The sequence below is a fragment of the Mastigoproctus giganteus genome, chromosome 1 (genome assembly GCF_048544385.1).
Source record: "Mastigoproctus giganteus isolate SK-2022 chromosome 1, ASM4854438v1, whole genome shotgun sequence".
Classification (NCBI taxonomy): Eukaryota; Metazoa; Arthropoda; class Arachnida; order Uropygi; family Thelyphonidae; genus Mastigoproctus; species Mastigoproctus giganteus.
The window spans coordinates 236,261,257-236,405,435 of record NC_143575.1 but is presented as its reverse complement, the minus strand read 5'-3'; the positions used below and the strand labels follow the sequence as shown (position 1 = coordinate 236,405,435).

General features: G+C 37.4%; 2 protein-coding genes across 2 annotated transcripts; both read right to left on the bottom strand.

The window, feature by feature from the left end:
* Positions 1-7,324: 7,324 nt before the first annotated feature.
* On the bottom strand, positions 7,325-22,121 carry LOC150091664 (nuclear protein 1). The gene is made up of 2 exons (XM_090385052.1): positions 21,737-22,121; positions 7,325-7,638 (listed from the first exon to the last, which is right to left on the bottom strand). Exon 1 carries the CDS (start codon positions 22,011-22,013, stop codon positions 21,774-21,776), a length of 240 nt encoding a protein of 79 aa, XP_090241178.1. The 5' UTR covers positions 22,014-22,121; the 3' UTR covers positions 7,325-7,638; positions 21,737-21,773.
* A 22,301-nt stretch (positions 22,122-44,422) lies between these two features.
* Positions 44,423-106,231, bottom strand: LOC150091663 (uncharacterized). Its single transcript, XM_090369156.1, has 15 exons — positions 106,198-106,231; positions 100,252-100,346; positions 97,975-98,248; positions 95,694-95,960; positions 89,226-89,600; positions 80,245-80,830; positions 77,782-77,927; positions 67,023-67,201; positions 58,869-59,017; positions 58,436-58,575; positions 55,793-55,892; positions 54,994-55,141; positions 50,516-50,723; positions 47,752-47,891; positions 44,423-44,654 (listed from the first exon to the last, which is right to left on the bottom strand). The coding sequence occupies exons 1-15, from the start codon at positions 106,229-106,231 to the stop codon at positions 44,460-44,462; spliced, it is 3,036 nt and encodes a 1,011-aa protein (XP_090225282.1). The 3' UTR covers positions 44,423-44,459.
* Positions 106,232-144,179: the final 37,948 nt, after the last annotated feature.

Here is a 144,179-nt window from a genome sequence, read left to right as displayed (position 1 = left end):
AGTAATAAAAACAATTATAATAGAAACTTTCAACTTACTTTTTGTACAATAAAAAGATGAGAATAAATATTCTTATATATATATATATATATATTTTTTTTTTTTTTTTTTTACAAATTTTATATATTATTTATATTACACGTTTTCTTGGTTTATTATTATTATTAGAAATTTTTATCACTACTTGAGAAAATATTTACACTGAAATATTTTTCAGTGTAAACATAAATATAGTTTGGCTGTAGCATTAGCACAGTCCTGACAAAAACGATACCATTTCACCTACTTCAGTGATTTACTATGAACTAAAATGATACTACCCACTAACTTGTTCGATTAGTGAATTTTCCATAGACACAGGCTTTCGGCACTAAAACCTTTTTAGTATAAACATTTTGATATAATGGAAGTGACATATTGCAATTGTTTTCATTGATATACATAATTGGATACGTCGACCACATTAGCCATTAAGTTCAGTTTGTTGTGAACAGTTCTGAATTACTTAGTGGATTGCTGCTCTATCTTATTGTAATTTTGACCTTTTAAGGTATGTTGAAACTCCAAATGAGCTCATTCTTCCAACTTGGTAATGAGTTTAATGAACAGAATGTTAAGCAATTAGAAATCCTCAGTTTAAAAATGTTTCTTGTGGGCAGAGTAAAATATTTATAAATTCTGAAATAGTACTTAATGATCTTTAACTTATGTATCTTTACATTTTTATTTGTGTAGTTAATATTCCATGCTCTTTGGTCATTTTCTCTTCTAAGAAGTTCTAAACCTCCACTCTCTTGGAAAACTTATCCGGGTTCTACTGTACGTGAACAAAGAGTGGGCCAGCAATCAGAATGGCTTATAACCCCCAGGGGCTCACATCTGGGGAGTATGAGCTTGGCACACCCAGGATCCTGAGCTGGATATCATCTCTCTCTCAACACAATATATATATATATTTTTTTTTTTTTGGCTGGTGCGGCAAAAGCCTCAGGCTTCCCTGCACCATATGGCTAATTATAATAATAGTAATGGGAAATTAACTTTCCAGATATGGCCAGAACTTGTAGGTTGATCACTCATACAGTGGCAGAAATTTTCTGAATTTAATGGATGACTGTTTTCTACACCAGCATGTTAGAGAGGCATCAAGGGAAAGCAATACTCTTGATCTGATTATCAGCAGCAACTCTTAATTCATTAAGAATCTACAGAAAAAAAAGAACCACTAGGTAAAAGTGATCACAGTGTATCGATATAGGATTTACTCAAAGATGAAACTACATACTATAAAGAGCAAAGTGAAGGACGTTTGCTTTCATAAAGATGACTACGATACTCTTAGCCAGTTTTTAAATTATATTCAGTAGGACCAACTGATGACCATTATCAACAGCAAATTCTAAATGGGAAGCATTCAGGGGGAAAAAAAAAAAGAAAAAAAAAAAAAGAAACCCATAGGAGTTAAGGCTTTTTATACCAAGATATACAGTTCAAGGCTGGGACCTAAATGGATGAGATGAATAAGACATGTGGCTGAGAATTAAAATAAAAGGGATGCATATAAATTATCACGTGATACTGAAGCCTAGAGTAGATATAGTCAGCGATCAAGTCACAAAAGATAAAAGGATAAATCACATTGGTCTGCCAGATATGAATCTTATAATTATTTCATGATCCTGCTCAGGTTGCTGACAAACATTTTTTTTAGGGATGGGGATGCCAGAAGGATATCAAATTCTAACTAGGAGGCTAGATTTTGTGATAACTGGAAAGAGAAATTGCTGAAGCTAAACACAAATAAGGCACCTGGGCACCAAATAAACACAAATAAGGCACCAATTATATTAAGAGGCAGTAAAAGTGGAAAGCCATAATTATGGCATTCTTTAATTCAGGGACCATCCCTATGGACTGGACACATGCAAATTTATCACCAATTTACAAAGGGAGATCAAAGGTTGAAGTGAGTAATTACAGACACATAAGTGTGACTTCTGTTTTAGGGAAAATAATGGAGTCACTGGTTATACAAATAATGCAGGACCATTTAGGCAATTCAGTTATATGACAGACACAGCATGGATTTATTAAGGAGTGATCTTGTCTGGCCAATTAGATTTAGAAAATATGATGCAATAATAAAGAACTGATGTAAACAATAATTCTGACATAACAGATTTCAGAAAAGCTTTAGATGTTATTCCATGTGAAAGACTGCCGGGCAAATTGGAACTGTGTGGTATTAGGGACAAGTTACTGCCATAGATAATGGGATGGTTGAGTGAGAGAAGATAGCAGTAATCAATGGGCACTGCTCTTCTTGGACTAATGATATTAGTGGAGACCCCAAAGTTCAATGATAGGCTCAATGATGTTTACAATATTTATTAATGATAGTGATTAAGGCATATAAGGCTTAATGTCTCAAGTCTGTAAATGATAGAAAAGTTGGGAAAGTGGTTAATGACAGGGTAAACATCTGCCTAATTTTACTGCAACAAGACAGTAAAATTAGGCAGATGGGCTGAGAAGTGGCAACTGAACTTTAATATTTGACAAATGCAAGGTACTGATATGGATTAAACATAAGGAAGGCACCTGGGGTGGATGGGATCTATCCGGTTATATTAAAGGAGGCAGGAAAGGAAGTAAGCAAACCCTTACCTATAATTATGAGAGCTTCCTTGGACTCGGGGGAGTTCCCCCACGAACTGGAGGCGTACAAATGTATCACCAATTCACAAAGAGGATTCAAAAGGTGACACAAGTAACTAACAGACCTGTTAGTTTAACTTGTGTTCTGGGAAAAATAATGGAGTACTGGTTAAAGAAGCATTGCAGGATCATCTAGACAGATTGCAGTAAATTGAAGACAGCATGGGTTTGTTAAGGGGAATTCTTGTCTGACCAATTTGATTGGATACTACGATGTGGTCACAAAGGAACTGGATGCAAAAAATAATTTTGATATCATATACTTGGATTTCAGAAAAGCTTTTGATACTGTTGCACATGGAAGACGTGCTGTACAAATTGGAGAGGTATGGCATTAAGGGCAAGTTACTGCAATGGATAAAGGGATGGTTGAGTGGGAGATGGCAGAGTGGTAATAAATGGACACTGCTCTACAAGGACTAATGTCATTAGCAGAGTCCCCCAGGGTTATGTGCTGGGTGCATTGTTGTTTTGTGTATTTATCAACGATATCAATGAAGGTATATCAGGCTTAATGTTCAAGTTTGCAGATGATACAAAGGTTTGGCAGGGTTATTAATGACACTAAAGAAAGTATGCTACTGCAACAGGATCTAGAAAAGTTAGGCAGATGGGCTGAAGTGGCAACTGAAGTTTAACATTGACAAATGCAAAGTACTGCATATGGATAGCAGTAACCCAAGAGAAATGTACCAACACTGGTACTACACTCAGGGAGGTGGAGAATGAAAAAGACCTGGGGTTAATTGTGCAGTCAGATATGAAGTTCTCTGAGCAGTGCAGGTCATGGAGTTTTGTCAATGATATATAGGAATTTTGCCAGGAGGAACAGGGAGGTGATTATCCCATTATACAAGGCAATGGTCGGGCCACACTTAAGAGTACTGTGTACAGTACTCTAGGCGTGACATCTTTCCTTCCTAAAATGAAGCCTACAGACCTGTAGGCTTCATTTTAGGAAGGATGCAGAGTTGCCAGAACGAGTACAAAGAAGGGCAACAAGATTGGTGAGGGGAACAAAGGGATGCTCTTACCAAGAAAGGCTTTAAGTTCTGCAAATTTCAGCATCTACAGACTAGGCAACTGCAAGGTGATCTGATTGAGGTGTATAAGGCCTTTAATGGGTTGAGCAAGCTGAATGCCAATGGAATTCTACCTCTTGCTGAGATTAAGAACTTGAGGGGGGCATAGATTCAAATTGAGGAAAGACAGTTGTAGAATAGATGTGCGGAGATTTGCCTTTAGCCAGCAGGTACTGATTGGTGGAACAGACTTCCATCTTTTGTTGTGGAAGTTGATAGTCTAAATAAATTTAAGGCTGAGCTGGACAGATATTTGGAACAAATGGAGAGGTGAAATGGGAGCATTTTTTTTTTTGGCTGATGCTGCATAAGCTTGCTTTCTTGCATCATATACCTCTAATAATGCTAATGGATAGCCATAATCCCAGAATAAAATACAACTGTGTGGTACCACACTAAAGGTAGTGGAGAACAAGAAAGTCCTGGGGTAATTGTGCAGTCAAACGTGAAGTTCTCTGAACAATGCAGAGAGTGTGCCAAGATAGATCATGTTGTTTGGTCAATAATGTACAAGAATAGTCTGGAAGCCTCATTTTAAGATGTGGATTTGGTAGAACAGGTGCAGAGAAGAGCTACAGGATTAGTAAGGGGAACAGAAGGGTACTCTTCCTAAGAAAGACTTCAGTTCTGCAAATTGCAGTGTCTGGAAACTAGGCACCTGGGAAGAGATTCAATTGAGGCATTGAATGGATTGAGTCAGTTAAATGTTTATGGTATCCTTTCTCTTGCTCGGACAGCAAACATGAGTGGGCATAAATTGAGAAAGGATGGGTGGAATGTGCAAAGATCTGGTTTCAGCCAGCAGGATTATCAACACATTTCTTAAACATAAATTTACACAAATGCCACTGTTATCTCATAACTATGTATATTATCCAACAAAACAGTAATGGGACACTTGCAGAAGTACCCCATTCCTTTAAAGCACTCACAAGTTCCACTAATAAAGAGGCATCTTGGCCTCGCTCCCATTCTGTGTTCATTTTTCATTCTAAAAAATGACTGAGTTGAGATCAGGGTAGTTCAGAACAAGAAACAAGTCTGTCTTGTTCTCCACTAACCTGTACAGCACTCCGTGCTAGCCTCTGCAATACGTTATTTTAATGTTTAATGTTATTCTCCCAAATAACATTAAAAATCATAATCCTTACTTTCTGACATGGAATGCTGTCACAGTATATGGTATAAGGGCTGCTTTTCATAAAATTGTCAATGCAGGGTGCACAGATGTAAAGAACATCTGTGCAGAATGCAGCAACCAGTTCCACTCACTGTGACCAGTGAATCTATTCCATAACCGCAAGAAACACCTCCAGACCCTGGAATCCCTGCCTCCCAGCTTCATAGTTGGGGAAATAGTCTCAGGTATTAAGCATTCTCTAGCAATCCTCTATACTCAAACATGTCCATCAAATTAGAAGGGAGGATAGATTTTTTTTTTTTTTTTTTTGTGGGGAGGGGCAGTGCAGCAAAAGCTTGTGGCTTCCTTGCATTATATTGGCCAATACTAATAACTTCAATTACAAGGCTAAAACACTTTTGTAATAATTTTTTAGGGCAATCAACCTTTTTTCATTGAGAATAGACTTGCAACCCATTTAGTTTGGGTGCTGTTGATCTAAAACAGTGCTCTGAAACTGATGGCTATATGTTCTCTTTTTTTGTTAATTTTTTAAGAATATAACTGATTCTTTAAAATATTTACCTGCTATCATATATGTACATACGCCACCTTGAAAAAAAGAATCTGGACACCAGTTATCATTGCACCTGCTTGGATAAACAAGTGACTCAGACCAGTATATAAAGGACACAAGGTAGCTGTTTTTGTCGAGGCACACTAAGCCACGCTGAATGATTCCAGAGGGGTGTCACTGTTAGATGTCACATTGCTGGGTTGTCAATTTGTGCAATTGCTGACAGCCTACACTATCCAAAGTGAACTGCCAGTGATGTTATTATTAAATGGAAGCATGATGGTACCATCCAGTAATGCACAGGATGACCATGGAAGATCATTCCAAGTGACCAGAGGGTACTCAAAAAAGTAGAATGACAATCTTGTCAGACTTCATGCAAAACATGAACAAGGAATTAAGCCTTTGAGTGACTGAGGTCTGTATGAACATATTAAGTACAGAGCTCCACTGCTTGTTTTCATCGTAGAGCAGCAGCAGCACTAAGCCAAATATCACTAGCTGCAATAAGTGGTGTCACCTTGCATGATGTGACAAACACTGTACTTGGTTTACAGAGTGATGAGCAGGTGTGGAAGACCTGGAGAACATAAATAAAATTAAAATAAATAAATTCTGTTTATACTCTGGGATGACCACATAAGGTAAGGAGTTCACAATACAGAAAGAACATTACCATATTTCATTGTCACATGGGTTTGAACCACATGTCACTGAAAACACACTTACTTCTGTACCCTTGCACTTGGATACATCTGTTGCCAGAGTGCATTATTCAAACAATGAAGTTTAGAGAAGGTGGAGTCATAGTATGGATGGCCTATGATCTTCGTGGTTGTGCGAGGAACCGAACACCAACACCACCTTAATATTTTGAATAATTCTATGCTTCCTACAATATAGAAGTTCTTGGTACAAACTCATGTTTGTACCAAGATCTTCAAGATTGGTTCATGGACATAAATGCATTAAATTTAGAACAGCCAGTGCAGTGTCCCAATTTGAACAAGGCGAGATCAATACATCTCATATCAGTAGCTCAACTGGTCACTGTGCTGCAAGAGGAATGGAGGGCTATTGTGCTGCAAGAGGAATGGAGGGCTATTATGCACTGTACTCTATGGAAAGTCTAACCAAGAGGGTGGAGCGTCATAGCAGCCAATGAAGGGACTGACACACTATTAAAGTGAGTGACAGTGATGTCAATGTGAAACCAATATATCTCCATACACTTCTTGGAGAGTATGTCACTTGGCACCCCTGCAAGCTTTCTAAATAAGTACTTCTAAATAGTATTGTACTGTTTTCTGCTTATGTTTTGAAAGTGCTTATTTGTCTCATAGTAGCTTTTTTTCAGCTACTGTTTATGGCATATTTATACTAATATACTTCATCTCAAATTTGCAATGCAATTATATTCCATAATGGTATTTACCTTTTGCTGTGCAATATAAGGCCAAGAACATTAAAATCATACTTATTAATTTCATGGAAATTTTTATAGAAGTGAAATGGTTATTTCTTGGCAAGCAAAAGTAATTATTTCCCTCACTCCTTTATATCCTTCTTTACAGCACTGTAAAACAGAGGACAGTTAAAAAAATAATAATAAAATCTAACCATATTTTTAGTCAGTTGTAGTGGTATCCCAAAGAGGTACGTTGATGGAATTTTGCAAAATCAGTGCTCCATTAAATATTCTTAGTAAACATGATATTCAAAAATAATTAAAATGCAATTAAGCACACAGAAAAATACTTTTAAAAAGTTTTATTCAAAAATAAGACATTTTCAGACATTTTCTTTTACTGTTGAACAGTTCCACCATATAAAAATATTATACATATATATTCACTTAGAAAGCATCTCTTATGACATGAAGCAGTAGGTCTACCAAAAGTATAGTAAAAATACATCTCATAGATAAAAGTGATAGGCAATAATCACAATAAAAAATTTTAAAGAGCACCTCTAGCATCCCACTGTCATCTTCTTAGCACCGACTCCATGACCATCAATGACTGGTACATCCAAAACTTAAAATACTTCTCAATTTGTACTTTCATGAAACTTTAAATGAATCATTATTTCCATATCCTATATAATCTTTATCATATCCATTCACCAAGTCTTGCAGTATCCTAACATTTAAAAAAAAAAAAATAAGCAACCGTTAGAATATTTTTTTGTGATTTAGAATTGCAATGATATTAGATCAAGTCTGGATGTGAAACAAAAAAAAAAAAAAAAAAATTTCTTTATTGCAATGCATGCACACTGTAATTTGAATAAACAAAATAACAGTTAAATTCAAGCAACAAAATTTAATTTTCACATTTATTCATGTAACCTGCAAATTAAAAAAGCCACAGGTGAAATTCTTTTACGAAGTTCACAAGTGGAAAGTTAGATATTCGAATAAGATATTCAAATGAGGAAAATCATCTTTCTTCAGAATGCTTTGGAGATACTAGTGATTAGAGAATCAGTAAAATGGGCACATGTGGCTTCAGTAGTTTCAAATTATTTTTAATACATAGTGCAATTCAAAATGGCACTTCTGATTTAAAAAAAAAAAATCATTCTGACAATCAATAAACACACTTGAAAAGCAAGTTACATTTGGATAGACAAACTTTGTTTTCCAAAGGTGATGAAAGTCTGGTATGCTCCATTTGTGGTTCTGCAAACAGATTCAATTTCTTGCCATAAATAAGATTTTCTTTCCAAACATTTTGCAACACATTATATTGAACTGTTGCAATAGCCTTGCACATCCTTCCTTTTAAAAAACAGAGTTGCTGGCAGTGACAGAACAAATTGCTTTGTATATTACACATAAAATCCCAAGTGAGATAAGATCAGGCAAATAAAGAGGCTAAGGAGTAGCCCCCAACACGACCAATCCAGTGATTAGGGAGTTATACATTTCGAGTGTCATGATTACATTGTGAATACGCAGTGCCGTCACTTCTTGAAATGTGGTTTTTTCTTTGGCATCTGGGGAATCGAGCATAGCTCTAATAATATAATTAATAATGAAGAATTAATAACTGAAACCTGAGCAGATCAACAATGAGATTTCAGATAACTTTAACTGAAAAGGAAGGAACTTGTCTGATAAATGCAGAGGGCAGGTGAGCTGACTGGGATACACTGGCCACCACAGGCATTGCAGAGAGGAAGGGCCAAGATTTGTCATGGTCAATTAAAAGTTTTATTTCATTGTTTTACTTTTTTAGCTAGCATGCAGTTTTATTTTAAATTTAGATAGTAATTCATTTAGATTCCATAACAGAAGCGTATACCCGATTAAGTTTCTGTTGTTTCCATAATTTAGTTTTGATTTTTTTGGAGTTTAGTTTTCTTTTAACATAGGGGCCCACTAGATATTTATAATAGAAAAGTTGCATTAGTTACTAGAGTAAGTGTTGCATTCTCATTGGTAGAGCAAGACACCCAAAGCTACAGTGTACAACAAATACAGGTGACCCCCTGCCAAGCACAGGGATTGCGCTCCGACCAACTTTTGTGCACAGCGATTCTGCATTCAGCAGGGTACTGTTGTTATGAAAAAAATGGGGGTTAGGTTCTGAAAATTTTTATGTAGGAAATTAAAACCATAATCTGTGTTACAAATGGTACAATTTATTTTTTTAAAATAAATTAACAATTCCACTTTATAATTTAAAATTTATTCCAACTAAAAATATCATAAAATTTATGGAAGTAAAGTAATATCTTTCTATGATAATTTTTGCTGGAATGGGGGTTTCAAAAATTAACGGCAAGACTGACTTCCTCCATAATTTGTCATATCTCATTCCACTGATGCAACTGAGTGACAGTGGGTTCATGCCCCTAACGTAAATGTAAAGGGCGCCTATGTTAAAAGAAAAAACAATGAAAGAAAACTAAACCCCAAAAAAATCAAAACCAAATTATGGAAACAACAGAAACTTAATCGGGTATACACTTCTGTTATGGAATCTAAATGAATTACTACCTAAATTTAAAATAAAACTGCATGCTAGCTAAAAAAGTAAAACAATGAAATAAAACTTTTAATTGACCATGACTTACCAACACATAAAGAAATGTTCAACTGATGAAACTGTTAGCAGAAGGTGAACATGCTTTTGAAGTTTACTTACAAAATCTGTAATTTTTGTCTGTCTGTGTTGTATCATGATCTTTCTCATGTCAACATAAGAAACTATAATATCGTCAATGCCTCTCTTAATTTTCGTACTCCTAAGAAAATCTGGATCTTCCTGTATAATCTTCTCTTTCAGGAACTTGGCTACTTTTAGAATCTCTAATATATCCTTGTTTGTTAGTTCAGGTTTCTTCTGCTCTTCATTTTCTTCTTCACAAACATCTTTATTGGAGTCCAGTAGTTACTCTAACTCCTCACTTTTTAATTCCTCCTGATGGGAATGAATGTGTGTTCTAAAATTTCTTCCAGTCTTATATTAATAAATCCCTCATGTCCAATAATGTTGAAAATTTAATAATTTTCTCAGCTTCTGTCTAAATAATATTAAGTCTTGTGAGTCACTTCCTGTTTCAGGGAGTAGCTTCTTCCAACTGTTCTTCAAAGTTGACGTATTCATTTCAGTCCATGGCTGTTGGATTATTTCAATACCTGTTAGTATTGTGAATTCAGCCCAACATTGGCACACGTTTTTATCTGGAAATTTTTCAATTTTATCAAAAAGATTTGCCAATCTTTTCTCAGATAAGATTTTAAAGTAGAAATGATTCCTTGGTCCACGGGCTGTAAAATTGATGTTGTGTTCAGAGGAAGAAACAAGTTTTACATTTGGATTGCAATCGAGACATGATACTGGGCTACTTGGAGCATTGTCTAAGATAAGGAGCACCTTGAATGATAAATTCTTATTTTTCAGGTATCCTTCAACTTCAGGTACGAACAATGCTCTAACCAGTTATTAAACAGTGAGCCAGTCATCCATGCTTTTCTATTTGATTGCCAGTAAACGGGAAGATAGGATTTATTTTTGCCTTTCAAAGCCCTTGGGTTTTCTGGATGATACACTAATAAAGGCTTGCATTCATAATCACCAGAGGTGTTACTACAAAATAGGAGAGCAATTCTGTCCTTTGACACTTTGAATCAAAGTGCAACTCTTCATTGCACCTGGATTCAGTTTATCCATATTTATCATACAGGACATAATTATCTCTTCTTTGGATAAATATTTCCTGTCAGGCATTTTTTTCCCAATAGAGTCCAGTTTTATCAGAGTTAAAAATCTGATCTGCCACATATCCTCCCTCTTCTATTACAATTTTCAATTCTGGTAAAAAAGTTTTCCACTGCCTCCGCATTGGCAGAAGCAATCTCACCAGCAACTTTAATATTGTGCAGATTTGCTCTTTTTTTTAAATCTATCGAACTATCCCTTGGATGCACTGAAACTTGATTCACCATTTGCACTAGCAGCGTGAGACTATGTGATGATAAATATGTTGGGCCTTGCACCTGATCATATTATAACTGAGAGGCACATTTCTATTCCACCGTAGCCTAGTGGTCAGGCATGCAGGTGCATAAGTACACGTCTTGAGTGACTGGGGTTCAAGCCCGTGAATACGGTGCTGTTCCTTGTATTCTGTCTATCTTGTGAACTCCTCTGACCGTTTGGTTGTCCCGGAGTATAAACAGAAAATTTATTTTTTATTTATTCCTTTGTCTTCGATCCAAACACTCAATAACTGTTTCATTTTTTCAATATTACGTCGACTAACAAAAGTAGATTTTGCATTTGCAGAGTTTGTTGCCAACCTAATGCTTGCTTTAATTTTGTCCTCACTTTATTTGTTCATATCGATGATTCACTGCACTCATATTCTTTAGCTAAAGATGCTTAAGTTCTTCTTTGCTCTATTTTTCCCAAAATAATCATCTTCTCATGCAATGACAGAATTTTTCTGGATTTTTTCTTCCTGGAATCACTTTCGAATATAGAGGCACACTTTGAAGCCATTATGTTAGGGTTACTACTGAATTAAAATATAAATTCAGTCAATGACAAAACCACACACAATGAAGTCACTTTTTTACTCAACCCGGTAACACACACTGACATTGTCACCAGCAAAGACTCAAGCAAAAGCAAAATAAGGGGTCATTTAAGTATTACATCAAGTTGTTTCTGACAACTGCTGATTTGGAAGATACAGCGAAAAATATATTGTAGTAATAAAAAAGTAGGCACAATGTAGAGAAGCTAAATTTTGACTGATTGCAAAATTGCAAAGTGCCACAAAACAACTGTCTCTGATTAACAGTCACTTAGAGTGATATCGACAACACTATAAATTCAATTGCACTAAAGGAACTAACAGGTGATATTGTAGGCCGACTCATGTTTACAGGAGCTCACATTTTTCTGTTCAAACAGAAATTTTTGGAGGTCACCACCGTAAAACAATAAAAATCATTTGCAGGTCCCAGTTTATTGGGCTTTTCTGTTAGTGTGATCCAATTGTAAATAGGTAGTAAACTTGATCTTACTACATTTGCAATCCTACCAATAGCAGGAATTCTGTGGGTTTTTACATTATTATGGTGAAATGTGTTTCCCCCTTCCATGAAATCTTCAATCATATAAAACATCACATCTGATGAGTATGGGCTTGGCACACCCAGGGTCCTGAGCTGGATATCATCATTCTTTCTTGGTGATTCCCTTCTACTTTTGACTCTCTCTCTCACTCACATTTTTTTTTTTTTTTTGGCTGGTGCAGCATAAGCCTCAGGCTTCCTTGCACCATGTAGCTAATAATAATAAATCAATTTTCAGAATCTTCTCTTCATTCCTATTTTTTACTCCATATCTCACACTTGTGCAATTTGCACATGCCGTGTTCATTGTTATTGATTACTTCTTTTTTACTGTATTAAATTTTACAATAAAAAAAAAAAAGTCAATGAACAGAAATATCAATTAGTATGTACAGTATATATTACAGTGCTATATTTACTGTATTATTTATTTATTTGAAATTTAAGATGTTTAAACCTGTATTAGCAATTTTATTGGGTTTCTAACTTTTTTTTTTCTTTAGTGTTTTACTTACTAGACATTTTTTTTTTTTTTCAGTGCTCTGCCCCTATCCCTATTTTTTTCCATAAGCCCTGTGTGTTTATAATTCTCAAAATACCACAATGAGGAGATTTCTAGGAACACATATACCACGTTATAGCAGAACTGACTGTACTATGTAATAAGGAGCACAGCTGAGTCAGATACACCATGCTACTGCAAACCATGGGCCACGTACAGCACGATCCATGTCGCATGGACTTCTAACACATAAGTGTAAATCTACACACAGTGAAGCCGCACTTAGCAGGGGTCACCTGTAGTTATGCTTACATTTGTAACTGTATTTGTAAGTGCCAGATGCCAGCATAACTATTAATATACAGGGCAAGTTATAGGTCAATAAACAAACACTTATTTCAAGTGCAAGGATGAACTGGCTTACATATCACTGATTACAAAACAAAAAATTGTAACCCAACATATTTTTCAATACAGCAATACCCCACACAGCACTGATATTTGGTACCGAAAGTCTATAAACAAATTATAATAAATCTATAAACAATTTGCACTTGACAGCCAATTAAAAGGATTTGAAATAAAAAATACTGCAAAAATTTTATTAATGAAAAGGTAACATCATGAGAGATCAGAAAAAAGCTTTGTTTATTTCAATAATAGTCTCATGAAGTTGTCTCTTCTTTTTCTCGGTGTACAAGTCTGTGCCATCGAATCACATCTTGTAAAATTTTCCGTATCTTGATGCTACGTTCAACATCCCGATCTCCATTCATAGTCACCTTTCAGGCCATGTCAACTTCCCGAAAAACTTTCTTTCTCCAATTCTTCTGTGAAAATTCTTTCAGTGCCATTTCAGAATTGTTTTCCTCTTCTTCATATGTAGTTTGCCCGTCAAGTTCAAGGAGAGTTGAATCATCTAAGTCATTTGCATGCGAGTCAGTGCAGTCACGTACATTGGCAGCATAAAAGTTTCAAATCCTGAGTTTTTTCTGATCTTCAGTGTCTTCAGCAATTGTCGGAATTTACGATTCAAAATCAGTGAAATCATTTGCCAAAATGGGCAAATCATGCTGCCAAACAGAACGATGTTGTTGGCAGTGATTTCTAGCTAAGATATATTTTTGATCGTATTTAAAGGGGTAAAAAATAAATTGTGAAATGAAAAGTTTGAAAAGCTATCATATTGTCTTGTCAGAATGGAATTAAGAATACTGAACACTGTTGCATGTTGCTGCTGACTGACTGAGGAGAGCTATTGGCACATGTGCCTGTGAGACAATAGTTGGCACTGTAGCATATATGTACGCATACCTAAACTATGACAACGCAGCATATATGTAGAGTACGTGCCTAAGCCATTGAATGAGTTTTAATATATACAATAAATTTTTGACTTGAACTGAAAGCAGTGCATGATTTTATAATGTCTAAAGATCTAGGTTTATGGGTGTATACCTTTATTTTCTAAATAACCAACCCCCCATAAAAAAAAAAAATCTAAATGGATTAAATTGAAGACTAATTCTACTCAGTGGGTCTATGAAGACCTATCCATTCAATGGGGAATGTTTTGTTAAGAAATTTTCTTAAAAATGAGAATGTGCTGAAGCACCATCCTGCATAAAATATGTAACCTTTCCATGTAATCCAAGGTAAGCATATTACTGAAACTTTTCATGATAGTAGCTCTCTTGAAGTGAAAATGCCTTCACAAGGACAAGGACTGGTTGGACCCAGTCTTTCTGAAAATATTCCTCCCCAAACGGCCACCCCAGTACCATTAAACTAACTTTCGGTTTGTCTGTGCTAACTGTTACATTCCTTATTCAGCTGATATTTCAAATAATAATTTTGGAATATCAACTTTTTATCTCGAGTCTTATAAGATAACTTGATAACACGTTCAGAACAATTGTGTGGACTTTTAAGGACTTCATAATTTTATTAACTCTCCTATCAATTTCTACGAGTTTTTGAAATACTCCATGTATTTTCAAACCTTTGAGCTGTTTGCAAATTTGCTAGCTTTGATAGTTGAGAGATGTAAAAATGTTTTGCCCACTCTCTACAGATAAAAGTCATACTACCAGAAATATCTATAGGGCAAATAAAGAGCCTAACAATAGCAAAAGAACCACTCAGATGTAAATTAGAATTAGAAAGAAAAATGATAGAACAAATAATGCAATTTAGTCACCTAGGAAAACAGATATAGTTCAGGAATAACTCATGAAGAAGTAGAGGAACAAGCACTGAAAGTAAGTAGAATATCTGGGGATTAAATATAATTTGGAAGAATTCAAACAGTATGCTAAAAGTTAAAAATAATAAAACTATAGTAAGACCTATATATATATATAAAACAATCATCATCATCAGCCATTTTCAATCCACTGCAGGACGAAGACTTCTCCAGCACCTTTACGGTTCCTTCTGTTCCATGCAATGGCCATCCATTTACTACCCATAAACTCATGAATTTCATCTGTCCATCTCCATCATTGTCTTCCAGGTTTTCTTCTAACTCCTCTTGGGTACCATTCTGTTATTTTCTTAGTCCATCTGTCATCATGTCTTCAAGCTATGTGTCCTGCCCAGAACCATTTTAGTTCTTGGGTTTTGATAAGAATGTCCTTTACTTGAGTTTGCTGCCTAATCCATGTGCTTCTCTTCTTATCTAACAGTCTGATTCCCGATATAATTCATTCCATTCTTCACTGTGTAGTTCTCAGCTTCTCTTCCAAAACAATAGTAAGACCTATAATGTATGCAGCTGAGACAAGAAGTACAACAGCAAAAATAAAAGAAATAAATGAAACCATAGAAATAAAAACACTAAGGAAAGTAAAAATCTGAAAAAAAAAATGCAAAATATAACTTATTGATATATATATACATATATATATATATATATAGGAAAAAAGATAAATAGGATGGATAATGATAAGTGAGCAAAAATAAGAACCGATGATCCATTAGCAAACTAAGTAGAAGGATGATCTATCATAACCCAAAAAATAGCATGCTTAATGGGAAAACAAGGCAACCAAATTTGTAGAAAAGCTTCACTATTGGAATTCGTTCTTCTTTCTAGCAAATTTTAAAAAATTCCTGCAACAAAAAAAATATATATAAATAAATGAAGTAATTCGGGCTAGAATTGAAAGACTTAATGATATTCAGTTTTGAATGTGTGAAGTGACTTATGACTTGCACTGTATATAAATTATCAAGTAACTAAACCTACCTAACATTAGTTAAGTAAATTTGTCAAAAAGAATTACTGCAAAGAATATTAATGTTTTCCCTATTAATAATGGCACTTCTCAAAATGTATGTTAAAATGTCAGATTATCTTAAATTATATGATAATTAAAGTAATATTACATTAATTTTGTAAGGCTCAACCAGCAGGTTGTGAAATACTAATGCTGTTTCCACATTATAGAAAACTAGATTTTTCACTTAGAATAAAAGTACATACTCAAAGTGGAAATAGCTTTTCAGAACTAGGTGGACACTAGGTATTTACAGTTTATATCTTAGATGACCCAAACCCAATAACATCAGTATAGAATTACCAATTACCACATCAGTACCTATGAAAATGAATGCCATGAAAAAAAAAATATATATTTATATATATTATGAACAAGCAACATTAGAAAAAAAAAATGGTGCCATAACAATGACAATATAAGATTTGTAATTAAAACACCTAACACAAAGCAAAAAAAAATATTTCAAACAATACAAAACATTGCAATCAGGGATTAACAAATTTTCTCCAACATCAAAATACTGAACAGAGTAACTGAAAAATCATAATTATAAGCATGCAAGCAGCTCACTGCATGTACACTGAAAGGGCAGAATTCATGCAATTACCTGGTTCCTGGACAACACGACGCTGTCACCCCTATCGCTAGTGGACAAACCCACTGTTTGGCAGGTATTCGATGTCGGTATGGATAAATGTCGTGAGTTAAGACTTCGAAAGAGGGATGATAGTGGGTGCCCAACACATGGGTCACTATCAGTGGTACAGAAATTTCACTATCCCCGTTTGACAGTATCAAGAGTATGCCATTTCCGGAATAACATCTTATTGTGGACAGCGCTGCGAGTGGAGAAAGGTGGTGGATGAATGTGGCTGTCGACGTCTGTCTTGTATTGTTTCAGTCAACTGGAGAGCAACAGTGGCACAAACCACCACAGCCTTCAACGAGTGAGGTGCCAGAAACATCTCCACCAAGACCATCATGCAATCATTAGCTGCAACAAGTTAGGGTAGCCACCAACCCACCAGAGTCCAATTGCTAATACCACGACACAGAACTCCACACCTCAACTGAGCGAAAGAACATCAGCACTGGACCTTCCATGATTGGAGACGTCTCCTGGTCCGATTATTCCTGTTTCCAGTTATTTCGAGCAACGGGAGGATGCATATCTGGCAGAAACCACACGAAACTATGCACCTCGTGTCGACAAGGAACTGACCGTCCACCTGCCTGAACGGGCAGGTGGATGATCAGTAATGGTCTTGGGGCATGTTCAACTGGCACACGGGACTTCTGATACATCTAGACACATCTCTGAATGGTCCAGGTTGTGTCCATCCTTGCAGACCATCTGCATCCCATCATGATTATCGTGCACCCACAGGGCAATGGACTCTTCCAGCAGGACAATGTGCCTCCCCACAGAGCCATGGTGACTAGAACATGGTTAGAAGAGCATTCTGCAGATTTTACCACCATGGAATGACCTCCCAGTTCACCTGACACGAACCCTGCAGAAAGGTGCATTCGAGCTTTGGATCCTCCACCCAGGAATGCGACAGAATTATGGACAGTGGTGCAGCAAGCATTAATTGAAATACCTATGGAATACTTTCGTGAACTAGTTGACAATGCCTCAACACATGACTACCCTTACCAGGCAAAAAGTGGGCCTACCCATTACTAGGTAGGTATCCAATGATACTTACCTAGTGCTTAAAATATTTAAACTTTTTTGTGCTTTAAAATCTTACGAAAAGGAATAATCATATCTATTATAATAAATAATGACATTATAAAGTACATAATTTTAAACTTTTTTTATTATAAAAAATTTAAATGCCATACAAAATAATCCTCCAAAAGCTGCATTAAAATTAAATTTTAATGAAGCTTTTGGAGAATTAAGGATTTATACTTTACTTTTCTTATGCAAGGATCTTATTTCCTTTTTTATTTTCTTATTTGACACAATTTCTTCATAAAAGGCTCTCAGTCATTAGTAAAAACAGGAATTATAGTGCACTACAAAAATTAACTTATTAATTCACCTTGTGATAATTAAAATAATAATACATTAAGGTCAGGTCCTGTTAAATCCTTTGGGCATGCCTAAAGCCGACACTGTCCATGACCACATATGCTAACCAAGTTTGCTCAGTGCCAACCTTAATGGATTTAATACAGCATCAAAGAATATGTAAATCTAAAGAATGTTCATAAATAATCTTTTTGTTTATTTATTTAATCTACAAACTGCCAAATAATGCAACTTTGGGTCTAGAGCAAAGTAAAGAACTCAAACATAAAATGAGAAAGCAAATACTTTAAATGAATTTCTCAGGGAAGAGGCCTAGGTGATTTTTTGATTCAGTGTTTTAATTATTAATATCTTTAGATAAATATCTACAACAAATCAGTTTTAATTTTGATTTAGTTAATTTAGTTAGTTAGATAAATAAATAAATTATATATTGGATTCAATTTGTTTGATTTAAATGCTTTCATAACATTATCTCTGGCAGTGCTAATGGTGTTATCTGCTGTTATAGTATGCTTTAAAAAGCTGCACCAGCAACAGGGAAAAAAAAGATGCTGCAAAAGAAACAGTCAAAATAGTGATGCAAATTTTGACATAGCAAAGAATGGAATTTCTGAAGTACAGCTAAATGACAGATATATGCATTACAAAGCATATATCTGAAACTGAAAAACAATTTGAATGTTGCAATTTTAAATATTATGATAATTTTTTTCCACAATAAAATTAAGAATAAATACAATCTAAAATAAAGGCAACTGCATTTTGAATTGTTAATCTTTATTTTAATATTGGTTCCTTCATTATATTTTTTATTTTCTCAGGCAGGCACATCCAATTCTTGTAATTGAGCAAATATATCGGATAAGCAAATATATATCAACATGAAAGTTGATATATATTTGCTTATCCGATTTTCTGATGACCATACTTCTCAAATTTCAACACCATCAATCAACAATGCAGAATAAAGTCAAAACTATATCAAAGTTCCCATTATCAGAAGTGCATCACTCTAATAGATATTAATTTTTAAAGCATTTGTGATATCTGCAAAACTGTAAAAGTTGTGGACTCTTGGGAATAAGCTATCACTGCACTTTTTCATTTTAAACCCTCTGCTGGTCACCTTAAATGGAAAGGTGGGTCACATTCCACACATGCTTGTGTGGAGTCTGTTGACTCAGGTTTTTTGTTGATTTCAAAATGGTCTTTTACTTTTAATAATTATTATTTGCATAATTTATTCCATTTCACATTGTTTAAAATTTCTCGTGCTGTATGTATTTATTTTTTTTTCACTCTTCTATTACATCTTCCCTCAGTTTCTGGCTTTTTATCTACAATCCAACCATGTAAAAAAATTAATTCAGAAAAATATATATACAAAGGGTACAATTAGCCAAATTACACAATGTTATTGGTGCAGATATATAACTGATAATCAGGGTTCATCTACAAAATACTAGAGTTCATCTAAAGTTCTAGCTGCCGGCAATTTGAATTCTAGATGAACCATGAAATCAGTATCCTAGGCAAACTATGCAATAAGCATAGTTTCCACCCCCCCCCCCCTTCAAATTCCAAGAACAGACATAGGCTGGGAAAGTTACTGAATTATTGCTTAGCAAAATTGTGGGTTATCTTGACCCCACATTGCAAATTAAAGAATTTCACTAACATACATTTTTTTTTAAATAAAAGATTTCACTTATTAATAAATTCTCAGCAATGTAGAGAAATTAATTAATTCATATCCTTCGCACATGCATATGGGAATTGAAATAACGATAATTTAAATTTTTCATTTTAACTAGATTTTTTTTTTTTTTCCTTTTGAATTTCACAGCCTATATAACTACCCAGTTTGCATATATGCCCCAATTACGCCTTTCACGTCAATGGTATTTTTAAACTCTAATAAAGATTAAAAAAATAATAATAATAAAGCAAAAAAAAAAAGTCACTGGTGTGATGGCTATTAGATGCCAAGGCAAAATGGTCTAGTGAATTAAAGAAAATTGGAGGGATGGCATCACTTTATTGCCAAAGAAAAAGTGATATCACATGACTAACAGATTTTAAATACAGAAGAACACAGCTACTTCATTTGTCCACTGACTATACTAAAAGAGGGTTTGATTCCTGTCTATGACTGGAGGAATTTCAAAAGGCCTCTTCAATTGAGACTTAGCTAATTTCAAGCAGAATAAATAGGATATTTTCCTCTACAAGTTAGTTTGTATTTCCTACACAACATGCGGTCCGGTCTGGGAAAAGAGTTGTATAGAAACAGAAATACTGTAATACACAATGATGCAATATGGCCGAAGTAGCTGATGAGCTTACAAACAGTTTAATCGTTTTTGCAAAAATTGATTAACTGAATAGTATACATTTTATGCAAAGGAAAGGAATCACAACAAAGCCAATTACAAACTTGCACTGCCATTTATCAAATGTACTGTGTAACAAAAGCAGAATACTTTTGCTTACTCTATTGTTTTCACTATCCTAATAGAAGCGAATCTTTCGTCATACATGACAATTCTTTTAACCAGTACGATTCATACCGAAAAAGGAAATTATTCCCAGCATTTTATATCCATAATTGTATGCAGTTAAAAACCAGATGGGTGACACCCTCCTGTCTCAATGCCCGTATGTCAACAATTACTTTGGCAAATAAAATGTTACACCATAGTTTATACTTATACGAAACCGCTTGCATCAGTACGCACTAGTCACTATATGACTAGTCTCGGCCTTGGCCTGGTAACAAGCTGATGGTGAAAACTTTTCCCTCTGTCAAAGAAACCTAAAGTTGTATTTCGAACGGTAACAACTAAACTTTCCGTAAAACCGGGGTGGGGGGGGGATCGACTTGACTATGCGATAAATAGCCACAAATTACTAAATTTTGCATCTGATGTATATAAGACTTATTTTTTTATAGTTGTACAGGAGAAGAAACATAACTACTCATGGGTAACGAAATGAATATAAGAAGCCAAGTTGTTTGTTTTAACGCAAAGTAACTAGGCAACTATTATTTGTAAATCGCATACATTCTATGGCTGGTTTGCCTGTTTTAATGAATGAAAACCATGAGTTTAGAAGGGTGAAAGCAGGGGTAAAAATGGAAAATATTATGAAACTGAACATTCGTTTAATTGCATATTTTACTTTTAACAACCAAGTACGTACATGACATTATCGATGCATGTGACGAGCTGGATCGCGTTCCGGTGCACTTCAGTCCATTCCGAGTTCGGGATGGAAGCCATACAACTCTCGCCCAAAACCGATTAACTCGGCCACGGTACAAAATTTCCCCTCGTCTTGAATGGATTTAAAACAAAAACTTCTCCACACGGCGTGGTTGGAGAGCGATCGTAACTAGTGTGCTTCAGCGAGGGACGAAGTAATGGTGGCCTACTTTTAAATCTCCAGTTCATATTCAATTGTTTATTACTCAGTTTGTAACCAAAGTATTTAATAAACAACTGAATATAAATTGTATAATTACCACATTCAAACTATTCAGTCGCAATGTCGATTCTGGGGACACAACGATTTTTCTTTTAAAAAAATTGCCACTTTTCATTACAGAGAAATATTGTAGAAGTAGCGTGACGTTTTCAGTCATTTAAGTTTTAAAAAAAATTAAAACCTGATCCAATTTTATCCTAAGTTCGCTCCATATTGGTAGCACTTACCTACCATATGGATAAAATTACAAAATGGAATAAACAATAATGATATCGATCATTGTACAAATATTTTTAATGACCTATCTGTAAATAAAACTTACCGTAATTTTCAGTAAGTGAACAAAACTTCTGAAGTTCTTAAGATTCGTCAGAATTCGTTCCTTTATTGGTGACGTTGCTTACAGGTTCCTTGCCCTTTTTATTCACCTCTGTGTTTTGCATTTTAGTAACAAGTTTTCTAACGTGACCACTTGGATCATGATGGTTCGTATGTTCACTAGCTTCCTTCTTCGTCCTCTGCTTCCCGCTGTGTCCAGAATACATATATTTGTCTTGGTCGTAATTATAATGTTCGTATTCATCAAAGTGACTTTCCATTATGGTTACTAAACTATTACGCTATAGTACAACAAAACAATCCCCTCCTCTAAGTTGTACAGTAGTTTTGCTCTAGCTTCTTTTATAGTGATATGAGGAGTCACGTGCTTGACAACTTTGCGAAAACAAAACCTGAATTGCGACTTCCCCAAAGCACACACAATAGCGACATCTGCTTTTGAATATGAAACCGAAAGAGAAAAAGGCCAAAAACTAATTAAAAAAAAAAAAAAAAAAAAAAAAAGAATAAGAAAAAAAAGCAAATGTTAATTTATAAACACAAATACTTTTCTGGAGGTATGCAATGGACCCACCTTGAGGCCAAAGTTTACAGAATCTTTATGAAAATCTCCCCCACATTAAGCAGCCAATCATTACTATATTCTCAATTATTTAAAAAGTAATTCACTCGTTCATTCAAGTTCAGCTAAAACAGTAAATAAACAGCACACTCCATTAAATAAATAAAATAAAATAAATCTCATTTCTTTTAATTTGTGAGCAACTCAACATATATCCTTAACTGATTCAGAATATATGTTGAGTTATTCAGAATAAAGGGGTAGCCACGAAGTGCATTATACTGCACAGGATCGTGCAATGGTATGTGGGATCGTGCAATATTATAACCATTAAAGAAATGATTGTGGGGACCTCTTCTGTATCGGTGGACGCAGAAGCGGCACTAGGGTTTTTGGCACCCCTAGGCAGAAATGCATTTGGAGCCTTGAGATGTTTTCATTAAATATTATTTTAATAAAAAATTTGAATTTCGGTGGGGGCACCGAAAATTTGAATTTCCGTGGGGGACCCCAAACGTTGGGGGCACCGAATGCCCTGCTTACATGGCTTACCGTCTTCCATCAGCCCTGGATGGACGCATGCGTTGCATCCACTGCACCTCCATTTTGAATGGCCTTTTAGTAGAATGCAAAACCGCAGTTTTTTTGGAATCAAAAGGCATGCAGTGCTAGCAGGAAGCAATTTGTTGTAGCATCAGCAGAAAAAACTTTTTTCCACTTCATTTGCCCATTTCTTCTAATAATTCTCCCCATTTTTCTTTAAATTTATTTAAACTGCCTATTTCATAACAAAATGGAAGTTTGTTGTACATTGGTTTGCAAAAGTTAAGGACTAACACTATTTCTAAAAGTTACAACCAGAAAAATCAAACGAAACAGCCTGTGGCGATTTGCATAACTGTGGCCGTTCGGTAGAAAGCTGGTGCACCTGCAAAAATTTAAATCGTGATGAGAGGACTCACATAAACAGATAAAAGCAGCAGTTATTCGCAAATTGCCGAATGATGAGCACGATTGTTACACAAGTTCGATTGGTTTCATAGAGTGCTACAGACAACGAAATGGCTAGTAGACATCATCTGGATGACTTTACCCGGGATCGAATAATTGGGAAGCTCGAGATAGTGCGAGGAGTGTGGCTGCAGATTTCGGCATCGCTCATAGCATCATCTCACGTGAGTGGTCGGACTTCAGAACGACATGTACAGCTGTGGTGGTCGTCCACGAAAAACAACGCCCAATGATGACTACTATATACTCCTACAGGCCAAGAGGGACCGACACCAAACAGCGGGATCCATTGCAAACCAGCTGCACAGTATGCAGGATATCGCGGTTCACTGTTGCCAGGAGACTCCACAAAGGTGTACTGTTTGCCCGACGGCCAGTACGCTGTGTCCCTTTAACACCTGACCATCGGAGACACCGTTTACAGTGGTGTATCGAACACAAAGACTGGACAGCAGGGCAATAAGGTAAGGTACTCAGCCGAGTGGTCAGGAGCGGGAGTGCAGTAGCCCACGCTCTTTGAGTAGACCGGGGTTCAAGCCCTTGACTGCTGAATACGGTCAATCTGCCAGCCCGCACTGGACTAGCGTGGCAGATTATGGTCCGTTTCCCTCAGCATGAATTGTTGAGGAGGCTTCCATCCTGCAGTGGGTTGATAATGGCTGCACTTTACTTTTTTTTACTTTTACTCTTTACTGATGAGAGTAGATTCAGTCTCAGCAGCGATTCTGGACGTCTGCTAATGATGGTCGAGATGTTCTCGTCTGGGGAGACGTTATCTTGGATGGACGTACAAAACTCCAGATACTGGAAGGCGGTACTGTAACCAGTGAATGATACACAGTACCGAGGTAATCCTTCCCCATGTGCGTCTGTTCCGAGGTGCCATTGGCCCCGAGTTCGTGTTTATGGATGATAATGCCACCCCATCGCACTGCAGCTGTTGATATGCTTTCGGAAAGCGAGGACATTGTTTGTATGGATTGCCTGTCCGTTTCCTCCAATCAAAATCCCATCGAACACATATGGAACGCTCTAGGGAGACGCCTAGCGGCACGTCCACACCCACCAGAAAATGTTCACTAGCTGAAGATGGCGCTGACAGAGGAATGGACCATGTTACCGCAAGAATTTATCAACAACATTGTTCTAAGTATGGACAAGCGGTGCAAAGCCTGCATCGACATTAGGGGTGGCCATATCTCCTACTGAGGACCACTTCTTCCCTTTGTTCCATCTTTGGCAGTGATGCATCTGTATCACTGCAGCCAGTGGTATGTTGCCATTTTTGAATAAAGTACCTCTGTACCGTTTTGTTTCCATTGTTATATTAGTGTTGTTTCCTTCATCATTTCTGTACCTCACGAGGTTCCTTTGGTATGCCTTTCCCATATCCAGGCCACTCCTATGAGAAGCTACAGGTGAAAACCTGACTGGTCCTTAAGTTTTTCTCACCAGTGTAGGAACCAATGATTCTTGCCAAGTCATTACACACATATATTCTACAACCATTCTCTTTCGACTTAAATTTATGTACACTTCAGTATATCTATTGAGAAAGGGCAAAGACTCAACTAAACGTTGATGACAATCAGTATTTACTTCAGTCAACCCTATTAAATCCTTAAACTTTGCCAAATGCTTCAATTTCCAGAATTAAAGCCTTTTGCGGTAAGGGCACCACTTTGTTCTTCTCACCAGAGAAGGGCAACAAGACTGGTGAAGGGAACAAAGTGGTGCTCTTGACAAGAAAGGCTTAAGTTCTGCAAATTGCAGTGTCTAGAGATTAGACACCTGCGAGATGATCTGATTGAGATGTGTAAGGCTTTGAATGGTTTGAGCAGGCTAAATGTTGATGGGATTCTTCTCCTTGCTCAGGTTATAAACCTGAGGGGCATAAACTCAAATTTAGAAAAGACAGTTGTAGAACAGATGTGTGGAAATTTGCCTTTAGCCAGCGGGTTGTTGATTGCTGGAACAAACTTCCATCTGTCGTTATAGAAGTTGGTAGCTTAAATAAATTCAAGGAAGAACTAGACAAACTTTTGGAGCGAATGAATGGGTGAAATTTGAATTTTTTTTTTTTTTTTTTGGCTGATAAGCTTGCTTTCTTGCATCATATGCCTCTGCTAATGCTAAAGAATTCAGTTCGGTCTCTACACACATGCCAAGCCTCCTGACACTGAAATTCACAGAGCCTGAGGCCTTTCATGGAAAAAATATCCTTTTGTGCCACGAATTAATCGTGTTACTCTTCAATGCCACTTTCCAATAGATATAGATTTATGCCCTTGTGGTTTTGCCATTGCCTTATAGAATAGGACGATAAACTCTTTGTAACTTCTGGCAAAGTTCCAGTACATGTCGACAAATCCCTGTCAGCTCTACTAGTATCATGTCTGAGTAGGTAGCATAGTGGTTATAATCACGATCCCCAAAACCGGATGGAAAAGACAGACAATGACACGAGGAACTTTTAAGGGATTTTTTCGCTACCCGGCGAAGTTAGTCGGTCTCAACCGTGGACAGCAAAGTTCCTTCCACGGAAATTCGATTTTTTCTAGAAAAACAGGCAAAATCGACTAGAGAACAATTTATGGACATATGACACATGGGTAGATGAGTTGGCTTTCGAGTGGCCCAAATATAACGATTTTTATATTAGCATCCTGAGGGAGCTTCATTTTGGACTATAAAAAGATTAGCCCTAGATTATCTAGCAGCCACCTTGCCTTAGCTGAACCTTACAAGGCGACTATAGGTGACTACTAGCCCATATGGACAGACCACCCTGACTGTACAATGATCCCTGTCCCCGCTTGTAGCACATTGGTTATAATCACCGCCTTTCCGCACACCTGATGGAAAAGCCCAAGGTTCGAATCCCATCAATGACTCGAAGAACTTTTGTGCGCTTTTTCATTCTGTCGCTAAGTTAGTCAGTCTTCGGTGAGGACAGCAAGGTTTTTCCTTCCGCAAACTCCAGCTTTTTTTCGTCAAACAAAACAAGTAAATCGATCAGAGAACATGTGCAATTCATGAACGTAATATGCATCGGTGTATGAGGTTGTTCTCGGGTAACCCTAATATCACAGGGTTTTTTTTTTTTTAATACAGTGATCCTCATGTCGTTTTTTTTTTTTTTTTTATCAACCACGTTGAAATTGCTGCTACCAAATTGACATGTTACTCTGTTCACTTCTACCCAAAAACTAAACATTCAAAGTAGTGTCTGGAGATTAGCACCTACGAAGTGCCTAGTCTCCAGATACTGCAATAAGGCTTTGAATGGTTTGAGCAAGCTCAATGCTAATGGGATTCTTCCTCTTGTTCAGATTACGCACCTGACAGGGCATAAATTCAAATTGAAGAAAGACAGTTGTAGAGTAGATGTGCAGAAATTTGCCTTTGAGCAAACTTCCATCTGTCGTTGTGGAAGTTGATAGCTTAAATAAATTCAAGGAAGAACTGTACAAACTTTTAGAGCAAATGGATGAATGAAATGGAAATGTTTTTTTTCCCCTTCGGCTGATGCTGTATAAGCTTGCTTTCTTGCATCATATATGCTCCAGGGTCGGATTAAAGGTGAAATAGTTCCCCGGACCATATTTAAATTTGAGGCCCCTTTAATATATATATATATATATATATACAGACATACATATAAATACAAATACTAGTCAGGAAGTTTTGTGTCAGAAAAGATACGATTGTTACTGTCCTGATTCAGGTCCTAGAACGCATGTGCAGGCATTATCAGATTGGTCCACTTGATATTGATGGGTCAAGTGTTGATGATCCTGCTCAGGTAGCTAACAAACTAAATGAATATTTTGCATCGACATTCACACATGAGGAGTTATTCAGCGAGGGGTATGCCATAGGTGTATTCAACTCTAGCAGTAAGCTACAGAATCTTGAAATAACTGGGAGTAAAGTGGAGGAGAAACTGTTGAAGATAAACACAAGAAAGGCACCCGGGGTGGATGGGATCTATCCAGTTATATTAAAGGAGGCAGCAAAGGAAGTAAGCAAACCCTTAGCCATAATTATGAGAGCTTCCTTGGACTCAGGGGAGGTACCCATAGACGGAAATGTGCAAATGTGACCCCAATTCACAAAGGAAGATCAAAGGCTGACACAAGTAATTATAGACCTGTGAGCTTAACTTCTGTTCCAGGAAAATTAATGGAGGCACTGGTTAAAGAAGCACTGCAGGATCATTTAGACAAGACTTCAGTTATAGCTCAGACACAGCATGGTTTTGTTAAGGGGAAGTCTTGCCTGACCAACTTGATTGGATACTATGATGCAGTCACAAAAGAACTGGATGCAGGGAATAACTTTGATATTATATACTTGGATCTTAGAAAGGCTTTTGATACTGTTGCACATGGAAGACTGCTACACAAATTGGAGCAGTGTGACATTGGAGGCAAATTGCTGCTATGGATAAAGGGGTGGTTGAGGGGGAGAAGACAGAGAGTGGTAATCAATGGACACTGCTCATCGTGGACTGATGTTATTAGTGGAGTCCCTCAGGGCTCAGTGTTGGGTCATTTATTGTTTTCTGTATTTATAAATGATATTGATGATGGTATATCGGGCTTAATGTCCAAGTTTGCAGACGATACAAAGGTTGGCAGGGTTGTCAAGGACACTACTGACACTATGCTGCTGCAACAGGATCTGGAAAGGTTGAGCAGATGGGCTGAGAGGTGGCAAATGAAGTTTAACATTGACAAATGTAAAGTACTACACATGGGAAACAGCAACCCCAGAGCAACGTATCAACTCTGTGGTACTACACTGACAGTGGTAGAGAATGAAAGGGACTTGGGGGTGGTTGTGCAGGCAGATATGAAGTTCTCTGAGCAGTGCAGACGGGCTGCAAAAGTAGCTCATGGAGTATTGTCAATGATATACAGGAATTTTTCCAGCAGGGATAAGGAGGTGATTATTCCATTGTATAAGGCGATGGTCAGGCCACACCTAGAGTACTGTATACAGGTCTGGAGGCCTCATTTCAAGAAGGATGTAGAGCTGCTGGAACGAGTACAGAGAAGGGCAACAAGATTAGTGAATGGAACAAAGGGGTGCTCTTACGAAGAAAGGCTTAAGTTTTGCAAATTACAGTGTCTGGAGACTAGGCACCAGCGAGGTGATCTGATAGAGGTATATAAAGCCTTGAATGGTTTAAGCATGCTCAATGCTGATGGGATTCTTCCTCTAGCTCAGAAAAATCACCTGAGAGGGCATAAATTCAAATTGAGGAAAGACAGATGTAGGATAGACGTGCGGAAATTTGCCTTTAGCCAGCGGGTGGTTTGTTGGTGGAACAGACTTCCATCCCTTGTGGTGGAGGTTGATAGCCTAAATAAGTTTAAGGCTCAGCTGGACAGGTATTTTGAACGAACAGAGGGGTGAAGTGGAAGTGGGTTTTTTTTTTTTTTTTTTTGGCTGATGCTGCATAAGCTTGCTTTCTTGCATCAAATGCCTCTACTAATGCTAATGCTAATGCTAATTATTAATATGGACAGGGAGAGGTGGCAAGTTAGCAACACCACACCATACATTGATATATATTTTTCCGTCATCCGTAAAAACTATTATTATTAGAAATTTTATCCCTACTTTTAGAAAATATTTACACTGAAAATATTTGGCTTCACCAGATCACCCGAAGAGGGGCGAGGCCTCCGGCCACAGCCGGTTTGGTTGTAGCGTTAACGCTGCCCTGTATGCCTCTACTAATGCTAATGCTAATGGTAACTACAAAAAAGTCAGTCCAAGGGTGTGCTGGAGGAAGCCCAAAGGAGACTTGTACCAGATTTATTGTTAAATTTTTGGTGATTAACGAATAACATTTAAGATGACAAATGAAGAAAACAAGATGCTGAAGTTAAACAAGATTTTTTCCTTTACGAAAACCTTGTTTAATTAATCTTGTCAGCTATTGCGAAAGAATCACTCGTGAAAGAGTTGGACCTAAGAAATATTTCCCACATTATTTATTGGACTTTTTCGAAGTAATTCGCTGTTCTAGACGAGAGGTTACAGTATAAATTGAAACACATGGTATCAGGGGTAAGTCCATTAAATGAATTGTGGGATGATTGCAGGACATTTTTCTCCCGGTTTTGTAGTTTATCCTTGCCTGGTTTTCCCCAGGCAAGGATAAATTATAGTAACTTCCCTGTATATCATGTGAAGATACTGTACCTATGAAGGCAAATTAGCAGCGAAAAAAATATCATTTAGGCTACTGAGACCTCATCTCTACAGATTTTTATGACCATAAAAAAAAAAAAAAAAAAAAGTTTCCAGGTTCAAAAGCCCTCGCAGATAGCACAGTTAGTGGAATCGCCGTCCTGCCCACAGTGGATGGGGGGAAACCCCCAGTTCGAACCCTGTAGACAACGTCTACGTATTGCTCTTTTTGAAAACGTGACTGTGTTAATCGGCTTCAAGCAAGGGTAGCACAGTTTTTCTTCCGGAAACCCGGATTTTTCATTCAGAAAACAGGCAAATCAACCACATAACATACCACAATTTACAGATATATATATATATATATATGGCACAATATGGCCTAAGTCGCTGATGCGCCTAAAACTCTGCAACAAAACCATACAACAAACTGGGATGAAAAACCTTTCTATCGTTGCCTGAGGTGACTAAGTCAGCAGCACACTGAAAAAGCCAATAAAAACACAGAGGAGAGTGTTTATAATTACTCAGTTATCTGCAAAGACGCCCATGCCTATATTGTGCAAAAGAATGTTTCAAGGACGCATTCAGAAGGCATCCCCCCACCTGCCTTCACCTATAATTTTCATTCATAAAACTGCAGTATTTTATTTTATTTTTTCTTTAGAAGGAGGCTCAGTCTGTATGAACGGGTTGTTGTTTTCTGTAACTTTTGGCTTATAATTCATTAGCCATTGGCCTCACCTAATTGTTATTAATAACAAATAGTTTTGTTTTGTTTTGTTTTTCCATAAAATGTATTTTTATCCTACTATGTATAACTATAAAAAACCTGAAGGAACATTAAAAATGCAAATGAAATATGCATTTTGGCTAAATTTAATTTGAAAACAAAACAGAACTATTTATTTTGGTTTGTTTTCAAATTCAAAGTAGGTTCAAACTTAAATCTAACGAGATTTAAGTTTGAACTAGCATTTTAAAATAGCAGCTACTTGATCTAAAGAAAGGATTACTCTTTCTAAACCTCTTACCCTACATATTTTTGACATACCAAATTAAAACGGTAGTTAATTCTGTGTGTTCTTTCGGCTCTAAATATAAATGTTGTCAAAAAAAACCCCAAAAAAACTCTTATTTAACACTGCTACGATGGTACGAAAATTTTTAAAATGGGGACTGGATATGTCACAGTGGTTACGAATTCTGCATAATAAAGGCTTGAGTTGGAATCCCATCAAGACCGGAGGAATTTTTATGATTTTTTTTTTTTTTTTTATTTTAAGATGTGACCAAGTTATTCATTACCCGGCGGACTGCATTATTTTCTCCTCTAAAACTCTAGTATTTCATCCAATAAAACAAGAAACCTACAATGCACGCCACAATTTATAGACACAATACAATGACGCCTCATAGACTTAGTTCCCTATTACAGAAAAATTATCAAAGGAAATGCTGCTGGTCCCCAGACATTTTTAAAAACAACTTTCCTTCTTTGATCTTCAAGTTGGTTACAAAAATGTTCGAAATGCATTTGTTAGATGGGGTGAATGAAATCCAATAAAAAGACCACCTGATTTATCTAATTGCCATAAATATCCCCCCAAAGGATAAAATGCGTAATTAATGGAAATATGAGAAAGCATGCAGACTAAACATACCTTTTATTGGATTTACGTGTACAAACTTAAATAACAAGTTGACGTAATAGTATTATGTACAGTAAATCAGCAAATAAGTCCTCAATATTTTGTTGCTCCTCCTCGAGCTGCAATTACAGCCTTGCAACGATCTAGCATAGAGTTAATCAACTTCTGGATATACGGTTGCCCAATTTCGTGGTACCACACCCTTACAATGCTCTCTTGCAGCTGAATCTTACTTGTTGGCTTCTTCTGAGCAATGTTAGACGACATTATGTACCAGCAATTTTCAATAGGGTTCAAATCTAGAATGTTGCTGGACCAGTACAACACTGTAATGCCAGCATTTCTGAGGTACAACTGAACCTTAAGGGAGAAAAACGGGGGAAAACATTGGCGTAAGTATGTTTTAAGCCTTGTGAGACAAGAAGAAAAACTGATCATTAAATCTAAATAGCACAAAACTTACCAATTTTTCTGTGTGGCAAGGTGCTGAGTCCTGTTGAAAAATACAGTTTTGGACGTCTGTGTGGTGATCCTAATAACGGATTTCGGGCACTCCACCAAGATAGCAGTGTAGGTTTCTGCATTCACCATTCCGTTAATAAACTTAATTCGGCTCACCCATTTGCTTGTTATGCATCCACAGATCATCTGACCAGCAGGGAACTTTACAGTCGGTGTTATGCAGTCAAGATAGTATGCCTCCGATTTTCGTCTTCTGACATATCGCTTCCCATCCGAGCCATGCAGGTTGAATTTCGATTCGTCAGAAAAGATGACGGTGTCCCATTGCTCTTTTGTCCATGAAACATGCGTTTTAGCCTAAGCAAGTCGCTTCTTCCTCATTTGATGGCTCAACAAAGGCTTTTTCTTAGACCGATCGGCATGCAGACCAAATTCCGAAAGCCGTCTTTGGACAGTTCGTGTACTTGTTTCAACACTAGAGGCCATCTCAAAGTCCAGTTTTAGATCAGGAGCACTAGCATGCCGATTACGAAGGCATAGCCCTTTCAAATATCGATCTTGGGAAGGCGTTAGTCACTCCCTTACGACCTGATCCAGGTTTTCGCGTCACACCACCGGTTTCACGCTTTAATTTCAACACCCGAGATACTGTTGACTGGTGGCAGCCTATTTTATCAGCGATAGCACGCGTAGAAAGCCCTTCCTGGGACAGAGCAACAGCTACACTTTTTTATCTTGGTATCAACTCAATATATGGAGTCACGCTTCCACCTCTCTAAAACAGGATAATAATGAGCGTGTGCCCCCCCTTCCAACGCCGTATTTATAGGAAGGACTGATGGAATACCTTGCAATTACTGTCTAATGTGCGTTATCTGACGCAATACCTTTGCTTTGCGACAAACAAAATGACTGTAATCAAACAATATCTTATACGTTTCACTACAAATGTTGCTTTTTTTTTTTTTTTTAAGGTGATGCAGTTTTTTTGTTCGCCACTGTATGCTTGAACTCACACTCAGGCAGTGTTAATTGCAGGCATATACAAAACTTGAAGGGAAGTTGGCATCTACTTGTGAACAGAGATAGCACAAGCCTAGCTGGCAGCAATTTGTGCCTTAGCCAACGATGAAATCAACGCCCTTGGCAAAAATATGGAATCGTGCGCCCTCCCACAAACCTCGGGGGAAGATGTAGGGTGAGGCTTTTTGCAAACGATGAAATATTTTACTGCAATGCTGCGTTATTGCTTACCAAAATTGCATAGCAGGTCACCTAGCCCAGCATTGCTAAAAAAAAAAAACTTACTGGAATTTGGCTTTATTTAGCTCGACTTCAGCCAAGCTTTTGATAGGACTCCCCGTGAGAGGCTATTATAAAAACTGGAACTAACTGGAATTTAAAAAACAAAAACTATTTATTAGGGTCACTCCGAAAGTTACTTCATCTACTCATGTGTATTGTGTCTGTAAATTGCGTGTGTTCTCTGGTCTATTTGCTTGCTTTTCTGGACGACAAACCTTAGTTTTTCCTGGAAAAAAACCTTGCTAAAAAAAGCTCATAAAAGTTCCTCGAAGGGATTCAAACCCGGGTCTTTTCCACCTGGTGTGGGGAGGACGGCGAAGTTACCACTGTGATATCCATGCAGACTGATAGGATTAACTCTATACCCCTGGGGGGAATAGAGATAAATTAGTTCACAATTTAACTCTATTAACGGTGTTAACCTCGAAGTTAGATAATTCTTTGAGATGGCGGGCCATTGGACAATTTGAAGCCGACCAGTGGCAGACGGAATCAAATTATTATATTAGGGCCACCCGTAAATTATTACATATACCCGTATATGTGTATATTATGTCTGTAAATTGCGTGTGTTCTCTGGTCGATTTGCCTGTTTTACTGGAGTGGCAGATAAGTGGATTATGAAAAACATTTTTTCCCCTCCTTCTGTGTACGTCCCTTTACGAGATCTTGCTGCAAGGAGATATAGTTGTTAGCCATCGGTTTATGGATAGCCCGTCTGTAAAAAAAGAGCTCTAATCGAACATGTTCATAAAAATTATTCAAGCATTCGTAAAACATAACGATAAGAAATTTTCAGTTGTTTAAAGAATATATATATGACCGCAACAGTGCCCAGACTGGTGCTGTTGCGGCCATATTCAATAAGTTTGAAAATAAACGGAAGTGGTATGTTATTCTTCAAACTTCCTCCATCAAATGATAGTACAGAGATTGTCCAGTAGGCTGAGAGATTGCAAGTAACAAGCAGTTTCGTTAATAGCGTTAACGTTCCTTATCACGATTTTGCAATGGAGCAACGAACGAATATCAAATTTTGCTTTAAACTGGGAAAAATCTGCTACAGAAACCTATGAAATGTTAAAAACTGCTTATGGTGATGAAACGTTAAGTCATGCCGTTAAGTTAAACCGCTTATACTGTTCTTTTGAATGATATAAGCTGTTCAAATACGGACATGAAGTTATTCATGACGACCCAAGAAGTAGGCATCGGTCAACGTCTTGAAATGAGGATAGAGTTGAAAAAGTTCCTGAAATTGTGACAAGAGATCGTTATTCAATATTCACGATGTTGGCTGATAAGTTCAATATGAATAAGAAGATAATTCGTCGAATTCTGCATAATGATTTTGGGAAAAGGAAGATCTATGCAAAATTTGTGCCGCAGAGCCTCACGAATAGTAGAAGCAAGGAAGTGCGTCATCAATTGAAGATTTAATCCAGACTGTCAAGACAATCCTAATTTCCTCGACTCTATTGACAATGGAGATGGGTTTTGGGTGTTTCAGTAGGACCCACAGACAGAGCGTTAGAGCCTGCAGTGGAGTTCAAAATCAACACCAAGGCCCAAAAAAGTTTCGTTCACAGAAGTCCAGGATCAAGGCGATGCTGATCATGATTTTCAACAAACTGGGTGATTCACATGGAATTTTTACTTGAAGGGAAAAAAGTCAATGCTGCGTTCTACAAACAGATGCTTCAAAAGACAATTGAAGCGCATTTCGCAGGTGCAGCCGCAATTTCGAGAGAAAGACCACTGTACCCGACAATGTACCCGCCCATTTAGCATTTGCTGAGGAGACATTTTTGACGAAACATGGCATTGTACAAATTTACCATTCACTCTAATCTGCCAATCGAGCACTAGAGATCTTCTTCCACTTTCCCAAGGTGAAAACTACCCTCGAAGGAAAGAGAATTCAGAACGTTGATGAATAAAGAAAAGCGTAACCACCGAACTGAACATCATCGCTTTTGGAGGATTTCGCTGACTCTTTTCAGAAACTTTTAGAACGGTGTAATAAGTGCATTCAATCAGATGGTGATTACATTAAATAAAACTAAAACCATTTTTGAGCTCCTTCATTTTGTATTATTTTCATTGTACCAATCTAGGAACTTTACTGCCACACATCCTATATTTCATCTCATAATTTTAGAGTAGACTGGAAGTGTTCTCTGAATGTATACAAATCAAAAAGCGAAGAATATACAAGCTGTCAGAGACTGCACAACACAACACCTTGGGGTAAGGCAGTGGTTTTCAACCGGGGTGCCTCAACAACATTCCAGCGGTGCCACGTAATCTGGGTTTAAGTTACTTAAACTTATTAGTTTTTTTTTAATTTATATGTTTATTTCATTATAAAAAGGTGTACAGTATCTTTTTAATTTTGATCTATAATTGATGTTTACTTAGTACCTCTATATAAAGAATAAAATTATTATATACTGTATATATAATTATTATTATATACTGTATATATACTGTATATTGTATATATAATGTATATATAAAACATAAGCCAGTAGTATGGCAAAAACTGTAGAGCGAAAATTAACATAAAATAATCCAAATAAACAAACAAACGAAAAAAAGAATAGATATAAATAGTAGCCCAGAAATCCTTTTATAATTTCGAACTTTAATCCAATTAACAGTAACTATACAGTACAAAATTTAGGATAATGCCAATTACATATTAAGACGTCCAAAAGACGTGAAATATCACCAAAAGAGGGTTAAAGGAACTACCTTTAACCCTCGGCACCCCGGTTGAAAACCACTGCCTTACCCCAAGGTGTCGTGGTGTGCAGTCTCTGACAGCTTGTATATTCTTCGCTTTTTGATTTGTGTGCATTCAGAGAACACTTCCAGTCTACTCTAAAATTATGAGGTTATGGTTAAAGGTAGTTCCTTTAACCCTCATTTGGTGATATTTCATGTCTTTTGGAACTGGTACCTCTCGGGGGGGGGGGGGGGGGGTACCGCTAAATTAATATGTAATTGGCATTGTCCTAAATTTTGTATAGTTATTGTTAATTGGATTAAAGTTCGAAATTATACAAGGGGTTCTGGGCTACTATTTATATCTATTCTTTTTTTCGTTTGTTTGTTTATTTGGATTATTTTATGTTAATTTTCGCTCTACAGTTTTTGCCATACTACTGGCTTATGTTTTATTTTATTTAATTTAAAAATTGGATTTATTTCAGCTTCATATGGAGGAATTGCATGTTGCTGCCTCTAATGAATGCTTAATTATTTATTTATTTATTCACTAATAAATTAATTTATTAATTTATTTATTAATTAATTTATTTATTAATTATAAATTAATTAATTTATTTATTAATTAATTTATTTATTAATTATAAATTAATTAATTTATTTATTAATTATAAATTAATTAATTTATTTATTAATTATAAATTAATTAATTTATTTATTCACTAATAAATAAATTATTTATTTATTTATTTATTATAATTTAACTTCATCATCAGCCATTTTCAATCCACTGCAGGATGAAGGCATCTCCAGCAACTTTCCAGTTCCTTCTGTTTTGAGCACTGGCCATCCATTTACTACTCAAAAACTCATGAATTTCATCTATCCATCTCCGCCTTTGTCTTCCAGGTTTTCTTCTAGCTCCTCTTGGGTACCATTCTGTTATTTTCTTAGTCCATCTGTCATCGTGTCTTCGAGCTATGTGTCCTGCCCAAGACCATTTTAGTTCTTTAGTTTTGATAAGAATGTCCTTTACTTGAGTTTGCTGCCTAATCCATGTGTTTCTCTTCTTATCTAACAGTCTGATTCCCAATATAATTCGTTCCATTCTTCGCTGTGTAGTTCTTAGCTTCTCTTCCATTCTTTTGGTGAGTGCCCAAGTTTCACTTCCATAAGTCATGGTGGGGAGTATACATTGATTCATTATTTTACGTTTCAGACAAACTGGGATATTGCTCTTCAGTATGTTACTATATTTCCTGAATGCTATCCATCCAAAATTTATTCTTCTCTTGACTTCCAGCCATTTATCATTATTACAGCTAATAACTTGTCCCAGATAAGTATATGACTCCACCTTTTCAATTACTGCTCCTTCAATCATTATTTCTCTTTCCGTGGCATACTTGTTCATCATTACTTTTGTTTTAGCCATATTCATCTTTAGTCCAAAATCCTTACTAACTGTGCATAACTGACCTCTAATTCTTTGGGATCGTGGCTTATGACCACAATGTCATCTGCAAATCGTAAATGGTTTAGGTACTCTCCGTTCACATTGACTCCTTTCTGCGACCAGTCTAATCTTCTGAAAGCTTCCTCAAGGGCAGCAGTAAACAGCTTCGGAGATATTGTGTCTCCTTGTCGAACTCCTTTCTCGATTTTAAATTTGCTGCTGTCTTTGTCTAGTCTAATAAAGGATGTAGCACTCTCATATATTTTCTTCAAAATCATAATATATGGAGTATCTATGCCTTGTCTTTCCAGTGCCCGAAGCATTGCCTTATGCTGTATGGAGTCAAATGCCTTTTCATAATCCACAAATGCCAGGCATAATGGTGTTTTATATTCATTTGCTTTCTCCATTAGCTGTGATATTACGTGAAGGTGATCCATAGTTGAGAATCCTGTCCTAAAGACAGCTTGCTCTTTCGGTTGATTCTCATCAAGTATAATTTAACTTATGTTAATATAATTCAATGATAGTATATTTGTATATATATATATACACACACACACACAGTTGGCGCATTATAGCCATAGTTGCTGATGCGCCAATAAAACTCAACCAACCAACCAACCACACACACAGAGAATCGGATCTAACAGGCAGAAAATTGAGTAGGGGTGCCGCAAAATAAAATAAATTACTTAGGGGTGTCGTTATTAAAAAATTTTAATTAAAAAAAAGGTTTCCGTAGCCCAGTGGTCAGGAGCGGGAGTGCAGTAGCACACGCTCCTTGAGTAGACCGGGGTTCAAGCCCCTGACTGCTAAATACGGTCGATCTGCCAACCCGCACTGGACCAGCGTAGCAGATTATGGTCCATTTCCCTCAACGTGAATTGTTGAGGAGCTTTCCATCCTGCAGTGGGTTGATAATGGCTGCAGTTTTATTAAAAAATGTTGAAAGCCACTGGTGTAAGGTAATGACTGAGGCCATCCCTCCCCTTATTTTACTACTACTTCCAGGTTTCGTGCCGTTTTCTAGGCTCCTCCGTAGCCAGGTGGGCAGGAGCAGCAGTGTGTAGCACACGCTTCTTAATTAGACCCTGGTTCGAGCCCGTGACCACCAAATACGGAGGTTGCGGAAAGGTCAGGGAATGACCGCTGCATATCCCAGGCGTAATATGGCCTTAGTGGCTAATGCTCCTAAAAACCAAATAACAGTTAGCCGTCTTCTAGCCTTTTATTTTGTTTGGCATCATAAAATCTGTTCTATTTTGTTACGTGATTTTATTATTTTATTTATTATATATATATTTTTTACTTTATATCATTTATTTATTTTATTTATTTTTTTTGAAAATTTGGATATCCGATGATCCCGAAAGTTTGAATAATCCCAGAAAACTGGAATATCTGACAACTAGATGTCCGTTTTCATGGTTTTGTCAATGATATATCAGGAATTTTGCTAGTAGGGATAAGGAGGTGATAATCCCATTGTATTAGACAATAGTCAGGTCACATTCGGAGTACTGCAGACAGGTCTGGGAGCCTCATTTTGGGAAGGATGTAGAGCTGTTGGAACGTGTACAGAGAAGGGCAGCGAGATTGGTGAGGTGAACAAAGGGGGTGCTCTTACCAAGAAAGGCTTCTGTTTTACAAATTTCAGCGTCTGGGGACTAGGCACCTGCGAGGTGATATGACTGAGGTATTTAAGGCTTTGAATGGCTTGAGCAAACCCAATGCTGACAGGATTCTTCCTCTTGCTATGCGCATGAGGGGGCATAAATTCAAATTGAGGAAGGACAGTTGCAGAATAGATGCGCAGATGTTTGCCTACAGCCAACAGTTGGTTGATTGCTGGAACAAGTTTCCATCCGTTGTTGTAGAAGAGATTAGTTTGAATAAATTCAAGGAAGATATAAACTATTCGGAAGGATGGATAGGTGACATGGGATTTTTTTTTTTTTTTTTTTGGCTGATACTGTATAAGCTTGCTTTCTCGCATCATTTGCCACTTCTAATACTAATGCTAACCCTACGTTGTAGTAGGTAGTTAATAAAGCTATTTTAAGTGATACGCGTTTCTTCAAATCATGTAAATAATCAAGTATCAACGTCCCTGTAATATGTATATTTTATTGGCACTTTTTTTTTTTTTTTGGCACTTATTAAACAGTACAAACTTTTGTGCTTTGTAGTCAACTTGATAGTACGTAAAAAGGTGTTAGTAAAAAAGTTTGGTTGCCGGTAAGTTTTTTCCATACTGTTCATAAAAATCATTCTCAAAGTTGGCAAACCTGTCACAGAAATTAAGCAAGAATTTAATTCGGGGGAAAGGGGACAAAAGTATAAAAAAAATTGTTCCCTAATTTTGAGGTAACTTATTCTTCTCTCCGTGTGCTCCCTCACCAGGTTACTGAACCACAAAATTTTCGAGTATATTCCTCTAGAAAAGTAAGCAGTAAGCTAACTGTAATTTAAAGAATAAGTTGTTAACATAGATAAGCTGTTTAGCAATCAAAATTTTCTGTTGAGCTGCAGTAATAAGTCAAGCACATTCTGATTAAATAATGTTTAATTTTTTTTTTTATTAGGCATAATTAATGTCTCTGTTACGGTGCAGGCAAAGAAAGGAAGCCAATTTTTCGCAATAGCATCATTAATCACAGATGTGCCCACACACGATGCACGATTTCAAGGAGTTATGTGAGCATGACTGTTTCTCTAAATCATTATCAGAAGCAAAACTGAACACAGTTCAGATAAACATGCTTAGTAATACGAAATAAAAATTAGATAAGAAAACCAAACATCTTTTTACAAAAATATCTTTGCGTACGTAAACGTGTGTTTTACGAGTAATGAATACATTTTCACAATACAATGATTAGCTTAATATTAATTATATTAAATTTTACTTCTACCGCCATTGATTTTAAGAGGGAATAAAATATACAAAAAAAAAAGATGATAGATATAAACGTAATAAATGCCAAGAACAACCAAAATAAAAGAGCTTTACTCCTCACAGTAATTAGGTGGTTCTTACTAGTGAACATTCTGACCGGTAGCGGTCCCTGCCGATTTCGACTGCAGTGCCAAAATTAAAAAATCAAATTAAATCATAATATATATATTTTTTCGTTAAAATGTTTGTTACCCTGAATATTTAAATCGTGTAGATAGTAGTAGTAGTAGTAGTAATAGAGGCATGTGATGCAAGAAAGCAAGCGTATGAGCTTATGCAGCAATCAGCCAAAAAAAAAAAAAAAAAAACACAATTTCACACATTCATTCCCTCTAAAAGTTTGTCCAGTTCATCCTTAAATTTATTTAAGCTATCAACTTCCACAACAACAGATGGAAGTTTGTTCCAGCAATCAACTACCCGCTGGCTAAATGCAAATTTCCGCACATCTATTCTACAACTGTCTTTCTTCAATTTGAATTTATGCTCCTTCAGGTTCGTAATCTGAGCAAGCGAAAGAATCCCATCAGTTCAGCGTGCTCAACCCATTCAAGGCCTTATACACCTCAATCAGATCACCTCATAGATCCTTAGTCTGCAGCCGCTGCAATTTGCCGAACTGCAATTAAGCCTTTCTTGGTAAGAGGACCCCATCGTTCCCCTCACCAATCTTGTTGCCCTTCTCTGTACACGCTCAAGCAACTCTACATCCTTCCTAAAATGCCTTATACAAAGGGGTAATTACCTCCTTTTCCCTAATAGCAAAATTCCTGTATATCATTGATAATATACACAATCGTTTAATTTCAAATTTATCATATGACAGCAAAGAAAAGTTTTTTTTTTTTTATAATTATTATTTAATTAATAATCTTATTCATTGCAAATAAACACCAACAAATATACGCCAGACTAGAAACTGGAACAGCTTGATCAGACCGAAACTTGATCTGACTGAAACTTGATCTACCACATTCATTCGTCATGAAAATGAACGTAGAGAATCCAAAAGCGCCGCTATGGATTGATTGCAGGTATCCTAGATGATTCACTGTTGAAAGTCGCTACACTTAATGCCACCACCCATTTACTGCATTTCCTTGATCTTCTTACTAGTATCGTGAACGTGAATTCACTGCTTTTAGAAACGAGAGAGAGAGAGAGAGAATATTTAGTAGTCACACGAGTTCGAACCGTGGTCAGCTGAAATGAGCACACAAATTACCATCACATTTAATCACTGGAACCTCTTTTATCCCAAATCTCAGAGGTGTCCAAATACTTTTCTGAGGCTTATGCTGTATCAATCAAAAAAAAAAAAAAAAAAAAATTCTGAGTTACCCAGACAGAGAGAGAAGCGGAAGGGAATCATCAAGAAAGAGAAGAATGATGATATCCAGCTCAGGACCCTGGGTGTGCCAAGCCCATACTCACCAGATGTGAGCCCCTGGGGTAGTGTAGTGTACATAACAACACAGCGTGCATAAATATGCAACCACATATCCATACATAAACACACAGATGTATTATAAACAGAAAAACTTTATTACAAAATCTGAACTACAACAGCAGCCAGAAAGCAGGCACTGCACATCACAACCTACAAGTTATCACATACACGAAAAGGAAAGCTTGTTTCAGTCACAATAGCATTTTCTTAATTTTTCTCTAAAATACGAATAATATTCTAATAGTCTTTCGTTACACACCGAGACGCAGTGCGTATTCAGTACTTACTAAGAAATTGCTGCAACTTATTATTATTATTTATTTTGATTTTTTTCATATTGTTATCGCTATAACCTGTATTTGGTATATTGTATTGCAGTCCGGGTTGCCACCGTCCACAAATTTACAATGAAACAGATTTGAACCCCGTTAAGGTCCATAAAAATACTAATAAAATTACCAGGTTTAAAGAATTTATAGTTGTGAATATCTTACATATTAATTTTGACTCATTTTGAAAGGAATAGACCTTTATATCCTATTTATTTATTATTTTAATTTAGTAATTTTTGCGGTTAGATTTTATCGATCCGTGTCCTTTTTGAGCCATCTTTATAGAATTTCTTAAAAATGTGTCCGTATTCGGTTGTTCGTAATTATTACAAGTTATCGGTAAAAATAAATTTCAGGGGTATATATTTATTTTTTTTAAATTAATATTAATATATTTTTAAATTAATATTATATATATTAAATAAATATATATTTATTTATTTTTAAATTAATTTAAAATTATATTTAAAAATATATATAGAAAACATAACTGACTTAAAATTTTTCTACAATTGTTACATTCGTAATATTTAAATATAAGTGAAAGCTTTACCGATATCAACTTTATTTGTTAACTGGAAAGTTCTACGAAGTAAGTATACGAAAAATTGCTTGTTTTTAATTTTTTTTTATTTTAATTAATTACATAATTTGTACTTTTTTGTAAATTTCTAGTTTACGAGATATTTAAATATGAAATATAATCGTCTTTGTGGTTAAAATTATCATTAAAAGATGGCAGCACAAACTGGAATTTATCACTCACCAAGCATCACTTTGTAGCGTTTTTAATTAAAATTCGTAAATATCTTTCCATCTCAAAAATTAAACCAGTTATATAAACAAAAGCAAGATGGTGAACATACATAAATAAATAAAACAGAAGAAATTAAATGATCGTATTTTGAACCAAAATCAGGTCAAACACATGTAACGCTACATGTTTCAGTAATGAAGGAGTATTATGATGGATATGACGGTGCAAAGCTTAAAGCGCTGTGAGAAACTTTTAACAATCCTATTTTTATAAAACAAAACGAAGAGGAAGATGACAAGGCGAATAATGTGAGCAAAGAGAACATAAGTTTGCTGGATAATTCGACCGTGAAGAGTGGATATCTTTACTTGAACAATAGATGTTCGTTTGCAATATCCAATGTGGATATTGCAGAATTCGATCGGTGTTCCACTCCAAAAGGAAAAATTAAATCCACGTTTACTGCTATAAAGCAATATTTTAAGTGACAGGATTATTATTTTTATTAGTTTTTTATTCACTAAACTACTAAGAGCGTTGAGAAGAGGATGGGGAACAGCTGACTCCCCTGAGTAGGGCCAGAACTGGAGTCCAAGCTCCTTAACTGGAATTGAGGCCTAGATTGGGAGCTAGAGCCCCGTATGGAGAAAGATCGGCCAACCCACTGAACCTATTGCTGCAGGGCCCACGCTGACTCTCGGCACTCCTGGTCACTACACTACATTAATTTTTTAACGAAAAGATTTTCTTTAAAACTAAAAACACTTTAAAGTGTTTTTGTACTCCTCTTTACAAAGAATAAAATAGAATTCAAACAGTTACAGAGATAATCTCGTGGTAATGTAAACGAAACATTGTATTGCATGTCTGACCGACCCCTAGTAGGTGACTTACATATAACCATGTCTATTATCTTAGTATGTTCTTCTTTTACTGAGAACAAATGCCAGCAGAAGTAAGGTAGACAGCCAGATTGGAAAACAGTAAAGTAAAAGCATATCATCCACTAAATTTATTAAATTGTTCAGCTATGGAAAAGGAACATCGAATTTTTAGATTAGTCGTATTTGATTACAACTGGAGCTAAATAATCCATGACTAGATAAGGTGAAGTCCTATAAATTAAATGGTATTGGCATTTTACCTGGTAAACCTCTCGGAACTGAAGTATTTAACAATAGGAAATTTTCAGATAACCCAGTCAAGTTACAGATATCGGATTTAATGCGAACTAATAATGATAAAAATGCAGTGGATGCGTTTATTTTATGTTCACTGGCACCTTAATTTCATCACTTCAAGGCGACACGAACTACTTCTGATTATCCAATTCTGGCATAAAAAATGGAGTGGCTTAAAAAGAATCTTATTTAATTTATTTTCTTTAATGTTGAACACTTTAATATACAGAGGAAGAAAATTTAAAATTATCGTAATTTTATTTCAAGTCAGAAGGGGTAAATATAATTAGAAAGATGAATGTTATGCGTGAATGTTCCTTAAACTACGAGATGTTCGTGTGAAGACGTTTACGATAATGAAATCAATTTGTCACTTTAGCCCAGCTAAAGTAAACAAATGAATATGAATAACGAAAAGAAAGAATAAAATCACAGGATAAATGTACTGAAAGCATCAGAGGTTTTGCAAGCCTAGTACAGCACCCTATATTCTTTTTGCTCACTTCCATAAAAGTTCTTTTTTTTTTTTTGGAAAATCATGGGGAGACTGGTGACAATAGACGTTTCCCAATCTCCACCCTTTTTTTTCGTACGGTTACATGACAACTTCGTAGATTAGCATAACGATAAACATTGTCATTCAAATTCTGTTTTCAGTTTTCCAAGAGGATTGATAGTCATCATACTGCGCATGCTTCGTGAACGTTCGAACAGAGATGGATCGGTATAAATTGGTTCACTGGGATCCTCAATCTTTGGTCCGTGGTGGAACTGCGAGACATAAAGATTAGTGAGAGCTGGATGAGGAGCCGTGACGGCAGCTGTTTTGGCCTGAAAATATATTTTATTTAGTATTATTAATACGAGTGAATAAACTTTATATAAAATACCGCATCATATTAATGTATACAACTGTCAAACAATTTATGTATATATCTTTGAAAATGCAGAATATAATACAATATTTGCATTTTTTTCTAATCGAGAACTGCAATTAGAAAAAAATTAAGATACAATAATCATATTTAAAAATATGACGATCAGCCAAAAGTTTTTTTCCCCCTCCCTTTTCGATCTATCATCGAATCGGGGAAGAAACATTGCGTTGAATCACTTATATCTACAACACTTGAAGTTGCAACGAAATATAGCAGATAGCAAGGCAGAATTCATGTTGGAAGTGTTAAGTACTGTTAAAAGTTGAATTTAAAGTCCGGGGAGGTAAGTGCTTTTCTTGCCTATCCCCTCCCTCCCTCCCTCCCCATATTCTTCCACTATCCTATTCGCGAACAACGTGAAACTGCTGTGGGCCAGAAATTGGATCAGAACACTGTTCCAAATCCAAATGAGGGGGTTGCAGATCTGAGCACATTCATAAATAATCGTGACATCCCGATTGTCAGACCCTACGAGAAGTGATGCATAATTTGGGCATGTGTTTGATAAAGTTGCCAAAAATATTTTTTTAATCTTGTTTTGGTGTCTAATAATTTTTCGTGAAATTTCATATTTTTTAAACAACCGTAGCTATGTACAGAAAGGCACCATTTGGGAGGTGTACAATGACTTTAATATAGTTTTTCATAGTTTAAGACTCTTTCCCTAGACCAGAGAATCAGAAATTGCAGGATGCGTCCACCCCGGGGAAGGGTCGTGAAATCTCTCAAATATTTTAAAGGGGTGCAAGGTAAAAAAAAAGTTTGGGAACCACTGCCTAGACTTAACTGTCTAAACAACTGATTTAAAAAGTTGACTGACCTCTTGCACAAAAAGCTGGAAATTCGTGATCGCAAAAATTAAGAATTTAGACCTATTCCGGTCTCATAGCTTCGATAATTCGTTGTCTTATACATTATACGTCTGATCTACTATCTCTTTGAACTAACGAGGGTTTCAGATTAGGGTGGGATTTTTATATACCTGTTATTACTTTTAACTAATTTGAAATTTAAAAGATCGATGAATTTAGGCAAAGCCTCATCATCCACGTGAGAGAGACAGAGTCACAAAATATCACTGTATAACTGAGCTTTTAAAACTTCTGTACCATTAATCATCCCACGTATTGTGCTTATTTGTCATTACTGGGTAGTTAGATCATTCACTCACAGTTCCCATTTTACCACCGATGACACCCCAGAAATGTCCGAAACCTACGGAGTTAGTATGCCATGTCAATATTGAGTTAAGCAAACTGAGTTTTTGTGCAGAATGCGGCTTCCTCTTTAAACAGCCCACTTTGCTTTGCTGCTGTCATATTTCCTCCCTTGCTGCAAAATCAAAATCATCGTCCTTCCCACACCGTGTAAAAGGTCTGGGTTCGAAATCTCGTCATGACGAGAGGAACTTTTATATGGGCCTTTTTAATATTATGGCCGAGTTAATAGGTCTCAGACGAGGACAGCCAGGTTTTTGTTCCAGAATCGTAAATGTTTTCGTCTGTCAAAACAATCACACTGACCAGAAAACACACGCAATTTACGAACATAATACACACGAGTGGTTGAGATTTTGTTTTTCTTGGGTGACCTTAATATGAAATAGTATTCTACTGTCATTCGCCTTTTCCCTCCGTTCTTCATCTGTTCTACTGTTTGGGAGTCCAGCGGGTTAAAATGAGTTGTTTCATCTCTGCAATAATGGATTAAAAACATGGGATAGGGTCCACTGTTTAAAAATGTATTATGAGGCTGAGAGTTGATGGAGTTTTGAGTAAGCAAATTATTATGTTCAAAAACTTGGAAATAACTGAGGTGGAAAACCCTATTTCTTCCACCTGAGATCGGCTAACGACATCCACGATTGAAGGGAATTTCAAAAATTCTTACAGTTTTCGTCGACTCATGGTGAAGGGCATCCACAATATAATATCGATGAATTTTGTATGAAACATTGCTCGACGCTACGTACAGATCGTGAATGTGCCCAACTTGTACAATTATGTATTTATAATTTGATTTTTAAAATATCATTTTGCGCTTCATACTTTAGAGTTGTATTAGTGTTGTTTGTGTGCCAAGAGCCAATGCATACTATAATAATACTCCACCGTGTTTCTCAGATTCTGTAGAATTAGCCCAATTTGCGCTTATAATGTTGTTTGTGTTTGGACTACCAGCCATCAGGAAAGCCGCTTTCCACGAGGAGCCGGGTGTCTACAATCACTGGCTGCCCAGGAAAGGCAAAATATCCCGCACCAACTGGAGGTAATATTATACCGCAAATTCCCGAGTCCCGAACCAAGGAAACCAGAAGATAGAGAGAGAGAGAGAGAGAGAGAGAGAGAGAAAGAGAGTAAACCATGCTACCCTCTCCTGAGACTGACTAACTCAGCCACGATGTGAAAAAGATCCATAAAAATAATCGACGGAACTCGAACAGTGGTCTTTTCCACTCAGTGTGGGGAAGGACGCGATCCTACTAGGAGTTGCTATCCACGAGGTCAATTTGGAAGTTATGAATGATTTTAAGTTTAAGTATTGATCGATAAATACAAAATAGATTTATAATTTAGACAGTAACTGTCGTATTTTAAGAAAGACAGAGTGTGAGAAATTCTGAGAGGACTGAAAGTAGGAGAGAAAATGAAGCTAGATTCCTGATCTGTAGTAACAGAATCAGTGACAGACAGTAACCGTGAACGAAATTCATTGAAAATAGGGGGAAAAGGAAAGAACGTTGGTGGAATCCTCGATAGATCCGCAAAGACAAAGTTCAGAGTTGGAATGATGAAAATGGACAAGTTTAAGTTGGGTACACAATCGATGGTAAGTTCAGTAGTCTGGGCGTGAGGTATTTTTACTGCATATTTAAATATTCTGAGTTCAAACCATAAATTCCGGGTGCTCTTTTTCAGTTTACAACAATAGTAATTTTTTTCAGACTTCATTCTTGTTTTTTTAAGTTATTAAAATGCCTATAAGAATACACTTACCGCCAACTTATATTTCCTGAAAAAGATAAAAGCAACAGCTGCTGCTCCAACAACGACACACACCAGAATCACTGCAATTACAACCAAGGAGTAATACCCGGACTGAGCCACGCATACTGTCGGCGACTTGGAAACTTTTGGGGGGAAAAAAAACAAACAATTATTCTCCTTAGATAAAGAATATCCCATTAAATCTTCAATTCCAAATTTGATTTATTTAATTATAAATTATTATTGAACTTAATTTATTTTGAAAAAAAAAGAAATGAAATTTTTTAAAGCAATATTAATGCTTCTTATTCAATGAGGATCTGCACTTGTATCTTCTGCTAATACAATTCGCGTATTCAACAAATATTTACTTTCAGATCTAATCAGTACAGACTATGGAGTATTTTAGGCCAAGAGCCTCATGCTATGTAATAGAATAACTAACGTACAGCTAGCTTAGCGCAATGGCATCAGTTTAGTTTGTAGCCATCTACCGAAGTATTGGAATTGGCATCATTTTAATTATATCTCATATTGTGAATACCTTCACTAGTTGCCATGGTATTGTTATTATTCTCGGCGGATACCACCACTCAGACGGCACCGTTTCGAAGCTTATTATCTTCTCATCGGTGGGTGGGCAGTTACCCTACAGTTGCAATAGTGACAACCCAGTTATGAAGTGTAATTCACAACATGATATATAATTAAAACGACGCCAATTTAACTACTTTGGTAGATGGCTACGAATTAAACTGATCGCATTGCACTAACCTATACGTTAGTGAAATAATGAATATCATTAGTAATGAAATGACAAGATAAATATTGTGCAGATAATAATAATAATAAAGTAAATAAATAAAATTCGCTCATTCACTGGAGTTGAATTTTTATGAATTTCATACCTCGGGGACTGTTTATAAATAAGAGTAATAGGTGTTTTGGGGACGAAGCAGTGCCTTTTCCAATAGCAAAGCGTTTTATTTGAATTTTGGTATCTTCATAAAGCATACATGCCCATTAATAAAAGTTAGCTAGTGTGCCCGAATTTCTTGAAAAATGCCAAGTGATTTTAAAATCGATAGATTACGATTAGAATTATTTTTATTTCTTATTATAATAATTGAGGAATTTTATCAGTCCACGTTCCTTTGAGAGGAGGTTTATCAGTCCACGTTCCTGAAACTAAAGGGGCGCTTAATTAAAGGCAGCAGCATAACAACTACCATGAAGACTGTAGTTGCCTAAAATGTTCAGAAGAGGAACAACGAGACCATATATCTCTTATATAAAAAAAAAAAGTGGTAAAAAGAGAATCTGGATTAGGATCCGTAGAATCATGTAAGTGACATACGAGTAACGCTATGTTAACACGACTCTGTTGCAACAATTTCATAATCCATTCAAATATTGAAGAAACGATAGCAAAAAATGTATCTCGCACAGCTTGTTCTAGTTGTGGAATTGTGATTTCATCGGAACTGTTTAACTTCCGATGAAATCATATGCACACAACTTGTGTGGTTGCTGCTCCAGGAATTACACATGTTCATGTTACTCAGTTGTCCTACCACATAACTGAGGAACTGGAACTTCGTTTGCTTTTGCTCTACTTCGTTTTTATTTAACCCACTGGAACGCAAAGTTTGCGAGCCATGGCTCCTTGCCTCGAAACACTTTGTCCTCGAGCTCCTCAGATTGATAGTGAAATGGGCTGGGGGACCCATCTGATTGAAACCACACCTGACTAGTGAAACGTCCCGCCCGAGGCACAAGCATTCCTATAATATGTTAAGGTAAGTTGTTTGACCGATGGAATCCCCACAGGAATATGGACTAAACAAGTGCATCGCAGACTTTGCATTCCATATCATAACTTGTGGTACTTTGTATTCTAGTTCTCCTTGCTCCAGAAATACACATTTGTGCTACGGTAACTTGCACACTTGTAGGAAAACACCATTTTGGTATGCGCAAGAACTGTTGGAAAAACTTCCATGAAACGTTCACAGGGTGCAATATCGTTTCTGCATGTCTGTCGTTGAATTCACTAACAGCGATATAGTTTCATGCTGACATCTCTGATTGTGAACATGGAACCTCCAAGCGCCTGAGCCTGTATCCGGAATGATTTCGGTGAACGCTCCACTCAATTAAAGGGTCATTCCTTAAATGAAAAGGACCTGAAACGTCTTTTGCCAGCTTAACTATATTCTTTGGTGGTCGTGTATTATTGATTTTTGAAATCATTCTGGATGTCTTTCATGATTTTATCACTGTACGGTTGCTGATATAGTAGGGTTTTAGGCGCATCAGCCACCAAAACCATATTGCTCCGTGTATATTGTCTGTAAAATGTGTGTGTTCTGAGGTCGATTTTGTATTTTGCTGGATGAAAAATCCGAGTTTCTATAAGAAAAAACCACGCTACTATCGTCTGAGACCGACTAACTTATATTCATATTGTCAGTCATTGCATACGCGATTTTAGAATATTTGGAAAAGACAACTACCATTAGGAGGTTGCATATGTAATGTATTTAGATAGACAAATACAAATAACATCTATATTTATCATAAATGTAATTTTTACAAGGGCGCGTTTTCGAATATCCAGTAAAAATAGTCAAAAACTCTCAGTAACGGTTGTAAAAATAGGAGAAATGGATTTCATGTATGGAGACAGAGAACGTCTTCGGATTCTGAGATTACTGAGAATATTTATTGTGATGAAAGAAAAGAGATGAACTCTTTTAAAAGGTACCTGCTAATGGATCACTTTCTGGCATGTCTGATCTGGACATGTACACTGTTAATAATTCATGGACCTTCTCAGCCTCTTCGTCCACACTGTTCTCTGACGTTGAGTTTTTCGGTTTGCTTCTTCCACCGTTGCTTTTAGCGCTCACAGCACGTTTCTTTCTACCCCACGATGGAAACGATCCCAGACGTCCTTTGTCATTGCACATTACCTATTGGAAATATAAGAATGATAATTAAATCATATAATTTTTTATTAAGCAACGACTGATATCTAAATTTTAGACAAAAATAAAAAAATTTAAATAAAAATATATTTTTTAATTTTTATGCTGAAATGAACTCAAAGAGTTGGAATTCGTCACTTTAGTTTTTTTTTTTTTTTTTTTTTGATTTGGTAGTTGTTGGCGCATCGGCTTCTGTGGCCATATTGCACCTCCCAAGGTTTTTGCAGTACTTTGATCCAAGCCCGAGGCGGGAATCGAACCCGCGACCTTTGGGTTGCCGGGCAGGTACTTTACCCACTCGGCTAGCCCGGTCGGCTGTCACTTTAGTTGAGATAGAGTATTTGTCAATATTTTATATGTCAGTAATGTGCTAAGTGCAAAAGAAAATAATGCTATGAAGTGTCAATATATTGTATCGGCCCCTCCGTAGCCAGGTGGGCAAGAGCAGCAGTGCGTAGTACACGCTTCTTGATTAGACCGGGGTTCGAGCCCGGGACCACCAAATACGGAGGATGCGGAAAGGTCAGGGAATGACCACCGCATATCCCAGGAGCAATATGGCTTTTGTTGCTAATGATCCTAAAAACCAAATAACAAACAAAACAATATATTTTATCTGAAATAGTGTGAATTCTTAGGTCGGTTTGCTGGAAGAAAACGCAAGTTTCCGGAGATGAGATTATGCAACCATCGCTTGAGATCAACTAACTCGGCCACATTGTAAAAAATCTCATAAAAATTCCTCGCGTAATTCCAAGGATTCAAAGTGGAGCCTTTTCCATCTGGGTGTGGGAGGACGGTGATTACAATCACTGTGTGCATCACGTCAGGTCAAAGTGTAAAGTGTTCATGTCTAACGGCCCCAGAGGTTTCCCCCATCTCCGTGTTGTGTACTCTGTTTGTTAAACACAGAACACTGTGAAGGCAAGAGATTTTAAAAAGTGTAAGGTACATGTTTATGTTGTATAGTGTCATGTTGTGTTGTTCCTCTGACCTTTTAGCTGTTGGGCCACTGGTGGGACCCCCATTGCCCACACTTAGCCACGAGGAGGCAGGTCAGGCATAGCGGGATCGCATTAGAAGTAAGTACTCTGGCAGGCCCTGCCACCTAATTTCCTAAGATTTCAGTGGCAAGGGCCTCTAAAAAAAATGAAAAATAAAAAAATAAATAGAATGCATATTCAGTTAGAGCAGGGGGTACAGACTGAAGAAGGGAGGGACAAATAGAAATATGGGGATGATAGGGAAGGCAACCTCAGAAAGGTCAGCGGGACTAGTCCCACCAGGAGAAAAAGGAGGTGGCAGGGATGGGGAGGGGACAGAAACCCGTCCCCTCCATCTCCCTACCAGGGGACGGGGGTTTAAAGTGAACCAAGTTAAGGTACCCGGTTCAGAATGCTAGTTGGTCAAGAAAAGCAGTTGACATCTAATGGCAGGCCGGTGGCGTTGTCAGTTTTCATCTAGGAGATTATCTTATTGGTCACATAAGTGAGAGTCAAGTCCAGTAGTATACAAACCTTTTGTCTTTCTTAGATTGTCTTAATTTGTGGGTTGTCTCTATTCAAAGGTTCTTCACTTGGTAGTTATCTTTGGTAGGTGACATCTTTGGAGAATGTATGGTAGTCCCGACCAACGATGGTAATGCTGGTCAAGTTTTGCTGCCCTGTTGCAGTACCATCAGGTTCCCTGGGTTCATTTAGTAGAGGGACATCACGTTGCTGCGATTAGTTGTCTTCTCCTCAAGAAAAGCTGCTGTGCGTAGTTGGTGAGAGCTTGATACTCTTCCTTAGTATCCAGTAGGCGGTTTTCTTTGCCATTTGGTATATAAGTCAGCTTTGTGATAAGCTGACAGTGGAGGCCACCGTAGAGGGGGCACTCGTGCACGAGGTGATCCCAGTCCTCATTTCCTCCACAACAGCATGTTGGGTCCTCTTCTAGGCCAAAGTTTGTTAGTTTTGCCTTTATTGCACCATGGCCAGTAAGCAAATATGTGGCATACAGGCCTGGGGAAAACCATGTTGGGGATTTTGGATAGACTCTGCTAATAACTGGGATGAATCTCCTGGTGATTTCCCCCTTGGATGAATTTGTCCAGCGGTCCACACCTGCTGCATGTGTGCTTGAAGTCTCTTCTTCTCTATTTTTTGGTTGTTGGTAAGATTCAGTTCGAATCCCAAGCAGGTCTGAGACACGCCCTTAGAAAGATGATACAACATTCCAGGTCGAGGGGGAGGGCCCCCACCAGGACCTGGAGGACGTGAGTACTCGCAGTGCAGCAGGCACGAGAGATGGAGAGCAGGACCGTGCACTGAGTGGAATCCAGGATTAGTCTGTTTACTGCAGTCATAGCCTTGCCAAACCAAACTCCGGCTGCATACGTAATCACAGGAATGAAGATAGCCTTGTAATACAACGAGAGGGTTCGCTTGTTGAGACCCCAGTCCCGAGGGGAGATCCTAGCAACCATGGCAGTATAGTTCCTTACTTTGGTTCTGATGTATTTGAGATGAGCTTGGAAGGAGAGTTTTCTGTCTAGTACTATGCCAAGATATTTCAGTTGCTCCGGCAACTTTATGGTCTTGTTTCCAATTTTAATCTGCGGCGGTCTTGTAATACAAAGAGTTCATTTAAGAAGCAGAGAGTTTGTTTTTGATGGTGTTATGGTCAGGCAGTGTGTTTTTGCCCAGTAACGGCGGATTTGGAGTGCGTGGTTTGCCAAGGTCTTCCGCTGGGCGCTGGAATTTGCAGCCACCGTCATGATGAGGTCATCAGCAAAGGCTTGTGAACGAACCTCCCCGAGGTCAAGGCATAGAAATTCGTCCATCACCATGTTCCATAAGGTGGGCCCCGGGGACCGAGCCCTGTTGGCAGAAATGGTGTATCCGTCTTGTGAGTTTCTGATAAGGAGCGTTTACTGTGATCACCCTATTTGAGAGTTAGCTTTTCATGATATTGAATCACGTCAGGTCAGTTGGATTAAGCACTCCTTGAGAGCATAGTAAGTTACGACACTATCCGTTCCACGCACGGTGTGGGAGGGCAGTGAGCTCGAGTATCATCTAGATGGGAAGCGTTTTTATGGGGTTTTATCAAATGAAGCTGAGTTAGTTGGCCTCGAACAGGGTTTGTATATTTTTTCCCTTCCGAAAACAGGGTTTTTGATATGGCTAAACTGGCCTAACAACAAAAAATCAAAAGAACACTAACCAAACAATTAATAGGTTACCACTGAGAAGTTATACAGAGAAATCACTATTATTCTCGAAATACTCGAATGGAGCAATACTAAAATCCGTTTTCAATACGTTCAAGGTTATTTGGGGATCAAATTAATATTTTGGGCAAAAACCTCAAGCTATGACAGATATGTTACCTTATTTAACATATGTTATATACGAAGGCTGAACAGCATAATGTTATATAACTGTCGTTGCCTGGGGCTTCTGCCCTAAATAGTTACTTGATTTTTCAAACTTAAACGTTATATAGCATCTCACCTATGGTGGATATTTCTCATTGCCGTTTCGTCTGATTTTCACTTCATATTGCCTACTCATCCACCGAAGACCCCAACCAGGTCAAAACGTTTCCATTGGAGCAGTGCTTTTAATATAAAGTGAGTAGCATAATACTGAAACAATTTGTGAAGTTACTTCTCAATATGAGATTCCTGTTTCGTCGCAGACCTAGTTTGTTTACAGATACGTAATTAATACCTTAACCTACAATAAGATATTTGGGGGTGAAACCAGGTGAATCGTTAGCCTATTTTCAACAGGCTAAAGATTATTGTGGATACAAATAAAACTTACACATAGTTATTTAGATTACAAATACCTATTATACGTAGGGATATAAAAACCTATTTTAATTTTTTTTGTAATTAAAGAAAAAACTAATTTTTTTAAGTGTAAACAAAAGTTTTTTTATTTCTTGAAAGGTTTGCCGGCCGAGCATAAAGTGACTACCAGTAATTTGAGAAATTTTTCTGCATGCTCTTTTTTTACTACCATCTACTGACTTCAGCTCTGTGGAGATTTGTGGCCCATTCTAATTGTGCATATGGATTTCTCTTAGTGTTTGCCATAATAAAACAGTGAATCCAAATGTGATATCAGAAATAAGTATTCCATACACATATCAATGAATCAGTAAATGGCAATGACAAAGAAAGAAAGAAAGCATGCAGAAAAAAATTTAATATTAGTCTTTCGAGAAATGAAATGGTTTTCGTCTGCACTTGAAGATTACTTACAGGCTCACAGTGGCGGGCACAAGTTCGAACTGTAGCTTGGAATACGAGAAGATTTGAGTCTGGAATCTTAAAAGCATAAAACTCTCCTTCCAAGGCGCCATCAGGAGTTCGATGCAGTTCGGGAAAAACGTACATGTCTACAGGGCATCTGCAAAATATAAACAGCTATTTGAAATTCAATGTTTATAGAATATTAACCACAATACTAACAGTAGGTCATGATAATTTACAAAAGACCCTATAATCGTACTTATTAAAAATTCTAAAAATTCAACCTGGCTAATGACGGAGTTGAAGCAAAAAAAAAAAAAAAAAAAAAAAAAATGAAGCGTATTTACAGAACAGGGAGGATCTACAAAACGTTGTTAGCCATAGGTAAAATTTTAGAACATGCAGAAAAGGACTTGTTATGAAAACAACAGGAACGGATGCTTCTCTAAACGTAGGAAGCTTGGATTAATTGACTGCAACAAGCATTTACTTTATTTAATTTCAGTAATTAAATACCTGCTAACAAGGTTTTGTAGTCAATAACCGGAGTAATTTATTTACACAAGCTGATCATTAATTCGCGGAACGGCAGCACCACCCTACAACCACTCAAGTAAATGACGGAAGAATGTATGTCCAAGAATACAGTGACACGTTGCAAGTTTTTGATGTTTTCTGGTAGCTGCAGAATGACTGTATATCTCTTTCGGAATATTTCCTCAAATTAAAATTATATCCTGAAAACAGTAAAAATAAATTAAGAACTATTCGTAATATTCTTTTTAAGAAAATAATAAAATCAACTTACCCTCTAGTGTCAATAAGGTGAACTTGTCTACCAGAATAAGGATCTCGGGCAATCACATTGGTTGCGAAAATTTCACTGTAGTATTCGAAATGGTGGTGGACTGAAAAGAAAGATAAAAAAAATGTTAGTTGCTGTTACCCGTGCCACTATTACAATAACTCCACATTTTACTTTACGATCTGTTTAAATTATACAAATATATCTAAAGCCGGTAAATGAAAATTTTCCTAATTTATAAAACGAATGGAGTAAAGTTATGTTAAATTACTAATGCGAAATGCACTGATGAAAGATAAAATGTTTCGTAATATTTACTTAAAAGCAAAATCCACACTACAGGGATAAAAATGTTTCTCAAGCTGATATCCATGTAGTGGTGGAAGCAGGATCGAATCAATCGAATGGGTCCTGCAGTGAAAACTGCAACAATGGAGGAAAAAATGGAACTTTTTAAAAGTACAATCAGTATTATTTGTTTCGATATTTGGTTTTCGTCCAAAACATTTTAATGGGGTGATCATAAGGGTGTCCTGTTTACAATGCAGAATGTGTCAACCCTTCAAAACCTTCCAGAGAAAAGCTGGGATCCGTTTTTAAACATGGTTTGGTAGCTGTAGGGTAGGAGGAGGCTGTCCCTTTTTATATATGAAATAAAATACAAATTCTCGAGAACATTCTGCTGTACTCACATCATGGTAGTTTCTTTAAAGTGGACCAATACATACTGTTCATCATTGAAATAGGCCCAACTAACTCGACTTGAGTGCACGCTTTAAAATGAAAGTGAAGTGAAAGATATCAGTGTAGATAATAAATGATTAAGTTTGTATAACAATTCAGCACTATTCATTTACGAAATACATTGCACTTCGGTATGGATAATGGGCTCCGTGAACAGTGCTATCAGTCGGCTACAACAGCCGACGGCCACATTGCGTACCTTTGTTATTAATGAAGAACAAAAGAGCATGCCTCCTGTGGGCACAGCAACACCAGCACTGGACTATCGAGGATTGGAAAACAGTTGCTTGGTCTGACGACTCGAAGTTCCTGGTGCATCATGTTGATGGAACGCTCAGAATTTGGCGAAAACAACATGAATCCATGGACCCGTCATGTCTGATGACTACTGTGCAAGGTGGTGGAGGCAGTGTTATGGTGTGGGGAATGTTTTCTTGGCACACGTTGGGTCTATTGATACACATAGATTCACGTCTGAATGCCACATCGTACTTAAACATCGTTGCTGACCAAGTGAATCCGTTCTTGTTGACAGTTTATCCTCAGTCAGATGGTTCCAGCAGGATAACGCGCCGGTACACAAAGCCCGAATCACTATGGAATGGTTCCAGGAACATGACAATGACTTTTCTTTGCTGCAGTGGCCCGCTCAGTTCCTTGGATCTTAATCCTATTGAACATCTTTGAATGAGCTGGAAAGGGCTGTTCGCTGCATCTCCGTTGAATCTCAAGGAACTGCGTGACACACTCATGTCTGCATAGTACTCCATTCCTGCACAACGTTATCAGCATCTTGTTCAATCCATGCCTAGACGAATTCAGGCTGTTTTGAAGGCTAAAGGAGGTTCAACACGCTAATAGGTACGTGTACCTAATAAAGTGACTGCACAGTGTATATCGCATACGGCGCAATATGGCCTTAGTTGCTGATGCGTGTGAAGCCCTACAACAAACCAAACAACCTAGATCCCAAACAGAAACGTGATTTTTATCACTAAACCATTCTTAATCCCAAGAAGCCCTCTTCCTCTTCCCTCCCCAGAACTGCAGACGCTGTGGACGATGGAATGGCGTCACAGGCAGATGAGACAAAGAAGGTGAAAATACAGCTTCACTTGCAGTCATCTGTTAATCCTGCCCTTCGACACAGGCACAAAGACTCGGATGGCGTTACGAATTTTGAAATCTGAATTGTCACAGGTGGGAGATCCGTCGATCCTCCCGTTCTACTGTTCTTCTAATGCAACCTTTCTGTAGCTATAGCTGTCAACAGCGCCTAATTGTTCGGTCATCATGATCCAAACGAATGGCAAGTTGTAGATTTACCACCCAGCTTCTGACAACCCAATGATCCAACCTTTTTCAAAGTTGGTCAGCGGTTCATAAAGTCGCCTTTCGCGCAACGGTTTGTTTGCCTGCTTTTACACACTTTTTTTACACCACCTTCAGATTCCTACGTCGGATGGTAACATGTATGTTACTGGACGTTCTACTGCGCCAATCAGCTTGACATACTAATCGTTTACTTCCACAAAACATCAGTTACGCGTGCAAATTTTCAGGTAGGTCCCTTTCATTCTTTCTACGTAGGGCAAAATTAATGATGGGCACTGTATTACATGTGTACAACCAGAACCAGCGTTAGGCACGTGCAGTTACAGTAGAGACTTTCATGGTCGCATATTCCATAAGAATTTATATTGCATTTTTTTCGGTTCTACTCATATTTGCTTACCAACAGCTGGTTATAGTTAGTAAAAGTTCAGGATACCTCATTGGTCAAAATTAAGAGATTAAGATCCTCTTGGGATTATGCCAGCTCTCTCTACAAATGAACAAGAATTATTGAATGATCTCCATAATTAGGAATTATTTTAAAATTCAACTAATACTCACAATTACTTCGCGTTTCCAGCCTGAAAGTCAGGAGGTCACCCACAGCTATAGTGTTGGTTGGAGCGCCTCGGTATAAAATACGGAGAACAACGTTTGAAGTCAACATGTTCTGCGCAGGCAAGTGCTCAATCTGAGTCGGATAACGTCTAAAATCAAAATAAACAAGGTTATTTAAAGAAAAGATAATTTGATTACGTTTTGATTCTATAATTTCTATTCAACTGAGTGAATAATGGAATATGTTTTATTTATTAATAAATACAAGTTAGCTGACTTTAAAATGAATATGGCCATTGCCATTGCGGAGTATAAACAGAAAATCGATTTATTTATTAAAAAATGAAAAAAATATCGTTTTTTTTTTTTTTCTGTTTTCAATTATGAACAAAAAATTATAGATGTATATAAATATCCTCCTTTGTTTGCTGTATGAACTCACCCGTCCGTTCTCGTATCCAAATAGCCTGAAGTAACCACAGCTTCCCCGTGTCCAGACATGTGACAGGTTAGATTGTACTTCTTGTCTTTGCTGGTCTGGACATCATCCTTAAACTGTACAACCACGATATTGGTGATTACCTCGCCATACTACAAAAATAAATATATTATTATAAAAAACAAAATTCGTTTCTTGATTCACTGAAAAAGTAAAGCAAGGGACACATACATTCTGATAAATCAGGATACATTCTTAACAATTTACACCAACTGCGTGACGTTTGACTCGACAATTGGAAGTTGGACTGGTGTTGAAGGTATTTTCTCTATGGCAGAAGATAGGGTTCGAATCTGTGTACCAGAGCGTTTCGCTTGAGCTGGTAGCACATTATGTGAATTTAAAAATGCAGTGTTCCAATGAAACTTCCGTTCAGAAATAGCTTTTATTTATTTCTTTTCTTTTACTTTTTTGTGTTCAATAGATGTTTTAATAGTTCATCTCCATTCATGTATGCATAGGCAACAATGAAAACAACTTTTTCAACGCAATGGGCAAAATGAAATACTCAAAGACAGAAAATCAAAAAGCAAATAATTAAAAGTACGTTAACTTCGCATTTCTACGTAAATGCTTATAAATGATTACAAAAATATAAATTACACATACACTCATATTCAGAATTTATGGAAATAAGAATGTAAAACTTGGCAAAACGCATATGAAAAGTGAATGAACGAACGAATGAATGAATGGAAACGTTCATGAATTTTATATAAAATTCATGTAAAAACATTCAAATTTTAAACTCCTACAGCTATTCAAATTTTACTCTCCTAGAGCTTTCCCCATGCGAAAATTTCGCAAATGGTAGCAGAGTTAGTTTTTCTCTAGCTGTCCTGAAGAAATGTAGTCCGTGTTTGATAGTGCGCAGGTAAGCCAGTACGCGTCGAATCCTTTCTCATTTCTGTAAAATAAAACTATTCTTTCTTTTAAAGTAGGCAGCGTTTGTAGAGAAAATTGGTCCGTTCTGTAAAATAAAACTATACGGAATTTTTAAATTTTCCCATGTTTCTGCACACATCGGAAGATATATCTTCAATTTGAGACCAAATCTGTTAAGCCTATCGTACGCAATGGCTACAGCTAGCTGTACCTGTTGCGAAATTTTCGAAATTGGTAGCAGAGTTTTATTATTATTTATTTATTTATTTTATTTATTTATTTTTTTTTTTGGAACAAAGGACACGATTGTGCGAACGTGCAAACTGTTAATCAGCTAAATTGTTAATCAGAAAAAATGCCTTAGCAACTTAGACAACTATTTGTTTAACAGTTAACATTTTCTTGTGGCTGCATCTATGAAGCGAATGTTGAACTATTCTCGTTTGTACCACAAAACTGGCCCGTTCCGTAAAATGAAACTATTCGGAATTTTAAAATTTTACAACTTTGTGCACACCTAGGAAGGAATAGCTTCAATTTGAGGCCACTTCCAGCCCGATCGGACTGTCGAAAGAAAACGGTTTCGGTATTAAATATATACCCGTAGATTTTTCATTTTATTTCTGCAAGCAAAGTACAAAGAAAAAAAAAAAGGGGGGGGGGGAATCGTATTATACAATACCACAGGGTCTTATTACAGTATTGGCACACACACTTATATAATATTGTACATGTAAATGTCGAGAAAAACAAAACCTTCAGTTTTCGCCAAAATACTGATAGTTGAGAAAAACCAGTAACATCGTTGGATTCGGCACAAAATACATATAAGAAACAGTTAAATATAAATATAAAAACATAAATGTTTTTAGTGAATGTTATTTTTTATTATATGCCTGTTCATTGTGTTTTTAGTGGGTCTTAGTGACTTGTTCATTTACAGACGTGTAAACAAAATTTTACAGTAATCTAGACCCTCGTGGGTAACATAGTTGGGAGAATCGCGTCCTCCCCACACCGGGTGGAAAAGACCTGACCCATCGATGATGGGGAATTTTTATGGACCTTTTTCACAACGTGGCTGAGTTAGTCGGTTTCAGGAGACGGTAGCATGGTTTCTCTCCCGGAAACTCGAGTTTTTCGTCCAGAAAACAAAAATCGACCACAGAACACACGCATTACAGACAGTATACGCGGAGCAATATTGTCTTAGTCGCAGATGCTCCTAAAACCCCACTACTACTATTAATCTCGATAAGTGGCGCTAAGATATTTCTAGAAAGGTGTTGTTTCCTTAAAAAAGCTCGAGTGTATCTATTTGTAAAAACAATTTAATTTTGAAAAAACGTCGTAGGGAAAAAATATAAAAGTTAAAATTAGAACACAGCAATCACGAGAATAAAACAAAATCATATTCATGACTTGAGCGTGAGCTCAACAGGGGCACTATAGAGAATCAATTCGATATTCTAGTGATTATAGAAACAGGAACGACAGTGTTATATGGATTTTCCCTGCATTTTACAGACTGCGACCAAAGAGCTTCATTACGTATAGTTTATTTATGAAATCATATGTCGGATTACGTAAGAGTAATGCAAGCTTCGTAATGTGGGATCCTCAATGTGATCAAGTGCAAAATATGTCAATGCTCTTGTCCCATTTCGCTATTATCAGCTATTTCATTTTATTAATATTATTTTTAATAGAGAAATTCCTTTTGACCGCCACTGCATAATCAACAAACGTAACGCATGACATTAAGAGGCATGAGATTAGTAGAAATGCGAACTGTCAATATTTTTAAAAAGCCCTGCACGGGCAATCACCTGCATATTGCTGTAATGAAGTCGTACAACCCACTCACCTGTGAGCCTTTGTAACATAAGCCGTTTTCTCTTTCATTTCAGTGTCGGGGCCGCTATAAAATTTCCATTTCCGTTTCCTAGTTCCGGTTTCCGTCATAGGGTGGAGGTACAAGTAAATACTCTAAAAACATTTCCTACCACCGATAATTTGTGGGAAATGATATTACTGAAAGATTCCAGTACTTGCGTTATTCGAATTTCTCACAATACACGTAGACATCCGGGTAACATTTTATTATCAAAGGTAAGAGCTCAGCATTTATCATTTATATGGTTTCCTGCTCCCCCATTCATTTATAATTATTTATTGTGCAATTTTCTGAAATTTCTTTCGGCACTCATAAATTTAGTTATCTCTAACAAACGTTGGAAAATTTTTGGAGGTAACTCAAAAAATGACAAAAATTATCTCCAACAGTTAGAATCTTTTCTTCAGATTGAGAAAATCTGGATAGATTATCATTACTGGAGACGTTGCTCCCATGGAGAAAGCTTTATGAATCTTCAGAAGGAACCGGGGGGTCCTACTATTTCCTTAAAAAGCCTGATTCGGGGCTTAACGATTTAATTTCTATATCTCAAAGTTTAACGGTCCCTCTCTGGAAGACGTGCAACCACATAGGATAAGGCAGCCTAAACTCCAACCGAGGTGATTTTGGCAACCAGTTTCTTAAATCGCGCTTCAATACTAGGGAAACAGAGAATAAGGATGGTTTCAAAAGGAAATTTTTAAATGACGGCACATTAAAATGAAACAAAATCAAAGATAAAAAATGGGCGATCTTATCTTTCTTAATTGAAATTTAACAAAGGTCACAAATAAAATTTTTTATCACTTATCACTTCCTTTTCACTAAATCAGGCATATTTTTTATGTTCCCAATTGCTGCACTTTATACAAACCACATCGTCATTGTCACTCTGTACAAGATAGTGGTGAAGTCGCATTTAGAATATTGTGTTCAGGTTTGTAAGTCTGAAGAAAGATATAGAACTTCTAGTGAGGATTCAAAGAAGGATAACCATATTGTTGAGGGACTTTAATCGATGTCCATATGAAGAACGGCTTCGAATGTGCGTAATGCAAAGCTTGACAACTAACGACCATTATCATCTATTCTCAGTCTAGTGCCTCCTCTAGAGAAAGACCTGATTGAGGATACTGTTGCACATGGAAGACTGCTGCACAAATTGGAGCAGTGTGGCATTGGAGGCAAATTGCTGCTATGGATAAAGGGGTGGTTGAGGGGGAGAAGACAGAGAGTGGTAATCAATGGACACTGCTCATCGTGGACTAATGTTATTAGTGGAATCCCTCAGGGTTCAGTATTGGGTCCTTTATAGTTTTCTGTATTTATAAATGATATTGATGATGGTATATCAAGCTTAATGTCGAAGTTTGCAGACGATACGAAGGTTGGCAGGGTTGTCAAGGACACTACTGACACTATGCTGCTGCAACAGGATCTGGAAAGGTTGAGCAGATGGGCTGAGAGGTGGCAAATGAAGTTTAACATTGACAAATGTAAAGTACTACACATGGGAAACAGCAACCCCAGAGCAACGTATCAACTCTGTGGTACTACACTGACAGTGGTAGAGAATGAAAGGGACCTGGGGGTGGTTGTGCAGGCAGATATGAAGTTTTCTGAGCAGTGCAGACGGGCTGCAAGAGTAGCTCATGGTGTATTGTCAATGATATATAGGAATTTTTCTAGCAGGGATAAGGAGGTGATTATTCCCTTGTATACGGCAATGGTCAGGCCACACCTAGAGTACTGTATACAGGCCTGGAGACCTCATTTCAAGAACGATGTAGAGCTGCTGGAACGAGTACAGAGCAGGGTAACAAGATTAGTGAATGGAACAAAGGGGTGCTCTTACGAAGAAAGGCTTAAGTTTTGCGAATTACAGTGTCTGGAGACTAGGCAGCAGCGATGTGATCTGATAGAGGTGTACAAAGCCCTGAATGGTTTGAGCATGCTCAATGCTGATGGGATTCTTCCTCTTGCTCAGAATAATCACCTGAGAGGGCATAAATTCAAATTGAGGAAAGACAGATGTAGGTTAGATGTGTGGAAATTCGCCTTTGGCCTGCGGGTGGTTGGTAGGTGGAACAGAATTCCATCCCTTGTCGTGGAAGTTGATAGCCTAAATAAGTTTAAGGCTCGGCTGGACAGGTATTTCGAACGAACAGAGGGGTGAAGTGGAAGTGGTTATTTTTTATTTATTTATTTTACTTTAATTTTTTTGGCTGATGCTGCATAAGCTTGCTTTCTTGCATCAAATGCCTCTACTACTATGCTAATGCTAATGATAAAGCCCCTGAATGAGACCAGTAAAATAAACGGGGGGAGGTATATTTTCATTGGTAGGAGAGATAACAACAACAACAACTAGGGACCATAAATATAAAATCTTAGGTATTAACAGAATGATGGATCTCATGAAATTTACCTTCGGGCAGCATGTTGTAGATAAGTGGAATAAATTATCTTTCACGGTGGTCGAGGGGAGAGTTTGATAAAGTTCAATTGGATAGACACTTTTTAGCAATGGGAAATGCACGACTGATTGGAGAATTTTTCTTTTTTTTTTTGGCAGGTGCAGAAAAAGGCCGCTTCCTTGATCATTTAGAATATTTTCCACATTCAATTTTGAATACAAAAACCATTCTTCTGTGGACTGTGAGATCTGCTTGCTCTGTAATTTATATTTTTTGAGTTTCTGCATTGCAGCTGGCACTGCTCCCTTCACCAATCCATTTAAATTGAAAAAACCTGCTAGGGAAAATTACATTTATAGCTAGCACTCATTAAGGCCAATTTTTGGCCATATCTTGGGAACTTTTTTCCATATGCCCTTTTAGACACGTTACAATCTGAAATATAAATAAAGAAATCTTTATTTAAAGAGAAGACGTTTCCCAAATCGTATCGAGGTGATTTGGGATATTGACTCATCCGCCTAAAAACCAAACCTTTAGCGGTAAAGAGGGGGACGCAACACACATTGACCTCGTTGAGTATTTGCTCTGATATACACTTTTACACTGTATATAATTATATACAGTGTAAAATTACGTATATAATTATGTAGAAAATATAATTATCATTGCTCACTAAAGCAAAAGATCCTTACGGAAATTGCTTTGGAACAGCTTCAGTGTGGCCGTTTTACTTTTCAAGCTGCTAGCACTGCTCTCCTCTCACGGTTTACAAACCAATACCATTAAACATCAATCATGGAAACACTTTCTAGTTCAGTAAAGAACCATCAGATTTCAGTTAAATATAGCAGTTCTCTTTAAACTGGCAGTGGGACGATTTAGGAAACTTTCTCTTATATGCATTTGAAATTATTTGAAAGAACCCGAAACCAACTCATATCAGTCAAGATTAATTTCATAATACACTTTAGAAAACAATAAAAGTACTGCAATTGCAGTCATTGAAAATAAAATATTTCCAGCAACTAAGATAAAAAATGAAAACCTTTTTTTTTCTTTTACATTTACCAACGCTCAGATGGAGTGAACATAAAAGCCAACATCCGAAAAAATAAATGTTCTTCTTTGGACCTTTGAGTCCATGTATGGAGTCTTTAGTAAGCCCAGAGGAAGTTGAATTACACCCCACCCCACATACACAGAAAGATTTTTCTTCCCAGCGCTTGACAGTGTCGGTATCATTCTGGTCCGGCACTGTCACGCCTTAATAAGGTTTGATCAAAACAGTTTGCAGAAGAAAAAAATAATTCTTCCATGCTCTTAATGAAGTAATCCAATTTAGACTTGACATAATGAATTCTGGCACATTCCAGTTGGTGTGAAGAAATCCGGTGGAATGCAAACAGAAAGTTGATCGTGTTTTTTATTTATTTTTTTACATCGATGGGATCGTGCATCGAGAATTTTCTCCGCTGTCAAACCTTTCAATCAGCATTTTTACCGAGACGTTCCACAACAAGTAATCGTGGAAATGACTGAAAAATGGCACGCTAGTCTGTAAGTGTGATTTCTGGTCATGAGTAACAGGGATGTAATCTCCATCAGACACTCCCTGCTCTTCAAAATAAGCTCCTCTATGTTTTTCTTGTTCCCATAACTAAGATTTTGCACTCAAAGGGCTAGATCCATGAAATAACATTACACAGAATCCAGTAAAAATCATAGGAGGTACTAAAGGAGATCACAAAACTGGGGTCTAGATTTTCTTCCAATAGGAAAAGAACTGCTTAAGTAGGCTTTAAAGGGATTCGTCGGTGACAGCGCGAAATATTTCCAATCACACACACACGCGCACACATTATTACTACTTCAAGAACACACCTCACACAAAATATTTGAATTTATGTCCCTAATGTTTTAATACCGCTAAATGCAAGGTCTTACACTTGGGGAATAGCAATTCCAAAATAAATTATACACTTCATGGGGTTGAATTAAAAACAGTGGAGGAAGAAAGATATTTGGGAGTTGTGATAAGGGAAAATATTAAGATTTCTGAGCAGTGTAAACAAGCAACCAAGAAAGCCCATGGTGATAGGACACCATGTGGTTGCCAAGCTCCGTAGCCCACATAATCGGAGTCTTTCCTCGTACGGTCGACCTTTTGCAGAGATAGGGAAGTTATAATCCCACTGTTTAATAGGCAATTGTAAGGCTACATTTGCAATACTGTGTTCAGGTATGGAGACCTCATCTGAAAAAAGATATTGTGCTACTTGAGGGGGTCCAAAGACGGGCAGCTCGAATGGTGAGATCGGCAAAAGGTCGACCGTACGAGGAAAGACTCCCGATTATGTGGGCTACAGAGCTTGGCAACCAGGCACCTCAGAGGGGTTAGTAAAATGAATGGAGATGGAATTTTCACTGTTATAGAGAATTCCAGAACTCAGGGACAAAAACAAAATTCACATTGTAGGAAGTTTTCTTTTAGTCAACGAGTCTTTGATTTTTGGATCAAGTTGCCCTCGCAGGTAGTTGGGGCTGACAGTATGAATAAATTCAAAGATCAATTGGATAGTTACCTATATAAGGAGGGAAGCATATAATTTGTATTTTCTTATCTACTTTTTTTTGCAAGTGCAGCAAAAGTATGGCTTTCGTGCACTATATGGTGAATGCTATTACTATTATTAAAAAGTAATTTTTAGGAATAATTACAAAGAAAAGTAATTACACACTAATTTTATCACAGCCACACTAATAATACAACTAGTAGTTTTAAAATATCATTTGGAATAAATCATAAAAAATTTAATATTCTAAATACTCTTAATGTTGTAATTAGTATCTAATTTAATACCAACCAAAGTGAATTTTGGTTAGAGTGATACGTACCTGCTGAGTTCCGCATCGAGGAAATCCATGTGGGGGACTCATTTTCAAGGAACTGATAGTCCCTCCATTGCCATCATAGAAACAGGAGTCGTAGAAGCCGTATGTATAAATTCTTCCGTTAAATGGCTCTTGGGTCTTCAGAGTAAACTCTATTCCATCTGGGGAGCACGACTGGCTCACTGCCAAAAAAGAATACATTATACACTACATAATACGATAAAGCATAAAGCCATAAAGTAAGATCCTAAACCAACGTAAAATTTTTATCTCAACACAAAAATGCACTTGTTCTAGAAACAATAACAAGAAATTTAAAAAATTAGATACACTGATTGGTCACTTTCGTAGGTGCATCTACCTAATAACGAATAGCTGATTCAGTTGATCCCCTTTCGGGGATCTACTTGCTTCAGTTGATTAATTTGTAAATTTGATCTCGTTTTAATATGACATTATAATTAATTTTTATTTCGTAATATTGAAAAAATCCAAACATTCTTTGATACACACCTTATTAATTCACTTATTTATGATATATAAATCCTCTGAATTTGTTCAAAAATTTTAATAATGTCTGCTTACATGACAGAGAACAACTGTATAATTATATTTTTTCAACTTAAAATCAATACTGGGAGGGTTCTTGTATTAATCGTTATGTTATGTCATATTTCCAGTTCCGAAGATTAATTTTCACGATGGCAGTTCGCGTATGTACCGATTTTATTTTTGAATAAAAAATCGGTACATATGCGAATTTTTATGAATATTACTATATTATGCATCACTATGTAATACTGTATTACTATATGAAACAGTTTCTGCTAATTATTTTTTCGAATTTATTTTTATACTGTTTTAATAATACTAATTAAAATTTTTGTGCTTTTATCGGTAACATTCAATAATTATCTTTTTTTATAATAGTTGTAGATGTATTTCAATTGACTGATTTTACCATTTTCGCTGCCTCCATTATGGTATCCTATTTTTAACGAAAGTTTTATACATCCTAATACGATAATCTCCCATTTGCAAAAGCTCTTTTAATTAATTATATTTTCATTTTTTTTAATAGTGAAGTCTTCTACTTGATTACTTGCTAAGCATAATTTTTCGCATTATTTATTTGATTTTCTCTGCCCCCCCTACTGGTCAATGCATAATTAGGCCTTTGCTATTTTTTAAAATTTATTTCATTTTATTGTTATATATTTTTCTACAATTTCTTGATATTTAATTTATTAACTATTAAATTATTCATTGGAACTGTACGGATTGTGATGAAATACTTCGTGGAGTGACTTTGTATCATGAAATTAAGGCGTCGAAGCCAGTTTTGATTTTCCGCAACGTATTAGGCGAATAATCTAAACTTGGTAACGCGTGAATCTCTCAGTTTATCTGCAGTTTGTGTAAATCAGCGAGGGTTAAACAGAAGATAAGATATTTAGTGAGCTTCGTCGCATTTTAAAATGGGCAATTTAGCGAGTAAATTTAAGTAAATTTACATCATCATCAGATATTTTTAATATTTCGTGGGTTTCAACAAAGCCCAATATGAAAAACAGCTGTTGGAGAAGATGATGTTTCGTTCGAAGACTTTTCAGTGGTTTACAAAGTTTAAATAGGGACGCTTGTCCGCAGAAGATGATTCTCACTCTTTTTATTTTTATTTTTTTAAGTTAATTTAAAATTTACAATTTTCAAAAAATCACAAATACACATTTATACGTAAGTATTTATAGTAGTCATATAAAGAGATAGTAAGAGAGCACGTTCATATGGAATGAACAGAAAATGAAAATAATAATATGACTGAATCCAGAGCAAGAGGTAAAGGTGTTTTCATCTTGACTGTCAGACCACGAACAATGATTAAAATGCATACTGTAGTGACAATCATAAATGCGCAAGCGCACACACACACAAAGAATTGTGATTATTGATATTAGTGCTAGTATAGGAAAATGATGCAAGAAAGTAAGCATATAAAACATCGGCCAAAAAAAAAAAAAAAAAGTTTCCTACATCATCTGTTCATCCCCTCCGATAATTATATAATTTGGCTAGTTCTTCCTTGAATTTCTTCAAACTACCCACTTCCAAAAGAACAATCAGCCACCGGCTGGTTGAAGGCAAACTTCCGCATATCCATCCTGCAACCATCCTTCCTCAATTCAAATTTATGCTTTCCTCATATTTGCAGTATTAACAAGAGATAGAATCCCATTAACACTGAGTTTTCTCAAGACATACAAAGCCTTGAATGCCTCAATCAGGTCACTGCACAGATGTCTAGTCTCCAGACGCTGCAATTTGAAGATCTGAAGCGTTCTTGGTAAGCTCACCCTTTTTTTCCCTTTACAAATCTCGTTGTCCCTCTCTTCACCTGTTCCAGCAGATCTACATCCTTCCTAAAATAAGACCTTCAGACCTGTGTGCAGTACTCAAAATGCAGCCTAACCTTGTACAATGGGATTATCACCTCCATATTCTGCTAGAAAAAGTTCCTGTATATCATTAACAAAACCTCATGAGCTGCCAGGACATCTTCATTTTCCAATACGCTGAGTGTAGTACCGCACAGTTAGTATGTTAATCTGGGATTACTGCAACCCATATGCAGTACCTTGCATTTGTCAATGTTAAACTTCAACTGCCATTTCTCAGCCCATCGACCCAATTTTTCTAGACCTTGTTGCAATAGCTTACCCTGTTTACTGTCATTAACCGCCCTGTCAACCTTTGTATCATCTGCAAACTTAGACATTAAGCTTGATATACCTTCATCGATATCATTAATAAAAACAGAAAACAATGATGGGCCAGCACAGAACCCTGGAGGACTTCACTAATAACATTGGCCCGCGAAGAGCAGTGTCCATTAATAGCTACTCACTGTCTTCTCCCACTCAATCATCCCTTTATACATAGCAGCAATTTGTCTCCAATGTCACACCGCTCCAATTTGTACAGCAGTCTTCCATGTGCAACAGTATCAAAAGCGTTCCAGGAATCCAAATCGGTTCCTTCCTCAGCAGATGTTATCGTGCGTCCAAGATCTAGATGTCAATTTCAACAAGTTTGATCAGGATCGACATTATAGAAAAAGAATACTCCGTAGTGGGTGGCCAAGGCCACCAATATTATAATTTGAGTCACGATCAATGTTGCTCAATTCAATGTATATTGTTGTATATTATTCACTGTATCGAATAGTATAATTATTCAATAATTATACTATTCGATGTACAGTATATTCTTATTTTATGTATTTTGTGACTAATGTTCTGTAAACTCACTTAATGTTTAGTATACCCAATTCATTTATCCATTTTTTAATACTTTATTTAACTTATTCATTATTATTGTACTCTTATTTTTTTTTTTTGGTTTATTCAGGCAACTTTGTCTTTATATTACATTATTAACCCCTGTGCCGTGATGGGCAGTTGCAACTGCACTATTATGTACATCACTATCTCTCTGTTGCAATAAAGATTTCTCAAATATATATATATCAATTTGCTTTAATTTCCTTTGTTACAGCATCACAGTATCCAATCAGATTAGTCAGACAAGCAGCACCTTAACAAATCCTTGCTTCCTCGCTGTGATTGAAGTATAATTGCATTCCTATCTAGATGCATACATCTTGCATTATATCTTTAACTGGTAAGCTAACAAGGTCTGTAATGTGGCTTCCCCTTTTTGAAATGGGGGATACATTCGTATATCTCCAGTCCATAGGGACTGCTCCTAAATCCAAAGATGCGCTCATAATTATGCTGCGTCCCTTAATATAGCTGGATAGATTTCATCCACCCCAATTGCCTTTCTTACGTTAAACTCCAACAATTTTTCTTCCACTTTCCTCTCAGTTATTACAAAATCATTTAGCCCCCTGTTAGATTTTGATAAACCCCTGGCACCCCATTCCCTAAAGAATTCATCAGAAGTGAATGCAGGTACAAGATATCTATTCAGTTTGCCAGCTACCTGAGCAGGGTCATCAACAGTCGAACCATTGATATCAAGTGTATCAATGTGGTTCAGCCCCTTCTTTCTACTGTTAATATAAGTAAAGAAGTCTTTGCTGCTTTCCTTGGCGTTCTTTGCCAGATACTTCTAGAAATCTTCTTTGGCTTGCCTAATCTCCTTTGTTACTCGATTACAATACAATTACAATTATTGCGATATTTATTTTTATAATGTGCTTTAAACTGCTTATTTAAACTTATTCTGAGGTTATTTTATTTATATTAATTTTCATTTTCTGCTTTAATCCCCAAATAAACATAGGATTATATTATATTCGTATATAGGGCTTAAAGTTTATCTAAGGGCCACATACTAGTCCTCTTACTGTCCGGCTATTTTCTCCAACCCAGGAAATGAGCTGGATAACTAATAACTTGGATTTCCCCAGTCATTGTTTTCTTATTATTTCCGAATTCTTTGCTTATTCAGACAGCTTTAATTTGTAAAATTCCGCTTGGATAATTAAGTTTTATTCATCATCATCATCAGCCATTTTCAATCCACTGCAGGATGAAGGCCTCTCCAGCAACTTTCCAGTTCCTTCTGTTTTGAGCACTGGCCATCCATTTACTACCCTAAGTTTTATTAAAAAGTGTCAAATGGAAATTCATATGGTTATACGAAATGAAATATATTTAGAAATGCTAATACTACTTTAAGAGACTGCTTCCAAGGAGCAAACAGTTAAGATTTAATTAGAAAGAATGTACAACTCACGATGAAAAATATATAATTTAAGAACAACATTTGCTTTGTGACAACATTACAAATTTCCATTATTTCAAATTTTGAAATAATGGAATTGAAGTTATAGAAAACAAACTTGTGCAATGTGCTTATCAAAACCGCTTTGATTAACAATTAAACTTAAAAACTTCATTAAAAATGCAGTATGAATTCACTATACAAATTACAGTTAAAACCATAAGCACAAAAGAGTCTCTTACCCAGAAAGATTGCAAGAAAGTTCTGTATTGCAGCGTCTGAAAACTAGACACCTGCAAAGAGACCTGAGATTTAAAGCTTTGAACGTGTTGGGTAAATCAAATTCTGATGGCATCCTTACTCTTTCTCAATGGGGACCTTCCATTTCTTTTGGCTTAGGACCTGATCATGTCTAAATCCAGCCCTGGTTGTAAGGCAGATGTGCAGAAATTTGCTCTCAGCCAGTCAGTAAAACCTTACAAAATGAAATCCAAACAAATTCTATTGTGTGAATATCAAAATCCAATTAAGAGAAAGACACGAGAGAAAGTGTTTCAGATTTACAACGTATCAATGAAGGGTAAAAACCTTGCACCTTCCGGGTTCCTGGGCTTTTCTGTTCGTGCTTTTGTATTTTCCAATTTATTTTCCATAGAAGCAAAAGAAAAGTTGTCTCTAATGAGACAACTAACGAGACAACATGAGCAATTCATGTTGTCTCACTTATCAGACTCTTTAATCCGAGTCTCAAATTAGCAAGAGGATTTTGTTTTTAAATATATTCGTACAGGCATCAAAAAATAAAATACAGTAGACTCTCGATTTTCCGGGATAGATGGTAAAAAACAAATCCCGGATAATTGATTTCCCAGTTAATCCAAAAATACAAAAATCCCCGACATACGTAAGAGATATGTTCCAGGACTTCTTACTTCGTCGAGTTTTACATAATTCGGGAATGACTAATAACATATTGCTACTATATTATTATTGACAAATCTGAATTCTGCGCGATACTTGTTAATGTTTGGCCATTTTCATACATCCTTATTAGTTTAATTTTCTGATCCAAATCGATGGCTTTCCTTTTGTTGATTGATTTACTAGTAGCGCTGTCACTTATTCTCTTAGTCGACACCATGATAACGGTGAAGCTGAAATTTTCTGAAAAGAACTTCACAGGGTTAAGGGGGAAACACACTATTATCACCTCCCGCGAACTCACATTTTACTAAAGCACATTTCTGGAGGTCACTGCCATTAAACAACTTTCACCTTCCGTGTTACTGGGCTTTTCTGTTCGTGCATCTAATTATAAACTGGTAGTAAACTCGATCTTATTGCATTTGCGATAATACCGATTGCTGGAATTTTGTGGGTTTTTACATTATTGTGGTGAAATGTGTCCCCTTCACTGAAATCTTCAGTCATATATATATAAAAAAAAAAAACATAAATAAATTGTAAGAACCTTCTCTTCTTTCCTATTTTTTTTGCTTGTTACTCCGTATCTCGCTTGTGCAACTTGTGCGTGCCGTGATCGTCGTTATTGATTGCTTATTTTATTTATTTATTATTTTTGTTTGTTTTAAATTTTACAATCTTAAAATAAAAAAAAAATTGAGTGAAAAAACATTTACGTAAAACCGTAGTTACGTAAGTCGGGGACTTACTGCATCGAAAAATGTTCAGCAACCTAAGTAAAAAATATGGCGATAGATAAAAAACTTACCACGCACTACTCGCGTGTCCAAATACGATGCTTCCCTTTATTTTTTGCGATGTCGACTTTAAGTCTAATAGCTTCCCTTTATTTTTTCGATGTTGCATATGGTTTGGTGACCAACATTATAATGGTTCATTAGAGATTTAACAGATGCACCGTTTTCAAACTTTTGAATAATTTCAAGTTTTTGTTTAACTGGAAACGCAACTCTTTTGCGTTTACCCATTATTTTCGAGATTTCTAAACAAAAAAAAAAAAAAAAAAAAAATTCTTACACCCCTGACATAAATAGTGAAACAAAATTTGTCCTTTTGCGCTGCAACGGAACACAACAATCGACGCGACGCCCTAAAACAAACTAAATGTTTGGTCTCTCTCTCTCTCTTTTTTTTTTTTTTTTTTTTTTTTCTTCTTTTTTTTTGAGCGGCGGTTGTGAAGACAGCGGGGATTGCAAGTTAATAGGTACACTAATCTCCCAATGACGACTTATGATGCCGCTTGTCGCTTATTTACGACTTGCAAAAATCTGTTTATACCTATTCTAGTTATTACTTGAATTTTTTGATTTCGGGTTGATTTTTTTTTTTTTTTTTTTAATTTGGAGTCTTGAAATGTCCCGGTTAATCCGATCCCAGTTAATCGAGAGTCTGCTGTACGTTAATTATTATTTTTACATATTTTTAAGATTTCATCAAAATCTTATAAACATCGATTTTAAAACATTTTAAATACTTTTTAATTATATAACTTGACATATCGGTAAATTACGAATGTTTACCTCAGATTATCGAGATCTTATTATATTTCTTAATAGCCAAATATAGAATTTTAGATTTTTTTTTTTTATTTTTTCATAACCTTCAATTTTCGCAGATGGCACAGTGGTTATAATCACCGTCCTCCACACTAGTTGTGAGAAGGCCTGTCAATAATATTAATAATTTTTATTGGCTTCTTTCACAACGTGGCTGAGTTAAGCTGTTTCAGACAAGGGTTGAATGGTTTCATCTCCCAGAAACCGGTTTTTCCTCCAGCAAATTGGCCATATACGCAATTTACAGACAATATACTGATGCATCATAACCTTTGTCCCTTAACACGCACGCACTCACGCACACCCATGTCATTCAACAGCCCATTACCAGGTCAGTTTAAAACTTTCGAAATATTTTATCTGCAAATTCCTTAATAATTAATTTTAAATCTTAGTTTTAGTTGTTTATGTTTCACTATAACTTTGGTGTTGGAAATGATCAGGGCCGTGCAAATTGTGGGTGAATTGGATGCGCCGCACCAGGGCCCCTGTTCTAAGGGAGCCCTAATCGAGGGAGACATCAAAGTCATAAATAAACGAGACCCCCTTAATCCCTTTTGCATCTGGGCCCCAAATACCTTTGCACGGCCCTGAAAATGATACATCAATAACTGGAGAGGGACCATTTTTGAAGGAAACAAAACACTAAACTCTTAAACGTCTGGTATTCTCTTTTATACTAGTGAATCTAGTGATGATCTGTCATTGTTGGAAGCACTTCTGGAACTCCTGCTCTATTATTTTTTTAGTGCTTCTTTCGATATTAGTTGGATCTCAAAATGTCATTAAATCCCTTTCCATGGAGATTCAGTCTTGAAAATGACATTACAGGAAGCTAGATCCAAGGATCTTGGAGGATGGGGCCAAGCGCTTGGCAAGGACCTTAGTCGAAAGTATTAGTATTAGTATTAGTATTAGTAACGGCCGTATGGTGCAAGAAAGCCTATGGCTTATGCTGCACCAGCCAAAAAAAAAAAAAAAAAAAAAATCCGAACAAAACAATGATAAAAACAAAAAATAAGTAAATAACTAAATAATAATAATTAATAAATAAAAAAAATAATAATAAAATAAAAAATAAATAAAAAGGAAATGAATCCTATCATCCTATGCGCTTCCCTACCCGAAAGTACTATCCAGATGACCTTTGAATTTCCCCAAACTGTCGGCCTCTACCACCCATGAAGGCAACTTATTCCAATAATTTATAACTCGCTGGCTAAAATAAAACTTCCTGCAGTCCAATCTAAACATTTCCCCCCGTAACTTGAATTTATGTCCCCTAGTTCTAGCATCATTTATAATCTTGAAAATTTCGTCCTCATTCATTTTACTGATGCCTCTCAGAGCCTTAAACACCTCAATCAAATCTCCTCTAAGGTGTCTAGTTTCCAAACTCTGCAACCCACATATTCGAAGTCTTTCATCATAAGGACGCCCTTTTGCCGATCTCACCAGGCGAGTTACCCTTCTTTGCACCCTTTCAAGAAGCTCGATGTCTTTCTTTAGGTGCGGTCTCCATACTTGAACACAGTATTCCAAGTGTGGTCTAACATAAGCCTTATATAATGGGATTATCACGTCCCTATCTCTACTTGCAAAAGTTCGATAGATCATCGATAGGACACCATGGGCCTTCCTTGCAACCTGTTTACAATGCTCAGAGAATTTGATGTCTGACCGTATCGTAACACCCAAGTCCCTTTCCTCCAGTACTGGGTTTAGTTGAACTCCACCAAGTGAATACGTTATTTTGGGATTACTGTTTCCCAGGTGTAATACCTTACACTTTGTTGGATTAAAGCACAGCTGCCATTTTTCTGACCATTCCTGAAGTCTATCTAGGTCTCTCTGAAGAAGCTCAGCTTGACAGTGATCATTAACTACTCTACCAATTTTAACGTCATCTGCAAATTTAGACATCACGCCCTCTATCCCTTCATCAATGTCGTTTATGAAAATTAAAAACAACAGTGGCCCTAATACTGATCCTTGGGGAACCCCACTTCTTACATCAACCCAATCTGAGGAATAGCCATTTATCACAACCCTCTGCCTCCTGCCCTGAAGCCATCCTTCTATCCATCTAAGGATTTTCCCAGTGATTCCAACCTGTTCCAGCTTATAAAGCAACCGCTCATGTGGGACTGAGTCAAAAGCTTTGCTGAAATCTAAATAAACAATGTCGAAATTATTCCCTAAATCCAGCTCGAGAGTGACCCTTTCGAAATAGTGAACCAGATTTCTTAAACATGATTTTCCCTTTACAAAACCATGCTGAGTATCCTTGAGAATTTCAAGTCGATCCAAATGATCCTGAATTCCACCCTTGATCATTGCCTTCATGATTTTCCCTACTACTGAAGTCAGACTGACAGGTCGATAATTTCCCACTTCACTTTTAGAGCCACCCTTATGTATGGGAGATACATTTGCACTTTTCCAATCCAAGGGAATCTCCCCAGAGTCTAGTGATGCTCGCATAATTAGCCTCAATGGTTCAATGCACTCGCTTGCCGCCTCTCTTAAGATTATAGGGTATATTCCATCAACTCCAGGAGCCTTACTGGTCTGTAGGCTCGAAAGTTTTTTCATTAAATAATCTTGCGAAATTTCAATATCATTAATTACATATTTTTTAACTTCGCTCCCACAATTTCCCATTGCCACAAAAGGCTTTTCATTTGTAAATATCGATGCAAAATAACTGTTGAGTTATTATATCGATGCAAAATAACAGAAGAGCGGAGGTTAGCGCCAAAATGATCCCAAAGTATACACTATCGTCATCCTCATGGAGCAGAACTCCTTGATGTTATTAATATTTCATAATTTACAGATTCTGTTCAGTTTTCATTTCCTTAAATCTTTTCCTATTATTTTAATATATCTCATTATATTTCTCAAAGTTTTAATGAACTCTTATGGAAATGGTATTAATGTGATTTCTGCAATCATAACAATATCTGATATTACACAAAGATTGTAACCAAATAATTTTATTTCTGAAATAATTTCAACATGTGCAAACTAGTCAGCAATTTGTAAGAAGATAATTACATGCTGAAAAGTAACCCGGAAATGCCAGTACCTGCTACACTTCCTTTACAGATTTCCTGTTGACAACAATTAAAACTGGAATCCTGTAACTCGTTCTGTTTTCAAAAGGTGAAACAGTGGATAACGACCTTGTATACATTCCTTTAAAACAATACGATTGTTTTAGATTTTTGATTTGAACAGTTTACCTTTACCCGAAGGGTAAATATTTTCGAACATTTGCTTTCAACGTTACAAAAATCAGAAATTGGTAATAAGAAATATAAATAGTAATAAATAGTAATTATTATTATTATTATTTGGAAAAAAAAATTAAAAAATTTATATTCGTAATGTTCCAATTTGATATGAACTAAAAGGCAATGGAAGACGTATATAGAATCTAATAAAATTCCATTTATATTATTTACCATCAATGCAGCCTACTGCACCTCTTGCTGTACCATCACGTTCGTAATAATCATATTGAGAATTCTGTTCGAAATGAGTGGGGTTAGTAAGCTGGAGCTGCCTCGTGTCTTGATCACTGAGTTCACAATTATCTGGAACTATACTCCTATAAACAGAAAAAATAATTTCTCCTTAGTACCTTATTTACAGGGTGTCCGATCAAACTAAAAAGAACAAGAACAGTCATGTAAAAGGTATTATTTTGACGTACTTCAAAAAAAGTTAATACAGAAGTACATAATGGCAATGCATCATTTTGTTGTGTGAAGTACTCGGGCATGTGCAGACATTGAGTTTACTAGATTCTGGATCACTGCACGATGTCCAGGTCTGTGTGGGTCATTGCTGTAACTCATCCATGTTCGATGACCGAGGAGCCTGTTGCGTCGTTCGGTGCCTACATACTCCCATATGTACGCTATAACGTTGATGTCAGTGCACATTAACTGACAAAGCAACTAAAGCTATGAGGAGTCAGCGTTTTGTGTCTGTAATAGCGTGATTTTTCGGTCGGTCTGCCTGTTTTCTGGACCAAAGCTGAAGTTTCGAGATATAAAACCATGCAATCCTCATCCGAGGCCGACTAACTTGGCCACGTTGCGAAAAAAAAAAAAAAAAAAAAAAGCCAATAAAGGTTCCTCCTGAGACGAGATTCGAACCGGGGCCTTTTCTGTGCGGTGTGGGAGGACGGTGACTATTGCAAGAAGGGCCTATAACATTCATATCGGAACTGTAGGGTTCCACATCGTGTGCTGTAATTTTTAAAACTAACGCCTATTCAATAGGAGAAGCCTGGTTGAAAATGATCGAGTGACATCGCAAGTAGCTGATACATTGTACTGCATCTATTTACTGCTGGAAACGATATAAAATTTTTCATTGACAATAATATTAAGGTTCAGACAGATTTTAAAGCGCATTACTGAGTTAGGCCGATCTGTTTCCAATTCCCCCACTCCAAAGATCAATTAAACTTGGTCTTATGTCCAACTTGGAGACAAAAACCGTTATTCGCAAGTTGTCAATATCTTTTTAAATAGCATGGCATCACCCAATTGGCGAATCCAATATGCATTAAAAATCTGAGACCTCCAGGATAGCTCTTTGAAAGCTTTTTGGCTTCTCATCACCCGGAGGGTTACCTCTATTAAGGTATTTATGCCGAACGTCTGAACAATTGTTTCCAGTCTAAGTGAACAACAAACGGTGTATGGGAGATCTTCCATTAAAACACATAACAACCGTTATGTGTGCATTCCTCCAATAACTCGGAGTATGCATTCAACTCCCATTCAAAATTTCTGAAATTGGGTGGGAAGGGGAGTATGTAGTATTTGGAGAAATAGTGTCGTAAGGGTGGGTAATATACCCGAAAACTGGGGGAGCAAAGGCTGGGATTCGAAAAAGTTTTGTTTTTCGTCCAGAAATAGGTAAAGCGATTAAAAAATACACACGGCAAACAAACACAGTACTGTATACTGACGCCTTATAGCCTCAGTTATTTTTGCGCATTTAACATAGATACAGTATTTCCGAAAACATGTAAAATCGATAAATTATTTAAAAATCAATAAATGGTAACTTAACAATTCGATTTTGTTGTTTTTAATATCCTAGACGATTCCCGTATAAGAATTATTAATATGTATAATTAACCACTCTTTTACCAAGTGGAGTTTTTAATATACAGTATATTTTATTAAGCATAGCCTAAACTAATATATACAATTGTGTGACGTTTCGGGTATCTTGCCGAAACCCATCATGAGACCGTGCTGCTGACCGCCGAAATGGGTATTTCTCTTCAGGTCTTCAGCAGCACTGTCTGATGATGGGTTTCGGCAAGATACCCGAAACGTCACACAATTGTATATATTAGTTTAGGCTATGCTTAACAAAATATACTGTATATTAAAAACTCCACGTGGTAAAAGAGTGGTTAATTGTACATATTAATAATTCTTAATGGATAACAACCACGTAACGTCCTTCCCCAACTATATGAGATTCTCGTATACCTATAATTTCAGTACTTTTTTCTTAAATTTAATTTATTTCATTAACCAACTGCCCAGTGAAATTAATTGCGCCTAGACAAACTAATGTTAACAAATGCTGTTGTAACAAGAGGCAACAACAGAAATATCAGCTGCAAATCTCTTTTACATCCATTAAAAGAAATATGATAACTGAAGGTTCATAACTAGGAGCAACGGCAAAAATAAAATAAAACGTAAATCATCAAAGTTAAAAAAGATTGAACAAATATATTTTTTCCCTTTAATAGTTCTTGGGTCTGTAGACATTATAATAGTTAATTGGACTATTACACTTTATATTGATGAGCACAAAAAGTTCAATTGGTTTGTTCCCTTTGGTTCATAAATAGTTCCATAGTTTAATTAAATACTTAAAAGACTTACTTGAAATTGAAGGAGGCACATATAAATTCCCTCTCTTCGCTGCAAACTTTCTCACATTCTTCGACTCTCTCCACTCTTAGCACCCGACGGGTATAAAACCCTCTTAAACGAAGTCCGAAACCAACTTTGCGAAAGGAACCGCCACCAAATCCAGGCTTACAAAGTTCGTACGTTCCACTAGGGTATGGTCCAGTCTGCTGAACTGGAGGATAAATTCCTTGTCCAGAAAATCCCACACCATGAACGGGACCAAAATTTCCACCACCGTAGCCACTGCCATATCCAGTTCCATGACCATGGCCAGCATACGGTCCACCATATCCATGACTAGGATTATAAGGATCCGCTTGTCCAGGAGGATAACCACCACCACCTAATCCTCCATGGCTTCCATAGGGATTACCATATGTCCCTCCTGCTCCTCCGCTTCCATAACTTCCTCCATAATTCCCTCCGTATCCTGCTTGCTGTTGCTGGGTCCATCCGAAGCTAGTTCCGTGTCCACCGTAGCCACTCTGCCCATGTACGTTTGGCCCATATCCTTGTCTGTTAGCAAAAGTGCTTCCACGATAGCCAACATTCCAACCTAAAAAAAACAACAAAACAATTATAAATTACACAAAAACGTGCATTTTCCTATTTTCCTAACAGTTTTACAGAAAAGTGTGGAAAACTCTCTGTCATGTGTATTTTTCTACTGCAGACAACGGAGTGTCCCAACAAGATATGCGTTATACTTAGTGTGTCCTAAATGCTATTACATAGGTAAAAATACTATCAAACGCGTAATACAAAAAAAAAAAAAAAAAAAAAAAGAAATTCACTGTCATTACTCTGCATAGTCCATGGAGATATTTTTAAAACGCAGTTATTTGGCATCAGTCGGCAGTTTATTTATGAGACGTATCTGCGTAATGTTAAAAGGTTAGTAGTAGAATTCGATGAAATCCATTTCGAAGGACAGTGGGCATCCCAATCAGGAATATGAGTGTATATCAGGTATATCAGTCGGCGGCTGATTAATTAAATTATTATTATTTATTATAATTAATTAAATTAATTTTAATTAATCTCTATGCCCAGATAATACACAAAATGGAAAAAGGTCACTGTCCTGTCTCAGTTATGATTTGGTTCCGGAGGTAAGGAGAAAAGTACAAAAGCATACCAGCAAAGCCATTCTAGGAAAAGTACTTTAGTCTCTTTGGATATTCCAGCAAAATTATGTGCCTGTTCACAAATCAAAAACCACCGCTCAGCAATCTAAGAAAATAGCTTCATACGAATCGATTGATTACAAACAGTAGGCAGAGTAAAAGTGCATGGCCAACAGGTATCGCAATATGAAGGATCTGAAGCGGTCCTCGACAATACGCAAATCTTTAAGATACTGCTGTTGAAGGATTGTGTATAAGCGTAAAATATTTTAACGAGCCTTAGATGTAATCATGTAATAACTGTGGTGTGCAAATAATTTTTTTTTAAATGAATGTGCAAAGGCCGCCGTAGCCTAGTGGTCAGGCGTGCGGGTGCATAAGTACACGTGCATTGAGTGACTGGCGTTCAAGCCCGTGACTGCTGAATACAGTGCTGTTTCTTGTATTCTGTGTATTTTGTAAACTCCTCTGACCGTTTGGTCGTCCTGGAGTATAAGCAGAAAATTTATTTATTTTATTTTACTCTCTATCATAGTATTTATGACAAGGTTAGGTAGACTAAAGCCTGAAGAAAAAGAAGAGATAGAAATGAGATATATAAAAAAAAAAAAAAAAAAAAAAAGGCGAAGTATATGCATGCATATACTCGTACACAGGGGAGAGAGAAAGAGAGAGAGAGAGAGAGAACGGCTATTAGTAGACAATGGTTGAAATTCAATAATGATTAAAAGCTTCTTTGAATAATAGATCAATAATATCATTACTGAAAAAAAATTATTTCAATCAACCTGTTGCTTTTCTCTTAAGTCAGGGGTTCCTAACTGGAGAGGTGTAAAAGTCGCCCAAAACTGAATTTTGTGTATTTCAGTTACAAATTTTGCAATTAGAATAAGGGAGTTGAGTTAGCAGGACAAAAAAGGCGGGGTAACTGTGGGTTAAGGTTAGTTTAAGAACACCTGTCTTAAGTAGAGTCTGGATGTGTAATAACACACACATGCATCTAAGGTGGCAATAAAAAAATAATAAACAAACAGTACGCTTAAAATGTGACATTATTAAAAATCTTTCATCGGATTTTCAATTTATTCATTTTCTTTGCTTAGTAAAGTAAGAGTTCAATAGAAATTTGTATAAGAAAGTTCTTCTAAAGCAGGCAAATGCGATATTAACAAGCAAAGCGGTCAAGCAGTTTCTAAGAAAAGCACAAATGGTGGGTATCAACTAGAAGCTTGAATTGATTTCTCTCCGATAGAAATGTGGTCCATGCTTGCATGCACGTGCTACTACTTTGCCCTAATGGCGGTACTTACTCGGATGAAGGACATAGGTGTTGTAGTACTTGTCGTCAAGCATATGGAGAGGTCCTGACTCACTGGGCGTATGGCTACTGAAGCGACAGGAGAGGTGTTGAGAACTGTATTCAACGGAGTAACAGTCCTGTTTGTAGCGACGCATGCATTCGTCCACACACTGCTGGAAGGTGTACACCTTGAGCTCTACTTGATGCGATATGTCCAGTCTCTTCCGACGATAGCATTCGAAAGTGGCATTGCTGATAACGGCGTCTGTGGACGATAGTAGTACCGTATCTCAATTTGACGCTCTACGGTTAAGGTTCTACAATAGCTAAACTTTTTACAGCCATGTCCACACATGGATATTTACGCGAAGTTATTGATATCCCGTCGTTCCAACGTAAAATGTACCACAGAGATTCCAGTTACTTCTAGAATCTTTCTGATGTTCTTCCTATTTGATGTACTGTATTATGGAAGTTTGAATATTCAACATCATTGCAATTAATGTGCTGGGAGCATTATAATTCATACACTGCCAAGCCAGTAATCAAAATAATCTACTCATTCTATAACAGAGGTAACTAAATCGCTTCCTACGTCAATTTAAGCATCTATTGCGTTACACAATTCTCTGATAAAGGAAAAGCTTTGCATTATCTCAACTGAGAAACAGAGGAGTCTAGAATGCACATTCCCAAGCAGAGAAGTCGATCAATAGCCTAATAGGAACTCGCCCAGGTTTCTCCAATTCACTCTCATTTTTTACAACAGTTTATTCATTCTCTCACCCAATTTTCACTGTATGGGCAGTACACGTGGTCATCTCAAACTGTACCGTATGCGGTAAGGATACATTTTACGAAGGAAAGACGGGATATTTTTGAATAACTTTCATATCCAACTGAAGTTCATTACAGTTGAATATAAAGCTATTCAAAACGAATCCGGTTGGCCAATACTGGATGAAGGCAAATCGGCAATATCGAAATAAATCGGTGCACATTTACGGATCTATACATAATATTCCAAATGTCGTAGCTGAGTTAAATAAGGACTCTTTCAATATAGGAAAGATATTTTCAAATACTACCTCCAGTTCAACTTCTATAGGCAGCATTAATTGATGTATAAACCATTCGAATGTATTTAAATTTTGTCTAGTACCCACGAAAAATAAATCAGATTATTACGTAATCACCTGCCATTGAAATGCCTATGTTATGTTACAACAGAGGGGTATCGTGTTCTTATTCGTTCATCCCACCAATACTTCAAATTTTTTTAGGACAATCACTAATAGTCACGGGTTTACTATGTTGTAACCTATTTCACAACACACAAGAAATTATTAAGATAAAATATTTAAAGTAAATATAAATAATTAAGTTAAATTACAATGCAGCCAAATGGTTGTCTTATTTTTTAACTTAATTTTTATTAAAGAGCATTTTCACTTATAATCCATAAAGTTATTACTCATAACCATTGTTAATCGCATTATTTCAATTAAGGTACTTTCTCAGTATACCATTTTTATATAAATACGTTCAATTTATTTGAAATTTCCACCGAAACGTTAAACCTCAGCGTTTAAATTTTCTTTTGAATATTCGTGGTGACCGATAAGCAGAGGAGCACTTTGACTTCTGCTTTCCCATAAACATTTTAAAGAATCTTATAAAAACCTTTAACAGCATATTTTGGTCCTATTTGACAAAGCCCTTGAATAAGGGCTTTGTCATATTTGAATAAGCCCTTGAATAAGGGCTTTGTCATATTTGAATAAGCCCTTGAATAAGGGCTTTGTCATATTTGAATAAGCCCTTGCATTGCAATTAACGATTAATTCTTCAACTCTTTCTGTTAAATTGAAACATGAGCAATATATAAGATGAAAGACGCTTTTTTAAAATCCAAAATGATTAGTGTGGATATTACCAAAAAAAAAATCTAATAAATAAATATATCGAAAACATAAAATAAGCAAAGTTAACATTCAAATTCTGCCAAACGTTATTTTGGTAGGACAAATAAAGATTTATTTAAATTCGATAAATTCCTTTGTCTGTCATTAATTGTATTTACTTTTTTTCTGAGGTAAGACAGATATAGGTTTGTGTCATAAATAAAGAAAATTGATCCTTTTTTGTTGTATTTCGAAATGCATTCCGATCTTGTGTTTGTTCCTTAATTTTGAGCACCGCTGTATATGAATAAGTCACTGACGTAAAGTAGAAAGTTTTATTGCAATAATAATAATAATAAATTATTATTATTAATTTACTATTTTTCACTATTTATTTATCTATTTTTGCTATTTATTTAATAATAAATTATTATTATTAAATAAACATTAAACTTTTACTGTTATTTTACCAAACACTATTACGATTTGATAATTTTATGAATGTCTAAATTCTTCAAAATTTTTAAAGCTCCGAATTCCATGAAGTTATAATTTCGATTTTAATTTTTCTCTTAACTTTGATTTCTTCAGGATGTTTCTAAATTGCGCAGAACATATCTAGAAGAACAGAACATTCATAGCTATATATCATAAAAAAAAGTTCCTATAAACACGTCTAAATGTCAAGATATTAAACATGAATCATAAATTACAAAACAGTGTAAAATGTGAAAAGATTTTTGTTTCAGTTATATTCAAAACAAAAGTACAAACCATACGTACCAACACCGACGTAAATTGTAATGTTTTTAGTGATGGGATTAATCGAATTATTTCCATAGTCGAACGATTAGTTAGAAAACAACTTAGACGTTATAGAAATTATATATATCGGGTGGTTATAAAATAAGTTTCCCTATTCAGGAGACTCTAGTGTCAAGACGGTTAGAGATAGCGCTGCGAAAATCGGTGGGTATGTCATTTAGGGTATGGGGAAGCGATTTGTAGCAGGAAGAAAAAAAAAAAAAAAAAAAAAAGCTAAAATTTCTGCCACCAGGGGAGAAATTGGCACTATAAACATGAGATGGAATACTAAACTTAGGATTAGATTTTAATATTAGAACTTAGAAATCTACAGATATTGTTCTATGCGCTTTCCTTCACTTGAGATGACATTCTGAAAACGGAGGATTGCGTGCGGCACAGTTTCGAGTAGCATCTAATCGGGAATGTTGGCTGCATGCTCTTTAATGCTTGCTTTCAAAACGACAAACGCCACGGTAAACTCTGTCTTTCAGGTATCCCCATAGCCAAAAATCACAGGGATTGAGATCTGCTGATCGGGCTGGCCAGAACTGCGGAAAGTCTCTAAAAATAATTTCCGAATGTTGAACGCAGCAGTTCCTTCACTTGTCGACCAACGTGGGGAGGAGCACCATCTTGCATGAACACTACGGTCTTCAAGCATTGCCTTCCTTGCAGAGCGGGAATAATATGATCTCCTAGAAGAGCGCAGTACCGTGCACGTTATGGGGAGGCCATGAAGTGTAGACTCTTCAAAGAAAAATTGTCCGATTATAAACTCTACTATGAATCCACACCATACTGTAACGTACGGACTTTGTAGTGGTCTTTCATGCACAGCAGATAGACTAGAAGTTCCCCATATTCGAGAGTTTTGTGCATTTACAGCCCCATGAAGAGTGAAATGTGCCTCATCAGACCACAAGATCATTCGAGCCCATGTATCGTCAAGTTCCATACGAGCCAGAAATCGTAGAGCAAAGTCTATTCGTTGTTGCTAATTACAATACTTTAGTTCTTGCACTACGTGAATCTTGTACGGGAACCAGCATAAAATTATTCGAAGCACTGTACGTACAGTAGACCAAGGAAGACTGAAGTCTCTTGACACGCCTTTGACACTACTGACTGGTAGTGTTTCGCATTCTGACCATTGCAACTGCCACTTCATCCACTACCTCCGTTCTGATATACGGTCGTGCCCTGCCTGGAATTACACCTAACTCCCCGGTCGGTCGCTTCAAATTTCTTTATTAGTTTTCGAAGCCCCACTGATGTCAAAGGTCCTTTACGCAAACCTTTAAGTTTTAAGTGCTGCATCAGCGTTACTATTATTCTGGTAGAACAGTTTTACTAAAAGAGCAGGTTCCTTTTTTGCAGCAGCCATAATGGTTATTGACGGTGGCGTTGGCCTTTCTGCTTTTATCTAACAGGATGTCATTTGCGTAAGCAGCGTGTCTTGAAGTAAATGACAACTTTTACATATGTGCAGCGCCGTTTTTCCTCATGGTGGCGGAAATTTGAACTAATTATTTTTCTTCTACAAATCGCTTTCCCATACCCTAAATGACATACCCACCGATTTTCACAGCGCTAATTCTAACCGTTTTAACACTAGGGTCTCCTGAATAGGGAAACTTATTTTATAACTACCCACTATATTGCGAGTTACAAGGTGTCAGTTTTGAAATGGCTGTCAAAAATGAAACAGAGATGCATTTGGAACCATCCATATTACGTCACGTTTATGGGGAAGCGAGATCGCTGATATTTTTGAACGATTTATAACAAAGAGGGTGAGGGATTCAAGAACTTTTGGCGTAGTTTCTGAAATAAATTTTAAAATATATTTAATTTCTATTCTTTGAATAAAAGACATTTTCAAAGTTCAGAAGATTTTTCATCACCGATCGTTTCTGTATTATCTGTTCTCCAACTAATCCTGCCCTCGTGGGTAGCACAGTTGTTAGAATCGCTGTCCTCCCCACACCGGGTGGAAAAGACCCGAGTTCGAGTACCATCGATGACGGCAGGAATTTTTAAAGGTCTTTTTCACAACGTAGCTGAGTTAGTCGGTCTCAGGCAAGGGCAGCATGGTTTTATCTCCCGGAAACTCTGGTTTTCCGTCCAGCAAACAGAAAATCGACCACAGAACACGCACAATTTACAGACAGTATACACGGAGCAATATGGCCTTAGTTGCCAATGCGCCTAAAAACTAATTACAACAACTAATCCTTACACCAAGAAAGCAGAATTTACTAAAGGTTGAAACAAAGTTTTGATTGTAATAACTTGTAATGGCAGCATCGACATTACTCCTATTCAGAAACGAAAAGGATAGCATTTTTATCATTTGAGTTATAATATGAATTTAATAAAGAGCTTTTAATAAAACAAATGGGGCGATAATTACTAAAAGTTTAGGAAATCAGCTGCTGGATATAAACGTTCTTTCTGATTTTCAGAAAAATGATCAATACACAGAAAAACACGGAATAAAATAGATATCTTAAATTGCCTAATTTTAAACTTCGTTGTAGTTGAAGGAATTGTAGGACGTAGATTTGAATTTCGAAACTATTAATTTTTTATTCAGTTTATTTTTATTAAATTATGAAAACTTTTCCATATGCCATGAAAATTTTCATGAAATATGAATATTTATCCTCCCGTTTCTCCTCATAAAATTGCATTTTCTATGTAGGATAAATATAATATACAGTTTATGACGCATGTACAACAGAATACTATTCATTACATCAAAAAATAAAACCTGTTTCTTTTTTTAGAAACAATGCTTCAGATATTAGTTACAACGAACTTTTGGAAGTGGAAATTAGGAGGGCGTTAGAGGAAGAATCTTCAATTTGTGAAGTAATTTTATGGTGGATTTTGTAAAGATGTTTGACAAGGGAGGGTTCAAAAATTGGGGTGACGTATATATCGATGGTTCTTTTCATTATTTTTATATGCCTAATGTCGTGTTTCAAAAAAATTATTCGCTAACCAAAAATGGTTAAAAAAACCAAAATGGAATTTTACGTATCCTGCTTCGTTAGGCACGACTATAAACGCAATTCATCCAAAAAAGGCTTTGTTATTCGAAATTTGTTCGCAGGTTACTATTGAATCGAAGGTCTTTGTCATGCAGATTAAAACCACCAGTGTAGAACTTTCAGGAAATAAGTGCCATCCGGAAGTAGACAGACGCTGGTATCATTGAAGCAATGAAGATTTTCAGGCTTCCATGTGGGACTTCAATGGGTGAAAGGAAGGAAACGTTTGTGTCAGGAGCTTACAATTTTTGTCTTTTAAAAATGATAAAACTTTAGTGGTACTAAAATTTTCTGTTGTCACTTCATTAAATATCATTACGGTTAATTATTGTCACTTGTTTCCTCCATATCTGAAAATGGTTCTTCTATGACTTGAAATCTTATTCAACTGATGGTAATGGACGAATTATTTTCAAATGTTCACTATTATTATAATTTACGCTCGATTAAACAAAAAAATCGTTATATTTTTCAGCAGTCTTTTCTAGAGTAAATACAAAATACGAAAAGAAGTATAACTAAGTTTTTAGTCCAGAATTCATAAGTTAAAGTCACTTAATTAAGCTTAAAAGCAGCGTCTCATAAAGTATAGGCGACAGCTTCTTTTGCACTGATATTTTCCGATATTAGTGCCAGCCCAGTTAGTTTTCTGTTTATTAATCGAGGAAGTCACGGACAATAAATTTTAATTCCAAAGAATAAATGCGATATATTTTGTTCAAGTTACACTAATTTGCAAAAAACAATTTTTACCTACCTCTGTTTGAATTGTGACATAAGACTTTATAAAAGTCTCCTTTACTTGTCTTTAATGTTGGCTGCAACTGAGGCCCATTATCTGCATAGAGGAGATCCTTGGGATACAGCGTGCATTGACCACTTTCCATATCGTAGTGAAACCAACGACATATATAAGGAAGTTGTTGCTGGTCGTCCCTTGGGACACAACGTTGCGAACATTGTTCAGCATCTTGGGTCGAGATGACTTCCCAGCCATCAACATTATCTGGTTTTTTCTCCGATTCCATTATAAATGTAAGGTGGGTACAGTCTTCGGCAGCTGAATCGGAAAGGCAAAAAAATGGATGAACGCGAAGTAGAAAATGATTTATAAATACTGTACTAATTTTAGCTGAAGAAAAGAGAATGTCAAATAAAACAGAATTTCATTTTACACGTTATGCTGAAGCATGAAAAAAAAAAAATGAATGGGGCGTTTGGAAATAAAGCCTAGAATGAAAAGTCCGAACATATAACTGGTAGAGGAAGACATCAGCATGATGTTTTTTCGCTTTAAGCAATTACACTGAGTGATCACTGAATTATGACCACTTACCTAATACTTCGTAGGTCCTCTTTTTTCCCTCAGTACAGCAGCTATCCGACGTGTCGTTGATTCAACAAGATGTCGAAAGCGTTCGGGAGGTATGGCCAACCAAGCTGTGAGTAATGCAGTCAGCAATGCAAGTATGGAGGTGATTGGTGTATCCAGACACCTGATATGCCTTTCCATGTATCCCACAAGTGCCTATGGGATTGATATCGGGGAATTTCGGAGCTCAATCGATATGCTGGAAGTCAGAACTGTATTCCTCAAACCATTCTTACAACAAGTGCCCGATGGCTCGGTGAATTGTCATCTTGGAAGATACCATCGCCACTCGGGAAAAAGTGTAACATAGCGGGGTGTACACAGTCAGCAAGCAGTTGACGATAGTGGAGGCCACTGATACGTTGTTCCACATGCACCAGGGGTCTAAGTTCCTGCCAGTGAAACATGCCCAACACCATACATCTGCCTCCACTGGCCTGCACTTTTGATACCATGCATGGTGGATGAAGAGCCTCATGTTGTTGACGCCAAATCCGTACAGGATCATCCACGGTGTGGAGTGAATAACATGACTGATCCGACCAGCACACCTTCTTCCAGCTTTCTAAAATCCAACTTGCATGCTCTTTGCACCAGGCGAGTCTTTTACGCCGATGAACCTTAGTTAGGAGAGGATGCCGTAGGGGTCGTCTGTTGGTATAGCCCGTACGTGCAAGCCAGCGATGCATGGTCATGCCAGATATTGTTCCGGGTTGGCCCATGTTGTATTGGGTAGTCAACTCTTCAACAGTGCTGCGCCTGTTCGCCTGTACGAGTCGTCGGACCCGGCGTTCACCTCTAACATCAACCTTTCGCTGACCTTTGCAGTTTTGCCGTCGGGTCGTTGTTTGACCATTTTGACGCCACTCCTGGTATACTTTAACTACAGCGGCTCTCGAACACCCCACCAGTTCAGCAATTTGGGAAATCGAGGCACCAGCTCGTCGCGCACCCACAATCTGTCCTTTATCAAAGTCCGATAAATCCTTCCTTTTACCCATCACGCTCGGAATTTTACTATCTACTGAACCACTGACACCTTATCTATGCTACGTAGGTCGACTAACTCCGCACTCTTGTACCTCATGTGGTCAACGGGTCGCATTCAGTTTTCATAGGGTTGGTCATAATTCAGTGATCACTCAGTGTATATCAACTAAGAGTGGAAAGTACAGCATTTATTTTGATTATTGGTTAAAATTTGCTCTAAAACAGATTTCACAAATATCATTTGGAACAAACAGAATCGATACAAATGTCACCACAGGTTGGATTAGTGGCAGGGTCGGACTATTGCGCATACCACTCACCAACTTCATTATGAGTATTGTATGAGCCTTTGTAGGATAAATAACAAGATTTAAAGCACACGGTGTAAATTTTAATATATGAAAAATTTAAGTTACCATATTTTTTTGTTTGAGTTTTTTATCGGCCCTTTCTTTTCATATTCCTGGGCACAATGCATGTAAGTGCTTTGGTAATAAATGGGACATGAATAGCAGAAAACTAACTGCATTAACCATTGAATAAATTCTATCTAGAGGTCTTCAAAGTGTTCGCTGAAATAAAAAATAATATATTATATTTTACTTCTATAATTTCAAAAAGAGCTTCTTAGCTTCACAAACGGTGTAGGATAAAAGAAGATCCGATGCAGTTAACATATGAATGTTACGAATATCAACATAAATTTTTGTGTTAATATTCATTACGCATTGAAAATTTAATGTATAGGCACAAAACCTCTGCTTTGGGAAAAATATATATAATAATTATAAAAGCAAAAAGATTACGAAGAGGATAGTATGGTGTTGTTGTTATTGTTGTTATTTGGTTTTTAGAAGCATTAGCAACTTAAAAGTTCGCGAGGAACTTTACTTTCATTCTTTTAGCTTGAGACATTGTGATGGCATTACTACTGTCAGAACTATTTGGCTCTTTCTGGAATAAGCAGTCTGATCCAAATTGCTACGATTCAGTATTAGGCCTAACTATAAGCTAGGTCTAATGATCTAGAAAACGTTTATAATATTGAATAAAAACGTTCAACTAACCTCTTAATTAATCTGTAAGGTTCTAATGGTTTTTCGCTTGGCAAGCTTGTTTTTGAATACAATAGGATGATTAAAAATACTAGATTTTTATCCATTTTACTAAATAGCCCTAATTTATTTCGCTATGCGATTACACAGCAGCGCCACTCCCTCTGGTTAGTTGTGTATACGAAGTTAACAGACGAAAATTGAGCGCGTGTAAACTTGCAGATAATTAGATTATTATAACTGTTAAAGATTTTAAAAAATAATAAAAAAATCACGCTAGAATAAACTTACTTTTTTCTCAGTTAGTCAACACTTCGTTCAGTAAATACTGTATATTTAAACAAATTGGGTAAATTTTATTAAAGTACAAAAATTCACGTATTCTAATAAAAAATTACTAATCCGAAAAATATGTGTAAGTATACGTAATTATTTAAATAATCATCTATAAAACGGTGCCAAAAGTAATGCACTTTCAACCCAGCAGTTGTTCCGCTTGGGGAGCTGGTATCGTTCTAACCTCGAATTTTTACTAATTAATTAAATTATTATCCAAAAACTGTAGCTTTTTAACTAACACTACAGGGTTGTTTAAAATTGATTTAGAAAACAACTGCATTTATATTTTAAAAATTAATTATAAATTCAGTTGTTTTCCATTCGGCATCTACAGCGAATCGACTCCCATGGCCGAGACCTCATTCGATATACCATAGTTACACCACCGGTGGCAATTCAATTGATCAAAGTGCAGTGTTTAATGCTACAGCTTTTTTGAGAAGACGGTCGAAGCATTTCGGATTACTCGAGATTGGGAAGACAAGTAACCGCAACTGAAGATACCTTCGTTATCACTGTTGCCACAGTTTTGGACGGAAACTAAAGAAAGAAAACGGAAATGTTGCTAAGGAAGCCTCTATGTCCAAAGTGAGCGTTTATCGGATGCAGAAAGAAGTATTACGAAAGCGAATGGTTTCTGCCAGATGTGTTCTAGCAACAAGTGACCCCTTTAATGAACAAATATAACTAAGAAATTCTAATACACCCTTCATATAATCTGGACACGATCTCCATCATCGCCGCTGGACTTCAATTTTTTTCCAAAGATGAGGGAATCCCGTACCATTTGCAAAATTCCATTCTCGTCTCTTAACAAACTTTCAGAAACCATGACCCATGGATCCAATAATTCAGCCAAAAAAGGTTGCTAGTATTTAAAAGCTTCTATATCGAAGGCAAGCAGTGATTGACAAGCGTCAGATTATACTGAAGGAGTATAATAATTCTTTTGAAATAAAAATTTATTGCTTTACACGACATTACCGCGTTCATTCCTTTAGGAAATACCCTCGTAGTAGAGTATTTGCTTGTAACATACAGAACTAATTATACAATTGTTCGCTATATAACAAAGCTATACATGAACTTTCAGAAATCCGTTGAAAAGCTTAATGTTTATCTAATATTACTTTAAACATTTAATAATTATTTAGGAACTCTGAAGACAATTCTACGAAAATTATATAAGTCTCTGGAGATAATTCTACTACATAGTTAAAAAAACCCGTTAAAATTCTTCCTCCTTGAAGTGCACTTCATTAAATTTACCCAGCTTAAAACTGCTAATGTTGGTGCTATAAAACTCAAAATTGAAGAAACAACTATTGAAAACGTAATGGCAAAAAGAGTGCTAGTCTTTTCGAAAAGCCGATATCGATTGTACTACAAGCAAGTCTGCGCGGCAGGACAGTGGTATCATCGCCTTCGTCCCCACACCGGGTAGAAAAGGCCAGCGTTCGAATCCTTAATGAGCCTTCATTAAGGAACTTTAATGAGCTTTTTTCACTCCGTGGCTGAGTTAGTCGGTCTCAGGCGTAGATAGTAAGGTTTCCCCCCTCGCAAATCGAGTTTTTCGTCCAGCAAAACAGGCAAATCGACCATAATACCCAATGCGCACCCAGACATAATACCCAATGCACGGCAGATGTATTTAATTATTCGGGTAGCCTAAAAATAATAGTTTTTTTTTTTTGTTTGTTTTTTTTTTTTTTTTTTTTTTTTTGTAATACAAGCAAGATTGCACCATCTGAAAATCTTCCCAACAAAAACCAGCTCTATCCTGCTGAAGGGTATTCTAAATGTCCAGCAACCACACACAAATAAAAATTGGAGGTAAAACAGTTAAACTAACAACGCAGCTAAAACATCTTGGCAGCAGCATCCTCGATCCAAACTGTCATTACAAGCACATCTTAAAAATCTGAGAGTAAAGATCAGAAATTGTGCTGTCCTGGTTGCTAGAGTCTCACGACATAAATAGGAACTGAAAGCGCACTCTGTCATTGTTTTACAAGGCCATATTTATCTCAGCTATTACCTATTCTTATTATTCTGTTATTAGTCTTATTTATTCCCAACTATTCTGGCATCTGGTTCACGAAGGCCACAACTGCAACAAACAGGAAGACCCTTGTAACTATTCAGCGTTCAATCCTCTTAACCATCACCAGTGCCTGCTGCACAGTTAGCACCCATGCACTACAGACCCTTCCACTTGATTTGGAGATCGTCCGCTGCGGACTTCTGTACCAAATGTCCAAAAGGGATCCTTTATACCTTCCGAGGCTTCACAGTGGACCCGGCGAACAGCTGCAGAGCAGAAAATAAACGTCTTGTTACCCATCTACATTAGGGATGGCAAGAAAGATGGACAAACTCACCTAAAGGTAAAATCACGCGAAAATTTATCCTTGACATTGGCAAAGGGTAACTGAGTTCTCCCCTCTGGTTCTCCCCCGGCCTGTACCCAACTTTTCTCTTGACTGGACACGGATCTATTAAAGCAAAAGCTGACAACACTTGATGCATGACTGTCCATTACACCAAGACCTACAATGCATCTTCATTACTACGATAGAATACCTACCAAGAAATCGAGAAAATCATCTGTTAGACTCTGAAGAGGATTACAACGCTTTCACATGCTTCGCGCAAAACCTCTTCACACGACGAAAAACCCAGCAAGTGGCCAACAGACGAAATAATATCAACGACAATCAATTGTGAAAAAGTACCTAAATTAGACTCTTGGGTACACTTGACTGGATAAACAATCTAACCTTGACGAATCTATACAGAACTTGTCTTATTCTAAGATTGTCTTGGCCTGATGTCGATGTGTACTGAGCTCCCTTGCTCAGTACGCTTTGATTCCTGTTCCCTTACCCCACTTGCCTTATGGAGTAAGCTACATCCTCCTTGGGGATGTCTTCCTCCACGTCCCCAATATTTCTACCTTTCCTTTCCCACTTGATACTGCTCCCAAATTCTCCTTTTTTTTTTTTTTTTTTTTTCTTCTTTTTCTCCCCCTTTTTTTAAAACTTGATCTCTGTCCAGGAAGCTCAGTCGACCCTGGCAACTACCAGCCAGAGAAGCAATCTCTACTGCCTGGCTCACCTCCTAGTGGTGTGTGTATACAGGCAACGTGGAGTCGCAACAGGGGCCCCGCTGCCAAGAAGCCAGAAGAAGGACAGAACACGACATAAATCTACATAAACCCACACTCCACACACACACTTCTGGCTTGCAGAGTACTGTTTTCCTCACAAGAGTACTAAAGGCGCAGTTGTGGGAAACCACCAGTGGGGCCTCATCCCCAAACACTATGTATACTACGTAATACAAGCAGAATAAAGAGGTGAGTTATCAAGATAATAATTATTATTATTAACTTGATAAATCTTAACAATATTTAAACATTTAATTATATAATAAACTGAATATATTTCTTAATTTAAATTACACTTACCTGAACGACAGTAATTCTCATAATAGTCACAGTTCGGACATTCCTTAAAATTGTTTGGATTCACTGAGCGCGTCTCTTTACTTATTCGACAGCTCTGAGCACCTTGATCATAAGTTACAGAGAGGCAATCTCGATCTGTGACACACTTTGATAAACATTCTGTACTGTTGGCGGCATGTTCCTCCTTGGTGTTAGGATTTGGTTCAGTCAGATAACCAGGGATTCTAATCAGGCAACTTCTTTGATTTATAACATGGGCTGGTGATACTATGGAAACCAGAAGCGAAAGGCACAAAAAGAAACAGACAGAGTAAATTAGTAAGTTAAGCAGAGTAAACAACAATAATACATAATTTTTTGACATTTGGACAACTCAGTGGCTAGCACCAATTTTTTTTAACAATTACCGTAGGTTATCCAAATACCATGCACACGGTTGATTTTTGATAAATTATTAAAAATATATTTATATACCAATAAATGTGCATGTAGAAATAAACTATTCTAACACTTCATACACCAAGATAAGCAAATTTAATAAATGAGCATCATGTTACAAGTCCCTTAACAGTTTCTTGTTCACATGCACAATGAGTAAGAACATGGATTACAAAATTTCTTAGGTGGAAAAGACTTGAGTTCGAATCCCGTCAGTAACGAGAAGAATTTCTATGGGTCTTTTTCACAACGTGGCTGAGTTAGTCGGCCTCAGATAAAGGGGGTAGCATGGTTTTCCTTCCGGAAACTCGGGTTTTTCGCCCAGCAAAACAAACAGCAGAACACGTAATTTACAGACAACATATATGGCGTAATATGGCCTAAGTCGCTGATGCGCTAGAACCATACAACAACAACCTACCAGACAACCAACTCATCGATGACGTGAGGAATTTTTATGGACCTGTTTCACAACGTGGTTGAGTGAGGGTAGCATGGTTGTCTGGTACACCTGTCTGATGCATGGTTGCCTGATGACGTGAGGAATTTTTATGGACCTGTTTCACAACGTGGTTGAGTGAGGGTAGCATGGTTTTTTCAACCGGAAACTGGGTTTTTCGCCAAAAAAGAGCAAATTGACCACAAAACATACACACAATTTAATTACAGTATATACGGCTTAATAAGGCTTAGTTGTTTACTTTACAACAGACAAGCAATATGACTTATTTTCTCCTACTTCTATGATTTTAAGCCAGTGCTAATATCATGTTGTAAGATATGTTATTTACACTTTATATGACATATACATGACATGACGTGTTAGAATAGTTTAATTTTTTATTGATATCAACCGCGAAGAAAACGTTTAATTTAAAGACATGGTTAAATGTGCATTTATTCAATAGTTTTAATATACAAGTGCAATATCATGAAATGTGTATTCCAGTACATGTTTCATTTAGACTTCTGCTTCAATATAGCAGCTTAGCTACTTCCCACCCGAATGGTGTCTGGGTTCGAGTTCCATCTTATACAGGAGGAAGTTCTGACAACATTATCATTCAAATGTGAGTCAGACGGCCTAAAGCAGAATATGAAGTTTTACCGTCCCGTAAACATGAGCTGAATATACGCCCTCGCGAGTAGCAGAGTGGATATAATTACCGTCCTCCCTACCATGGCTGAAAAAGGCTGAATCCCGTCAATGACATGAGGAATTTTTATGGACTTTTTTTCACAACGTGGCTGAGTTAGTCGGTCTCAGATGAAAGTAGCTTGGTTTTTCATTCAGCAAACAGGCAAATCGACCACAGAATGCAAGCAATGGCCTTATTGCTTTGACGCTTAACGCATATGCTGAATGTGCAGCTGCAGACCCATTCAACGGCGCTGAGGATAATGGAAAGCTACCATATGCTCGCCTTCATCATCATGTTTTGTTCATGTCCACTACATATTGGCAATTCTCTCTCTCTCTCTCTCTCTGTCTGTCTGCATTTGGAAAATGATGCTTGTTAGAGTTTGCCATTTCTGTTCTGTTTCACTTTAGGAACCACATTCACATACAGTTGACAGTTTAAGAGATAAGTTGATGCAAACGCTTTGTTAACAGTAACACGATGTATGCGTTGTTGTTATCCAGGAGCCTGATCCATGCATAAGATGCGCATCTGGTTTTTAATGCAAAAAGTTTCTGAAAAAAGTGGGCATGGTATTTGTATAACTTATTTATATATATTATTTTCTTTCTTGTTTATTAAAATATGTCTATGATTAAACTTCAATATTTAACTATTGGATTGATACGTACTCGGCAAACACACTTTGGAGAAATACCAACAGTTATCTTGCTTGACTAAAATTCCACTTCCTTCAGGTGGGACTGTGTTGGAGTAAAAGTAACATGTAGACTGCTCGTACAGATTCGCACCAGGAGGCGAAGATGGGTCGCTGTGGTCTAGAACACCATTTGTATTTGAGGCGTCAGGTGGTAAAATTCTCTTTCCGGGTAAAAATGCAAATGATTTGCATTCCTTGATGACCGTAGTACGATGATCCGAACAACGGGTCATGCAGTCTTTTAGAACATCAGCAGGCATCCCCGGCCTTGTAACCTAGAAAGAAATACAAAACAATATATATTCAAAGTAGCGATCAAATAATTTGGATGATATAGCACGATATTCGAAGCCACTTGAATTCTTTTTAATAATCAAATTTATTTGAAGTATATTTATAAAACAGGACCATAACAATAAGATACGCATAATAATAATTTTTTTTCTTATATTCTATTTAAATGTTTACTACATCTATAAAATATAATTATATACTTAACTAGCTTCTACTAAAGTGAGGTGTACTTATAACACCCTTACACATATCTTATACTTGTATATACGGTACTGTACATAAACAAATACCAGTGGGGTATCAGAAATTTCGTACCCTGACCTAAATAAAACATCAGTAGGATATAAGTTGTCTATATATTCAATAACTAACAGTGAAATATCATTCCCGTAGGACAGGTGATGGTACACCAGAGATGGAGACCGGAATCTGAGGAAGGACGCTATGGTTGATAAAGTGGAGTATCGAGCAGTGATCAAGTTCCCGCATTTGCAGGGCAAGAAAGCTCAGGAAATTGACGGAGAAATTAAAGCTGTGTATGGGCAGAATTGTCCATCCTATGACACTGTAAAAAAGTGGAAACGTGAGTTCCAGTGCGGTCGTACAAGTGTCTTTGACGAGCCAAGAGAAGGACGGCGACGATACCACAGTGCTACCGCGCAGACCCCTTTTACATGACCATCTGCACATGTCTAAGGTCTCCGCACGATGGGTTCCAAGATTGCATTCGACCTTCAGCAAAGGCGTCAGCAATGTTCTCGCCAACTGTTGGATTTGTGTAACGGGGATGTTGAGAACTTTTTTGATCGGTTGGTGACAAATGACAAATTCTGTGTGTACCAGTATGATCCAGAGACTAAAGACATGTCAAAGACATGCGTGGATGCCGCTTTGATTCGTCTCAGGAAGTCATCAATGAAGTGGAATCGTGGTTTCAGACAAAGTGCGGACTTCTATGATCAAGGCATTAAACAACTGATCCATAGATGAGAGAAATGTGTTACTATACATGGAGAGTACATAGCAAAGGTTGAAGTTTCTGTGAAGTTTCACCTTTATAAGTCTATTATTTCTAGGTAAGGGTACGAACTTTTTGATACCCCCCCTCCTATATGATTCGGATAATATAGTTAATGGTAAAACTATTACTTCATCTTTCAAAAATTCTATCTAATGACTGGATCATTTCAAATGAACTGCAGCTAACCCAATGCTTTTGCTTTATCTGCAATATTTTTTGACACTACAGAAAAATTAGTGTTTATTACAGTGCTTGTCGAACTGTACAAAGAAAACCATGGAACTGTCTTATTGGCATTCGTGAACATGATTAGCCACTAATTGATAATACTCGGTGAGTTATTCAATTACTTGTTCTCAACTTTTTTTAAGCCCAATGCGCTCCCTACCCCTTTATCGGGAATTATGTTCTAATGCTTCTCTTCAGGGAAATCAAAATAATTTCCTCCTATAAAACCAGTTGAAAAATAGTGTGAACATATTTACAAGAATTTTGATAGTGTATCCACGAATTTAAGATTTTTCTGTCAAAATAAAATCGTTAAGCAATTTAACGTAAAATAACATAGTTCTTAGATGCATGCATGAAGCCCATGTAATTGCTAAATACGGTGACGTTCCACGTATTCTACCTATTTTATGAATTCTTCTGACCTTAGGTGATCGTTCCGCAGTAGAAGCAGAAAATTAATTTATTTATTATCTTATAACTATTTAATATTCTATTTAAAAATTTCCATAGAAAACTTCAAGAAATTCACGATTCATGGTGCATTAGACCAGCGGCTCCCAATCGCTGGTTGGTATGATGTAACTAAAAATATAGATTTTAAGTTACATCATAACTATGCAAGAATCGCTTAATAAACAAATATAAGAGTTCATATTTGGAATACAAATATACATAAATACTATTTATAAACACAATATTTCCAGCAAATGCATAGCGCAGCGTTCTACTTACCACTTCAATTTGCTGTGTACTCAACCCCCCGCTGTTTCCCAGCCTGTAATTCGGCACCACTACATAGGTCATAACACCTTCTGGACAACTTTGAGCTGAAAAAATTATAATAATAGTAATTAATAAGATCATCGTGGAAACATTTTCATTTACAAAATATCACTTTACAGACTTTTCTAAGGGGTTCTCCATTATTCAATGTTTCAAAGTGTCATTTGTTTAGCTGTAGGAATATACACTGAGTGGACAGAAGTCATAGGATACCTACCTAGTAACGGGTAGGCCCATCTTTCGCCCTGATAAGGGTAGTCACACGGCGAAGCACTGAGTCCACTAGTTCACGATAGCGTTCCACAGGTATTTCCAACCATGGTTGCTGCAACGCTGTCCATAATTCCATCGCATTCCTGGGTGGAGGATCCAAATCTCGAACGGACCTTTCCGCAGCATCCCAAAGATACTCCACAGGGTTCATGTCTGGTGAACGGGGAGGCTATTCCATGGTGGTCAAATCAGCGAAATTCTCTTCGAGCCATGTTCTAGTCACCTTCGGCTCTGTGGAGAGGCGCATTTTCCTGTTGGAAGAGTCCATTTCCCTGTGGGTGCACGATGACCATGGAGGGCTGCAGATGGTCTGCAAGGATGGACACATAACCTGGACCGTTCATAGATGTGTCTAGACGTACCAGAGGTCCCAGCGTGTGCCAGTTGAACACCCCCCTCAGACCATTACCGACCGTCCACCTGCTGAACAGTTCCTTGTTGACATGAAGGGTACATAGGTTCGTGCAGTTTCCGCCGGATACGCACGCTCCCGTTCGCTCGAAATAATTGTAAACGGGACTCATCGGACTAGGAGACCCGTCTCCAATCTTCCAAGGTCCAGTGCAGATGTTCTTTCACCCAGTTGAGGCGTAGAGTCCTGTGACATGGTCTGGAACTTTGGTGGGTCGGCGGCTCCCATAACCTACTGCGACTAATGATCGCATGATGGTTTTTGTGGAGACGTTTCTGGCACCTTCCTCGTTGAAGTCGGCGGTGATTTGTGCCACTGTCGCTCTCCGGTTGGCTGAAACAATACAAAACAGATGTCGGCGGCCACGTTCATCCACCACCTTTCTCCGCCCACATCGTTGAGATGTTATTCCGAAAATGGCGTATTCTCGAAACAGTCCTGATACCATCAAACTGGAATAGTTCAATTTCTGTACCACATCAGTGATAGAGTTACCCATGCGTCGAGCACCTACTATCACCTCTCTTTCAAAGTCGGTTAACTCACGTTGAGATGTTATTCCGGAAATCCATACTGACATCGAATTACCGTCTACGTGAATGCAGTGATACATTGTACTTATATACCTGCCAAGCGGTGGGTTCGTCCGCTAGCGAGAGAGATGACAGCATCGCATTGTCCAGGAACTCAGTACCCCATAAATGCTGTCCTTTCAGTGTATATTGTTGGGAAACAAGTGATCGGTCTGAACTTCGCCGGGTTTGTGATGTGTTTGTCCTTAGCTTTCGGAAAAGTGGTTCCTTGATCTAGGATTGCGTCAGGGACCCTTATAAGCCAGGTGAACTGCTCCGCTATACGGCTGTGTATGCGTCTGAACTTGTAGCAATAAATTATTATTATGAATCTAACTGAACTCAATTTGAATCTAACTGAACATTATTTGGAAAAAAGCCTTATCAGATAATAAAGCTAATAATATCTGTTAAGGCAAAGACAAGTTAATACAGTTGGGTCTCCATATTCGCGGGATCTGTATTCGCGGATTCTTGTTTTCGCGTTGATGGTTGAAATTTATCATACTAAAAATTTGGCTGCTGCTAGCACCATTCACCCAGTGAGCGACATCCGAGTAGGACGGCGTGTGTCTTTCGTTAGGCTACTTGTGCTTAAAATATTACAGTGATTATGTGAATACCCATGGGTTCTAAACGAAGTGTATCTAGCGACGAACAAAAGACTAAAAGGGCCAAGAAATTGAAGACTTTGAACGAGAAAGTGCGGTACCGTACAATACATAAGGAAACAAGAAACTGAGATCAGAGAGGCAGTGCAAACTGGTTGAATTCTTATCGAATACGCGGCTTATGTACGTGATGAAGTGATGTTAAAAATGGAGAATGCACTGTTCATTTGGATCGAAGATCAGCACAAGAAAAACAACCTGCCTGTGAACATTGGTATGATTTCCGCTAAGGCCCCCTTTCTTTACAAGGTTTAACTCCTTGTACTAGAAGCACTGCGGAAACCACTTTCATTGCCAGCAAAGGTTTATTCCAGAAATTCAAGAGGCGTTATTCACTCCGCGGGTGAGTCTGCTTCAGCTGATCACGAGGCTGCTAAGGCTTACCCTGCACAACTGAAGAAGCTCATCGAGGAGAAGGGATATAAACCCGAACAGGTTTTCAAAGCCAATGAGACGGAATTATTCTGGAAGAAGATGCCTCAGCGCACTTATATAGCCATCGAAGAGAAGGCACAGGATTCAAGGCAGAAGTCTCGATGTGCCAACCCTGCTTCTTCTCCAGCCTCTGAGACTCCTACTACTGAGAAGTACTGAATCCTGTGGTGAATACCCTGGTGCATGCCTTGTTCTTAACTATGTAATAAAATTTTGATACAGTATTTTCAAAAGACTGTCGGGGAGTTTTGGCCATGTGCCAAAATTAACTGGATGACGCTATAAAATTAGAGCAATGACACGAATTTATTACAGAAATTATTACATAATTTCTACAAGAAAAAAAAAATTGTGTAGATGGCGCAAACTTCATATTATATTATATTATATTTTATTTTATTTTTGTCTAGAAATTAACCTACAACCTTCGGTTGCGCAAGGAGAAAGATTGTTAAACGAAAGACAGCTTGACTGATATATATCAAAGTGTTTTCAATATGTCTGTTCAATGTATTTGTTTAAAAACCGTTATGCAAATCATTCTAACCTCTCTACAAAAACTCTTATTGAGATAGAAATATATATTTGTGACATACTTAACCAAATGGCCTTGATTATTTGCAAGAAATAACTAAAATATTGGTTATAACTCATTATGAAATAAATTGTTAAAGCGATATACAGTTTTACACCAAAGAAACGAGGTATCAGATTAGTCATCTTGAAGATACGGCTAAAAGAGCTTAAGATGAGCTGTTATTAGAAAAAAGTATAAAGGGCACTGGTTCTAGGTTGAGAAAAACATGGAAAAAGTAAATGTAACAAAATCAAAATGATGAGAAGAAACTGGACATACGAATATGTTTGCAGTTAATTGAATTAAGAAAATCTGTGCGAGACCTTCAGTAAATACAAAAGCTTCAGCATCACAGCTCACTTCAATTTCCGTGTGAGTAGGAAATTGAAGTCAGCTGGAGCTGTGAACATAAAAATTGTCAAGGAAAATTACCTCACTGTGAGAAAAGTTGTACTGGAGAAAGTCGAACTTCAAAGAGTTCCAAGTGATTAGTGAAATTGGGAGATTGATAGAAGTAACAAATGAATTTGACAGAATAAGGTAGAGAGAGAGAGAGAGAGAGAGAGAGAGAGAGAGAGAGAGAGAGAGAGAGAGAGAGAGAGAGAGAGAGAGAGAGAGAAAGATTTTAAGTCAAAGAAGAGCGAAAAATATAAGATTCTAAATTGCTAAGTATCTGACAGGGGATATCAGAACGAAGTATCACCTTTGAAGCGAAAAGAATCGTACAGCGAATAATTGGGAAAACTGAGATGAGCAGTGTTTGAGATTCTGTAAAAAAATGAAGTTAGTGGTGCTTGGCAGACTGTAAGTTGAAACGGGCATCATTTAGACTGGAACTGAGTATATTTGTGAAATGAACGAAGAATTGTTTGGGAGGTTTAGATCTTTTCCCAGATAAGTTTCTTCTATTAGTTTGACTATTCATGATGTATTCAGGGGTAAGAAAAGGTGGGGAGGACATGCTGTATGAAGTAATGAAATTTTTGGATATGGCGTGCCCACAGTAAGAATATTCCCAGCTCCATCACATAACGAGCCCTCGACACTTTTCATTCACACTACTCGGACTACCCCTACTCACTGTCTTGCAGAGTGATATTATGCACTAGCTGATCTGGATGCCTACTAGAGAGTTACCAATAGGTTCGGTACGGTGTACTATCTAGCGGCTGGCCTGCGAACACCGTTTTGGAGTAGCTGAACCCCCGATATGTAAGGCAGACTGGATATCGCCATGATATCCATCATAACCTCAAAAGACATCAATTGTACTGCATGATGGAAGAGATGAGGGATTTGCCAGAGTTTTGCTCTGGAGGCTAAAGTTGGATTTCAGCACTTCAAGCCTCCAATAATCAAAGTGATGGTATTGCTCCATTGAGCGCCACTTCGTAATGCCTGGTAGCACAAAGGGGCGACATTCCCCTGTGTGGTGTGTACACCACACCTTGACTCCTTCTTACGTTGATTCGCACCTGAGTGGTCACCGCCAGAGTATAGGTGCCGTATTTCAGGACCTAAACACAGGAGTTATACCACGGATACTAACAGTCCACCATAGTGAAGGTATAAGCAGGCTTTGGTTGTCACAGAACGAATGTACTTCGCAGAAATTCGGTCCACTTGACTCAAGTATCACCCGAATATCGGTTCCATCAGCGTTTTAGACTTCCAGGTAGCAAGACCTAGCTTGTCATACCCGAGAAATGTCTGTGACACGCCACAAGGACCAATTACCATTATTTTGCTCACCTTTACACTTCCCATGATCCAAAAATTCATTGTATACTTAGGATATATAATATAAGTCAGTACCTCATTCCAGGTATATATATATATAATAGAAAGAAATTCTAGAGTTTTTTCTAAGATGTCATGAGCTCAATTTTCTTTCTTCAGTAGACAAGATTTTGAAAGGATTCATTGCTTAAACAGTTGGTCCAATCCGTGATTCTTTAATGGCATTTTTATTACTTTACTCACTGGTAATCCAAAGAATTTATTTATGTTGTTGTCTTCTTGATGCTCAGTAAAAAATGATAAATATTTGTGCACTTCACTCATTTATAAATGCTAATCCCTTCTTCTTTACTATAATATACATAATGGAAGTAGTGATTCAGCGCCTTTGTCCCTCACTACTCCTTTTGAAAAGTTTAAAACCATCTTTTTTTTTCCCTGTGGTGTTTTATTTCTTCACAAAAACAAGCTAACCTTGAGAACCATAATAATTTATAAACATAACACAAACCCCTTATAGTTTGAATAGATTTGGGATATTTAAACAACAACAAACACATATGCATTGAAAATTTTTGTCCTCGTTTTTTCTGAAACCAGAAAGTTTTGCTGGAACCAGGCTCGTAACTGGAAATTTTAATATGGCCAAATATCAGAAATGCGCCTAATGTTAATTTATAATTATATTATGTAAATTAATTAATATTTTGAATTAATTATAATATTAATTAAATAAGTATTAATTTATTATCCATAGCATGGTACTTTTATAATAAATAATTGAGATAAAAAAAATTGGTATCACAACCGTAAATGTATGATGTATACAAAAGCATTTATTCTCCTACCATTAGTGAAAAAATCAATCGGAAAAAAAATATTTTCAAAAATTTAAAAATGTTAACATTTTGAAATTGCCAAAATGCGCATTTAAATCACGATTGCAATCATCACTACCTGTACTCAAAGTTATCAAATATCACGGTTTACCTTCAGTGAGGATGCGAAGGGCAGCAAGGAATGATACCAGAGGAACCATTGTAGAGATTGTAGAATGAAGGACCATCTTGTGTTGCTCTAGTGACTGAAAACCATACTGTGGTCGCACTGAAAATCTAAAACCGTAATATGCTCGTTCGACTTTGATTTACTAGACAGCCCACCTGATGAGTTACAGATAGACTTATCTTACCTGATGACGTAAGAGAAACTCACCAATGGAGGGTCCTGATGCAGGCATATTACTCATGCTAACAAAAAAGTAATGAAGCTCGATCACATGGGGGGGAAAGGTAAAGGGGATGTAGGATTGCTGATTTTCGGCGGCATCACACCAACACTTCCGTTTTGCAGAATAGACTTCCGGGAAGGGCATAGTGGATGGAAATGAGCTGCGGACACAGTCTGAGTCCTGCCCTCTGCTTTTGACCCTCTGTAGTGGAACGTCACTGTCACTGCCAACACGTGATGCTAAAGCTAGTCTCGTGTGTGCCCCCAACGGAAGTCATTATATAACTCCCAGGTTTACTGCCGGACAGCGACTCATTCGTAATAAATGCGAAAGTGTGACCTTAGATGGAAGAAAGGATGCATGTGTTTAGTATTTCGGAGAACGGCGAATGTCATTCTCCAGTTAATCGGACTGAATGATGAGGTCAGATGGCGCGTCTTCTTTTAGAGGTCAAGAACTCAGTGAGGCATGCTTGGAGAACTCTTAAAAGAAAGTAGGCAGATTAAATGAAGCACCCTGAGATTTTAAAAAAAAATGATAATAATGAAACTTTGGTTTAATATACAAGGAAGTACACCGTTGCTGTAGCACATCGGTTATGATTATCGTCCTTCCACCCCCTGGGTTAAGATTTGGGTTAGAGTCCCGTCAACAGAGAAGGAGTTCTTATGGGTTTTTTTTTATTCATACGGTAACTAACAGAATGATCAATCTCTAGTACGTGTTTCAAACGTATGTTGTAAGCGTCTTATTATATTAAACAAATTTCCTCTAATATTAAAAAAAAAAAAAAAAAATCAAATGCAGCCCATTTAATATTCTTTTATGCTGAATTCCGTTTAGTATTTGTTGATGATGAATAATATTTATTACATACGTGAATTTTCTGTAATTTTAATAAATACATATCATATTTTAGCAATGCATTTATCAACTTGACTTATTATTCCATAGTTATTTAATGAAATAACTGAATGGTTAACAGCAAAGGTACAACAGTGCACTTTCAATGATCATGGTTCAAGCCCGCTTGACAAAAAAAATTACCACAACAAGACTTTAGATCTGAATCTAAGATAATAACATACGATTGTATGGTAGACTGTAACATACAGTCTTGTACAGGAGCTGGGTCAGTAGGGTGAAGGCACAGTGTACAGACACCCCTACTAACCCAGTGGCAATTTTTTGGCAATAAATTGAATTAATAATATATCTGTTTGTAGCTGAAGGTAAAGATATAACTCATTTTGATCCTTTTCAGTCCCCAAAGGTTCTTCTTTAATTCTTTGTCTGTTTATACTATATCTAAACGATTTATCGTGAGTGTTCCAGTAGCAATTGTTCACAGATTGCCAACATCCAGCAGTTGTTCACAGATTATCTTTCCAAAGTAACTATTCATCCTCTGATAGTGCAGAACCTCAATCTTGTCTCGTTTTCTCTTTGACTAAACAAGAACATGTTTCTAAATCCTTTGAATTAAAAAAAAAATATATATAAACACTGTTGGAGTCAATTTTCCGAAACTGCTTCATATACATTCAAAACATGATGGTTTTAATATGACGCTTTTAATACAATGGTAACATAATAGGTCTTTATCTACAGTGTAGCAATAAAAAATCCTAGAAAACGAAATTTCTTTTTTTGGGAAAAAACGTTATACAGTAGCTTGCAGTATACTCAATTCGCAGGCGAAAACAAAAAGCCTTGCATTAGGTTAAACAAAGCAATCCAGTATCTAAATTTTTGATTATTTAGACGATTATGACATCGACTTCTATGCTAATGGTTTACTTCCACCATGTCTAAGAGATCAACGAACAAAATTTATAGTTTTTGGTGTGATTCCAGAGAAATTAGTAATTACATAAAACAACTGCTAGATGTTTTGTGTAGTTACTTGTAGAGCTCATTTCTTTACTGAGTGCAGTATAGGGTTGCCAGTTGTTGGTTTTTGACTTAGAGACAACGAGTTTTTCCGAGCTTCCCCCAAACACCGAAATAAAAAATAAGTAGTAAATAAAAACGGTGAAGGCAATGGATAGTCTTGAAAAATTTGACCTAAAATCCATGCTTCTATAGGGTCGAATTTCATAACTTAATTCAGCCCAAAGTATTCATTGTTTTGGACTATTCACTTGATCCAGGTGTAGTCCCATGGCTAACTGTATAGGAGGGCATCTAGTATGCATAATATAGAATTCAGAACCCTCTTTTACACGCACAGGATACCATTTCATCCGGGGGCCTCTTTCGATGACCGTGACCTCAAGTACTGGTTGCCGTGGCAACTTAAACATCAGAAAAATAAGGGAAACTCTTACAATAGTTCGACATGGATAAGCAGGCATCCGGAGTTCCATCTCTACCCCTCCCGTTTATACTGCACCTTAGCAAACTTTACAGCTGTAATCGTTTAGTGGGAGGATCGTAATAACATTTATTATCGAAAAAAAAAAAAAAAAAAACAATCTCTGAAAAATGTAAACGGTTGCTGTTAGTGGCACTCTCTTTCTTTCCTCTTTCTTTTATCCGCGCAGAATATCCCGTTTTTAGCGAGGTTATCTATACGGATTTTAAATATTTCAGCCACATTTAACTTATATCTATTAACATAATTTTTATGTCAAAGGTACCCCTATGACCGAGTGGATTTTTCTCTAGTCACCCTTTTAGTTTAAATTCAAATAACTATGACAGAATAATTTTATTTGGGCTTTTTAAGTACGCCTGAATTAGCGGTTCTTATAAGTATGTAGGATTAGGCTGGAGGGTTTCCTCTTCCTCAAATTGAAAAACCAGCCTTAGAACACACCTAACTTACAGACGATTTGCACGTTTTGTGAGCTGAAAAACGGAGAGTAACTGACCTGGGAAACCCTATTCCCTTCGCCTAAGATTGGTTAGTTACATATCTTACTAAAGAAGCCTTTAGAAATTCCTTCATTCTACAACTGGACTACGACTTGTCATTATTTGGAAAGGTCATGACCTTAATAAGTGACGAAATCACTGTACTGTCCTGGAGAGTTAGTATTTGTTAGTAATAGTTTTATCTTGATCAGAACGTGTCAATTAGGAGGACAATGTATTAAGTTACTTAGAACACATCGAGACAACTAGAAATACGTTGAGTGAGGTCCAGAACTCACAATATATTTAATTCAGATAATGTAAAAATAACAGTTTTGGACCTGACTCCTTTGTCTATCGTAGAATGTTTATTCATACATATTCTAGTTTTAACTGGCTTTTTCTTTTAAATATACATATTACATTACATTTGAATTTTATTATATTTTCTATTGTACTCTATTAGTGTCATACCTACTTTTGTATTTTTGTACAATAATAAATACATACGTATATTCTTTACCTTTATTTCTCTAATGCTTTCTTTCCGAATATTTTCCCTGCTTTTTATGAATAAATTTTAAATAAAATTCGTGTTGTATTTAAATAAAATAATAGCACTTCTTGATAGCAAAGTAAGCTACGGTTATTAAAACTGTAATAGAAGCTCCTTCGCAAAGAGGAAGTTTCTATGACAGATAAAGTATTCTACACTGGGTGTGCAAAACTTAAGGACCAGCACTATTTCTAAAGGTTACAACCACAAAATCTTTACTTAAGGTACTCTTTCCTGATGAGAGTAGATTCAGTCTCAGCAGCGATTCTTGGCTTCAGCTAATCTGGCGAGAGGTTGGCACACGGTATCCAGGTGCAGTCCCATGACAAACCCCGCAAACATCACTGAAAGGGATCGATATGGCGGTCGAGGTTTTCTTATCTGGGCAGGGGTTATCTTGGATGGACGTACACAACTTCAAATACTGGAAGGCGGTACTGTAACCGGCGCACGCTACTGTACTAAGGTAATCCTTCCCCATGTGCGTCTGTTTCGAGGTGCCATTGGACCCGAGTTCGTGTTTATGAATGATAGCACCACGTGTTCTGGAGCTCCTGAATGTTGAGTTATTTTAATGTGTTTAAAGTGTTTTCTTCCACTGGAAAAATGTACCAGCTAAAAGAACTTCGCAATTGGATTAAGTGAGTGAAAACGTTTTGTTATTACGAGGGTTATCTGGACTGTACTCTCTCGTCATAGACCTAATCCCTTTAGGCTTAGCATTCTGCTAACGCTTTGCTGTAGTCAAACACGTATTGTTGACAGTTAGGCCTAGTGGATATTGCTGAGAATACGATACGTACATAGTTTTGATTTGGAGCAAGTTCGTGCGCGTATAGTGTGTGGCAGCCTACGAATGAGCTCCGATTAAAATTAATAATTTGTGCGGTGTTGATTTTCGAGAAAGATGTTCTAAAGATGATCTGTCCGGTAATAATGCCAAATCGCCTGCATCTTCCTCAGGTAATGTTTTATTTATTTCTTGGCTGATTTTATCAATACAGTACTTCCAATTCCCGACTATAGAACAAAAGCAGTTGGCTACGCCGTCGGTTCCTCTCTCTAGGGCCACGCTCACCGCTGGCTACTTCTTCCCCCCACTTGTGTTCTGGGGATAACTCGGGGATTTTCGAGGCGTTGATGTGCGGCTTCAGATCATCACACGGGCCTGACGCTTTCGTTCGGCGGCTTTTTCAGTCCTCTTGAGGCGTAAAAATTTCAACCCCGTTAAACCTCCGGTAGACCTTTCAGAAGAAATCAAATTACTCAGGAGCAACCCCTTACAATTGCTTTATTATAGCTTTATTGGTCTTTGACCCAAACCATACAACCCTTAGACATGAGCTCAAGAGAAACATCCTCATCGTCGGCTGACGAGAATGCTGTAGCAGACGATTCAGACCAAGTTGGCCTCCAGCCTCCCAAAGTCAACAAGTCCAAGAAAAAGAAACAGAAAAGTAAGAGGAGAGCAAAAACCAGAACACCCCGGTCTCCTCAAACCATACTAGAATTTCTCAACAAAGTGCCTCTTGATGAATCTGACCCTGTGATCTCATCTAAGTTTCAATTTAACACTTCAACGCCAGTAGTAGTTCGCCTAGCCCCTGTCCCTCCTACTCTGCAACCTTCACAGGCAAGCTCTCCCTACACTGGGAAATTACAGACCACTCTCTCTCCAACAGCTATAAGTGCTCCTGCCTCCCAGGCAGCTTTAGGGCCCTCCCCTAATCTAGCAGAGAGTCCTGGAACATTATCTGCAGCCAAACTATCAACCAATCTTTCTACCCCATCAGGGACCCCTAAGACCTCCTCTGCCAAACAACCAGAGAGACCACGCAGAGCATTGGATTAGACTGAGGCAGAAGGCCTCTCCCAATCTAGAAAACTAACCGTCACAGTAACTACACCTTCTGCATACCCTACAACTCACAAACCTAAAGATGAAGACTCTCCAACCCATCAAATAATATCTGCTTTACATAGGAATCTTGTGACCTTTCTTAATCAAGATAATAGTCGATTCAACAGACAAGCGGCAAGTTATGTTCAAGAACTCTGGGCCACCCTTGAATCTATTACCACTGCCCTCCTTATCGACAGCGAGAAACTAAAAACCACTAACGAGGAACTTAAGACAAGAACCTCCATCCTTGAGAAGGTGCTGGACACTCTACCGAATCTTCCTACACCACGGCTACAAGCATATAAAGAATGCGGGGCAAAACAAACGCCACGCCACAGCGCGTCCCGACATACTCGGAAGCGCTGAGGATCCCAATAGCAACGGAAACCCAACCAACCGCAGAGACGCACCAGAAGAGGAAAACACTGTTGCCAACACCAAACCTGGTGATACTCCGACCAAAGGAGACTGGCAAGATCCCCTCTAGTGAGGAATTAAAAACAAAAGTAATATGAGGGAGGACCTTAAAAATACAAGAATAAAAGGAATACGGAAAATGAGAGACGTAGGACTAGTAATTGAAACAGAAACTAGACAAGAAATACAAAGTATCATAGAAAACCCCAAAATAGACGCTCTCGGATTAACGGCCCAGCCGCCCAAAAGGAAGGGACCGTCAATAATAATCTATGACGTCAATCCAGAAGTCACAGCAGCCCAGCTGGCCGAAGAGCTCTACCTCAGGAATCTGCAAAAGGAAATACCAGACAAAGAAACACACGAAGTAATAACCACAAAGTTTCATATAAAGGCGAGAGGAGGAATAAACAACAACTGGAGTGTGGAGCTTATACCGGAAGCATGGCAAGTCTTAAAGGACAGAACAAGGGTATATATTGAGTGGGGCAGCTACCGATTCCGGGAGCGAGTGGTGGTTCCGAAATGCTTTAGATGCTGCAAGTTCGGACACACTACGCATGTCTGCACCCAGACAGTTCCAACTTGTGGACACTGCACAGAGAAGGGACACGCCTTTAAAGACTGTCCACACAAAGACAAGGAAGCCACCTGCGCAAACTGTAAGGCAATGAAAATAGAACACGCGCATTCAATCAAGGACCCGAAGTGCCCAGTCTACCTTAAAGCCAAAAGCATATACCAAAATAGAATCGATTATGGGGACAAGAAATAAAAAGTATAATGTAGCAATGATTAAGATAATCCAGACTAACGCGCAACGAGCCAAAACAGTGGCAGACCAAATCCGGGTCAGGGCCGATGAGGAAGACACCGACATAATCATATTGCAGGAGCCATACGTTCATGCAAAGCGGGTGGTGGGGTATCCACTGCAATATAAGGCCGTCCACACGGAGGAGGACACCCCATGGGCAGCGGTCCTAGTCAGGAACACCAAAATCACTGCAACAAAAGTAACTCAACTGTGCACGACCTGGGCTGCCTGTGCCCAGCTCATTACAGCACTAGGCTCCCTATATGTAGTGGCCCTTTACAGCAGGCCAGGACAGGAAATTGAGACCACAATCAACTACCTGCGCCGTCTCCAAAACACTCTGCCGAATGAAAAAATAATTATAGGAGCGGATGTAAACTGTCGCTCTCCACTATGGCACAGCGTTACTGCCGACAGAAGAGGAACAACAAATGGGCAGCAACTCGAAAACTATCTGATAGGATCACAATTTGTTGTACTGAACCAACCGCACCATCTGCCAACATTCTGCAACACCCTCTGGGAGGCCGCCATCGATATCACCCTAGCAACTAGGAACCTGGCGCACGTGACCGACTGGAGGGTGGAAGACGCTTGGACCACCTCGGACCATCGAGTCATCACCTGCAAAGTAACAAGAACGCTGCCAAGAACAACAGCAAATATACAAACACCCCACAGATACGCAGTTGCCAAGGCAGATTGGCCCCAATACAAAGAGCTACTAACTACAGCGGTTAACAACAAACCTCCGTCCCTAGATCCACAGAATAATCCGAACGAACTGCAGAAGGCAATTACTAAATTGATGATAGATATCAGCAACCAAACTATCAGGAAGAAACACCCCCGACTGGGCGCAGTCCCCTGGTGGACCCGGGACATTGCCATGCTCCGGCGACAAATGAACAAGAGTAGGAAGGACTTCCAGAGGGCCCGAAGAACATGGCCAGCCAATGAGGTTGAAGCCCTGAGGCAAATATATAGACAAATAAGAAACCGGTACACTGACGCCATAAAGACAAGTAAAAGACGCTCTTGGGAGTCCTTGGTCTCCACAGCAGGGAACAATGACCCCTGGGGCATTGTCTACAAAGTAACAACCAATAGACTGCCTAGAGGGGAGGTGATTTCTACCACTAGGACTCGGCAGGGAGATCTCACCACAACGTGGGAGCAGTCGATGAATAACATACTCGACAGAATATATCAAAAACCAAATATGTTAACTATGCCAGGTCAGAAACAGACATGCGACAGAAACGATAACTACAGAAACCAGGCGATTGAGCCTCCCTTCACCCTGGATGAACTCAGCGTGGCCGCTAGTAGGGTCAGAAATAGAAAATGCCCGGGCCTCGATCTTATTGAGCCTGAAATACTCAAGAAAACCGTGGAATACAATCCGCACCTACTCCTAACACTATACAATAGATGCTTGGAAACAGGACATTTCCCAACTGCATGGAAAACAGCAAATTTAAAACTAATACTGAAAAATCCTACCAAAAATCCAGAATTTCCAGATTCATATCGACCCATCGCACTGCTCCCAGTGGCAAGCAAATTGTTTGAAAGATTACTCCACGTGAGAGTTATAAAACACTATGAAGCGGCAGGCCTACATGCCAGAAATCAGTATGGCTTCAGACCAGGATCCTCAACCGTGGACGCACTGGGAAACTTGCTAAGGATTTTCCAGGATTGTAGACGAAAGTATCTGCTGCTCATCTCTGTTGACTTTGCTGGGGCGTTTGATTCACTTTGGTGGCCAAGCGTCCTGGCAATGTTGAGGGAGGCTGAGGTGCCTCTTAACCTCTACAAAGTAATCGAAAGCTATTTAACACAAAGAAGAGTGGAAATCAATGTACACTATCAAAAAATAACAAGAGAGGTGCACAGAGGATGTCCGCAGGGGTAGGTGCTTGGGCCACTTATGTGGACAATGGTCCTCGATGAATTCCTGACTACGGACCTGGGTTCTGTGGCAGTACACGCCTTCGCGGACGACTTGACATTGACGGTAGAGGGGGACTCCAGGGCCCATTTGGAGACGCTGGCAAATCAGGCACTGCAGCGGCTGCAGCAATGGGCATCAAAGAACCAGCTGAAAATATCGTCAGACAAGACCTCATCGATCCTGCTAAAGGGGACTCTGCAACTACGACGACCCCCGCAAATTAAAATCAACAATGTAACAATCAAATTTGTGAGCCAACTGAAGTATCTGGGCGTTATCCTAGATAAAAACTTGACGTTCCAGCCGCATCTGAAATACATCAGAAGAAAAATCAGAGGATACTCTGGACTGGTAACCAGAATCACAAGGAAAGATTGGGGACTCAAGAAAAAAGCACTGATGCTTTACTATAAAACAACCTTCCTGCCTGCAATCACCTATGCTGCAGCGGTGTGGTATCCAAAAACGACACTGGTAGTCAACAAAAGAACACTAGAAATGACCCAAAGGACCATACTGCTATCAACAACGCGCGCCTGCAGCACGGTAAGTACCCCAGCTTTGCAGGTACTTGCTGGAGCTCTCCCTCTGGACCTGGAGGCAGTTCAGGCGGGGCTACTGTTTTTGCTGGCCAGGGGTGTGGCCGCTACCCACCAAGGATACACGACAGACCCGGCGGGCAACCTAAAACACGAAAAAAATAGGCTACAGACCCACCTCCTAGATCTTTGGCAGAGAAGATGGACAGAGACTACAAAAGGCGAAGTAACAAAAAGATTTCTACCAGACCTCCAGAAAATATACCCAAAGCAGCCACCGTGGTACTTCCCAGGGTACCATATGACAACACTATTAACCGGACACGGACCCTACAAGGAGAAGCTGTTTGGCTTCCGACTCGTTGAGGACCCCAACTGCATATGTGGGGAAAGTGAAAGCTGGAGCCACATAGTCTATGATTGTCAACACTATGAAGACCTCAGAGGGCTACTAATAACAAGGTTAAGATACTTCCCAAAAGGGCTGGAGCACCACTTCCTGGACACTGAGGATGAATATAGGGCACTCTCCCAGTATGCGCAAGACTTATTCACCAGGAGAAAAACTCTAATAGCTATCTACAGCAACGTACACAGAGATTGACAAAAATCGGCGCCAAATGTGACAAAAAAAACTGAAACCCTGCAGAGGACCAGTACTTGGACAAGAAGAGTGCTGATCACACGGAAGAGAAAAGCAAGGATGGGGGAATGCAGCACAGACAGTAGAGAACAGACTAAACGCAGCACAGTTGCAAACAGCTTGATGGCGATCTGAAGAGGACACCCTCGCCCTCTTCACCTATTATTCCCACTTCCTTGGGGGGAGGGGACATTTTTTGTTCCTTCTCCTCCACCCCCAAACTTCTACTCTGGTGGGGCATGGGCATGCCCCACTGAAAACTGGGGCTATCTACTCTATTGGCCCCATATTTCTGTCTTTTCCCCCCAATCTTCGGTCTCCCTCCCCTCTCTACCTTCATCATAGCGAAAGCCCCACACGTCAAAAACTTAATATGATAAAATTACCTTACGCCCAAAACTCGGCCTAGCAAACCAAAGCGACATTAACCCAGCGCAGATTTTTTATTTACTTATATATATATTTTTTATTTGTTTTTTATTATTATTATTATTATTATTATTATTATTATTATTATTATTATTATTTATTTATTATTATTTTGTTTTATTTTATTTATTTATTTTTTATTTTTTTATTTTTTTTTTATTATTTTTTTTAAGGTCCTAGCCGCCGAAATCCCAGGAAATTAAGCGGCAGGACCTGCCAGAGTGAATCTACAGCTACTGGGTTCCTGGTCTGCCTCCACGGGGCGTAAGTGGGACAACGTTGGGCCTCAATAGGGGTCCAACGGCTAAATGACCAGATGAACAACGGTACAGAACACAACACATGAACAATTCCCACACACTTTTAAATCTCTGGCATTTCCCAGTGAACTGGTTCACCACAATGAAAGCAACCCGGAGATGGGGGAAACCCCTGGTGCCGTAAAACAACAACACACACTTACACTTACACTTACACTAGCACCACACCTCATTACACTGCAGCTGTGTTATGCTTTTGGAAAGTGAAGACATTCGTATGGATTGGCCTGCCCGTTCCAACGATCTAAATCCCATCAAACACATATGGGACGCTTTGGGGAGACGTCTAGCGGCACGTCCACACCCACCAGAAAATGTTCACCAGCTGAAGATGGCACTGACAGAGGAATGGACGATGTTACCGCAAGAACTTATCAACAACATTGTTCTAACTATGGACAGGCAATGCAAAGCCTGCGTCGACATTAGGGGAGGTCATATCTCCTACTGAGGACCATCTCTTCCCTTTGTTCCATCTTTGGCAGTGATGCATCTGTATCATGGCAGCCAGTGGTATTTTGCCGTTTTTGAATAAAGTCCCTCTGTACCGTTTTGTTTCCATTGTTGTGTCGGTGTTGTTTCCTTCATCATTTCTGTACCTCACGAGGTTCCTTTGGTATGCTTTTCCCATATCCAGGCTACTCCTATGAGAAGCTACAGGTGAAAACCTGACTGGTCCAGAAATTTTGCACACCAGTGTATGACACAAACATTGACAAGAAAAAGGGTACAGCTCTTTATCATCTTCTCTTCGCAGGATACTGCGAAGAGAAAATTACATGGTAAAACACGGAAAGGTCTATAGCAAATATGATAGGGATGGAATAAGGTTTCAATGATCGCTGAGTCTGTTTAAGTGCAATCACTTGTATCCCTATCATCCCAGAGAACATTCCAGAGAGAGAGAGAGAGAGAGAGAGACAAAACGGTTAAAATATAGGAAACATGTTTTTAATAGCTAATGCGTTCATATAACTAAACTATATACGGCAGAAATTTAGTCAAATAGGCAAGGTAATCATGTAGCGATTAAACATACTTAAAATATGCCTTAAAATAGGCTATGCTATTTAACCAAGCTGATGAAGGGATTACTTTAGGTCCTCCGTTCCTGTCCCCCACATTACCTTCCTAAATATTACTGTCGATCCACCTGCTGACGCAAATAAAAAAAAAGAGAGAGAAATGCTGGCATCTTCTCACCAACTGTTGGCAATTCAGGTACTAAGTCATTTATACCTGATATTTCATTTACCAGTTCCAACATTGTACATAAATGGCACTTCCGCGGTCTCTGTACATCATACTTAATAAAAGGACACGGATCACTGAATGCGAAGCTCCTACAGTTTAATCTCACCTCTTCAGATTCTTGCTTATGCAGCGACATCGAGGACTGGAAACACGCGATTTATTCTTGCCCAGTCACTCAAAACCTTCGACAACAAATCTCAACTACGTCTCGACATTTTGCTCCTGGAAATAAACATAATTTAATTGCGAATAAGTAAACTTTTGAAATCTTCCAAGAATTTTCTAAAGGAATATTTAGCAGACAGCGCCAGCTAACTGGCTTCCCTACTATCAGAATATCTGCCTTATAACTCAATGCAATCTCTTATGATATACAGTGAAACTTCTCCTAACGGACACCTCTCGTTAACGGACATCTCTCTACAACGGACATTTTCAAATTCTCCAACTCACCTCCATTGGTTTTAACGTGTTTTCAGCTCCTGTCTAGCGGACATTCTCTGTAACGGACGCGGACAGGCAATCTGCACTGTTTCGTTTAGATTAGCACTTAATTTGATCTCCCCATAACGGACAGCGGGCGAGCTTACGGCCCTTTTTCTAGGAACGTTTCTTCCACGTATTGCCTCAATCGTGTGTTTATTTTGTATTTTCGATTCTCTGAATTTTATCAAGGTTCTAAACCCTTTTTCAAGAATTTTAAGGCACGTGTAAAACTTCTGATGAATTCGGTGTGTGCAGTGGGGGGGAGAATATGGTCGGCCTTTCGTCTTTTCAGTTTCAGTTTTCAGTTTTGTTCAGTGTCGTGTGAAGTGCACATTGTCTTCTCGTAAAAATTTAACTTTAAAAGATAAAGTCGAACTCATTAATGCGTATGATCGGCAAAAAAATAGTGTTCGCAATCTCGCTGCAAAATTCAAAATCGGGAAGACGCAGGTAAGCGACATCCTAAAGAAAAAAAATGAACTGCTCAAACAATTTTGGCAACACGGAAATGATCAGGTTCAAAAATCATTCCCGAAAACTATTGGACTTCAAATTTGTCGCGCACGTGCTAAAAAAATTCCCAGTAAGGGACCTATTATTAGGGAAAAGGCTTTGGAGGTTGCGAAATCTAAGGGAATAAATGAGTTCAAAGCTTCTGTGGGATGGCTAGACAAGTTCAAAACTCGGCATAAAATTTCTTGGAAAACCGTAAGTGGTGAAGGTGGATCTGTTGATACTGGGGTTGTAACAGAGTGGACCGTCAAATTGGAAGATTTATGTCGTGATTTTGAAGCTAAGGATATTTACGACTGTGACGAAACAGGGTTGTTTTTTTAAAGCTCTTCCTGAAAAAACAATTAGTCTAAAAAACGAAAAGTGCCAGGGCGGAAAAATTTCTAAGGAACGCTTGACTGTACTATTGTGTACAAATATTCTGGGAGACTTTGAACAACCTCTTGTTATAGGAAACCCACAAAATCCTCGTTGTTTCAAGGGCATAAAGTTGAATCTTTTGGATGTTGACTGGAAATCTAATAAAAAAGCGTGGAGGACACGAGATATCATGAGCGAATGGATAAGTCACTTTAACCAAAACATGATTCGTCAAAACAGAAAAATTATTCTTTTCATGGATAATGCTACATCTCACCCGCACATCATTGAATTGTCCAACATTCAAATCATTTTTCTGTCACCAAACATCTGCAGAGTGTCAGCCCTTGGATCAAGGGATAATAAAAAATTTTAAACTTCACTACAGAAAACGTGTTTTAAGACATCTCATTGCAAACATGAACGATGTAACATGTGCGAGTGACCTTGCAAAGAAAATCAGCATCCTAGATGCGATTCAATGGATTTCCTCTTCAGTAAACGCAATTAGAAAACAAACTGTCGTGAACTGTTTTGTAAAGTCTGGCTTGTCAAACGCAAAAATTGAAGTTGTGAACAGCAATGTGGAGCACCAAGAAGAACAAGAACTTCATCTATTGATAATGTACGATACTTCCGCTACAAGTGACCCTGGCTACAAAGATATAGACTCAAACCTCACAACAGAAGATGGTGCTCTAGATATCAACGATATTATCATCGATATTTTTCAAGAAGTTCCTCATGAGGATGAAGAAATGGAAGGAGGTCATTCTGTCGAAGAACTTATTAACGACGAACCACCGATGAAAATAGAAGAAGCGCTCATACAAATCAATCGTTTAAAAATGTTTTTCGCCGCTGAAGAAGATACTGAAGGACTTTCGATGGTTTCTTCACTCGAAACAAATGTTGAAAACAAAATTATCAGCCGGAAGAAGGTGCAGAAGAAAATAAGTGATTACTGTATGCATTTTTCTTAAGATAAAGTCATAATATGCATAGCACAATTGTATGTACATTATTTACAAAAATATTGTGCAAAATCTGTATATATTTTAATTTAATTTTACATTAAACGTTTAACGATTTTTCTTTCTTTCTTTTTTTTTTTCTCCCTCAGACTTCTTGTTAGCGGACACTTCTCTCTAACGGACACATTTTCGTTCCCCATGGCTGTCCGTTAAAGGGAAGTTTCACTGTAGTTACCTGCCTCGAACAGAACCTATCCTTGATTAACGTTCATGTTCTTACATTAAGTATCCAGAATCTATCATCGTTGACTATACCGGGTGATTATAAAATAATTTTCTCTATTCAAGAGACCCTAGGTGTCGGAAATTTGAACAAATTTTTTTCTTCTTCTACAAATCGCTTCCCCATACCCTAAATAACATACCCACCGATTTTCACAGTGCTATCTCTAACCGTTTTGACACTAGGGTCTCCTGAATAGGGAAACTTATTTTATAACCACCCGGTATATGTTTTCCCTTCTTAATGTGATTTTGGCATCAACCTGATTGAGTCTTCTGTTTTGCCACGTGTCTCCCAATTTCGCCCTGGCCAAGTCTGCTTGAAATAACGGCTACCAGACCTTGCCTTCTGATTATCTCCAACGACCAGACTTCTGATTGCTACTGTTATTTAAAATTTCTGGCCCTTACTTACATGAATCTGTGGCGCCATCTATTGAACAGCTAATACTTTTTTTTTTTTTAAAGAAATGTAACTTGTTCATAGCGTACTGTAACTGAACTTTTATAGTTTATTATTATTAATATCGGTACATTCTGTATGCAATACATAAGGTGCAGCCTAACCATTGCTTTGTACAACGGTATAATCACTTCCTAGATCACAAGTATTAAGTAGCTACACTGAACCATGGAGAATCTTTGAGATAGGATCTCAGAACGATAAGCCTGATCGTCAGAGAAAATCTATTAGCATCAATCCGTAAGGCACTGTTAACCTCATAAAATATTGAGGAGAAACAAAACCAAAGAAATGCAAGGCACTTCAGTTTACTTCGGATCGGAAGTCGTTGGAAACTTTGTGATCTATGAATTACAATTATTTGTGACTGGAATAGTGGAGGCTAATTGCAGTAGAGAACAAAAATTTAAAACTGACATTAAATTCTCTTAACTATGAAGTAATATTCTAAAACCAAGTCTCTAAGATAATGAAAAACTGCATTTACTACTGGCATTAGCAGTGATGGTTGAAAATGTATATCCCAGAAACAAGTATTCCATAGAAGTTAAAAAGAAGGTTAGAGTTCATACAATGTAACTTATCATGTCCGTTCTTAATTATGTTTTTCTGTTCCTACAAGTTATGTTGCTGACCGGGCTAGCCGAGTGGGTAAAGTGCCTGCCTGGTAACCCTAAGGTCGCGAGCTTGGATCAGAGTAGAAAATGCAAAAACCTTGGGAGGTGCAATATGGCCACAGAAGTCGATGCGCTAACAAAAAAAAAAAAGAAAAAAAAAAGCCATGTTTGTGCAAGTGTGTGTTCACGGGTCCATTTATATGTTGTGCTCTTAAAAAAGCCAGGACAATTCATGAGAAGACCTTACTTCCCTACCCTGACATCTTTCGCTGCTAAAAAAATTAATTACATCAAAGAAATGTTTCGTAATTTTTTTATTTTTTATGTGCTGATTATTTTGTGAAGCACTAATGTTTATTTTTAACGAGTGACGGTATTATTCTCCCTTCACTCTTGCTTTACCCCTGACAGGGGCGTATTCAGGTGTGGGCAGAGGAGGCATATGCCCCTCCTTAAACAAAAATTTGAAATTAAAGAAAAAGAACGCAGGATGCGTAATAAAAAAAACCCTCACAAGTCTGGTCGCCATGCCCACCCCTTACGATGATGCCTGGTACGCCACTGACTCCTGACATAAAGAAATACAAGTCATCGTGTAAAGCTTTCGTTGATCAGTTGCTAAAAGGTACAGTGGTGCTTACAACTTTAACAACTGACCAACGAGAGTTTTACTCAACGACGTAAATTTTTATTTCAGAATTAAATAGAAGGAACAAACTATAGACCATAGGGATTACTCAAGAGTAATTTCAAAAAAAACCAAACTATTATATTTAGGCCACCCGAATAATTAAATTCATCTGCCGTGCTGTGTCTGTTAATTGCGTGTGTTCTATGGTCGATTTGTCTGTTTGCTGGACAAAAAAGCGCACTTTCTGGTGAAAAAAACCTTGCTATTTACACCGACTAACTCAGCCACGGAGTGAAAAAAGCCAATTAAAGTTCCTCGCGTCATCGACGGGATTCGAACCTGGGCTTTTTCCAGCCGCTGTGGGGAGGACGATGACGATACCACTATGCTACTGCGCAGACTAGAATAATTCCGAGAGTAATCCATCAAGTCCATAAATTTCTCCAAACCGTCAACATCAACTATCCACAGTACAACTTATTTCAATGATTAACAACTTGCCAGCTAAAGGAAAACTTCCTACAATGCATTTATAATTGTTCCCCTTTGAATTTGTGTCCCCTGGTTCCAGAATCATTTAATATAGAGGAAAAGTTCTCTTCATTCTTTTTATTCATCAACCCCTTCCACAGTTAGATTCCCTCTGAAGCACGTGTAATAGTTACTAAGCTCCTATTAATTCACATATTGGAAGTCTCTCTTCGTATGGGTGACAATTAGCTAATTTCATTATGCGTGTTTTTCATCTTTAGAAATTTCCAAGAACTTCGATATATGTTTTTTTTTTTTAAGTGTTAATTCCATATGTGGATTCAGTATTCCAAGTGCATTCTCACAGTTGTGAGAATGACTTGGATCTCACAATTAGGGTGGAATTATAAGTTTTCAACACAACTCTTCGAAAAATCATCAGATCTTCACCCCCCTCCAGATATTTTTTCTTCCTCTACCTTTGTTGGGTTATTTTGATGTTGTTATTTCCCATTTTGCAGCATTATACCAGTTTACACTTATCTGATCATCCCCGAAGCCAATATGGGCTGTCCTGAAGCAGCGATGCTTGATACTCGTCATTGCCCAATCTCCTTTTCCTCACAGCACCCGCATATTTGATGTTATGCCCTATGTCCCTTTATCAATGTCATTTAAGAAAATTACATTGATAAACAGGAGCGGTCCAAGAACGTATTCCCGAGAGACTCACTTCTAACCTAAACCCATTCTAAAGAGTAACCATTAATTACAACCTTCACCTCCTGTCGTGTAGGCATCTAGTAATCTATCTAAGGGTAATATGTTCCAGCTTACACAGCAATCTCTAGAGCGAAACCAAGTAAAATGTTTGCTAAAGTCGAAATAAACAATGTTAAAAGTTTTATTTTCTAGCATCCATCTCATAATAGTTTATTAGATGAGTTAAATAAGATATTCTCTTTAACAAAAACGTAATCATCTCTTGAGTAAACCATTCCTATCTAGATAATCCTAGTTTGCATTCTCCAGTTTGCAATCCAGGAATATTAAAAGGATAATTTACTTTTCATAATGTTTAATTATAAGCCCGCCCCCAAAAATCCTGTATTTCTGGGTACGCCCCTGATAGACCGTGATGTCTATCAGGGCGAACTGAGGGACAATATGGGGCAACAAATGGTATATAGAAAACATAAATATAAATTAAGGATTAAATGTTTTCAAAGAATTTTTAATTTTCCGAGAACAGATTTGATTGGAGACATTACTCAATTTCATTTGGGAGGTCAACCATATATTCAGTGGCAAAATCTATTGTTAGATTTATCAAATATTTCTTGGAAAGCTGCGTATATTAACACCATTGTAAATGTTGACATCGTTATACCCTACAATGTTCCAAGCATTCTTAAAATAACAATAATAATTATAAATAAATACAATAAAGGCAAAAAAAAATAGTCATCTGGTCACCTGACCAGATTCATAGATTAGGTAGTTTAAACAGATTATTACAATCCCATACAAGATACAGCTTTTTTTTTTTTATTTAAGTCTAATTCTGGCGTCGATTTATCTATCTAGGAAACGATTTAAGCTAAGTTAAAAGAGGACTAAGTTTCAAAATCTTGCAAAATGTCTCCTCTGAAAGTTTGCTAAAATATGCACCGTGAGGGATTGTTGACTTTTCTTAAAAGTTTCTCTACCTAAAACAATTGGAAGAAGAAGCATAACACTAAAAAAATTTTGATGATGCAGCGATAAAGGAACTGGATGCAAAAAATAATTTTGATATCACATACTTATATTTCAAAAATGCTTTTGATACTGTTGCACATTAAGGACTGCTGTATAAATTAGAGCAGTGTTGTATTACGGTAAGTTATTCCTAATGGATAAAGGGGTGGTTGAGTGGGAGAAGACAGAGAGAGATTATCAATGGGCACTGCTTTTAATGGAATAATGTTATTAGAGGAGTCCCCAGGGTTCTCTGTCGGTCACATTGTTGTTTTCTATATTTATTAAATGATATTGATAACGGTATATCGAGCTCTAAGTTTGCAGATGATACAAAAGTAATCAGGGTAAACTACTGCAAAAAAGTCTAGAAAAATTAGGCAGATGGGCTGAGAAATGGCAATTGAAATTTAACATTGGAAAATGCAAAGTATTGCATATGGGCAGAGTAACCCCAGATCAACGTCCAATTATGTGGTACTACACTCAGAGTGGTGGAAAAGTAAAAAGATCTGGGGGTAATTGTGTAGTCAGATATGAAGTTTTCTGAGCAGCGCAGACAGGCTGCCAGAGCAAGTCATGGGGTCTTGTCGATGGTATGCAGGAATTTTGCTATCAGGATTAATGACGTGATTATTCCATTGTACAAGGTAATGGTTATGTTGCATGCTGAGTGCTGCATAGAAGCCTGGAGGCCTCATTTTAGGAAGAATATGGATTTGTGGAAACGGCTGCAGACTAGGGCAATGAAGGTGGTGAAGGGAACAAAACGGCGGTCTTATGTAAAAAAAAGTTCAGTTCTGCAAATTGCAGCGTCTGGAGACTAGGGAACTGCGAGCCAGCGGCGTAACTAGGGTGAGGCAGGTGGGGTACGTGCCCTGGGGGCCAAATATAAGTTTAGTTCCATTTTTTAACAATAAAAGTGTATTTTGTTTTTATTATTTTGTAACTGCGCGGTAGCACAGTGGTATCGTCACCATCCTCACTGGCGCACTATGGCCATAGATGCCGATGTGCCTAAAAAATTCCCAAACAAACAAACACAGTCCTCCCCACACCGGGTGGAAAAGACCCGGGTTCGAATCCCGTCGATGACGCGAGGAACTTTAATGGACTTTTTTTTCATTCCGTGGCGTAGATAGCAAGGTTTTAACTCCAGAAACTGGGGTTTTTCATCCAGCAGAACATACAAATCGACCACAGAATACAAACAACTAACATACATAAGACACACAGCACGGCAGATGAATTTAATTATTCGGGTGGCCTAAAAATAGTAGTAAATATTAGTTATTATTTTGTAACCGGTATTATAACGAGTAACCAGTTTGAGTACCAATATAAGGATTCAGCCAAAATTTTAAAGAACAGTTTCAAGGAGCGCCATTTTTTATTTGCCTTGGGCGCCATCAACCCTAGTAACGCCTCTGCTGTGAGGTGATCTGAATGAGGTATTTAAAGCTTTGAATATACTGAATAAGCTCAAATCTGGTGGCATTATTTCTTTTGCTCAGACTACACACATGAAGGGGCTAAATTCAAATTGAGGAAGGATGGCGCAGTGGTGGCTCGTGTCTCTGATGTATGGGGGTGGTGCTTCTTAAAGTTACATTAAATTGCCTTGGTTGTAAGACATGTAGACATAGATTTTAATAATAGTAAGCAAGTTAAAAATACTACTAAACATTAACTGGACACTTGGGTAATCACGAAATTTTATTTAAAAATAAAATCCATTCTTCGGTTTTTATTGGTTGAAAATAGATTAATAACTTTTTCATTCAAGTTTGGTGCACTGTTCAAATCGGCACTGCTCGCCCCGCAGTTCCTTTAACTCGTTCTATCACCTAAAAAATGCGTATTGACAACCAGCCAATTAGGCATTGACTCAACAACCGAAAGCAAATTGTGGAACTGTATAGCGCACAGTTCCACCTACAGTTAAACTTCAATGTTGGAAACGATTTCGTATTTTTATTCGTTTATTATTGAAATGATTATTGGAAATAGAGGATGAGTATATACTATTTGTGGAACCTGTTAATAAAAAAAAAAATTAATTGCGTTGCATTGTTCTTCACAAAATTTCATATAACTCCGTTCACTGTATATTTAGATTTAAAAATCTGGGGGTGCTGCAGTTCCTTAGTGCCTACCAACGAGCCGCCCCTGGATGGTCGCATAATGGATGTTCGGAAGTTTGCTTTCAACCTGTTCCAACAATCAACCACCCGTTGATCGTTGGAACAAATTTCCATCTGTTATTGTGGAAGTTTGAATATATTCAAGAAAGAATTAGACATTATTGAAAAGGATGGAAATGTTATGTGGGAAGGTTGTTTTTTTGGCTGATGTCTTATATGCTTGATTTCTTGCATCATTTGTCCCTGCTAATACTAATAATAATGATCAAATAAGCAAAGGCAATTATATTCTGTTGTAGGTCTATATGATATTATTATAATATTTTATAGAGGAGTATTTCCATTTGCAATGGGTTTCCTCGGCCTACAAGTTACTTTTTGGTGATAATTCCCCATCCCCCCAAGAAAGTGCTGTTCAAGGTATTTTGTTCAGTTAGACCTCGAGTTGTCATCATTCATGCACTCCCGTACTCCATTTATCCATGTCCTCTTGGTCTTTCTCTTCTCCTTCTTCCTGGTGGTACCCATTCCAGGATTGCCTTTGGATATCTGGTTTCTTGCATCCGTTTTACATGTCGATGCCATTTTTAGCGCTCCTCTTCAATAGTAGCAATTATATCTTTTTTTCACTTCCATCCTCTCTTTTATGTCTTTATTCTTTTTTCTCTCTCTCTTCTAGAAGTTCTTGCTGAGCTTCCCCAAAAATCCATTTCTGTGGAGAGCAATTTGTTTTTCTCTCGTCTGTTCAAATTTCAGGTCTCAGCTGCATATCATATTAATCCGTAATTATAAATTGACTTTTATTGCGGAATAGGTGCTTTTAAAAAAATGGAATACATCTGTGATATGCTTTGAAATCATAACGAAATAACAGATAATGAACAAATAATCCGAATTGCTGTATTATCAGTGTTTAATTTAGACCAACTATTTTAGGTGGGGTTTTTAGTGACCACCACAGATAGGCGCACTCTAGTAATACCACTGAATGGATTTCGCTCTGTCACAACATGATTGGTATGTGAAAATTTTGATTTTATCACCTCGTAGATGAATTTAGATGGATACATCGTGATTCTGCTAAATTTATAAGTGACCTTGATAATTTTAAGGTCTGTCACCTTCGAAAGATTTTTGGCTTCGTTTATTCACAATGCTCTCTCAGTCATCATTTATTCAAAAGATTTCTGACAGTTCCATTGACATTCACTCTGTGAAGGTCACCATTTCTGTGAGTTTCCCCCGGATATTCCCAGTGGAATACCAAATAACTGGGGTAACTGCATTGGTTTCAAAACGCCATGCATCGCTTCCAACATAAACCTAATTAGGGTTAACTCCCTAAGTGGCTCGCTCAACAAAGCAGGCAAATTGAAACATCGGAAAGGATACACGGAGTCTGTCAGGCTATTTACACTGTGTGAGCTGCCAACGCCACGTATTGTGTTTCAGTATGATCATATGGATTCACTGACTCATATATCCGCCACTCTCGCTTTGGAGTTATTGCTCCAATTACGACTGGAGAAATGGCAGTCAATTTTAGTGAATATTGTTTCTTCAGCAGGTGGAAATTTATATAATTAAATGTGTGCTATTTTATTGATAAAAGGGTTTTATCGGTAATGAAATAAAAAGACTACAGAATTTATCAGTAATGAACCTTCATGTTTTTCATATTCATGTTATTTATTATTCTCATAGTATTATTATTCTTACATATTGCATTTTTTCATATTCATATTATTCTTGTTTTATTCGTATTATTTTTTCGACTACAGGAGAGAGAGAGAGAGAGAGAGAGAGAGAGAGAGAGAAAGTTTCTGAACTACAGTATATTTGGATTTACTGAATATGTATTTGAACTCTGTTTGTCTCTGGGTAGGCTATATTGATTATAACTATAATATGTTTATTGCTCTGCTCAAGAGCTACCCCTGGATAGTAGTAAGCTAGGGGGGAAGGGTTCAAAGGTTAAGGCAGGGACATGTGTCTAGGGTTACATGAAGAAAACATCTTTGCTTAACCTGAGAACAGTATTTACAGATTTTTCATTTACATACACGAAAGTATGTACAATTATATAAATAGTTTCTTTGGTTGAGGCAGTTCGTCACAGGTTGTTTTCCGTGGTATCTCTTCTTTCATGTCTATCTCAACATATAATAGAGACTAAGGGAGCAGGATCAGCAATGGCTTCATTTTATTTTATTTTATATTTATCCTGTCGTTTTCCTTCCACTGGTGTTCTTGAAAGTCATAGCCTTGTGTATGTTGCCATTAGTTTTTGGAGTCTGTATGCATTATGCTGATGGCCAAATTGTTAATCAGATCTATCGTGTTTCCTGGAACATGCGTCTCAAGCCTTCGAGGTTGTTGAAACTGATTTTGAGCGGGAGTCTATGGCTACTTGGCTTCTTCCAGCAATTCAGGGAGTTTTAATCAGGTCCGTGATATCACAGGGGAGTCGAGGCGTCCTGTGATTAGTTTGACCAGTACAAGAAGGTTTAGTTGCCACAACCTGTTGTTTCCATGGGGTGACTTCGAGATTGATATAGAGTTGGGCCCTAGAAATAGTGTACTCGTTGCCAGGCTGCCAATTTAGACATTTCAGGAACCAGTATTCCAGGCAGAGGAACTTGTTGAAATGTGTTGTAGGGACAGAGACATCGGAGGATGTATTTCTTGACCAATTCCGCATCTTGAATCCCCGTTAGTTCCTGGTGGATCGGCCGCATAGCAGAATACATTTTTGCATTTGTGTTCAGGAGGTGAGCCTGGAATATCAGCGCTTCATACCATATTAACCTCAGATCCATATGCGTTTTAACTTTTTGATGGGTGATCCATTGATGGTAACATTGATATCATTGCGTAACTTCTTCCGGGTAAAACACATTTGAGCTGTCTTTCCTTGGTTAATCTGTAGTCTAATTGAAGCCAGGTATCGTTCAAGTTGCTGGATTTTTTTTTTTTTTTATTTGCCTGCAGAGTAGCACCAAGAACCTGATTTTAGTCAGATGATGTGATATAAAGTTTCAAGTCATTAGTGTATTGCTAGAAGTCAGTTTGGGATGCAAGGAAGGGCTCTAGAGCTGCGGCGAATAGAGTTGAAGGTGGGATTTCCCCTTATGAGACACCTCTGTTAAGAGTGCATGTTCTCCGAAAGCTGTGATGTGAGATGATGAGATGTCTTAATGTATACATCTGGTCCATTACAGAATATAATTTTAATAGGGAGAATTCTACTACAGTATTTTATTTTCCCGTGTATACACTAATTTTATATTTGTCACATTTAGAAAAATATTTCGAGCCATCTCTAAATTTCATTAAGAGGGATAAATAGAAATTCGGAAATTATTATTTTTTTTTAGACTATCCATATCTGTATGTTGTAGCTGAAGCACTGGACATTATGTTTTTATATTATGGTTGCCGTGCGCTCACTGGGTGATTAATATTTGCTTATTATATCATCACAGCAGAAACGTGAAATGCATATTATTTATTTATTTATTTCAATCAAAATATACACAACCGTTTACCCATTTACTGTATACAGTCAAGAAAAAGAATTACTGTCCTTACAAATGAATACATACCCAATGACATATTTATAAAACCAAATTTAAAACTTAATTTACAAAACTTAAACTTATATTTAGTTATACTTAAACTTTTAAAAAAACTGTGAAAAAACTTTACACAGATGGATTTCACACAAGTGGCAGTCGATCAGAGACTTCAATGTCACCAGTTGCAAAAGTCTGTGAGAAGCCTGAAAGAAGTCTTTGAAGTTTGTAGTCAAATCCAGCTTCAGTCCATTGGCAAGGGAAGTTCTACCAAGAAGAAAATATGTGAAAAGTATGTGAAATTGAGACCTGGGAATGTGAAAAATACGCTGTTGTCGTGTGCCAGCGGCAGGAATGTGGAGAGAAGGATGTTGAAGCAGGTCTGGTGCCAGAATTCGTCCTGTAAAAATCTGATACAGTAGTTTGAGATCAAGAAAAGCTCTATGAGTTTCAAGCAACTCCAAACTGAAAAGGCAACAAAGCTGCTTGTAGAAGGTCCTGTGGTAGAACATGGACACTTTAATTGCCTCTTTTAGTAAGGCAAATGATGAAATTTATTTGCACTTGTTCCAGCTGGTGAATCAGGTGATAGGCGTTTGGATTCCAGACAGGAGATACAAATTCAAGGATGGGTATAATTGAAGATTTGAAGAAAACAAGAGAAAAGGTGGATTCCTGAACATATATGTCTGTCTTTTAATAAATTTGACCTGTTTTCTCGCTGGACGAACTATATTTCTAATATGGTTATGGAACTTACAATTTCTAGCAAACAAAATCCCTAGATCTCTGACCTCAGCAACAACGGCAATATCAGACTCGTCCACTGTATGTTTGGAGGAGAAGCTACCTTTCTTGTTAGGGCCAGCTAGCTGAAGATTTGATGTCGCCCCCGTATATCAAGATCTGAACTTCATTGTTGACAGAGACACTGCTGAGGTCGTTAATAAAGATGTTAAAGAGGAGAGAGCCGAGGGAAGAACCTTGCGGGACACAGAAGAGAGGGAACGACTCAGAAGGAAAACTCTGGATGATAACACAATTTCTACGGTACCTGGGGTATCTCATAATCCATGTGTGCAGGGGCCCAAGTATACCATAGCGTACAAGTTTAGCACCAAGCAGGTGGTGTGGCACTTCGTCGAAGGCTTTGGCGAGGTCCATATAGAACGTAAACTTGATTGCCACAGTTGACCCTACCAACAACAAAGCCCCCGAGAGAGTTAAGGTTTGTAATGACAGACCTTCCTCTAATAAATTCATGCTGTTCGTCATGAAGAGTGGATAGAAATAGGCTGAAAGATGACGGTGAACGATTGTATCGAAAATATTTGCCAGAAAGCTTAGGACTATAATGGGAAAGTAGTTCTTAACAATTCTTGGGAATGGGAAAGATGTTTTTTTGAAATGATCTGGGTATATCCTGATTGTATGGAGAAATTAACAACATGGCGCATAACCTGGGCAAGATGAGGCATACATTTTCAATTATTCCAGTTTTTTGTTAAAATCCAGGCTGAAATAAGTAAAGTACATTACAAAAATGTTTACAGCATATTAACGTAAATAATAGAGTTTATTGAAACAGTTAATAAACACATATTAAAGGTAGTATGCTGTAAATGCTTACAGCGTACTACGTTAATATGTGTTTATTTTATTAAATTACAGAAAAAAATCCTTGAAATACGTGTTCCATTTCGATTTTTATTAAAAATCCAGCAGAAAATTATATAAAGTACATTACAAAAAGTACAGTGAATATTATGTTGAAGATACACAGAGAAGTTAAAACAATTTCATGATTAAACAATTAAGCAGCAAATTAAGAGAAATGTGCGTTTACAAAATGTTAATAAATTTGGCTACCTCTGTTTTCTTGCTACTTTTATGCGGTTCACAAAATGAAAAACAGCTAGGAACAGCCATGATGTGATCTTACGGGTTATGTTATGAGGATGACATTATTTTAAAAGGCATCTGTTTTTAAATATATGAATGCGGTTCTTATTCTATTAGAATGAAGCAAAATCAACTAATTATGCCCAATTTTTCTGTTTCCATCCTCCAAAGAAATGCCTTGAAAGCCTATTACATACCCGGATCGTGGACACTGGTAGAGGAACACATTAACAGGGAACGATCTTTATTCATGACTTCATTATATATTTTATTTCTAAATATATTAACACTATACAATGACTTACCAAAAAGTTAATAATAGTTAAGGTAGTTATGAATAAACATGTATTTATTAATATGTGTTAATTAAAAAATTAATAGTCTCTTTGGCCTTAATGACTGAGTCAATACATCAAAGATTCTCTACTAGCGAAATGTCGAAAGACTTCCTTTTCAGTGTTTTGCCTATTTTCGAATCTTATTTTGTATGGCTGTTCAGGTAGGCCTAAATCAATATTGAGCATCTACATAAAAGCTAAATTTTTATAAAGAGGCCACAGATTCCCTTTGAGACCATTCTCCTTTTAACCACTGTGTTGTGCATTTCTGTTGTATGAAAACGTACCGACAAGACATTTCATTTTTAGGTTTACTCTCCAGACAGTCGAAAAATTCGAATGGTCACGCAATGTTTGGTTGTCTGAACACAGGATCTTCCTGTCTGCTATCAGTAATTTATATTTATCCACCTATGCTGCACATGTAACAAAAACAGCATATTAGCAATTTATCACTGTATGCGGAGTTTCATCTGGCACATCTATACGAACTATTTTCTGAACTTCCACCAGAAATGTGACCCCCTTTCATGAATCTAGCAGCATCTGATATACACGATGCCCGAATTCCGTAGGCCTTAATCATACACGCTAGCATGAGAATTTTCAGTTCTCGTACAAGTTTAAACTCGCCAAAATAAAATCAGATACGAAGCCAAGAAGCCGAACTATTCCCATAAATCCTAAGATTAACTGAATTTATATAGGCATAATCAGCGATTTCTTTGATTATAATTTGATAAACCATTTAATTATAATTCATGTCAGTGTTCTTATTGCGATGATATTATGATTTAGGGCGTTGCACTATTAAAAAAAACATTCTTAAAAATTTTCTTATGAGTACTATTAATAAATAAATTTTCTTATAATGTCAAAGACCGTTCTTTTAACATGCTCTGTTCTTCTAGAATCTTTTATTTTCTTCCAATTATTGTTTCTTACTAAAACTCTAGAAAATTATAAATATCTTCTGTCTTTTTCAACCTTCTTTCCTACAGGGTACCATAGCTTCCAATACCTTTCATGCATGTTTTCAAGAAGTAGAAAGGAATCACCAAGAAAGAGAAGAATGATAATATCCAGCTCAGGATCCTGGGTTTGCCAAGCCCATACTCACCAGATGTGAGCCCCTGGGGTTATTAATATAATAATTTCAAGTTTGTAAATTTTGAGAGGTGAAAGAACATACCCTCTTTGGAAAGGAGAAAAATTTATCTAGATTTGCTTCATTTCCCAAGATGTGCTTTGTTGTTATAGACTCCTGCAAACTTCTGTGATATAGGAATGTTTCTAGCGTTTCCTATATTTATATGTTTTTCTGTGAGAATGTTATGGCATTGACTACACTGTGGATGGCCTTCGCTTCTAAGAAGATAATGATAAGTAAGGGGTTCATACATATAAAGAGAGTTTAACACCACGTAATTATTTCCCTCTTCTTCTTTATTGGTCAATCTTAGTTCGCTGAAAGACACGCTGCTAACCATCCAGAAGGAACCATAATTGGGAGAATCAGGATGCATATAAAGAACTTGATGTGGTCGTGGTTCAGCCATGCATACAGGCCTCCACTGCGAGTTGGAGAATTTCCATCTTTCATTTCCCTTTTGATATATTTCCAAAATCAGAGAATACATTTGTTTGGGATCCAATCCATTCACTACTATGTTGATTGCGGGGAACGTGTGCCTCCCTTTCCGTCCAATCACCATGGGAATGCCCAGTGTCTGCTCTTGCAAGAACCACTTTTTCTTTTCTTACTTTCCTGGTGCTGTAGGTCCAGAAGGATGGCTGGGTCTTAATTTCCATAAGTTTATTGTAAAGGAACGCATGTAGTTTTATATACCGTATATGCATTTATATATCATAAAGGTGACATGCATTACCGTGGTCAAATTTTCGGACTCGACAAATTAATTTAAGCCTCACATAAATTTTAAACAAATCAGTATCAAAACAAGAAGGCAATAAAAATACACACATGTATTGTAATGTGCGCGTAAAAATTTCTTATTTAATTGCGTCATTCGTCATACCAAATTATTCACGTTTTAACACGGATAAAAGTCTGGCCAGAATTTTGTTTCTTTTTCTTTTGTAACTCATTATAGGATTACCTAATCCTTGACTCAACTTGCCACTCTATTCCATGTTTGGCTTATCTTTAACGAGAATGGGCAGTCCTTTTCGAAAAAAAAAAAGCTGAAGCTTTCACACATCCTTTTGTTGTAAGCTGTTTTACTTGCAGTTCTGGCTGCTTTCACTCTCCTGCACTGTTATTCTTTGTTGTTCCGAATCAACAAGATCCTCGTTGGTCAGTTGAGCATCGTGCTATTCCAGATTCTCTTTCATATTACTTGCGCTCACTTCGTCGAAGCTAATCTCATTTGCCAATTCCACAATGTGTAACTGTATTGGAAAGTTCCTGGACACTGCGAACGCATTCCAGCTTTGTGTACTGCCAAACATCCCATTCACAATAGCTCGAGTGACCTCCTTTCATGATTGCGCAATGTTGTCGGTAGATTTCTAAATATTGTATCTCTTCCATAACATATGAACTGATGGCTGGTCCTTGCCGTCCGTTTCGATAATCAATTGTCACGTGGTCCGCCGAAAAATTAGGCTTTGAATGTCGCTCTCACGACTAAGTGACAATTTATTGCCATAAATATGACTTGCATATTGTCATTCAGGACGCCTGGTCAGCGTGAAGAGGAAAAGACCAAACCCTCCAGCAATGAAAGCACAACAATACAAATGGCCCTCAGTCCCCAGCAGCTTTCACTCTCCCTCTTACGGCAGCGAGAGGATCAGAGTGGAAGCAGAGGGTGCTAAGAATCTCTGGGTACGACCAGGCTGCCATGCACGGAAATTGAACTTGGCCTGTTATAACGTACGATCACTCATCGGTGAAGACAGGATACTAGAGCTGGAAAAGGAATTAGAAAATGTGAATTGGAATATCATTGGTTTGGCTGAAACAAGAAGAAGAAATGAATCACTTATAAGTTTATCAAGTGGAAATCTGCTGTACACCAATGGAAACAGTGAAAGGAGTGAAGGTGGAGTTGGGTTTCTGGTCCATAAAGATTTTAAAAACAACATTTTGGAATTCAAAAGTACATCACCAAGGGTGTCAAGACTAATACTCAAGATTTCTAAGAGGTACAAGCTAAAGATTATAATGATTTATGCACCAACATCGAGCCATGATGATGAAGAGGTCGAAGAAATGTACACTGAAATTGAGAGTCTTCTAGATGAGCAGAAAACCCACTACACTATTATTATGGGGGACTTCAATGCTAAGGTTGAAAAGAGACAAAACAGTGCAGAAAGGGGAACTATAGGAAATTTTGGAATTGGTGAAAGAAATAAAAGAGGTGAAAGACTTGTGGAATTTGCAGAATCTCAAGGAATGTCAGTAATGAACACTTTTTTCAAGAAAAGGGTGAACAGAAAGTGGACATGGAAGAGTCCAAATGGATTAACAACTAATGAAATCGACTTCATCCTCACTAACAGAAGATATATTGTGACTGATGTTACCGTCCTGAATAAGGTAAATGTTGGAAGTGATCACAGAATGGTAAGATGTACACTTGATATAGATGTAGGAAAGGAAAGGAAAAAACTGACTCGAGTAAATAATACAAAGGTCTTTGAGATAACAGAAGAGGAGAAAAAGCAGTATGTACTGGAACTTAAGAACAAGTATGAGCTTCTGCAGACTGCTGAGGACCAAGATATCGACGAGGAATATTACAACTTTTTGAAAGTGATAAAGCCCAAGAAACCTATAGGGAAACAGAAATCCAAAGAAGAAAAAATTAGTCAAGAAACACTTGTCATGATGAACCAAAGACGACAAATGAAGAGCAAGAAAAACACTGACAGGGAGAAAATTGAGTATACTGAGTTATGCAAAGCCATTAGAAAGAGACTCAGAGAGGACATAAGAAGATTTAACACAAGAAAAGTAGAACAAGCATTAAGGGAAAACGAAGGATTTAAATCAGCAGCCATGAGCAGTAATACAGAAAGACAAATGATACTGAAACTGAAGAATAGCGATGGTGTACTTATAAACAGCAGAGAAGGCATAATTCAAATAGCAGAAGACTACTATAGAGAATTATACAAGGAGCGAGGGAATGATACCAGCAGTGGGGAAGATGGATTGCAAAGTAGCAACACATACGACATACCCGATATTCTTCCTGATGAGGTAGAACATGCATTGAAGAAAATGAAGAATCGGAAAGCCCCGGGGGAAGATGAAGTTACTGTAGAGTTGTTAAAATTGGGAGGAAGAGACATAACACAAAAACTGGCAAGGCTCTTCACAAAGTGCATTAGAAAAGGTGAGATGCTTAAGCAGTGGAATAATGCAATCATAGTTTTGCTGCATAAGAAAGGAGATAAATCAGAAATTGGAAATTATAGACCAATTAGTTTGTTATCCCATATCTACAAGTTGTTCACAAGGGTCATTACTAACGGATTAGAAAGAATACTTGATGAGAATCAACCGAAAGAGCAAGCTAGCTTTAGGACAGGATTCTCAACTATGGATCACCTTCACGTAATATCACAGCTAATGGAGAAAGCAAATGAATATAAAACACCATTATGCCTGGCATTTGTGGATTATGAAAAGGCATTTGACTCCATACAGCATAAGGCAATGTTTCGGGCACTGGAAAGACAAGGCATAGATACTCCATATATTATGATTTTGAAGAAAATATATGAGAGTGCTACATCCTTTATTAGACTAGACAAAGACAGTAGGAAATTTAAAATCGAGAAAGGAGTTCGACAAGGAGACACAATATCTCCGAAGCTGTTTACTGCTGCCCTTGAGGAAGCTTTCAGAAGATTAGACTGGTCGCAGAAAGGAGTCAATGTGAACGGAGAGTACCTAAACCATTTACGATTTGCAGATGACATTGTGGTCATAAGCCACGATCCCAAAGAATTAGAGGAAAATCTTAATCAGTTATGCACAGTTAGTAAGGATTTTGGACTAAAGATGAATATGGCTAAAACAAAAGTAATGATGAACAAGTATGCCACGGAAAGGGAAATAATGATTGAAGGAGCAGTAATTGAAAAGGTGGAGTCATATACTTATCTGGGACAAGTTATTAGCTGTAATAATGATAAATGGCTGGAAGTCAAGAGAAGAATAAATTTTGGATGGATAGCATTCAGGAAATATAGTCACATACTGAAGAGCAATATCCCAGTTTGTCTGAAACGTAAAATAATGAATCAATGTATACTCCCCACCATGACTTATGGAAGTGAAACTTGGGCACTCACCAAAAGAATGGAAGAGAAGCTAAGAACTACACAGCGAAGAATGGAACGAATTATATTGGGAATCAGACTGTTAGATAAGAAGAGAAACACATGGATTAGGCAGCAAACTCAAGTAAAGGACATTCTTATCAAAACTAAAGAACTAAAATGGTCTTGGGCAGGACACATAGCTCGAAGACATGATGACAGATGGACTAAGAAAATAACAGAATGGTACCTAAGAGGAGCTAGAAGAAAACCTGGAAGACAAAGGCGGAGATGGATAGATGAAATTCATGAGTTTTTGAGTAGTAAATGGATGGCCAGTGCTCAAAACAGAAGGAACTGGAAAGTTGCTGGAGAGGCCTTCATCCTGCAGTGGATTGAAAATGGCTGATGATGATGATGATGATTGTCATTCAGATCTTCAATATTAATATGATGGCTAGGCGCGTTATCAAAAACAAGCTAGGCCCTGTTGCTGAGATTTTGTTCTTTATAATATTTTTTCACAAAGGGAAAGAGGCGAAAGTTTTCATATTTAGAATTCACAATTTTAAAATTAAAAGCGACGTTATATCGAAAAGACGTAAGTAGAACATTTCCTGTGCTATTCTGTATAAATCTTATTCAGAAGCGGCTGGAGAACGGGAAGAGGAATAAATTTATTCTCCAAAAATATCCTACGGGAATAACATATATATTTATCCCCCCCCCCACGACACACACAAATTGTCTTATTCACTTTATTTTTTCTTATTTCAGAGTCTTATAGACTATCCAGACCAACTCTCTGAAGGCGACCAGTGCGACATAATCGTATGTTTTACATACGATCTGATCTACATCTTTTTAGAGCTTGTAACACCTACCTTGTAAATGTGTCTGTGCGGATAGCACAGTGGTATCGTCACCGTCCTCCCCACACCGGGTGGAAAATGCCCGAGTTTGAATCTCGTCTATGACGCGAGGGATTTTTATGGGCTTTTTTAAGCTTTTTTTATGGGCTGAGTTAGTCGGTCTCAGGTGTATATAGCAAGGTTTTTTCCCCCCAGAAACTGGGGTTTTTTCGTCCAGCAAAACAGGCAAATCGACCAGAGAACACACACCAATTTACAGATAAAATAAATATATGGCGAGATGTAATCCTTTATGTGTGACCCTAATATCATAATTAGGTACCTTACAAAGGTGTGGAGTTGAACTAATGTTCCAGGTGCCACCCTAACAAAATATACATCCATTCCTTACAATGCTGATAATAGAAAAGGAGGTTATTAATCAAGAATAGTTTGAAGCTGACCATTAATAATGAATTGCAAAATTTTACAGAACTTAATGTATACTGCAATTTATTGCGAAATACTAAGTAGCCGATTCACTTTGGTTGGAAAGTAATAACATGAAAAGACAACTATTTCTTTTAAAATATATATACCAGAGATATATTTTTATCGATATCTCTGGTGTATATGGATTTTACTGTTTATGTACCCAGTAATTTTTATACAAATACAAACTGGTGAAAAGTTGGTATTTTTGTGAAAAAATTGGTCTTGATGGAACCCTCCCCTTTCTTTATAAATATGTAATACCAATTTGGTTAGTTCTATACACTCCCTTACCCTTTTTTATAACTATATTATATCAATTTAAGAAATGTTTAGGGATTTAATAGAGTTCAGAGAATTATGTGAATAAACTATTAAGAATTCGTTTACAACGCATTTCCTTGTGTGAAAATACAAATATGGGAAGTCCGGTTTCGGATGAGAAACAATATTTAATACATTTCTATGTAGAATATTATAAGTACAGTTTGGTGCTCGATTACTGACATCAACTTCCTGATTATGGTGAGCAACTGTGTAACAGGAAAGGACTAAGAGATTATTTTCCGATCTGAAGTAGGATATAACTATTTGAATTTTGTGTATCTTTTCTATGCTCAGATTAGCCTTTGTGAAACTGCAAATACTAGTAGCAGCTAGTTTTCCAAATGAAAGCGTTGACCTTTTAGTACAATAAATTCACTTTTGATTTTTATTGATTATGGCGTAAGGTTAATGCGATTCTTCGCTAGGCACAATTTGTTAAAACCACAACAAAATTTAAATCATTAAAAGGCTGCGCATAGATTTACTAAGTGGTGATATTGAACAGGGATGTTATGTGTGTATCCAAGCAACTATCTCCTAAATGGTGACTGTCAGGATGGTGGTAATTAGAAGCGATATGATTCTGTTGAAGGTCGTTTTTGTGGTCTTTCCAATGATGAACAATCCATAATAATGAATTTGTACCTTTTCAAACTCCGGATGAGAGTAAGAATAAATTTGTCAGTTACACAATTGTAATTTTGGATCAGAAAAGGAAGAAAAATGCAATTTCAAAGTGAAAGATTTCAACCAGACACATTTTCTGCACTAAAGCATGTTTTATGTAGAAGCAATGGTGAATGCAGTGTTTTTCAAGTTTCGATTCAAAAGAGCAGCCTTTGTCATACAGTAAGATAAACATGACATTTCTTTATACATTAAACATGTTCAATAGGGTAAAACTAACGTTTATTTCGCGTTATATCAAAGTGATCATACACTGCAAACTATAAACTTAAATAAATGAATTAATTAAATAAATAAATTTTCTCTCCGTACTCCAGGACCGCCATATAAGTTTACAAGAACAACATCACGCGAGTTCAAACTACTGTCAACTCAAACGCGTGTGCTACTGAAATGACCACTCGGCAAAGGCGGTTGAGTGGTCAAACACGAGAAAATACCAGTGAAATAACATTACTAAGAATGAAGTGTACCCTCATATCGAAACTTATCTTGCTGAGATTTACAAATTTTCCATTGATATTTTTCTTCTGTTTCCCATGGATATGCTTATGTACGAGCCACTGAAAACATATAACAGATTAAATCAAGTTAGTAAACATTTTAATTATTAAAAATTTGAATTGTAATAATTTTTACGGTTCTAATTACTGTATTTTCATTCTAGCTATTTTATTTTCTTAATGTAGCATTTCTCCTTGCTGAAGGTTTCATTTTACGTTAACTCCAAGATAACCTTAAGGCGCTGTATATGTCTATTAGTCGTAAGACTGGTTCTGTAATTTTGTGGGATGAAAACCTCTGGATCACTAAGATCTGTTAATTCAATCATCGGTTAAAAGTCCTCGGTTAGTTCCTCGTTTTTTATGGGATTCGAATCGGGATTGTTCCAAACGGGTGTGAAGAGTGAATACACAAAGTTATTAATTCACATGTCTCACATATCGGGCTACTTTCGAATTTTCTGTTTTTATGTACTTCTCATTTCAGTGCAAATATTACTTTATGTAAGCGTTACTTTTGTATCATATTTTTTTCACAAATCAGTCAGTTAATGACAGTTATTTCACGAGCGTTTCGTGTTACAACAGTCTCTTATTTATCTTCGGATAACTGTAAACCAATTCACATAACTCATCTTCGTGATATCACTCTTTCCATTGTCGACTTCCGAAGTTCAAGCTTCCATTTGATCTAAATACCAGAGTATTTCGATCATTGTGATATTCTGAGTCATAATGCCGTTTATCAAAGCCTTGCTCTACAACCGGTATCCAGGGAGGGAGACATACGGCCTCCTTTGATTTTGTCTGATTCATCAGAAATGCTTCCTCTTCGTCAACCTTGCTAAAGCAAGCGCTTCCGGTCTTTAGGATTTGTTTTTTTTACGAGGGCATCGCACTTCCTCTCTTAGGTTACTGAATTTACAGGTGTGATTTGAAAAGAAACAACAATCTTGGCCATAAAACAACAGCCGTTTATGCTAGTGTATAGAATTAGTTGTCGTGTGAATTTGTTAAAATCCGTATTTCGATGTTTTTATGTTTTCATAATGGATTTTATGCGAAAGAGGCGTTATAACGACATTTTTATTAGGATCATTAGTATTGCTTTAATGAGCTGATGACAGTAGTTTAAATAATGAATAAAGCTATTTTATTATTTTTTATATTGGTAAACAAATTCTGATAAAATCCTATAACACCAACGATCTTACTATTACTTTTCCGGAATGAATTATCATGTTTTACTTGGTAAAAAGAAAAAAAACCCTCAGCCTTGTGCCGCTGTTTACACCAGCAGTTGTTGCGCCCTCTTTCGAGGAAAAAAGGTTTCACTTTTCAGATAGTATTTGAATTTGCGATGTTTTTGCGATGATTCTGAATTTGTGTTAGATTCAGTATTAATATTAGAATGGTCAAGGGATGCAAAGAAACTGACTTATTCTCAGTAGTGTAGCCAGGATTAACAACAACAAAAAATAATAATAAATAATAATAATAAATAAAATAACCCAATTGCCTAGGTGCTAAAACGCTCCACAATACCAGATTTTGGCGTGAGGGCGTACATAGTTTGCATAGTGTTGGGAGAAGGCGCCTCCGGTGGTTTCCCACATCTACGCCATATGAACTCTGTGGAGACAAACCGTATCACTGTGAAAGCCAGAAAATTTTTTTGTGTTGTAAATGAAGTATTGTGCTGGGTTCTGTTGTGTGTCTTGGCTTTTGGCAGCAGGGCCTCTGATGGCACCCCACGTTGCCCGCGCACATCACTAAGAAGTAGCCAGGCTACCCATAATTCTCTGGCTGATCTCCTTCAGGTCGCCTGAGCTTTGTGGAAAGAGACCACGAAAAAAAAAAAAAAGAAAAAAAAGATATAGGGTGCAGGGAGTACAGGGTGTACCGCAGAAAGTAAAGGAAAGGAGGTATAGAGATCCTCTGCAGGTTGGGTGGGAATTCGCCCACCCAACCTGCGGAGGATGTGGAAGAAGAGGGCCCTCGAGAGGGTGGGAAGACAGTCACGTATCAAGAGAGACACGTTCTAGGTGGAGACGTTCAGTATATATATATATATATGAGAAAAGGGTGTTGATCAATGTGCATCAGTTCCAGGACGTTGCACCAGTGATCTTCTTCTGGTGACAAGATCATGGGCAAAGGCAAAGAAAGCTTGTTACTGGTCTTCCTCCTTGATCAGAAAATGTTCATTTCCTCCAGGCAAGGCATGTATTTTTGATATGAGCAACGTTCTCAGGTCCTCGTAGAGCGGGCAAACATAGAATAAGTGATCCCTGTCTTCGTTTTCTGCACAAAGACAGCGAGGGTTATCCACGATGTTCATAGAGGCAAGTTTGTGATTTATGGATCCATGGCCTGTAATCAGGAAAGTGGTATATAACCCTGGGCTGTACCATGCTGGAACTTTAGGGTAGATCTGGGCTATTTCAGGTAAGAATTTTTTAGTGATGGAACCTTTGGGGGTGGTATTCAATCTGTTTTGCCAGGTGTTAAGAAGGTAGACTGCAAGGTGCTTTTTTTTTCTTCTTTGATGGTGTTTGCTGGGTTTGTAGTGAAATCCAGGATGGTGGTAGGGAGTCCCTTTGCGAGCCAGTAGTGCACGCTTTTGAGAATTATCTGCAGGTCCAGAGGGAGAACTCCTGCCAAGACTTGGAGCGCTGGGTCTTACTGTGCAGCAGGCACGGGTGATAGTGAGAAGGATATTACGCTGAATGGAAGTGAGAAAAAATCTTTATTGTACAGTAAAGATACAATAATGTGCCCGCCACAGCCAGGAAGCCAGGGGATTGACAATGATATAGGGTAATATAAAAATATGTACAGTATAACAAAAAGATAACATAACATGAAATTAACTTAAAAACGTAGCATTAACCATTCAATAGATATGAGTATGTACATAGTAGTGAGGCGGACAGTACACCAAGGTATGTACACATTCATATGTACAAAGCACATATTTCAGAATATTTCACAGGCATGCATTAAGTTGTTCGGTATACGGTCTCGCATTTTCTTGTGAAACAGTTCGTCGATGTGCCTGCGACGTGCCGTTCTGCGCCTCATAGCAGATAGCAGGTGGAGATATCGGTATGAATCGACATCAGGGGCCAAACAAAATGGGAACAAGTTCGGCCAACGAGCGCCTGTAATTGCGATCCGAAGTAATTGCGTCGTCAATACAAATATTTATCGTATTTAGTAGTCACGGGCTTGAACCCTGGTCCACTCAAGGAACACGTGCTATGCACTCTCGGTCCTGACCACTCGGCTACGTCAGGCCTTCCTTTGGTTACGAACAATGAGTGCACGATGATACCAGACACCTGCACAGCAAGTTATAGTGGGAATTTATACAGCTTTGTATAGGATTTGCAGTGAGCGGCGATTTAGGCCCCAGTTAGACCTGCTGATCCTCACTACCATTGCGATGTAGTTTCTGACTTTGCGATGAAGGTAGTCTATATGCGGGTAAAATTTGAGCTTGGGGTCGAGAATTACCCAAAGGTACATCATCACAGTTGCCAGTTTCATGGTTCTACCAGCAATTTTAATCTGCGGCGGCCTGCTTATTTGAAGAGTTCCTCTGAGCAG

Bases quoted from the DNA above. Each gene is read 5' to 3' on its own strand.
- LOC150091664 (XM_090385052.1), bottom strand. From the start codon at position 22,013: ATGGAAAGTCACTTTGATGAATACGAACATTATAATTACGACCAAGAC.
- LOC150091663 (XM_090369156.1), bottom strand. From the start codon at position 106,231: ATGAGTAATATGCCTGCATCAGGACCCTCCATTG. The intron at 100,347-106,197 runs GTGAGTTTCTCT...TAATTTTTTCAG, and splicing joins TGCATCAGGACCCTCCATTG to CTCAAAGTTGTCCAGAAGGT. The intron at 80,831-89,225 runs GTAGGTAAAAAT...TGTTTTTTTTAG, and splicing joins ATGTCACAATTCAAACAGAG to GTTGGAATGTTGGCTATCGT.